The 141,848-nt window shown below is 37.3% G+C and overlaps 15 protein-coding genes, 2 long non-coding RNA genes, 1 other non-coding gene and 2 pseudogenes across 25 annotated transcripts in view; 9 read left to right on the top strand and 11 right to left on the bottom strand.

Moving 5' to 3' along the window:
• The window catches only part of LOC106382262 (transcription factor bHLH78), a 9,297-nt gene extending 5,376 nt beyond the window's left edge, over positions 1 to 3,921 (bottom strand). The window contains exon 1 of one of the 2 annotated variants that reach the window (XM_048747021.1): positions 2,769 to 3,921. In XM_048747021.1, the coding sequence (XP_048602978.1) occupies positions 2,769 to 3,395 (627 nt within the window). In that variant the 5' untranslated portion in view covers positions 3,396 to 3,921. The remainder of the gene's footprint in view (positions 1 to 2,768) is intronic. The other variant, XM_013822262.3, reaches the window with a different exon arrangement.
• Positions 3,922 to 12,669: 8,748 nt separating this feature from the next.
• On the bottom strand, positions 12,670 to 16,827 carry LOC106355576 (protein NYNRIN-like). The gene has a single exon (XM_013795499.2). It carries the CDS (start codon positions 16,825 to 16,827, stop codon positions 12,670 to 12,672), a length of 4,158 nt encoding a protein of 1,385 aa, XP_013650953.2.
• A 7,661-nt stretch (positions 16,828 to 24,488) lies between these two features.
• LOC106378758 lies at positions 24,489 to 25,665 on the top strand. Its single transcript, XM_013818838.2, has 2 exons — positions 24,489 to 25,485; positions 25,574 to 25,665. The coding sequence occupies exons 1-2, from the start codon at positions 24,489 to 24,491 to the stop codon at positions 25,663 to 25,665; spliced, it is 1,089 nt and encodes a 362-aa protein (XP_013674292.2).
• An 18,932-nt stretch (positions 25,666 to 44,597) lies between these two features.
• On the top strand, positions 44,598 to 48,671 carry LOC106417133. The gene is made up of 2 exons (XM_048747019.1): positions 44,598 to 45,322; positions 46,093 to 48,671. The coding sequence occupies exon 2, from the start codon at positions 47,297 to 47,299 to the stop codon at positions 48,116 to 48,118; it is 822 nt and encodes a 273-aa protein (XP_048602976.1). The 5' UTR covers positions 44,598 to 45,322; positions 46,093 to 47,296; the 3' UTR covers positions 48,119 to 48,671.
• A 26,597-nt stretch (positions 48,672 to 75,268) lies between these two features.
• Positions 75,269 to 75,914, top strand: LOC106379889. Its single transcript, XM_013819739.3, has one exon. The coding sequence runs from the start codon at positions 75,487 to 75,489 to the stop codon at positions 75,748 to 75,750; it is 264 nt and encodes an 87-aa protein (XP_013675193.1). The 5' UTR covers positions 75,269 to 75,486; the 3' UTR covers positions 75,751 to 75,914.
• Positions 75,915 to 81,323: 5,409 nt separating this feature from the next.
• LOC106382261 (expansin-A5) lies at positions 81,324 to 83,110 on the top strand. The gene is made up of 3 exons (XM_013822261.2): positions 81,324 to 81,594; positions 81,999 to 82,290; positions 82,567 to 83,110. Exons 1-3 carry the CDS (start codon positions 81,429 to 81,431, stop codon positions 82,874 to 82,876), a joined length of 768 nt encoding a protein of 255 aa, XP_013677715.1. The 5' UTR covers positions 81,324 to 81,428; the 3' UTR covers positions 82,877 to 83,110.
• Positions 83,111 to 83,325: 215 nt separating this feature from the next.
• LOC106378754 (transcription factor MYB105) lies at positions 83,326 to 85,725 on the top strand. Its single transcript, XM_013818834.3, has 3 exons — positions 83,326 to 84,181; positions 84,271 to 84,558; positions 84,628 to 85,725. Exons 1-3 carry the CDS (start codon positions 83,860 to 83,862, stop codon positions 84,960 to 84,962), a joined length of 945 nt encoding a protein of 314 aa, XP_013674288.1. The 5' UTR covers positions 83,326 to 83,859; the 3' UTR covers positions 84,963 to 85,725.
• A 1,245-nt stretch (positions 85,726 to 86,970) lies between these two features.
• On the top strand, positions 86,971 to 88,581 carry LOC106379887. The gene is made up of 4 exons (XR_001276206.3): positions 86,971 to 87,404; positions 87,473 to 87,620; positions 87,725 to 87,863; positions 87,941 to 88,581. It is a non-coding gene; the product is annotated as an uncharacterized LOC106379887 (long non-coding RNA).
• Positions 88,582 to 90,046: 1,465 nt separating this feature from the next.
• LOC106378753 lies at positions 90,047 to 94,501 on the bottom strand (annotated as a pseudogene).
• On the top strand, positions 94,494 to 96,644 carry LOC125581489. Its single transcript, XR_007319117.1, has 2 exons — positions 94,494 to 96,160; positions 96,236 to 96,644. It is a non-coding gene; the product is annotated as an uncharacterized LOC125581489 (long non-coding RNA).
• Positions 96,645 to 103,593: 6,949 nt separating this feature from the next.
• On the bottom strand, positions 103,594 to 104,817 carry BNACNNG59930D. Of its 2 annotated transcripts, XM_013822259.3 has the most exons (4): positions 104,578 to 104,817; positions 104,275 to 104,505; positions 104,009 to 104,200; positions 103,594 to 103,915 (listed from the first exon to the last, which is right to left on the bottom strand). In XM_013822259.3, exons 1-4 carry the CDS (start codon positions 104,584 to 104,586, stop codon positions 103,856 to 103,858), a joined length of 492 nt encoding a protein of 163 aa, XP_013677713.1. In that variant the 5' UTR covers positions 104,587 to 104,817; the 3' UTR covers positions 103,594 to 103,855. The 2 variants fall into 2 exon arrangements, with proteins under 2 accessions (XP_013677713.1, XP_013677714.1); XM_013822260.3 differs by lacking the exon at positions 104,578 to 104,817 and having other exon boundaries at positions 104,275 to 104,514.
• Positions 104,818 to 107,213: 2,396 nt separating this feature from the next.
• On the bottom strand, positions 107,214 to 111,087 carry LOC106382259. Of its 5 annotated transcripts, none has more exons than XR_007319115.1 (5): positions 110,949 to 111,087; positions 109,288 to 110,788; positions 108,835 to 108,953; positions 108,440 to 108,760; positions 107,214 to 107,558 (listed from the first exon to the last, which is right to left on the bottom strand). XR_007319115.1 is itself a non-coding variant. In XM_048747018.1 (4 exons), exons 2-3 carry the CDS (start codon positions 110,780 to 110,782, stop codon positions 108,850 to 108,852), a joined length of 930 nt encoding a protein of 309 aa, XP_048602975.1. In that variant the 5' UTR covers positions 110,783 to 110,788; positions 110,949 to 111,087; the 3' UTR covers positions 108,066 to 108,760; positions 108,835 to 108,849. The 5 variants fall into 5 exon arrangements, 1 of the variants encoding a protein (XP_048602975.1); XR_007319114.1 differs by lacking the exon at positions 107,214 to 107,558 and having other exon boundaries at positions 108,066 to 108,760; positions 109,288 to 109,430; positions 109,525 to 110,788; XR_007319113.1 differs by lacking the exon at positions 107,214 to 107,558 and having other exon boundaries at positions 108,066 to 108,760.
• A 1,393-nt stretch (positions 111,088 to 112,480) lies between these two features.
• Positions 112,481 to 112,935, top strand: LOC106379886 (putative lipid-transfer protein DIR1). The gene has a single exon (XM_013819738.3). It carries the CDS (start codon positions 112,539 to 112,541, stop codon positions 112,848 to 112,850), a length of 312 nt encoding a protein of 103 aa, XP_013675192.1. The 5' UTR covers positions 112,481 to 112,538; the 3' UTR covers positions 112,851 to 112,935.
• Positions 112,936 to 113,333: 398 nt separating this feature from the next.
• Positions 113,334 to 114,458, bottom strand: BNAC02G38630D (uncharacterized protein At5g48480). Its single transcript, XM_013819737.3, has 2 exons — positions 113,979 to 114,458; positions 113,334 to 113,738 (listed from the first exon to the last, which is right to left on the bottom strand). The coding sequence occupies exons 1-2, from the start codon at positions 114,236 to 114,238 to the stop codon at positions 113,525 to 113,527; spliced, it is 474 nt and encodes a 157-aa protein (XP_013675191.1). The 5' UTR covers positions 114,239 to 114,458; the 3' UTR covers positions 113,334 to 113,524.
• Positions 114,459 to 116,698: 2,240 nt separating this feature from the next.
• TRNAK-UUU lies at positions 116,699 to 116,770 on the bottom strand. The gene has a single exon. It is a non-coding gene; the product is annotated as a tRNA-Lys (tRNA).
• A 1,023-nt stretch (positions 116,771 to 117,793) lies between these two features.
• Positions 117,794 to 119,073, bottom strand: BNAC02G38620D. Its single transcript, XM_013822253.3, has 2 exons — positions 118,355 to 119,073; positions 117,794 to 118,252 (listed from the first exon to the last, which is right to left on the bottom strand). Exons 1-2 carry the CDS (start codon positions 118,811 to 118,813, stop codon positions 118,190 to 118,192), a joined length of 522 nt encoding a protein of 173 aa, XP_013677707.1. The 5' UTR covers positions 118,814 to 119,073; the 3' UTR covers positions 117,794 to 118,189.
• Positions 119,074 to 121,281: 2,208 nt separating this feature from the next.
• LOC106382254 (monocopper oxidase-like protein SKU5) lies at positions 121,282 to 124,306 on the top strand. Of its 2 annotated transcripts, none has more exons than XR_007319112.1 (9): positions 121,282 to 121,550; positions 121,624 to 121,733; positions 121,812 to 122,082; positions 122,155 to 122,293; positions 122,561 to 122,924; positions 123,000 to 123,365; positions 123,438 to 123,516; positions 123,585 to 123,789; positions 123,952 to 124,306. XR_007319112.1 is itself a non-coding variant. In XM_013822251.3 (9 exons), the coding sequence occupies exons 1-9, from the start codon at positions 121,401 to 121,403 to the stop codon at positions 124,061 to 124,063; spliced, it is 1,788 nt and encodes a 595-aa protein (XP_013677705.2). In that variant the 5' UTR covers positions 121,283 to 121,400; the 3' UTR covers positions 124,064 to 124,306. The 2 variants fall into 2 exon arrangements, 1 of the variants encoding a protein (XP_013677705.2); XM_013822251.3 differs by having other exon boundaries at positions 121,283 to 121,550; positions 123,593 to 123,789.
• LOC106382257 lies at positions 124,273 to 126,377 on the bottom strand (annotated as a pseudogene).
• Positions 126,378 to 127,839: 1,462 nt separating this feature from the next.
• On the bottom strand, positions 127,840 to 131,532 carry LOC106378751 (glutamate receptor 1.3). Its single transcript, XM_048747017.1, has 4 exons — positions 130,991 to 131,532; positions 129,286 to 130,902; positions 128,418 to 128,791; positions 127,840 to 128,334 (listed from the first exon to the last, which is right to left on the bottom strand). The coding sequence occupies exons 1-4, from the start codon at positions 131,295 to 131,297 to the stop codon at positions 127,945 to 127,947; spliced, it is 2,688 nt and encodes an 895-aa protein (XP_048602974.1). The 5' UTR covers positions 131,298 to 131,532; the 3' UTR covers positions 127,840 to 127,944.
• A 193-nt stretch (positions 131,533 to 131,725) lies between these two features.
• Positions 131,726 to 136,496, bottom strand: LOC106382253 (glutamate receptor 1.3-like). Its single transcript, XM_013822250.3, has 5 exons — positions 135,809 to 136,496; positions 134,408 to 135,654; positions 134,015 to 134,321; positions 133,237 to 133,610; positions 131,726 to 133,164 (listed from the first exon to the last, which is right to left on the bottom strand). The coding sequence occupies exons 1-5, from the start codon at positions 136,116 to 136,118 to the stop codon at positions 132,781 to 132,783; spliced, it is 2,622 nt and encodes an 873-aa protein (XP_013677704.2). The 5' UTR covers positions 136,119 to 136,496; the 3' UTR covers positions 131,726 to 132,780.
• Positions 136,497 to 141,848: the final 5,352 nt, after the last annotated feature.

The raw sequence follows: 141,848 nt of genomic DNA, 5'->3' as shown, positions 1-141,848 counted from the left end.
GGACTCCAGTTCAATCTTCCTCGAAGATACTTCTCCATGCCCCACGGTGGGCACCAACTGTTTGAACCGAGAACTGTCAACAAACTAGTGAATAAACGAGACGAGGACTCGTCAGTGGGGTTAAGGGAAGGTCTCATGCTGAGCTTGAACCGGATGGAGACGACGACTCTTCGGCCGAAGTGACGATAGAACGGTCGAGTGAGGACTCATCGGTCGAGTGAGGACTCATCGGTCGAGTGAGGACTCGTCGGTCGAGTGAGGACCTGTCGGTCGAGTGAGGACTCGTCGGTCGAGTGAGGACTCGTCGGTCGAGTGAGGACTCGTCGATCAAAGTGACGATAGAACGGTCGAGTGAGGATTCGTCGATCGAATGACGACTCGTCGGTCAAGTGACGAGAGAACGGACTCGAGTTCAATCTTCCTTAAAGATACTTCTCCATGCCCCACGGTGGGCGCCAACTGTTTTCGAGACGATTCATCGTGAAGCCATGATGGATACGTCAAATATAGATACGCCTCAGCGAGTCCTTGTTGCTGAATCGACACGTCAACTCCACGAGGGGAGAGAGATCTGAGCGACTGCGAGAGATCGATCTGCGCCGAGTAAAGAGAACGAGCGAGTGACCGCGAGAGATCGAGCCAAGCAACTGCGCAGATCGAGTCGAGCGACTGCGAGAGAACGCTCCGCGCCGAGTGACGACAAAACGGTCGAGTGACGACTCATCGGTCGAGTGACGACTCGTCGGTCGAGTGAGGACTCGTCGGTCGAGTGAGGACTCGTCGGTCGAGTGACGACTCATCGGTCGAGTGACGACTCATCGGTCGAGTGACGACTCGTCGGTCGAGTGACGACAAAACGGTCGAGTGACGACTCGTCGGTCGAGTGAGGACTCGTCGGTCGAGTGACGACTCGTCGATCGAGTGATGACTCGTCGGTCAAGTGACTAGAGAACGGACTCCAGTTCAATCTTCCTCGAAGATACTTCTCCATGCCCCACGGTGGGCGCCAACTGTTTGAACCGAGAACTGTCAACAAACTAGTGAATAAACGAGACGAGGACTCGTCAGTGGGGTTAAGGGAAGGTCTCATGCTGAGCTTAAACCGGATGGAGACGACGACTCTTCGGTCGAAGTGAGGACTCGTCGGTCGAGTGAGGACTCGTCGGTCGAGTGAGGACTCGTCGGTCGAGTGAGGACTCGTCGGTCAAGTGAGGACTCGTCGGTCGAGTGAGGACTCGTCGATCAAAGTGACGACAGAACGATCGAGTGAGGACTCGTTGATCGAATGACGACTCGTCGGTCAAGTGACGAGAGAACGGACTCCAGTTCAATCTTCCTTGAAGATACTTCTCCATGCCCCACGGTGGGCGCCAACTGTTTTCGAGACGATTCATCGTGAAGCCATGATGGATACGTCAAATATGGATACGCCTCAGCGAGTCCTTGTTGCTGAATCGACATGTCAACTCCACGAGGAGAGAGAGATCTGAGCGACTGTGAGAGATCCATCTGCGCCGAGTAAAGAGAACGAGAGAGTGACCGCGAGAGATCGAGCCAAGCAACTGCGCAGATCGAGTCGAGCGACTGCGAGAGAACGCTCTGCGCCGAGTGACGACAAAACGATAGAGTGACGATTCATCGGTCGAGTGACGACTCGTCGGTCGAGTGAGGACTCGTCGGTCAAGTGAGGACTCGTCGATCAAAGTGACGACAGAACGGTCGAGTGACGACTCTTCGGTCGAGTGAGGACTCGTTGGTCAAGTGAGGACTCGTCGGTCGAAGTGAGGACTCGTCGGTCGAGTGAGAACTCATCGGTCGAGTGAGGACTCGTCGATCGAAGTGACGACAGAACGGTCAAGTGAGGACTCGTCGATCGAATGACGATTCGTCGGTCAAGTGACGAGAACTGTCAACAAACTAGTGAATAAACGAGACGATGACTCGTTAGTGGGGTTAGGAGAAGTCTTTATGATGAGGTTTAACCGGATGGAGATGACTCGAAGAGAATAAGAAAAAGAGGCGACTGCGAGAGAACGATCTGCGCCGAGTCACTACAGAACGGTTGAGTGACGACTCTTCGGTTGAGTGAGGACTCGTTGGTCAAGTGAGGACTCCTCAGTCGAAGTGAGGACTCGTCAGTCAAGTGAAGACTCGTAGTTCGAGTGAGGACTCGTCGGTCGAGTGACGACTCGTCGATGGAGTGACGACTCGTCAGTCAAGTGGCGAGAGAAAGATCTGCACTTGAATGAACGAGACGAGGACTCGAAGAGAATAAGAAAAGGGTGTTTAATGATTATAGTTGCACCCGGCGAAGAGTTGCCTACGTACCCCGAAAGGAGATCAAGCCAATCGTAGTTCTACAACAAAGGATCACAAGTGCTTAGGTGAAAGCATGTGGAGAGATGTTTGTCTCTCTACAAGTAGAGAGAGATGAATGAGAGACCAAAAGAGTGTCCAAGAGCCAAGAGTCCCAAGAGTCTCCTCTCAAAGGAGGTTGACTCCTTATTTATAGAAAGAAAAAGTCTAAAATTTCCTATTGATCTCCTTACAAATCGGCTGAGCCCATTATCTTATAGGTGTGGAGAGAAAGTCCTTGTCCAACAACTTTTATTTACTTTAATGTTAAAAAGCTGACTTTTAAGAGAATTGGGTTCTTCGAGAAACGCTAACGAAAACAATGGGCTCTTCGAAAAAAAAAAGAAAATCTAAGGAAAAAGATGAAAACTTTACGGGAAAATCAAGAAAAATTTCCGGGAAAGTTGAAGTACCTTTGTGAAACTGGGTGCTGGGGAAGCAGTGGGAAGTGGGATTTCCTTGGATTTCCCTTTAGACACAGATTTTCTCTTCCGGGAAAATTCTCCGGCGGGAACCATCGGAGAAACAAGCGAGTTAAGAGCTGGTGTGCTGGCGACACGTGTCAGCTTCCCGGAGTTTACGATCTTGCTGTTGTTAACGGGGAGAGTTGAGTTAGTTCTTCCGTTGAAACTCCGGCTACCGAAGCAAGAGAACCTCGCCGCCCTCTCCGCAAACCCCGGATCACCTGAGAATTCCGTCAACGGCGTCGTTCTGTTCGGAGTCGCGGAGCTGTTACTAAGCTTTCCGATGAGTTCCCTGATAATGAAACCGTCACCGCCTCCGCAGCCGGAGAAGTTTGAGTTCGACGGCGTTGGGGAGGAGACTAGAGAGCTCAAAGCAGAGTCGAAGATGCCCTTTTTTTGTTGTTGCTCCGTTGACTTTTCCCACGTGAAGCAATCCTGCGGAGGCGAATATTGAGAGAGGTTCGGATTCATTAATGGCCAGTTAAGCATCGGCGATGAACAAGACGGTTGTTCGAAATGTGCTGCTATCTCCGGCGGTGGCTGAAGCTCTGTGTTCATAAACAGCTCGTTGTCCATACTCACAGTTTCTTGAGAATGAATCAAGAATCAGAGATCTATATTCTACCAAAATGGTAAATCACGCAATGAATAGTAAAACTTCACGTCAGAGATTTCTTCAGACAAAGAGGAAGCTTGGAGTGCGCCGGAGGAGGAGAATAAGATCGTAAGTGGTAAGGAAATGCTGAAATGGTTTCAGCGGGATTTATATAGTTGTGTAATATTTAAATAACCAATAAATTATGTTTTATCAAATATTATATAAAGTGAAATAGTTTATTAAATTATTTATCGTATATTGTACTAAAGGATTTGTTGTATAGCTTTTTAAGGATGATATTCATATATCCGTTCGGATTCGGTTGATCTATTCGGATTTCGGATTTTTAGAGTTAAAAATTTAAATCGTATTCGAATATTTACAACTTTTAGTTTGGATTTGGTTGAATCATTGTGGCCTCGGTTCAAATTCGAGTTCTGTTACCCGTTTTAATTATTTATTTTTTTAACAAAAATCCAAATATAATTAAATTCTAAAAATCCAAATTTAAAATATTAAAAGGGCAAATCTTCAAAATGACACATTTCTAAGTTTATATCACAAAAATAGCACCCAAAAACTAAAATGACCAAAATATCATTTTATCTTTTGAAAATTTTAATTTTTTTATTTTTCAAAATTTGAAATTTTATCCCCAAAACCTCATTTCTCAACTTTAAACCCTAAACCCTAAACCCTAAACCCTAAACTCTAAACCCTAAACCCTAAACACTAAACCCTAAACCCTAAACCCTAAACTCTAATCCCTAAACCCTAAATCCTAAACCCCACCCTTTAACTCTAAACCTTAAGTTTGTGACTTTTGATAAAACATTAAGTGCTATTTTTGCGACTTTTGACCTTGAGTGCTAGTTTGGGAACAAAAACTTGATTTAGTGCTATTTTTGTATTTTTCTCATATTAAAACATAAAAATTTGAATAATGTAAGACTGATTATTTAAATTTACATAAAAATTAGTCCAATTTAAATATTTGGAAAGAAAACAAATAAATATTTTCAGTATTTTGAACATTTTTTGTTATTTTTAGATATTTACTTGTGACTATGTTGATAATTTTTAGATATTTTACCTTTTGAATATCTAATAGATATAATTTTTTAAAAAAAATTAACATATTTAAATATATAATTGTGATTTAGATATTTTTGTTATCCAAAATATTTTAGTTTGGATTAGATTCAGATCTGATTATTTGGATATTAAACTTTTAGATCCATATGAGTACTTAATTAGCTTTAGTTTGTGTTTAATATTACTTTCAAATCTAGTTCGATTTGGTTCTTCGTATCCAAATCCAAGTATTTTACTGAGACTTAATTTCTTCTAATAATATAAAGCAAAATAAAATATATGTAAAAAAAAATTATAGGTTTATTTAACATACATAATTATTGGACCATAGTTTAAGAATATTAATAAAAATGGTTGGGCATCGTGTCAATATTGTTGGGCATGTTGCAAAACTGACGTTGTCTATAACCGATAACGAGTATTTTTTATAAAAAATATTGGTAAATATAATAAAAACACGATACAATCGAGTGAAAAGTGTTAGAGTTAAGTAGAAAATAATGTGATCTCTTCAATCGAAATGTAAATTTTGTTTTTACAATCGATTTCATGAACTTTTTTATTTTAAAGCTTTTATGATTTCTGATTTTTTTCTAGCAATTTTATTAGTTTCCTAATTTTTGGCCTGATATGAAAACTCTGTAAAAAATAATATTTGGCTAAACTAAAGATCTGACTCTGTGTGTGATTTTTTACCTCAATTTTCTTAATTCATAACCAATCACAATTATTTATTGTTTTCGTGTACAGAAATCTCAACCATGGCTAAGTTTGACAAGATACGAAATTGTCAATTTCTATAAACATTATATTCTAGCATTTTTGTTGATGCGAATTTTAATGATTTTGTAATTTTTTTCTTTCAAAATGATATTATTCAGTAGTCGTATAGAGAGAACTTCAATTCACTAATACAAAAGTTAAAAATACAAGAACTAAAAATGAAATAATTATAAATAATTAGTGTGAACACATTAAATTATCTGCGGATGAGTTAGAAAAATTAGTGTGTGAACGTATTAATCGTTAGAATTAATAAATCAATATCAATGTATTAACATTAGTAACATTGAAAAAAAAAAGCAAAATTCATAAAATCATTCAATTGGTAGAAATTTTGTTTTTACATATGAGTGACTGAACCAAACTCCAGCATTCATCAAACTTATTTCTTTATAACGGAAAGAAGTATTTCATCAAGGTGAAAAAGTTTAAAAGCTGTGCAGAAAATGAAGGATCCTCGTCGTCGGATGTACCTGTGTTTTGTTGCTCGATTATCATGGGTTCAGAATGCAAAGATTCTCTGCCAGGACACGGGTCAAAAGGAGATGCTCCAGCCAACCCCAAGGAAAGCTCCAACTTTGGAGCCATCGGTTCGGAATTCACTGCAGTTTGGATGTACAAAGAGTTGGAATGTTCCTGAAATGTTGAAACTCTCATCTGCATCATAACAAATCAAGTGAATCTGACAAAAAGAGATAGCTTTTTAAGTTTTCACTTCAGTTTATGATAAAGCTTCTTCTTGCTTCTGATGATCTCTTCATAAATTTCTGCGTCGTCTGTTTCTGAGATACGCATGACTCGTGCACCACATCCTTTTATCGCTTCAAGTGTAGAATTTTGGTCGTGGCAGCCAAACCTGTTGCAGTAAAACCCTCCACAACATTGACTATTATGGCTACAAAATTCAAGTAGTAGAACGTTATTGTTCAGTTCAGATGGCGAGTTATCCACTCGTTTTATTTGTAAATGCAAGATGAACAAAACCAGATGATCCATCTCGTACGTGCACGCATCCACTTCAACATCACAAGGAATCTCTTTTTGAAGGTCCAACCACGATGCAAGCTTTAATAATTATATATTCTTGAGAAAGAGAGCTCTCAGACAAAAGGATACTTAGGGAACTTCCAGAAGCTCGATGTGTGAAATACATAGGCACTTCTCCACCTGGCATAACAGCCATGATTGGGTTTGATTGTATAATAATTTTCTGTGCATCTCTATCCAAACTGAAGCAATTATAGAACTTGAAAGGAGTCACTTGCGGTTATCTGTAAGAAGAAAATGAAGAAATATCAAAGAAATCATTGTGCACCCTTCCATGTTCAAGCGCTCGAGTTGGTTGAGATTCCTAATTGAGGAAGGAAGCATAACCAAGCTTTTACAATTTTTGAGTTCCAAATACCTAAGGCCGATGGCCATTGAAAGATCTGGAATTTCGACGAGGCTTTCACATCCTGACAAATCCATCTCGCTGAGATTTTCAAGCGACTGAAAAATAAACAAGAAACGTATTATGTCTTCGATTAAATAAATGTACTTTAGGTAGAAACACCAAACTATTAAACTAACAAAATTTTATAAAAATATTTAAAAGTGTGATGAGCACAACGATATTAATACAATAAATAGCGATTAGTTACCTTTACCCCTCCCCATAACTTCTTAAGCCTGCCACCTCTCATTTTAAGGTACTTCATATATTCTGGGTTGAAATTAGGTGGCATACAACTCAATGGAACATCATTCCAATAGAGTCTCTCAAGGTGAGGGATATTCTCAATCCAAGAACTATCTTCTTCTCTTTCTAATGCAGTTTCTTCTAGGTAAAGCCATTCAATGTTCCTTGTATACGAGGAAACGTTCTCAACTGTGAGCATCCGTTAAGTTTGAGAATTAAAAGAGATTCCGAGTTGACATCAGCTGGTACAAACTTAAGTGTTTGTACGGGATTCAGTTGATCGGAATGATGAACTTCAAGATGGGTGACTAAAGACGTTTTTATTAGAATCCGACAAAGGGTTACAAGATTGATGGGAAATAAGAAGACAAGATTTGAGGTCTAAGCAACAAGATCAGAATGATCGTTTAGAAACCCTAGATCTAGCCGCTTAGTGTGTAGGTTGTCCAAAAGTCCTCTGCTCGTTGCCTCCCCCTCCCTTCTTATAGCGCCTCTGTTCGTGATGCCCTAATCGCACTTATCCTATGGGCCCTGTCACCAAAGGCCGAGTATGCGGGCCTTGGTATTATTTCGTCTAAGCCGAGTACGGCTGATCATTTTAGCCGATTGGCTTAAAGTAATCTAGGGCCGAGCCGATGTCTTTAGCCGCTAAGGCCGACTAAACTCAACCGAAATTGTCGGGCTACGGCCTGTTATTTGATGGGCCTTGTGGAGGGATGCAATCCATCTCCTACAATAAGTCCCCCCCAGTTCACTTGTGAGCGGCTTGTCGGTCTCAGTGAATTTGTGGGTCAGGTTCGTTCATATAACAGGACGTAATGCCAGCGACAACTCGCTTTGCCAGTGTATGATTTTAGTCGCCTGTTGCATCTAGTCGCTCCGAGCTACGTCTTTTTGATGATGCGTTGTGTTTTACTCGGAGGGGGGGGTAAACAACTCGCTTTACCTATGTATGATTTTAGTCGCCTGTTGGATCTAGTCGCGCCGAGCTGCGTCTTTTCATGATGCATTGTGTTTTACTCGGGGGGTAAAATTCTCCGGTTTTAGAGCCCGGGCGGTCTTTGGATGGTTGGTTCGGTTGAGTTGGTTTAGACCAGAACCGGAGATTAATTTTAGCTCGAATTCCTGATTGAAAACCGGTTTGAGCGAGAAGCCGAACCGTCGCGAGTAAGTTTTTGGGCATTTAGGCGGCCTTCGAAGCCCATTTAGGCCCTTGTAGACCTAATGATGGTGCTTCGAAGAATGCGCCTCATTTTTTGCTATAAATAGGCCTCCCCTCTTCACTTTCGTCATTCTTCTCTGCAGACTCAGGTATCCTACTTTCTCTCCCTTCTCTCTACTTTTGTTTTCTCTCTCTAGATAAGTCTCCCGTAGAATACGCTTAGAACTTTATCGGTTTAGTCGTTCCCCCCGAGTAGAAAGATGGCTTCGAAGGGTCGATTGTCGCGTGAAGAGAAGGGGAAAAGCACTGCTGCCTCATCAAGCCCCGCTAGGGACGCGGACGGCGGTCCGCCGGATGAGTTTGACGTAATTCATCGCGATGCCCTGAGAGACACGGAGAATATGAGCCTCTCTCAACGCCTTCTAGTCGCTGATGCTCATAGGCAATTTCGTGAAGAGGCCGAGGAGAACGTTGAGGATGAGGGTACAGAAACAAGTGGCTCAGAAGCACCTAGTCAAGTCGCGAGATCTCGGAGGCGGACTCAGCGGAGAGGTCAGTTTGATCAGTCAGCTTCTTGTCTATCGCCGAGGAGTGTTCCGTTTGACGAGTTAGACTGCCGCCCCATAGTATATCATCCTGGTGGAATCTTTGAGGAGCTTCCTCCGCTTCCTCGAGAGGTGTTACGCGACCCACAGGTTCAATCGTGGGGGAACGTATTCAGTTCTTGTTCCTCTAGCGAGACCGTGAAGAGGTTATTAAGGGAGAGCGGCGGCGCCGGTGTCACTTTTCTTATTCCATCTGCCGAGCAGCGCCCGTGGTCGCCTCCGGTCGGATATCAATGTGTATATGAATCCTATTTCCAGGACCAGACCAAGCTCTGGTTCCCAATCCCTCGGCTGATCACGTCGTACGCGTTTCGTCGGGATATTGCTATTTCTCAGTTGCTGAACGGGTCACTGCGTATTGCGGTCATGCTGATGGTCATGGCTGCGGAGATGGATATCTCGATGAGTGTGAGGGTGTTCGAAGAGTTGACTTTCACGAAGGCGGAGCCAAACGGGATCTTTTCGGTAAAGATGCGGGCAAATTACAACGTCTTGACGGGCCATCCTAACAAGACGCAGGATTGGCAACGAGCTTATTTCTATGTTAAGTCTGATGAGCATGCTTTCGAAGAGCCTCCGGGGGACGACTATCGAGTTTTATGGAATCCGTTACTCGGTAGAGTTTTGACTGTTTTACTCGCGTTATGATTAGGAGTTCTAACACCCTTCTTTCTTTCGCAGTTCGTCACCCTAACACGATCGCCTATCCTGAAAAGTTCTTTGAGAACGCTCAACTTATCGCAGCGCACAGTCATCTTCGTTGGCCGGACCTTAGCCGAGAGTGGATTCGTCGCCAGCAAGCTAGGATCGCTAGAGGTAAGGACGCTGTTTTCGTTTAGAGAAGTTATAAACCGTTGGAGTTCTTATATTGGGTTTTCTTTTCCTTCTGCAGTTGATTGGGAGTCGAGGCTTCCTTGTGTACTAGGCACTCGCAAATCACGTCTCTCGTTATTTACTCGGGAGCAGCAAAAACTTCTCGACAAAGCCAGAGAGATGGAGGGAATCCCGGATTTGAGCGCGCTTCTTAGAGGGAAGCTCCAAATGATTTCGTCTTCTGCTGGTACTTCGGAGGTCAGACCTACTCGCGCAGATGGGGACGCGGACTCGGAGCCTCCAGCCCGTAGCCCCCCGAAGGAAAGGGCTACCAAAAGCAAGAAACAGAGCCCAGAGGAACAGCCTTCTACTCTTGAAAGGAATGTTCCTTTAGAGATGGCCCCGTCTTCCGCTGATGCCTCTAAAGTCGCGGCGAAGAAAAAGAAGAAGAAGAAAGACGGCAAGAAGAGGTCTCGCGAGGAGACTTTTATGGAACCAGCGGGGACCTCAGCGGTTATGGGGAGTGATGATATGGGAAGACTTGACCCGATCGATTCTACTCGGGGGTCATCTGAAGGGTGTCCCAAGAAGAAGACTAGGACGACAGCCGCGGGGGATGAAGGTCGACGTGATGGGACCCCCGTTCCCGAGGGCCCTTCTAAAAGCGGAGGCGGCTCTCAGGATGGATCTCCATCGAGTAAAAGAGCCCCTTCTTCTGCCGCGAGGGGGAAAGATGGTGAGAGTGGAGGTTCTCTTCCGCAGATGTCGGGAAGAGGATTCCCGGATCGCGTAGAATTCTTGTACGACGAGAGGACTCCGCTGGTGCTGAACCCGCTTCGATGCGCGGAGTTAACCCGTCAGATCCGTGGCGGGACGAAGGAGTTGCCGCCGCTCGATGACTTGTATTTCAAGAAGGAGTATATTGATGCAGCTGTGGCGAGCAAAAGGGTAACCTCGTTTTCCCTTGCTTTTTCTTTCTTGCAAATTTTTTAAGTGTTTATTGCTTTATGCAGAGTGACGGGAGCATGAATTATCTCGTGGAGAAGTACGATAGCACCTTGAAGCAGACGATGACCCAGCTGGGCGCCTCGGAGAAGCTCGCACGAACCAGGTTGGGCGTGATCGAGAGGTTACGTGCCGAAAACAAAAAGGCCGGCGACCAAGCGGTCAAAGAGAAAGAGGTCCTCCGGGTTAAGTTTGAGGAGTTGAAAGAGAAGCTGAAGTCTGACCGTCTTGCGAAGAAGGAAGCTTTACGCGAGAAAGCTCGCTTAGAGCGGTTGGTCGCTTCCCTTGAGGGAGAGAAGGCCGAGCTCGAGGAAGAGAGGGGGGCTGTCGTTGAAACGCTGATCAAGGAGAGGAAACGTCTGAGGAACTCTAGGGTGCAGGAGGTCACCCGCGAGAGGATCAAGGTTCAAACGGCTATGGCGGACAAGTCTACTCGCTGCGTTGATAAGATGAAGGGTTATCTGGATCGCCTTAACGCGCTAGAGAAGGCCAAGAGTCTGTACGGGCAGGCTTCAGGGACGAAAAAGTGCCTTGAGATGATAAGAGATAGCGGGACTGAGATCCCGCAAAGTATGATCGACATCTTTTCGGAACAGGAGAAGGTGCATGAGGCTGAGGTCGCTAAGCTCCGTCTTGAGCCATTCTCCGAGGATGACTTTGCTCTCTCTCCTCTCAACCTCCCTTCTCGATTTGTAAGTGAAGATCTCATGGGGGTACTCGACCCGTACGGATCGAACGTTGGTTTGATTGGCCACGAATCGGCTTCCCAGCTGATCACTTCCCGCGAGGCGACCGAAGATCCAGTCGATGAGCCGATGATAGACATCACTTCCGCTCCGCCGGAGCGTATGGTCGTTCCCGAAGGAACTCCCACCGAGGAGCGTCCTGACGGGAACGATCTCAAGGCGACCGGGGACGCGATTCAAGCAGACACAGGGAATGTAGCCGCCGAAGATCCGGTCCTGGTTTCTTCGTCCGAGGAGCGAGAAGAGGACGAGGTGGGTGAGGAAGAGAACAGGTCGTCGCCGGCACTTATCAAAGAGACGGTCCGGGATTTGTCAGCTTCAGACCCTCCTGCTCAGGTTGAAGACCTTGACGCTCAAGCCGTTGAAGAAGAAACGGCTGAACCGCTTGCCCCGAGCAGGGACGACCAAGACATTGTCGTTTGATCTCGTTGTATGTAATAATAGGATGTTTTCTTCTGTGGTCTTGACAGACCTTGTTGTTGTGTTTTTAGACTCTCTTTTTTCTTCGTGCTTTCGGCCTATCTGTAGTGTTTGGAAACATCAGATTTTTATCATTAACCTTTTGCAAATGGACAAGTGATGAACCGGTAATTGGTTTTACTCGGCTGTTATCATGTTTCGATTTGGAGTTAAATCCAAGGCATCTACTCGGTCGAGTAGAAGTGACCACGGGGGCGCATCTACTCATAACAAGTTGTCCAATTTTGCTAACAAAGAGTTGAGTATAAGAGTGGAAGGTTCTTCTGTCCGTTTCCTCAGTGACAATTAAGTAACCGGGTAGCTAAGCCGTTACATTTTAGTCGAGAAAAGGCAAGGATTCACTCTGTTTAGTCGGTTCAATGCTTAGGCATAGGTGAATCGCGACTGTTTAAGGTCCTGGAGCCAAGTGTCTGATCAGGACATAGCTTGTAAGCAAAGGAGTGTGAGCGTCCGCGTATCCTCTGCTGGAGGTACGAGAGCCATTCGATATGAAAGCCATTATCTATTCGATTGAGATCTAGGTAAGGTTTTGACTTTGGTTTTGTTACAGCTGAACCTTGTTTAAGGCTGCCTACGTACCTCGGCTGAGGATCAAGCCATTCGTAGTTCGTTTTTCCCGAGTAAAAGTGGCCGTGAGTGGCGCATTTACTCGGTCGAGTAGAAGTGACCATAGGGTGCATCTACTCGGTTTTTTTTTTGTTACAGCTGAACCTGTTTAAGGCTGCCTACGTACCTCGGTTGAGGATCAAGCCATTCGTAGTTTGTTTTTCCCGAGTAAAAGTGGCCGTGAGTGGCGCATTTACTCGGTCGAGTAGAAGTGACCATAGGGTGCATCTACTCGGTTTTTTTTTTTTTTTTTTTTTTTTTTTTTTAGACATACTCCTACGGGTGGAAGCGTCGTAGGTGCATTGAGTTCCATGAACGTGGGACTTCTTCGCCGCGCGACGTTTGGAGTCTGTATACGCTAGGTTTGACGACTTTAATGATTTTGTAAGGTCCTTCCCACCTGGCGCCGAGTTTGCCGGCGTTTAACTCCTTAGTGTTTTCGAACACTTTGCGCATGACGAGGTCGCCGAGTTCCAGAGGTCGGGCTCGAACCTTTTTGTTATAGTAGCTTTCGATCTGGTGTTGGTAATTCTGGATGCGCAGCAGAGCCTGGTCTCGTCGTTCCTCTATCTCATCGAGGGCATCGAGTAGCATCTCCTTGTTGAGCTCGACGTATTGAGGCATCTTGGAACGTCGAAGGCTTGAAACGTTAACTTCAGCAGGAGCCATTGCTTCGACTCCGTAGGCGAGGGAGAAAGGTGTCGCTTTAGTCGATCCTCGCGGGGTTGTGCGGTGGCTCCATAGGACTCCGTCGAGTTCGTCGGCCCAGTGACCCTTTTTCAGGTCCAGACGCTTCTTAATGCCATCGATGATGAGTTTGTTTGAGGATTCTGCCTGTCCGTTACCTTGCGGGTAGCGAGGGGTGGAGGGGCTTAATCGAATGTTCCACTTGCTACAGAACTCCTTGAAATTACCTGACATGAACTGCGATCCGTTGTCGGTGACAATTTCATAAGGTAGACCATGGCGGCAAATAATGTTTTTCCAGACGAAACCGCGGACTTCTTTGTCTGTGACTTGAGCGTATGCTTCAGCTTCGATCCATTTAGTGAAGTAGTCGGTGAGGACCAGGATGAAGCGTCTTTGGCGGGAACAAGGAAGCGGTCCTATGATATCCATCGCCCATCGCATGAACGGGTAAGGGGCGGTGGTTGTGCGCAACATCTCGGTTGGGCAATGGATGCTGGGGGCGTGTCGTTGGCACTTGTCGCAGCTTCTCGCGTATGACTCGCAATCAGCGTTCATTGTCGGCCAAAAGAACCCTAAGCTCCTTACTTTGATTGCTAACGCGCGTCCGCCCGAATGATTTCCGCCAGCGCCTTCATGCGTCTCTGCCATAACCCTTGCTGTCTCATCGCCATGGATGCATTTGAGGAGGACTTTACTCGCCGTCCATCTGTGCAGTTCATCGTCGAGAACGACGTAATGGGCGCTGCGGGTTTTTAGCCGGCGGGCTGCCCATTTTTCTGCTGGGAGTTCCCCCTTCGAGAGGTAGTCGATGAACTCAGTTCTCCAATCTGGGCCAAATCCGTCGTCGTCTGGAGCAATGGGCTCGACAACCTGGGCGATGAGGGTTTTGTCGGTCAGAATATCGATGCTTGGTTTCTCGATACGATGTATCGGGATTGTTCGTTTAACTTGGTCATGAAGCTTGCTACCAAGGGCTGCGAGGGCGTCGGCGCAGATGTTTTCGCCTCTGGGAACTTTGATGAGTTCGAAGGACTCAAACTCTGCTGCTAGGCTTTGCACTATTTTGAGATAGGCGTCCATTCGATCGTTGCGGGCATCGTAGTCGCCACTGAACTGATTGGCGACTAACTGGGAGTCGCAATAGGCGCTTAGTCGTTTAGCTTTTACGGCTTTTGCTAAGCGGAGTCCGGCGATCAAAGATTCGTATTCTGCCTCGTTGTTTGAAGCGGGAAAGCCAAAGCTAAAAGACTGTCTGATTAGCTCTCCGGTCGGAGACTGTAATTGGACTCCGGCGCCTGCTCCTTTGTTGGTCGACGATCCATCGACGTGCAGCGTCCAGTTCAAACTTGGGAGTGCGAGATCTTGTTCCAACTCTGGGGCCAGTTCGACCAAGAAGTCCGCAAGAACCTGTGACTTTGCTGCAGTGCGGTTCTTGTAGATGATATCGAGCTCGCCAAGTTCAATGGCCCACTTTGTGAGTCTTCCAGACCTGTTGGTGTTTTGGAGTATCGTTCGGAGAGGCTGATCAGTCAACACTTCTACCGAATGCGATTGGAAATAGGGTCGAAGCTTTCTCGCTGCTTCGACGACTGCTAAGGCCATCTTCTCCAGAGTCGGGTATCGCGTTTCTGGCCCGGTCATGCGCCGGCTCGTATAGAAGATGGGCTTTTGCTCGCCGCGGTCTTCCTTTATCAGGACGCTGCTGACGGCAGCTTGTGATACTGCGACATAGAGAGACAGGACGTCACCGACGTCCGGCTTAGCGAGTACAGGAGGTGTTGTCAGGTATTGCTTGAGTTGAGTAAATGCCTCCTCGCACTTCTCGTCCCAAATGAACTTCTTGTTTCCTCTCAGGAGATCGTAGAAAGGCAAGCACTTGTCAGTGGATCTGGCAATGAACCGGTTTAGAGCGGCTATTCTCCCCGTGAGTCGTTGTACTTCTCTACTGTTTTTTGGACTCGGGAGGTTCAGGACCGCGGATATCTGTTTCGGGTTCGCCTCAATTCCTCGCTGCGTGACAATGTAGCCGAGGAACTCGCCAGAGGAGACTCCGAACGTGCACTTTGCCGGGTTCAGCTTCATGCCGTACTTGTTGAGAGTTTCGAAGCATTCTTGCAGGTGACTGAGGTGATCAGTGGCGTGGAGAGACTTAACCAGCATGTCGTCGATGTATACTTCCATGGTGATACCCAATTTATCTGCGAACATCTTGTTTACGAGCCGTTGGTAGGTTGCTCCAGCGTTCTTTAAGCCGAACGGCATGACCTTATAGCAGTAGGTTCCCCTATCTGTGATGAAGGCTGTCTTCTCGCGATCGTCCGGGTGCATCATTATTTGGTTGTATCCAGAGAAAGCGTCCATAAAGGTTAGCATCTCGTTTCCAGCCGTAGACTCGACTAAACGGTCGATGTTGGGAAGAGGGTAGCTGTCCTTTGGGCAGGCTTTATTTAAGTCGGTAAAGTCGACGCAGACGCGCCACTTGCCATTTTTCTTTTTGACGACTACTGGGTTCGCCAACCATTCGGGGTAGCGGACTTCGGCAATCGAACCTGCACCGAGTAACCGGTCGACTTCTTCATTTACAGCCTTAGACCTATCGGGACCGAGTTTGCGTCTCTTCTGGCGGATGGGCTTGAAAGTTGGATCGACATTTAGTTCATGAGTCGTTATAGTCGGATCAATGCCTTTCATGTCTGCCATAGACCAAGCGAACGTGGAAATGTTCTTTCTGAGAAAATCCAGAATTGACTGCTGCATTTCCTCAGAAAGGTACGCGCCAACCCTCACAATTCGACTCTGGTCGACGTCGTCAATAGGTAACTCTAGGACTTCGCTTTCTTGAGAGCAGACTTTTGAGGTTGGAGTAGATACTGAGTTTACGGATAATGACGACCGCTGAAGTTTGACTGTGGCGACTAGGAGATCTCTGGCGGCTCTCTGGTCCCCGCGCAACGTTTTAATCTTCCCGTCCGTGCCAGGGAACTTGACGCACTGGTGGTAAGTGGAAGGAATGGCTTGCATTGAGTGTAACCAAGGGGTACCGAGTATAGCGTGATACGGAGCTTTCGTGCTTACGACGGCAAACTTGACTGTTCGAGTAACGCCGCATGCACGCACCGGGAGGCGGATCGTTCCCAAGATAGTTTCTGAAGACCCGTTGAATCCGGTTAACGTTCTGGAGGACGCTTTTATGTCATCGAGGTCGACTCCCATCTTCTGCAGGGTTTCTCGGAAGATGAGATCGACGGAACTTCCGGTGTCGATAAGGATTTTGGTGACATCGTACTCTCCAATTCCAAGGACGACGAGGAGTGGATCATTATGGGGCGTGTGGACACCCACAGCGTCATCTGGTGAGAAGGTTATCGGAGGATGACTTGTCGGTTTAGTCGGCCATTTCTGGGACGTCGCGACTTGTCGACGATAATCTTTCACGGAACGGACTGAGTCCCCGTTAGGGGGGGAGCCTCCCATGATAACGTTCAAAGACTGCCCCGCTTGTACTCGCTTAGAGTCCAGTAGGGCGCGGAGGTCTTTGGATATGCTGGTCTCGGGTGGTGAAGATTGAGACTGACCTTTAACTCGCTCCAACTGTCGTCGTAAGTCTGTTGGTTTTGAACGGTTGAGCTTTACGCGAAGATCGCATGCGCCGGAATTGAGTTTATCTCGGAGATCGCTAACTGGTCTTTCGTTGTCGTTAGCGTCGCTTGCCGAGATGCGTCGAGACTTCCGTGCATCCAGCATTGTTCGGAGATCTCTGTGCTTGGAAGTGCTTTCGTTTTCTGATTCGAACTTCCGTTTAAGGACGTCTCTCAGATCTCCGAATACAAGAGCATCGTCGTTCTCTTCATCGGACGACAAGGATTGCTGAGAGAGTATCACCTCGATGCGTCTGCGGTTAGCCGGGTGCTCTTCGTCGGCTGAGGAGTCTCCCTCGCCGTTATCCTTCGGGGCTTGTTCCTCGTCATCTCGTCGCGAAGCATCGTTTTGCTGTCCTTTTCTGTGGCTTTGCGTTGGGCTCTTCTTTCCTTATTCTTGCTCCAGCTTTTACCGTTCTTTGGTTTAGTTTTCAAGGGCTCGAACTTAAACCCGCCGCTCGCGAGAGAAGAGAGATAATGTGCGTAGAGAGATTTGCATTCCGTTGTATCGTGTCCCTTGACGTCGTGATATTTGCAGTGCTTGGTGAGATCGATGGTCCTGGAAGGCCCCGCTGCTGATCCGGCTCCCGCCGTAGGTTGGGTGGTGCAAACAGTGTCGACTTGTTTGTCGGATGTTTCGAGTTCTCTTGCCCACTTGTTCCACCCCTCTCCGCGAACCACGAGAGTAGAGATCGGTTCGTTATTCTCGTTGACGACATACATGTATCCGTCTTTGCGGCCGTTTTTGTCGTTTGGAGCGTGCTGGCGCGGCTCTTGTCGCGTGTTGGCGTTTTTAGCCGCTGGCGCTTTGGGTGCGTTCATCTTGCTGAGAATGGCGTTGGTATCTTCTTCCATTCGGATGAAGTTGTCGGATCGCGCGATAGCGTCCTGAAGCGACGTAGTTGGATTTTGGTATAAATCCTCCCAGAATTTAGAACGAACCCACAAAGTGTTTCGCAAGGCGTCAATGGTAATACCGTCTGGAATGTCAATCCTGGAGACTACGGCTTTGAACTTCTCCATGTAGTCGCGAAGACTCTGGTCTTTAGTTTGGTTGAGGTTCCACAAGCTAGAGGCTGTGGCGCTGCGCTTGGTGAACATAATGTAGGTCTTGAGAAAAGCGACGTAGTTGGATTTTGGTATAAATCCTCCCAGAATTTAGAACGAACCCACAAAGTGTTTCGCAAGGCGTCAATGGTAATACCGTCTGGAATGTCAATCCTGGAGACTACGGCTTTGAACTTCTCCATGTAGTCGCGAAGACTCTGGTCTTTAGTTTGGTTGAGGTTCCACAAGCTAGAGGCTGTGGCGCTGCGCTTGGTGAACATAATGTAGGTCTTGAGAAAAGCTGCTGATAAGTCGCGGAAACATCCGATCGAGTTCTCCTCCAACTGGGAGAACCAAGTCAGGGCTTGCTCGTGAAGAGTTTCAACGAACATCTGGCAGTAACCTGCGTCCCTTTCGTCGTTAGGGAGTCGAGCTCGCGCCATCGCGATGTTAAAGGCTGTCATATGTTCCACCGGGTCTCCGCCGGGCTTATACTCGGGTAGGCGCAGCTTCTCTATCTTCCCGAGTTGCACGCTAGTCAGCGCGCGAGTAAAGGGAGTACGTGAGGTTGCGGCGAGTACACTCTCTATTTGCGGAGCTGCGCTGGTTACTTGGTGGATCTTTTCGCCCATTTGTTGAAGGCTGAGTTTGAGCTCAGCGAGCTCGCGTATTGTAGTGAGATCTGGACCTGCTGGGAGAGCATCTGTGAGAAGGGCTTCGTTGGGCTCCGAATCGTCGGAGACATGGTCGGCTCCGGTGGCCGTAGGGTTTGTGTTGAAGAGGCGGCGTCGTATCTGCTGGGAACGGCTCGTCTGTCCGTCAGGAGCTGCGAGCGCCGCGACCAACGCAGCGAGTTGGTCGTTGGTTGTCTTTTGGACTTCGTCTTGGCGAGCGAGTCGAGCCATGACGGAGCTCATGAAATCTGAGGTAATGGGTGCGGCTGCAGGAGTAGGCGTCGGTTCCTCGCCCGGAGCGCCGAAGGCGGCGTCGTCTTGAGCCATGTAGATCTAGAACGTTACTTTAGTCGCCCCACGGTGGGCGCCAATTGTTTGTACGGGATTCAGTTGATCGGAATGATGAACTTCAAGATGGGTGACTAAAGACGTTTTTATTAGAATCCGACAAAGGGTTACAAGATTGATGGGAAATAAGGAGACAAGATTTGAGGTCTAAGCAACAAGATCAGAATGATCGTTTAGAAACCCTAGATCTAGCCGCTTAGTGTGTAGGTTGTCCAAAAGTCCTCTGCTCGTTGCCTCCCCCTCCCTTCTTATAGCGCCTCTGCTCGTGATGCCCTAATCGCACTTATCCTATGGGTCCTGTCACCAAAGGCCGAGTATGCGGGCCTTGGTATTATTTCGTCTAAGCCGAGTACGGCTGATCATTTTAGCCGATTGGCTTAAAGTACTCTAGGGCCGAGCCGACGTCTTTAGCCGCTAAGGCCGACTAAACTCAACCAAAATTGTCGGGCTACGGCCTGTTATTTGATGGGCCTTGTGGAGGGATGCAATCCATCTCCTACAATAAGGTTTGAGCATTTCGACATGTCCAGTTTAAATAGTTTACTGAGATTCCCAATTGAGGAAGGAAGTGTCACCAAAGATGTGCATCCCTTAAGCTTCAATAGAAACAGATTACTGAGATTTCCAATCGAGGAAGGAAGTCCCACCAAAGATTTGCACCCCCGAAGATTCAATTTCTTGACATTTATTGCTTTTGAAAGATCTGGAATCTCTTTTAAATCTGCAGAATAACTCATATCCATCTCCTTCAAACTTCCAAGAAACTGACAAATAAAAGGGAATATCAATACAAAATGTATTCAATAATTGTAATAATGCAAAATTACAATTTTGGCTGTGTTAGTTTTTGATGTTGCATGCTGCATGTTCAAATATTGTTTCTTTGTACACTATTGCATTTGCATCTTAATGCAAAATCTAGAACATCTAAAAGAATATAAATATTTGAGATGTAAAAACCTGTACAATTTGAATGCAAAAAAACAATCTCAAACTCCAAAATACTTAATATCTTTCAGTATAAATATAAAACTAATTAATTTTCTATTAATTATTATTAATATTATTATTTTATATAAAATTTTAAACCTAATTACTTCACCAAAAAAAAATGCTTCCGTCAAAACTGTAAATCACATTTTTCCGTCAAAACCATAAAATCAGGTTTTTTCCAAAACCAAAATTATGTTTTTCTATCAAAACCATAACATCAATTTTTTTTGTCAAAGCCACAAAATCATGTTATCCCACCAAAACCCTAAAATTGAGTTATCATTGAAAACCGGAAATTAAATTTTCCATCAAAATCGTAAATTTGAGTTTTCTACAATGTTTTTAAACCTGGAAGGAACATATCTAGGTCGGTGGACAGATGCCAGGTTAGTTTGTAGTTTACTATCAATGATAATTTTAATAATTGTTTTTGTCTTTTAAAATATTCCAACTATTACTAACTTATTTCTATTGAAAAAAATTAATAGTTATGGTTATAAAATCTAGTGAAGATAACTAACAAAGCATCTAGATTTAATTCTATTTCTAATTTTTAATTTAACCTAATTGAATTTGGTTGAACCCGTTCTAACCATATTAACCCATACCCAATAAATTTTATGTTCAGTTACTGGTCCGGTTTTTAAAATATTGGTTTTCAACAATGTTTTTAAAACCGAAGCATAGAATTTTTTGGGTCGTGGTTTAATATGGTCCAACCAGGTTCAATCGGTTTAGTAATTTTAATAAGAATAATGTATATAAATTCAATAGAAAATATCAATCAAAATACTCATAATTTAAAGGTTAAGAAAGTGAAACATTTGAATTATCTTTCACTGTGTAATAGAATTGAAAAATAATTAAAACCCCCGAAAATATATTAAACAATTAGCCAAATTATCTCCACTATAAATCAAATAGAATATAAAATAAAGTTGAAAAATAATCAGTAAGTTGTACTTTAGATTTTGATTCGACTAGCTTACAACTATAACTTGTAAATTTTTTTTGTAGAACGGATAAAACTTGAATAAGTATAATGACAAAGATTAAAAATTTCCAAAAAATTATTTGAAAAACCATATATATAAAATCTGCCACCTATTGTTGGATAAAATAAAATTAGTACATGAAATAAAAGTAACTATCTAATTTAAGTTCAACCTTTTACATAATCGAACCCGGTTCGAAACTGACTTAATGATTTGCCGGTTTATAGTTTTTGTACCGTTTTGATATGGTTTTTAGCTTGTTTAATATCGTTAGGTTGAACCCGGTACGACCACCGGTCCAATCCGATTTTAAAAACACTAGTTTTCTGCTAAATCGCAAAATTTTCTTTGTTACAACACTCGTAAAACGAGTTTTTCTACCAAATCCGAAGATCAATTTTTTCCACCAAAATTAAAAAAAAAATCAAGTCTTCCCACCAAAAACTCACAAGATCATGTTTTTCATCAAAAACAGTAAAGTTGATTTTTTCACCAAAAGCAAAAATTCATGTTTTTTCAACAAAACCGCAAAATCATGTTTCACTAAAACTGCAAATTTGTGTTTCTGTAAACTGTGAGATAGAGTGTTCCACTGAAACCGTCAATCGATTCCACAAAACCACAACAAGTTTTTTCGGCCAAAGCCCTGAAATAAAGTTTTTTGGGCCAAACCCAAAATCAGTTTTTTTTCTTCACTAAAATCGCAAAGGCGAACAATTTAGCACCCCAATATTATATTATGATGCAAATACTAACTACAAAAATGAATATGTTTGGATGCAACATTGGGATGTTATATTAAGATGTTGCATTTAAATGCTACATCCAATCTGATCTCAAAAAAATGCTACATCCATATACCAAAACGAAGAAGGCCTTTATTGTTTTTTTAAAATGGAATACTAATTGATCTTGTTAAAAGTAATACCTGAGTTCCTTCCCACAACTTCTCAAGCTTACTATACTCCATTCCGATTTCAACCAGACTTTCCGCTCTAAAGTTAAAAGGCATGCACTTGGATGGATATTCATCCCAACGTAGCAATCTGAGTTTGCGTGGAAAATGATGCAGGCCTCGATCAGGTAAAGTCAACCTGCCTTTTCCAGTCTCCCATGACCACCACCAGGGTTTGTAAAAGTGCAGAAGTTTCAGATTACGCATTCTTTGAAATGAATTTTCATCCATAGACAATGGCTCGTTGATTTCCGACATGTTCAAATACATGGCTAGAGTATTCTTAGTGCCCTGAAAAAAAAAGAAGCAAAAATCCTCTTTGTATCTTAACAATCCCTATATTGATCAAACACCAAATAACAATCACAATACATAACCAGTCTAGCATGAAAACCATAGGTAAGAATTCACAGTATTATCGGTAAGTACATCACATATATCCTCAGCTTCCGTCAAGAACCTACGGTTGTTGATGGGATCTGCACGATTGATTTCTTTACCCAACTTCTGTAACAAACTGTGCATTCGAACAATTTCTGTTGATTCCCTACGTATTAGGGACTTGTCATTCAGTATTTTGAGGCAATTTCAGCACTATCTCTGTGATACCCATGCTCTCCAAAATAAAATAATAAATAATAAATAATAATCTTGAAATCTCTATTTATTAATCCTCATAAATCGTCTCCAAATACCATAAACCCGAAAAATAGCCATAATTACAAATAATGAAATAAATCTTGAAAACACTATAAAAACATAAAAAACCGTAAATCTGAAATAGAAAGAAATAAACGCCCAAAAGCACCAATCCGATAGCAATAACTCATATTTGTCAGTTTCACCTGAAAGGGGGAGAAAGGAGGGGTGAGTAACATAGGAGTCATTCAGTGAGGTATGAGATGCTAAACCGCAAACTACTGACTCAGTACATAGCACTACGACTATGTAGGCCTAGCTCTAGCATGAAATAAACACGGCACCTAATGCGCCACACATAACAACCAATGCGCTTATAGTACATAGCTATTCGTTGCACCCCGTGAAAGGCACCCTTGACTTTGGTCTTCATTATACATTTGAGACTAACGTGAATCTTGCAGGTTTTTGTGATGCTGATTGGGCAGGTTGCTTAGATGACAGACATAGCACATCGGGTGGTTGTTTTTTCTTAGGAAACAACATGGTCTCGTGGCATAGCAGGAAACAAAACTGTGTCTCTCTTTCCACAGCAGAAGCTGAGTACATTGCATTAGGAAGCTGTTGCACTCAACTCCTTTGGATGCGACAAATGCTTGTTGACTATGGCATCACCTCTGCTCCCATGCTTGTTCATTGTGATAACATGAGTGCTAGAAATATCTCTAAAAATCCAGTTCAGCATTCATGTACTAAACACGTGGATATAAGACATCACTTTGTGAGAGAGTTGGTGGAAATGAGGATTGTGATTTTAGAGCATGTCCCAACAGAGAAACAACTTGCAGATCTTTTTACCAAACCACTGGATTACAACACCTTTCTGGGTCTTAGAAAGGCGTTGGGAATCATGGAACTCTGATTAAGTCCTGAAGAAGGGGAATAGTCACTGTAAAAATGCTGGACTCTATGCTTCGATTCTACCCCTTCACTAACACCTTGAGTCAACAAGTTCTACTGTGTAAGTTCTGTCACCTGACTCTTGTTATCTCGCTTTTCTGATTCACTGGTGAAGGGCACTCATCTTGAACTGAGATGTTATCCCATTTCACGTTTGAGCCATTGATCACTGCCTGGATTGAATGAGGAAACACATAAGGGGATGAGTGTTACATAAGAGGAAATGTGGGTCACACAAAAGTGTCAAAGGTAAGGCTCATATGTAACGTCATGAAAGAGGTATGTGACTCAAAATAAAAAATAAAAAATAAATAAGGAAGGCCCGGAATGATAGATACTCGTTTTGGAGCTGGGTGTTACCCCACTTTGTCTCTGATTTCGATCACTGTCTTGACTGGACAGGTATGTTACCAATATCTTGGGATACATGTTTCAGAGCAGGGTGTTACCCCACTTTGTCTCTCGATTCCATCTCTTTCCTAGAATTAGAATTGTGTATTAATTGTCTGTTGATAAAACGTGAATGTCTGTGAGTTGGAGAGACAGACACACAAGAAGCCTAACGTGTGTTTCCAGACCATACAGCTGAGTGCGAAAACAGAGTTGGGTTGACTGAATGAACACAGCAGAATCTCGTTTGTGACAGCTACTCGGCCGAGAAATAGCTACAGACTTGGGTTGACTCATTGATTTCAATAAAAACGGTTTTGGTAGCTAGATGTGTGGTGAAATCGTTCTTCAGTGACTATACCCCCGAGATGCAGGCATCATACCCATCGATGTCTATGTGTATAAGGCTGGCTATCATCACAATTCTCATGACTTCCGTACTCTCATACGAATGTAAGTGAAGTCTATGCTCCTGGTTACATGCATGAGTTACATATAAGTTCTATTGCATCACACACAGTGTATTATTTGCGATTATTTTATTTGAGCCGAGTTACTTTATTTGGGGCTAATGTTTTAAATTGAGTGAAATTAGGTCATCGGTTGTGTCACTCTCAAAAAACAGTTTCTGACACATCTCACTCCCAAATCGAAACATGCAACCCACCCGAAGAAGCTCCCGATTGTCTGAGAGAGGAACATCTACTCTGGCTCCCTCCGCCGCTGGTCCTTCCGGATCTTCCCGCAAACGAATCCGGAAGCAACGATGAGAGATAACTCCGCCGTCGTTTCTCCGCCTGCTGCATATACGTCTTCCTCATCTACCGACGACGAGGTTGAAGCCTTTCAACCCAAAGAGCCGCGTTATCAAGCAAGTCGTGCTATCTTCCAAGCACAAAATCAAGAGAACCCCGAGATTCTTCGTTCCAACATCACTCCGTTCTCGAGTCGCTTCGTTACGAGCAATTCGGCTGAGAGGTATGAAAAATTGGCTCCACGTGAGTTTGTGATTCAACAGAGGTTAGATGTGAATGATGAGAACTTGTTTGATGTGAAACGGGTGGTAGTTAGGTTGGATTTGATCTACACTCTGATTGATAGTGATTTGTTTCACCCTAATGTGGTGAAAGAGTTTATTGCCAATTTGGGTGCTACGGAGGATAGAGGAAATGGTGTTGCTGTGTTTCTTCGTGGGTCTATGGTTGATTTCTCGCCTAGTCTGATTAATGCTCTGTATCTGGTTCCGAGATTTGAAGAAGATCATGACTACTTGGCCGCAAGCATTGATCGAGTGTGCTCGTTTCTGACAGATAATCGTGTGCAGCGTTGGGAAGCCATGAGCTCCAAGTATCTGACCCCGACGAATCAAGTCCTTTACAAGCTAGTGTGCTCAAATTGGATTCCCACCACCAACTACACGTCAATGAACCAGGAACGACTCAAGTTTCTCTACATGATTCATCATCACAGAAGCTTTGACTTTGGTCAGATGGTCTACGATCAAATCATCAACTTTGCAGCTAACATCAACACTGACAGGTCTCGGAGGATCATTTTCCCCACATTGATTCAGCAAGTTATTGACTATCAACGTACAGTGCTGTCATTTGAAGATGATGAGGAGTATACCGGGTATCCGAAGCTGGTTGTCAAAGACAAAAAGGCAGGCAAAGGGCAAGGGGCTGACTCAAGGTCCGTGGATCTTCTGGCTGACATTGAGCGAACCATAGCTGATCTTAAAAGCATTCGTATTCGCTTGAGGAGTAAGAGTGTAGTACTTGTTTAACCTTTTTTCTTGAATTCTATGAGTTTCTGACCTTATGTTTTTATCTTAAATGTGCATCTACTCAGGGGGAGAACATCCACAGTATCCTCGTCAAACCCCACAGGATGAGGAGGAAGATGAAGCGGAACTGGATAGTGAAGAGAGTGAGAGTTTCTAATGAGTGAATCTATTGTTTCTTACTCTATGCACTATGTACTGAACCTAGATGTTGTAGTCTGCATCATACTATTGTTTTTGCTTCCGTTTGCTTGTGTGATTTGAAACTCTTAATTTCTTAAGTGTGTGGTGTTTCCGCTTTCTCGTATCTTGTGGTATGATGGTAGACTAATCCTTATGCTTGATATGGAAGATTGTCTTGTGTGTTGAGCTTTGTTGCAATAGGTTGAGTAGGTTGTCACATTCAGATAAAAAGGGGGAGAATGTAAGCTCAAGAGTTGTGAGCTTGTTCGTTCTGAGCCAAGTGTGTTACACATGGTGATGAGTGTGTAAAATAGTACGTTAAGTTTGTTACGGCGTGATGACGTGTCACAAACTTATGGAAGTAGAAGATATTGCTTTGGTGCGAAACAAAGAAGATCTTCTGTTGGCGATATTTTAGGAAGTAGAATATTGTCTTTCACGTGTATTTAACGAGGGAACCTAGAAGTGTTTTAGGTTAAGCGTGAAGAGAGCAAAAAGCTAGAGCAAGAGGTTTGTTCTTGTCGGCTACAGAAATCGAGTGAAAGGTTTTCAGCTTGGGTTTCTGTAATTTAGAGATTAGAAATTGGTCCGTCGCTAGTCGTGTGTGACTGAGCATAAACCGGATTAAACATATCTAGGAGGATTGTTTAAGAGATTTCTAATATACAAGAAAGTGTTCTTAAAAGACTTGTGTACGGTTCATATTTGTGTGTCTCTGAACTTTCAATGGTCGTGTTTTGTTCTTGATAATAACCCATGTCCCCCCCCCCCACCTATGTTGCGTATAGAAATTCGGGTTTTTTTGCCACTTAAAACGTCGATGGAAGGCCAAGAAGAGGAATCGAACCCAAGACCGAAGCTCTAGCTAGAACCCTTTTACCACTAGGCTAAGATCACTTCGTTCTTTCGTAAATTCTTTCCAAGCAAAAACCAAAACAATAATTGAAGAACTCTCTTCTGATCCGTCTCTACTGATGTCATAGACTACTATCACTACTTCATTGTATAAATTATAGCGATAAATAATTTAATTATTGGAGGAGATGTTTTATCAAAGAAAATATCGGTTCTTTCATTCTTAAACCCTTTGTTACTCTGAATTGTATCTTTTATATTTTAGCTTTTGAAAAAATAAAAATTTGGTTGTCTTATTTTACAAAAGGATTTGTATAACCCGATGATTAACAATGCTCAAAATAGTTGGAAAATGTTTATTACTTTCTAACCAACAAATTCACCTTCTGCTGGATAGTTATATAATCTTCGAATATTAATCAATAATTTAAAATACTATTAAAGTATCAGAATATTTTTACTGTTGTATACTCATTTTAAGCATCTACAACCCATAGCACTATTTTGATAGTGTAATTTTAGCACCAAAACGTTTTTCTTCTATGGCCATAGCACCAAAAATTACACCAAACTGCATTTTTATTTAATATTATTAAACAAAAAATAATTATTACTTAACATATATATATATATAATAAAAAAATTGTTATGTAAATATATAGAACAAAAATATATCACGCATAATTTTCTTTTAAAATAAGTATTTACAATTTTAACACATAACAATATTATAATAATAAATTAAAATAAATTGTTTCAGTATATGTTATATTGATTTTATATAATTATTTTACTATTTTATATGTATTTATTTTTTCACTAATAATTATTAAACTAATATTTTATTAATAAAAGTAAGTAAATAATATTTAATATTGTGAATAGTAGTGCATGAACAGTGTTTGGCGTTGTGAACAGTAACACCACAAATATGGTGTGGTACTGTAGTTTTCCACTAAAATGCTGTGACTTTTGTAATTGAGTTGAAGAAGTTTTAATGTAAAAACTACACTAAAATAGTGTTATGCAATTGGGTTGGAGATGACCATGTGTTGAAATCGTTTACCAGAAAGTAGATACAAGAGTAACATTTACTTTGGTTCATTTTTAAACATCACATCACAAACAATGTATTTTTGTCTCATTTAGCAATTACAAATATAAAATTCTTCTCTAATTTAATAATTTTATTTACAAATTTACAGATATTTTGTTTGTTTATTTAATAAGAAAATCAAATATTTAAAATTATTGTGAATTTTGGAATTGAAAAGATTAAAAAATAGAAAGAAACAATTATTATTAGAGCTTCCTTTTTGTTTTGTTTTTAATATTTTTTCAGGCTATAATGGTTTATTTAGATAAAAAGTTCTCTTTTAACACTTACACCTTTTCAACTTTATTTATTTTATTACATACATCTTTTCATTTGTAGGTTTTAGTTGCATAATCTCAAATTATAATACGGAAAACTATTTTATAGTATTAAAATATTTAAATTAATAAATAATTGCATACCAATTTATATCCAATGAAAAAAAATAAAAACTCATTCATGTGTTTTGTCAAAGACCTTTTATTGACATTATTTCAGTTTGAATAGTTATTTCTGAGTTTTGGAATATTTTTTTGTTAAAAATATTTAACTTGAAAAAACAAATTCTTATTTGATAGTGTTATATACTTTATATTTGGTTTTTAAATTATGTTGTTTTCATATTTTTCGAGATAACCATCATTTGCTTCCATAAACCAAAATTTTAAAATAAAAAATATCTTATCATTTGTTAAAATTTATCATGTTTAACTAACATATCGATTATTTATTTAAAATATTAATTAAACATTATTTTAGAAGTTGAGTATTCCATAAATGTATGTGTATTTTCCACTTATGATCATAATTGTCTTAGAAACTATGTCTAATATTTTAACTTTTTCATCATCATTTTGTAATATACCTTTGACTTTTATTTTTTTATTATTATAGTAACTTTACAAAATAATTATTTTAATATATTTTATTTTTAAAAATTTATCATAAAATTCTATGAAATTTTGGAAAATTTTGTATTAAATCATTATTTTATTCCTTTTCACTTATATTCTTTTTTCTTTTTTTTTTCAAATTTCATATTTTCAGAAAAAATAATATTTCATTACTGTTTTCAAAAAAGCTAAAAAAATGAAAGATTATATAATGTTCTTCTTAGTCTTTGCTTTTGCAGGATTGCATTAATTTGACATTAATAATAAATTTTTAATAATTTTATTTTTATCCTCAACATTTTTTAACTATATCAGTTATATATTTTGATAAAATAATTTATATATTATCATTTTTGTGTTAAACTTTTAATATATAATCATTTTTAAAATAATATTGATAATTTAGTATTGATAAGTAAACATAATACTTTTGAAGGATTGCATGACTTTGACATTAGTATTTTTATCCTCAATCTTTCTTAACTATATCAGTTATATATTATCATTTTGTTTTAAGCACTTAACAAATAATTATTTCAAAAATAATATTAAATTTTTAATATTATTTGTAAACCTAATACTTTTGAAGTATTGCATCACTTTGGCATTAGTGTTTTAATATATTTTATTTATAATAAAAATATAATAATCTTATTTTTCTACTCAATTCTAATAATCGTATTTTTCATCTTGAATCTATATGCAATGTTTAAAATATATTTTTGAACAAAAATAAAACTATATCAGTTGCATTTTTCAGAAAAACATATATGTATTATCATTTTTAAGAACATATATATCATCATTTTTAAAAACATATATATTACCATTTTCAGAAAACATTTAATATAGAATCATTTTTTAAATAATATTGAAAATTTAATATTTATTATTAAACCTAATATTTTTGAAGGGTTGCATGACTTTGGTATTAGTGTTTTAAATATATTTTATTTATAATAAAGTTCTAATAATCTTCTTTTCTTATCTTTATATTTTTTTAGCAACTGGTTTATATTTTATTTTAAATAATTATATATTTTCATGTTGTTTTAAACATTTAATATGTAACAATTTTAAAATAATATTAAAATTTTAATATTGATTTTCCTCCGTGATTTCGCGGGGGTCCGAATCCTAGTTATATATAATTTGAAATCTACTTTGATTCATTTCTATTTTCTGTAAAATTAAAAGTTTTTTTTCATAGAAGAAAAATATTAAGAAATAAAAGAGTGAGAGTTTAGAAACATATATTGGCATGAATTTCACCTCTTTTTATAGCTCTTTTAGTTTAGATGAAAATAATAATACATTGAAGACATTTCATAATATCAATACATTAAACATAAAATAATACAGTAACAATAATACTTCTTATAATGAATCTTAAACTTACTAGTTAAAATCATTTTGTATCATCAAAACATGACTGTCAAAAAGTCAATCCACCATCACACACATCCTTAGGTTTGAAGGAATCCGTAAAGATAATACCTTTCAATATTATTATTACTATGGAACAATCTCGCATTGTTTGTTCATCATTTTTAGTTATTTGATTTTGAACTATATTTGCATTTTGGTATATGTAAAATATATGTTTATTTTGATAGCATTGCATATTCTCAGTTGTTTCAAGTGAAGAAAATATAGATGTTACTAAATATCTCAGATGTACTTCCTCTCGTTTGAATCTGCTGGGTTCCATCCAGTTTGGATGTTCCAGGAAAACGCATAACATGTACATAAGCAGATGTGAATCAGCCATCCGGTTGTATTCATAGATTTGTACACAAGAGCCTTCTGCGAGATCTGCAAAATGCCGCCAGTTAGGTCAACATATATATGAAATGGAATTTTGTTTTAAGACGCTTTGAATATTTTGCTACCTTGGATTCTTTGCATAGTGTAATCAATTGGAAAGTTGATGCAGGAAAGTAGCCCTTGGCCCATTCTCCTTTAATTTCATCAAGCTTTTCATGAAGCTCTGAACCTTTAGGTACTCCCTTATATAATCAATGCATTCATGTAAGTGTGGTATGCGTACAGCTTGAAATCTCTGTACAGCTTGATGTTGCCATGACGTATGTTGATGACGTGCAGTTTGATCTTCCGAGCCAGATACTGTTGACGATGCTCTAGTTATCTTTAAAACTAAGGTTATAAGAATATCAAGCATGATGCATGTCATATTACCTTTAAGAATATGTATTGCATAAATATCATATTATAATAATTTTAAATGCATTATGTAGATTTCATTTCTCATATATTTTTGTGGCTCGTGCGTTTGTCTTTGTACTTTTGGTGCAAGTAACCCATGTATTAAAATTGAAGTTATCAGAATATCAAGCATGGTGCATATATATATATATACTTGTTTACAGCAAAAAAAGAACTGTTTTAGCAAACAGAATCATCGACTACATCTCTCAGTTATGGAGTAGAATAAAAAGGAAAAACTACTGATACGAGTCAAGGAGACACAAAAGCAGAAGATATCATCATGAAGAACCGCTTTTAGTACCTGAAAACGGTAATCTTCAACAGTGACCAATTCCTTGTTCTCTGTAAATTTCAGATTAATCATGTATGGATACATGGGAACAAACGTGATACATGTTGAAAGTAAATTGACCATTATGGTTGATGCATAGATTCTTTGTCAAGATAAAATTATTCATCGCAAAATATGATGCATGCATAATTGTTAGTCATCATAATAGATATGTGTGTTACAACTCACAAGTATAACAACCAGGACGAGTTAGTTTTGTGGTAAACGGCTTGCGGCTGCAAGTACGGTCTTGGGTTCGACTCGCATTGGCCACCAAGAAATTTACATGCGAACTTGCTCTGACGCCCGAGACCGAAGACCGTTGCCTGGTCATGACCCACCCTCGGGTGAGCGTCCGCGCCGCTAAAGGTTCGGTCTCTAGTCTGGACCACCACGGTGGGGCCAGAACACTCAGTTATCAAAAAAAAACTCACAAGTATAACTTTAAGCTGTGAATTTAACAAAAGAAACAATGAACACTACTGTTTTGGGAATTTCATTTTTGTTTCTCTCAGTTATGTTAGAAATTCTGTAAAATTTAAAACATCTTATACTTAGAAAAGTATATGCTAATTTAAACAAAAGCTAGTGGCATCATGTCTTTAACCGTGCTATAGGCTTCAGAGTGCTACATTTTTAATATTTCATTAATTTTAAAGCGTGGGTCTATTTCTAAGCTTTAACAAACATTTGATTGCCATAATTAAACCACTTTGTCTCTTTCTTTCTAAGCTTTTCCCTTTATTTTTTATTTTTTTCCATCAATAGATATTAGATTCAACGGGCCTAAAAGCCCACAATACAACATACAAAAACCTAAGAAAACGGGCCAAAATACAACAAAATTCTGGACCCAAGGCCCAACTACGAAAACCCTAAGAGACAAACAAGGCTCCGCCGCCGCGCGGACAAACGCTGCGGCTCCGACGTCGCCCTCGCTTCGAAACACCATCGGGTAACCAACCGTCGATTCACCCGGATCCACCGGAGCTCACTAGCTCCACACCATCACCACCGCAAACATCTTCAACTCAAGTAAACCCAATATCGGAGAGCATCAATCGACTGTTCGAGATCTCATCCGTCACCATTCATCACAACCACCGAGAGGAAAGCTTCACGCGAACCATCACCGTTAACCATGGTCGAGCTTCGATCGTCCTCCGACGAGATCTCCACAAACTCTAACCAAACCAAAAGCGTAAAACCAAAAAAAAGGAGAAAACCAAACCCTAAAACGGAACTAGGGAACCAAAAGTCTGCGAGGCAAAGCAAGGAACGCCTTCACCCCCGGGATCTAGACCGACGACAGCAGAGCTGACGAAGCCTCCACCTCTCGGGGACAGGAACCGGCGTCGACGGAGCTGGAGGAGCCTCCGTCTCCCGGAGACAAAACCAAATAGCCGAACGATGAGCTTCACCGCGCCTTCCTCAACACGACCGCGCCTTTACGCCAGAGACAGATCCGCCATGGGTGGCCTTGTTCCAGAGCTCAGGCAAAACAGAGGAGAGAGGGAACGAGAGCGAAGCGAAGATCAACAGCTTTAATGGTGGCTTGAGGGGCTCCGGTGACGGCACGCACGCTCACGTGCCGGCCGGTCACCGGATCCGACCCGGTCAACAGTTTTTCCCTTTATTTGGACGTGTATTTTTCCTTTGTTTTTCTAAAAAGATAATAAAAAGACGAGAAAATTTCATAAGGAAAGAAAATTAATTGTTTTGTTCTTTTGTAAACTGGATTTTAATAGTTGTAACATAAGGACACGGCTGTTATAATTCAGCTCGAGTCACGTCCAACACCTATGTGATACTTTAACTTATATAAAGTCATTTGGTTATTCTGTCCAAAACAAAACCAAACAAAACAAAAACATTCGGTTACATAAAGTCAATTTTTTTGGATAATTCAATTAAAATAATACGGGACTGCTTTTATCATAGAAAGAGTATTAGAATGTTACTAAAATCCAGAGAAAAAATGAAAAGAAAAAAAGAATGACTTTTAGCTAGAAAAAGAAATGAATGAAACTTTCGTATTATTAGGAATATCTTCAACAAGATTCATCCACATCATGAATTCCAAACATGTACCATCAATAATTTACTATATCACAGGTCCACAGTGAAAGGTGAAAAGAAGTGGAGGAGCTGTCGACAACATTGTTATGTAAAAATGTAGCAGTGAAAAAAAGAGAGCTGAGGGTGATCGATCATCAATCACCATGCATGTTACCTTAGGATATACATCAATTTGATATCCAAGTAATAATTCACATATATGGTTTTGAATCTTTTGATGGAAAATATAAGTGTCAACAATCATAGTTTTAGTATTCTTCTTAACTAACCCGCTCATTAATTTTATATAATAAGATAATCAAGATTTATAATTTATTTATTTTGTTTAAAATTATTATTTAAGATTATTATTTTTTATAATTCTCTTTCTTCAAGATTTTTAAAATGAAATTTTTTTTTTTAAAGAAAAAAAAACTACTTTCAAATAGATTTATAAATTATCCTATTTTTATTATTTTAAATAAAAAATTACTATCAAATAGTTTTTACTAAATAAGGATATTCAAAAAAAAATAGATGGAATTTATTTGGTCAACAAGATGGATTTTTTTAAAGGAAAAATTACGTTAAAATTGCTTTTATAATTCTAATCTGTTTAGGATTTTTAAAAAAGAAACTACTATCAAACTTTTAACACATGTAGTCTTTAATATCACGTGTCACAATCATGTTAATTATCAACTTTGAAAAACCAAATTTTATATAATAAAATATTTACTTAGATTTTAGGAAACATATTATTTTCTTTCAAACAAAACTGATATTTCAAAAAATTAATAATTGTAATTTAAATTTATTAACAAAATATATGTTACCATACTAAAGATGCCATATGAGATCCTCACATATATGCAACGATATTAATAACTTACTAGGTGTTTTCCTGCATAATGAGCAGAAATAAAATTTTAAAATTATATTTATAAATAAAGTTTTGTTAATTTTTGGTTTTATTATTTGTGTACAATATTTTAATTCTCTGTAAAAATTAAGATAAAATAAATATTTTTATTTACATTTATTTTTGATAATATATATATATATATCTTGGAAATATTTTTATTTATTTATTTTGGTTAATGTATACTCCCTCTGTTCCTAAATGATAGATTTTTTAGTATTTTCACACATATTAAGAAAACACATTAAACTACCATAATAAATATATTGTTTTCTGCAATTTTCAATTCTCAATAACTTTTAACCAATATTAATTCAATAAAGTCAATTAATTTTCTTGAAGTTTACAATTTTATCATAGAAAACACAAAAAAATACATCTTTTTGAAACAAACTTTTTTTCTAAAAAGTCTATCATTAAGGAACGGATGGAGTATTAAATAAAATTCTTTTAAATTAAGGGAAAGTTTTGTTATGTATAATTAACAAAACATAAAATTAAATAATATATCTAAAATTTGTAAATATTAAAAAGAAATAATTATAATATGATTAGAAACTTTTTTTTTGAAAATGCATATTTTCTTAAGATTTGTTTTAGTAATAAAAATTATAAATTATTTAAATAAAATTAAATAATATTTTCGAAAATTATTGTATATTACTATATTTCCAACATTACTATTTATTGTTACATTAATGATGATTTATAAGTTATTAACTTATTCTAAAAACTTACCAAAATTATAAAACAACATTAAATGTAAATGTCCATGTCACAATTAGTCCATATGCCATGTCATCTTTATTAGTATGTCATATCATTATTTTGTTTTCAAAATCAATATGGTGATGACATGTGTCAAAATCACTTAGTAAATAATGTATATGAGATTATTTTAATGCTTATTTTGGTAATATATCATTCAACATTAATATTTTATTTAATATTTTTTTGACTTGGTGGTCAAGATCTTCGCAAAATTTGTATAAATACACCATCACATCTAATAAAGAAATCACAATCCAAAAATCATACTACATAAAATCAATTAAATATGAGTAATTCAGCCTTCATAGTCTTTATCGTTTTAATGACCATTTTTTCTCAAATTTTTCATGCTAAAACTGTGGGTAGTATCACTTGTGGAACGGCGAAAGACATATTGAAACCTTGTTTACGAGGGGTCTTCGCGCAGATGCCAGATGATGAATGTTGTAATGCTATAGTTAGTGCAAACAGACAAGCAATAGGAACTCCGGCTAGACAAGCTCTCTGCGAGTGTTACAAAGATGCTGTCAAGTCAACTCCATATAGAAAAATTATCAACTTTCCTGAAATCTGTCATATTCCTCAAGCTGTTCCTATTTCACCATTGGTAGATTGTAAAAGGTATATATAATTTCCACCTATACTTCATAGCCATGTTCTCATTTATTTATTTTACATAATTTATACTTTTAATTTTTCTAAATTTTTTATATCAATTTGTTTTTAGAATTAGGTGAAGAAGAAGAAAATGTATGGGAAAAAAGATAATAGATATGACAATCAATGTACTACAATATTTATTTTCATAATAAATAAATAATATTATAAATTTTATCAATCATTCATAATCATATTTTCAATTATAAAGAGACACAGTGTGTATAAATAAATTTAGTGGGTATATCGATCACCTTGTTTTACACATTTCTTAACAAATAGCCCTCTATTTCAGAACAATTGCTAAACTAAGAAAAACAAATTCTCATGGATATATTTCAGAACATGGCAATGATAAGGGCATATTATTAACAAAAGTCATATTTGTAGCATCCTCGATCTTTGCTAAGGATCGTTGGACTGGCCATGGGGCGAGAGAACGTGCAAGCCGGTCGGAAGACTCAAAGGCAAGTGTTCCATGGTCTGAGAAAGGTTTAAGTCCGAGTAATGATCCGGACTTAGCCAACAAAAAGGAAGAAAAATGAAGAAAAGAAGCTGGACCGAGCTAAGAAAAGAGTGAAACGCGCTGGGCGACTGGACGAGCACAATCAAGTAAGATCAGCTCAATCAGCTAGTAGGCCAAGCTCAACCAGCTGGACCGACTGTCAGTCAGCTCAACTCAGCTGGGTGGAGTGTTTGGCGGTTGAGCTGGTTGGACGAGCTTGGGGGTGGTTATGAGTCGATGGTTGGATCAGGTGCGGATCCGGTTTTGTTCGACTAAGCATTGGCACGTGTGGGAAGCCTGTTAAGCAGTTAGGCGGTTTCTGGTCGAAGGGACGCGTATGGATAACTGCCCGGGCGGTTTCTAAAATGTGTCTTTTCGCCCATAACCGTTTCTGGCCGCGTTCCTTATAAATATATATAAGGCATGCGGATCGTTTTTGGTAGGCCTGGGCATTTCGGGTATCGGTTCAGTTCGGTTCGGGTATTTCAGGTTTTGGGTAGTTCGGATAGGGGCTAGAGGATCCATTTAGTACTTGACATATTTTCGGTTCGGTTCGGTTCGAAAAGTTTTGGGTTCGGTTCGAATAGTAAATGTAGGAACCGGAAAATATCAGGAAAAAGTTCGGTTCTCATTTGGATCCGGTTCAGATAGTTTGGGTAGTTCGAATAATTTGGATAAAATATCGGTTATTTAGGCTAAAATATCAAATAATTAGGATGATTTAGATAAAAAAATTTGGATATTTCGGATTACTTTGGATATTTCGGATAAAACTATCCGGATAGTTTTGGATACTTTTGGGTAGTTTGGATACTTTATAATAATTTAGTTATCCTCAACTATTTTCAGATACTTTTAATAGAATTTTAAATTAAAAATATATATTTAGTGATGTTATATGTATATATAATTAATATTTTTATATATTCGGGTACCCGTTCGGTTCTCGGTTCGGTTCCGGTTCGGTTCGATTATTTCGGATATAAAAATATAGGAACCGTTCGGATATTTAAGGGTATTAGTCCGGTTCCGGTTCCGGTTTCGGGTATTTCGGTTCTGTTCTGGTTCGGTTCTTCGGTTCCGGTTATTTTTGTCAGGCCTAGTTTTTGGTACGGATTTTCCCTAAGTAAACACAAAAACTCGATCAGAACGCAAAGGCAAACCGAAAGAGAGAACTTGGGTGATTTCAAAGGAAGACTTGATCGGAACCAGGCTGTGAAGGCAATCCGACCATAGGATCTTGAAGATCGATCCGAACATGGTGGAAATAAGGGAGAAAGAGAAGCGGACTGCGACTGGAACACCGGAGCGCACGTCCAAGGTGAGCGGATGGTCCAGTTAAGCCATCACCATGACCATCGGGTCAATCCGAATGGATCTTTGGACGATCGGATTAAGCGGACACTTCCTTCTCTCTTTACTTGAGCGTCTTCTTCTTTCTTCTGCATAACGATCGAGTAAACTAGTCTTAGGACCAGATAATGGATCGTGGCTTAGAGCCGGTCCGATCATGCGATCCGATGCTTAAGTGTTGGATCCGATAGATCACAGATCATAGCTGTTTGGCTTGATCGGGTTATGGCCGATCCGGATGGTTCAGTGAGTAAGACGGTTTGATCTAGATCTGCAAATTGAACTTGATCGATCTGGTTGAACGACTGGATAAGTTGGATTAAGCATGAGTTGCCCTCGATAAAGAGAAGGGGCTAGGCTTGCAGACCTTCTGCCAGTTATACTAAGAAAATTTTCGGGTTGAACTTAGAAAGAACTGATTATTGTTGCATGCATTAGAAACGGACTGGTTAAGTTATCGGATAGATGCTTATATTTTGTTGGTTTTAGGACATGATGGTGATCGTGGGAAGGACTTGGCTTAGCCGTAAAGACTCGAGGCCATGGAGGGATGGGTGGTTAGATAGGCTGGTTTAGGATCGTTATACATTGTAAAAGCATATATGCAAAATCTCATTGTAAACGAGTCATTTGTCATATAAATAAGGAAATCAGTTTATCCTATTGCATATTGACTCTAATAAACACGCATACAGACTCTATCTTATGAATCTCAGAATTTTCCGAAAATAACTTAAAAATAATCAGACCTTATAAACTGACTGGTCGGCCTGGTCAAACCATGGCCGAACCTAAGGAACCTCACCGGACTTATGATCCGGGTTAGGGTGCTTTATAAATATTCTCTACACAAGTTAACAAAACGAGAATCAAGATGTATACTGTATGATTTAAAACATACATTCTAAATAACTGTTGAGAGACTCAAGGAAAGATTAAAAATAAGCCTTTGGGATTTAACTATCATAAATGAACTGAGAAGAGAAGTAAATTAAAAAAAGAGTTAGATAATGAGAGACTAATGTTTTGACCAAATCTACAAAGATTATAGAAGGAAGAGATCCAAAGAGGAAAGAGGTGTTTGTACTTACAGTGGTGAGAGAGAGAGATTAGTGTTATTTGAATTAAAGAAGGGGTCAGATTATGGGAGATTAATGTTATTTTAATTATACACTAGAGCTTGGTCCGCGCGGATGTTTGTTCAACTGGTATATATATATATATATATAAATATTTCGAAAACAAAAATTTAATAGTTTCACTTATACTACTTAAGTTTATTGGTTAAATATATTGTTTCGTGTAAAATATTGTTTTTAGATGTGTTGGTAACTTATATGTAGTTATAGGATATCAATAATTTATATATTAAAAAATGTGGGATTGCATTTAAAACTTCCAAACCAAAATTAACAATATATAGGTACCTAATTAAATATAAATTTTATTTTATTTAATAAAAAATGTACAATATTATTAAAACAAATGGTATTACAAAATCTATATTTCACAAGTGAATTTTATGTTGTTACTGATTGTATTAAAAATACCTTTAAAACATGTAACTAAAGATTTTTTTTTTAATTGTAAAATCAATAAAATTAATACAAAAAACAAATTAAATGATAATTTTAAGTTGTATATGTAAATGACCTAGTTATATGGTAATCATTAATATATATATAAAATTAATTGACAAACCAAGTATTTATATATATATAAAAATAAAAATAAATATCTACATGGATGCGTTGGTCAAGCTATTATTTCAATTTAATATTTTCTTCAAATATAATCATAGAAGTAAAATTGATTTGACATATAAAAACTTTAAGATATATCAATTTATCTTATTAAAACAGAAATAAATTTTATTTGATATAAAATATGTTATTTTGTAAAGATGGATTTATTAATAACATACATAAACATATTAATTAGTATTTTAATTTATAAATACGTACATAAAAATAGTTAATATAATTAAAATTAATTAATGAATATGTTATATATCATATCACTTTGATTGGTTTAATATCCAACTCTTTGTTTTTCTGCCAATGTACTCAGTTTGTAACCATTTTCGATTTTGTACCACGGCTGTAGAGAAGGCCCAAGTATCGGTCTAATATTGAGAAATCCGGGAGAGTGTGACTTGTGGAAGTAGCACTCTGGATCGTTTTGAGTCATCATTGCTCAAAGTGGATAAAAAACAATATTTTGTAATGTATCAGAGAATTTCCTCTGGAATGTGGTATGGCTTTTCGTTGTCTAGGAAAATCGACGGAAACAAAAGAAAAGTGAAATGCATGCGATATGTTAGATTTTGTGAAGAAGAAAAAATCGTTAGTGTAAGAATAAAAAGAAATTAACAGTAGTTTTGAAGTAAGTGGTCAAAACCAAATAGGTTTATTTATGCAAAGCTTGCATGTGAAAATTTCAACTTCAAAGTTTGTTCACGATGATCTTGATAGCGTGGAAATCATGAATTTTAGCTTTAAAAGTCAGAGGAGGAGGTGCTAGTTTGAGTTGGTTGAATGCGATCACAAAAAAAAAATTAGAATTTTTTATGTTCATTGTTTTTTTTTTAAGTTTAGTTTGTAATAAGGTTGGAATAGAAGCAGATAGTGCGGATGTTGCCTAGCAGTTTGACTTCCCTGGATCTATGTGAAAAAGGATAATTAGGCTTTCTCTTAGTATATAATTGAGAATTTTAAGTTATTCTCAAATGTTGGTTTATCATTAGATCATCCTTCTTATATGGTTTGCAATATTTCACAATCTTTAAGTTTTCTTGTGTTTTATTTGTTCACATAGGAGTTATCCCCAAAAGTTAAGAGCATTTTGCTTCTTGATTCCGAAGGAAAGCGAATAGCGGCTAAGTACTACTCTGACGACTGGTCAACAAATACCGCTAAAAAGGATTTCGAAAAAGCTGTATTCTCAGAGACTCAGAAAACAAATGCTCTCGGGGCTGTTCAATATGGTAAAATCGAACCGTACCGAACCGTATCGAACCGAAATAGACAATATGGTTTGGTTTTGGTATATACCATACAAACCGAATGGATATGATTTTATAAAAACTGTAGGATTTAGATATGGTTTGGTTTATAACCGATTAAACCGAATAAACCGAACAAAAACGATCAAAAGTAGAAACATATAAACATATATATATTTTATATCTATGGGTGCAAAACTATTTGTTATATAAATTATTTTTTTTTGCTAATAACTATTACCATATTTTTTACAGTAATAAAGAAGCCCTAATTTGTAAAACATTTGAACTATAATTAAGTAACAATTCATCGCAACCGAGGTTTCGTATTTTCTTAGTCTTCTTTTTTTTTATTTTTTTGCTTTATTTTAGCATTGGCTAAATTAAAATAAAGATTAAAAATTTGATGGATAATAATTAATGGAATTTCTTCACAACTTTTTTCTTATCTATAAACGAACAGAGTTTCATGTTGAATCGAAGAAACACGACTTTGATGAACACTAAATATGTAAAAATATATTAACTTTTCTTTCATGCTTTGTGCTTCTGTTTTGTTTTTTAATTTCAAAATTTCGAACTTGATTTTAATTCTAGATTTGATTATTTTATTAGATGGGAGAAACATGTTTTATTTTATTTTATTTTATTTAAACATATAATATTTTTTTTTAATAAATGACTACGACTACATGACTCTAAAATTCATATAATATGATCCCAAACTAAATGATTATGCTTTTGATATAAAACCGAATAAACTGAAAACCGACGGTATATAAACCGAACCGAACCAAAGTAAGGTGTTGATTGGTTTCCCCGCTACCACCCGCAAACGCAGCTTTTGCGGTTGGTAGCAGTTGACAGCGTTTCGAAACAATCATACAAACCGCTACAAATCACTTCAAACCGCTCCGAACATTTTAAATCAAAAGTTGTTTCCAGCTAACGTTTGTGATTGCGGGCGGTTGCGGGATGATAAATTTTTTTTCTTTTTTTAAAAAACATATAAATACAAAAATAAAAATATTCAATAAAAAATTAAAATTGGAATTATAAAAATACTAAAATATATCTATTATATTTTAATTACTATTATAAAATTTTAAAATAAAAATATTTTCTATAATTTTAAAAAATTTAAAACTATAACTTTCCAAATATAATTTTCATATTTATTATAATATTATGATTTTTGATATTTTAAAATTAAATAAAATGTAAATATTGTTAATTTATTATTTAACCGTTACTGTATTTGGTAGTTAACCAGTCATAATATCCTGCAAACACACCAATTTTTAACCGCAGAACCAGTCGTACAAATCTCTTAAAACCGCTAGAAACCACAACCACCCGCATCCGCAAACTCCCGCAACCGCAACCGCAACCGCTGCGTTTGAACCAGTCAGACCCTAAATATGGATTTAGAATGGTAGTTGTACTTTACTAACCGAAAAACTGAAAAAACCGAAAAAACCGAACCAAAATTGAACTGATATCCGGATTGAACACCCCTAGCTCGCACCGAAGGTAAGTTTTTTTTCCTAGTGAATAATGTTTAATATACTCATTTGTCTCGATCGTAAAATACTCATTCGTCTTATAATCAATTTTTTTAAGACTCTAACTTACCTTATAACTGCTCCTACTTCTAAATATTTATGCATGTAATCTGTACCAAGTAAGAAGATATGAAGAAAGATTGGCACAACTGCAGAAACTATAAGGTCGCTTGAGAGGATTACAAACGGACAGACTCAAGCAATAGGGTCACAATCAGAAAAGGAGAAAAAGTTCTGGAGATATACATGAGCAATTAAAAGAAACAGTCAAGACAGAGAGGGAGAAGAGTAGAGAGCTGATAAGCCGATGCAGGACAAAACTCTATAGATAAGGAACTCGTATAAGTGGAAAAGAGTAAGCAGGTTAATAAATCAGTAACATTTTCTGATGGGGATATAGTAATTTCCTTTAATGTTTACTGGAACATTGCAAATGTCTATTGAACTAACTAAGGCTTTGAAATGTTTTAACAGTGGCGCAAGAGACACTTAGATGCAATAAAGATGATAACTAAGCTCATACCGACAGTGACCAACAAACTGTTTGTATGTCAGGTTTGCAGAACTCCATTATTTGGTTTTGTAATTATGTGCTGATCACAATATAATCCAAGTTTGTTTTAATACAAAACAGCATACTGCATTACAACACGGAAACGATACACGCATTTTACTTGAACTCGCCATGGGGTTTTAAAAGGCCTGAGCTTTGTGAGAAGAGATAAAGATGAATTCTTCAACACGAGTCGTGTGTTTTGTGAATAATGATGTGATTGCAAGTAAATAGGCATTCGATATATATAGTTTGACCCAGAGTGGCTGTGCCGGTCCTGAGATATTGAAGGTCCAATACAAAATACAAAACCGAGGTCCTTAACTATACATAAAAAGTTTCTCGATAAAAAATCAATTTTATAATAATTTTTTTACAACAACTTCAAAACTATTAAAATTTGATTTTTTTTTTTGTAAAATAACACTTCTTAATTTTTTCTGAAAATTATCTATCAAACTTTTAGAATCAAGGTTTTTTATCATATTTTTCTTAGTTGATAACATAGCCAAACCATTAAATATTTCTTTCTAGTATAGTTAATCGCAAGTAATATTTTTACAATTGCAGTTTTGAAAAGCTTCTTTCGGTTAGAGCATCTAAAACGGGATTGTGAACATTATATCTTAGACAATCTATATATTTTGATAACTCTTTTTATATTTTGGTCTTGTAACTCGTACGAGGAGGTAGCAGGAAAAGAGTGAAACACAATTCCCTGTGAAGAAAAAATAATTTAACCTAAAAGATAATTATTCTTAATCAGTTATGTTTTTTTTTACCCAAAAAATCAGTTTTGCCTTTTTAATCCATATTAAATAACATAAAAAGATATGTAAGATTTAACCGTGTTCGTATGTAAAAGATGTTTCGTCACTTTTTTTTTAAGTTGTCTACAATACACATTGATCTATTTAATTAACAACGATAGAAAACGTAGACCTTTTTTTTCTGATAAATCATGGGCCCATACGATTGATTCCGGGGGGAAGCCCGGGCCTGCAGAGTGGTTAGGTTAAATAAGAAATCTTTACAAAATATGGGTGATTTCAATGCATGGAAAACAGAATATACGTTTCTAAATAATTAAATATACAATCCTTTCATTGTTAAAAGGTTAAAAAACGTATATACGTCTTTAAATGTTTGTCAGTTTTTTTTTTTTTTTGATAATCCAGGGGTTCTCCGCTTCGCGAATCATTCCCTTGGACCCGGTCAGGCAGCGGTCCACTTCACCCGGGAGGGTTTTACCTGGGCTAAATCGAACCCAGTACCACTTTGGTGTCCAGAAGAAGCAGGGTAGTTTCCGCATAGGGAGGGAATCGAACCCGGATGGTGGTTGCCACTACAGGCCCGTCCTGCCACTTGTTCTTCAGAATTAATGTGTGTCAATTAAACGGATTTGAATCTTTAGGTAACAGTATATTCGTTTTCTTTGTTAAATCAAACGTGATTTGCAAGGTTTTAAAAGATAAGATATGCAGATATTTTTGGTTAGTAAGATTTTAGTCATGATGATTGATTTAAAGAAAAATTGTTCAGATATAAAAAAACAATTTTCCCTTGATTTAAAATAGGAAATGTTTCAGGAATGTTATTGATTTTACTTCTCTCACAAAAATAGTAGTTAAGATTTGGTGGACCGAAAATCTAATCTGTTTATATTAAGTATTAACTAACCAAATTCAGTCATTTAAATATCTCCTATATATTAATCCTGCAGCATTATAACATATTTTTGTAGTCACGTGTCATTATGAGAATGATTATTAGAATTGTTAAAAAAATAATACTACAAGAAAACAGGGGGATTCTGATGGCCGAAATCGTCAGAAATTCGTCGGAATAGACCGATTCCGACGAATTTCTGATGAACCTATCCGTCGGTATCGTTTTGTCGAAAAAAAAATTCGTCGGAATTTCGTCAGAACTTCAGACGACTTTCTGACGAATACCGAGAAACGTCATTCTGACGAACTTCCGACGATATTACGATGCGGACACACGAGACCAGAGTTCATCGGAAAAACTATATACCGACGAAGAACGTTTGTAATACTCCGTCTAAAAAAAAAAAAAAGAAAGAAAAGAAGAGAAGGCTCGGAATAGTATCGGCGGGAAGTGGAGTCATCGAAATTTGACTACAATTTAATGATATGGTGCAATGTCATTAAATGTAAGTCAATAGCTTAATTGGATAATTAAGCCACTTTTCAAAGAGTAGTGACCAATGAATGTGAAGTTTTGGTCACCAAATTTGGGTTAGTTAATCATGTTTAAAAGGAAAGAAGAGACAAAGAAATATTTTATATTTCTTATGGCTTGGTTGCATTCAACGTGTTTGATGGAAAGAAAAGGAGAATGAATCGTATAGTCTTGCTTTGTCATCACCAGGTGTCTAAACAAGAAAGGAAGAAAATAAATAATATGCTTACTCATGCTTTTGAGTATCACGTGGCCAACTTGGACTTACCTGAGTCATTGTCTTGGAAACGTGGCCAAAGATGGGAGGGAGAGTGTGTGTGATACTTGTTACCACCTCATAGATCTTGTTTAACTATAAAAGGAAGGTTAACCTCTTCCATTTCCACACTTACGTGACCAAGAGAGAAGAGAGGAGAGCAAGAAGAAAAAAGAAATAAAGAGAAGAAAGAAAAGAAGAAAAGAAATAGAAAAAGAAAATAAATAATTTAAGGAGTTGTTTAGAGAGTTGCTTGGAGAAGCAAGACGTGTTACAAGATTGCGGGATTAACGGTACAGAATCAAGACGAAGATTGGAGGGGATGAAAAGGGTTTGGTCAGCTTCAGGAATCAGAAAGTCAAGCCACATCGCTTAATCACTGTGAGTCACGGTTAATTGTTTGTTAACGTGTTTTTAATGCAGGTTCCTGACATCGGAGACAGTTTCCGAGCTAGGATTGTCGGACCGGTCTTGGTGTCAGTTTGTGGATCCGAGGCTTGAGACGATGTCTGGGCTAAGTGGATAGCAAGACTAGTCTAAGCACCCGGATTATTGTAATTGTGTGATTATTATATGTTGTTATAGTGTGTACCTCGTGTTGGTATTGTTGTATGAGAACCTCGTGGTGGTTCTAGTAGTAGTTTGCAGGTCATTGCTTCCTCAAATGGTACCACTAAGCCGGTCGTGGTCCGGAAAGTGGTGGGCTCGGTTTAACTTGGCTTGATCACCAAGGCCGAGTGTCACACGTGGATGTGACAGCCCCCGGCGAGTCCGATAGAGGACCGGGGCACGGCGATTCCGATTGAGGACCGTGACCGGGCGATTCCCGAGTGCCTACGCCTGTGTGGTGTAATAGTGAAGGGATTGCCGGTGTCCCTTATGTGGAGGAAGAATGATTCTGTTGGGCCCTAGGAGTATATATATATGGTTGATTGATGTGATGACACTCATAAAGAGTGTTTGGATTTATTATGGTTTAATTGTTTACTGCTTAATCATTTAAAATTTAATATTTGAATATTGATTGTTGAACTACCCGTCTTGCTTGTGTTTGGGGTTGGTTTAAAATGACGGGTAGTTGTATATGCTAGATAGGGAACTCTGGCTCACTGAGTGAAACTAGTTCACTCACTCCTCACATCCTTTTGCAGGTGACCAGTAGAGAGGACCGTAGCACTCGCGGAACTGTAGGAGCTGGTGTAGATTGATCATCTTTTGCTAAAGACTCGTTTTCAAGATATATGAATGTATGTTTTACTTTCGACTGCGTCCATGGACCCTATGTATAATATTTTGGTCTTGTGAACTTCATGTATTATATATATGAAATAAAGTATGTTTTATATTCGTGATGTGTTGAATCTGATATTAGGTTAGTCCAACCTAACACAACTCTATTACTCGGTACGGGTTGCAAAGCCTCAGGCCGAAGATTAGAGGAAACGAGTTTTGAATGGATATTCTGGGTTACATAATTATGTTGTGACTTGGAAAGTCTATTCTAAACCCGTTGTGACACTTCTGGACTTGGTAGAGGAAGGTCGTTCGGGCATGTTCTTGTTTGATTGTTGCCCGGCTGACTGACCGATGTCTAAAACGGTTCGGGGGTGTTACAGAGGTGGTATCAGAGCATGGTTTAGATCATGCGGTCAATCACGCGTTTTTCGTGTTTTATCGAGTCAAATGTGTCGCAAAAGATGTATTAGGAAACCAGCAGAGTCCCGCTCTAATTAGTATTCTAAATAGGAATTCCTTGTTCGTGGATTGCAGATGGCAAGGAGGGGAAGGAGTGATGGGGGACAGGATTGGATGCTGGGTATAGACAGAGTCCCAAGAAGAAGGGTACTGGGATATGAATCCGAAGGGAGAGTGCAAACACCGCACACTAACCAAGGATTCAGTGAAGAAAACGTAGGAAGAAACAACAATCTGTTTGGGCATGATCAAGAGATACCACCAGAAGAAAACTTTCCACCAAACCGTACTGTAAGGGGAAGACCAGAAACAGATGATAGCGAGTCAAGTGTCCAAGGACCAAGACCAATTAGGCGGAACAACCCGATTGAACAAGAAGTTCATGATCAACCACAACAAGGAGAAGGAATGGAGCACACTTTGAAGATGCTTCATGACGTGATAGCGAGGTCACTCCAACAACCTCAAGTGCAACCTCAGCCACTCGTGCCACCACAACCTTCAGTTAGTACACCGATGTTACCATTGATAACTGCCATGAAGAATATGAAGACACCACATTTTGAAGGAGGTACAGATCCATTTCTATCCGACCAGTGGCTTCGAATTATGGAGAAAAACTTTGAGACCCTGACGTGTTCCGAAGAGTCTTAGAAGAAGATGGCAGTGTATTACTTAGACAAAGACGCAGCAGAATGGTGGGAGAGTAGGGATCGCCAAGTGGGACATCTGGTCACCACTTGGGCGGCATTCAAAAAAGAATTTGAACGCAAGTACTTTACTCCTGAATCCAAGCGAAGGCTTCAACGCCAGTTTGCAAACTTGGTACAAGGAGATAAGACGGTTAGAGAATATGAATCTGAATTTATGCGACTGCGACGACATGTGCTACGAGGACAAGATGATGAGGAAACCATGATATCTAATTTTATGTTTGGTCTAAAACCAGAGTTAGAAAATAGACTGGCAGTCGGGAACTACGAGAGTCTGACCGAGCTAGTGGAAAAGGCTGTGAATGTGGAGATTGGATTGGAAGCTGAGAAGGCGGCAACTAAGAAATCCAAGCAGCATCAAGAAGGAAAGTATGGTGGAAACCAAAGATCTTTTAAGGGTAAAGATAAGGAAAAGGAGTCGGGAGGGCCAAGTCGACGATCTCTGTTCACAGGGAAATGCTTTAACTGTGGCAAGATAGGCCATAAGTCAAGTGAATGCTACGGGAAGAAACCTGGATCCTTTCAGTTAAACTCCTACAATCCTACATGTTTCACGTGTGGAAAGAAAGGGCACATCTCTACCCAGTGCAGCATCAACCGTCCTATCCCAGCTACGCCAATCACTGTCCATCCTCCTCCAGCTCCACCTGCAATCGCACAAGCGCCAAAAAGGCAAGCTATAGGAGGTAGAGTTTACGCTTTAGAACTAGAGGATACTAAACCTCCAGGCCCATCTAAGGATCCCATCACAGGTATTTGGGTTCTTTAACCTTACTAGATTGATTTTGTGTTGTGTGATTGCTTGTGATGGATTGGTTAATTTATGTTGGATAATTATTATGTTGTTGATATATATTGATGATTGTGGCAGGAACTTTACATGTTGCGGGGCGTCCCACACATGTATTGTTCGACTCCGGGGCAACACATAGTTTTGTGACCCCTGAGGTAGCTGCCGAGTTTGTGGGATCATTTGTGATTGACAGGATGGATGTGGCTGTAATGACTCCCGGAGACCAAACCCTCCAAGCAAAAGAATGCCTCAGAAGAATTCTGTTAGTCATTTGCGAGAAGATGTTCTTGGCAGATTTGTTGGTGGTGCCCTTAAAAGGATATGAAGTTATCTTGGGCATGGATTGGTTATCAGGCTATCGGGCACAATTAGATTGTGGAAAAGGTCGTATTTCGTTCAAGGAGAACGGGCAACGGCAAATAGTATTCTACGGGATCAGTCCAAGTAAGTATATGTCTTTAGTAGCTGCCTTGAGAGTGGAAGATTTGCTCAAGGATGGAGAAGCGTATCTGGTAACAGTAACTGCTAGTGAAGGACCCGCAAGCAATGGAGTTGAAATTACAGATATTGCGGTAGTACAAGAGTTCGAGGATGTGTTTGCAGCGTTGAAAGAGTTACCTCCACCTCGGAGTAACCCTTTCACAATTAACTTGGAACCTGGAGCTAAGCCGATAGCAAAGACTCCCTACCGCATGGCACCTACAGAGTTAGCAGAGTTGAAGAAACAACTTGAAGATTTAATGGAGAAAGGTTTCATAAGACCTAGCTCTTCACCATGGGGAGCTCCGGTCTTATTTGTCAAGAAGAAGGATGGTAGCATGCGGCTTTGCATTGATTATCGAGGAATCAACAATATCACCATCAAAGATAAGTATCCTCTTCCGAGGATAGAGGAGTTGTTGGATCAGCTAAGGGGAGCAAGTTGGTTTTCGAAGATCGACTTGGCGTCGGGCTATCATCAGATTCCGATTTCAGAAGGTGACGTCATGAAAACTGCGTTTAGAACTCGTTATGGACAATATGAGTTCGTCGTAATGCCTTTTGGACTTACTAATGCACCGGGGGCCTTCATGAGATTGATGAATGAAGTCTTCCACGATTATCTCGACAAGTTCGTGATAATCTTCATCGATGACATTTTAATATATTCCAAGACAGAGGTCGAGCACAAAGCACACTTGAAGCTAGTGTTGGAACGGTTAAGAAACCAGAAGCTGTATGCCAAGTTCAGCAAGTGTTCTTTCTGGAAAAGAGAGATCGGGTTCTTGGGGCACCGTGTGTCTAGAGAAGGAGTTTCCGTAGATTCGGAAAAGGTGAAAGCCATCGAGGAATGGCAAAGGCCATCAATGGTAACCGAGGTAAGAAGTTTCCTCGGGTTAGCCGGGTATTATCGAAAGTTCGTCAAGAACTTTTCTTCGATCGCTAAGCCCTTGACGAAGTTGACCGGAAAAGGAGTTCTGTTCATCTGGGGAAAAGAAACAGATGAAGCATTTCAGAGACTGAAGAAAGCTTTGACCACAACACCAGTATTGGCATTACCTGAACAAGGTAAACCTTACACTGTGTACGCAGATGCTTCTAGGGTTGGGTTGGGTTGTGTGTTGATGCAGGAAGGTAAAGTAATTTCTTATGCATCAAGGCAACTCAGGAAACATGAAGAGAACTACCCAACACACGATTTAGAATTGGCGGCAGTGGTGTTTGCGTTAAGGATTTGGAGATCTTACTTATATGGAGAAGTCGTGGAAGCATTCACAGATCATAAAAGTCTCAAGTACTTGTTCACACAGCCTGATTTGAACCTCCGACAAAGGCGATGGATGGAGTTTGTGGCGGATTACGACCTGAAGATTCAATATCATCCAGGCAAAGCTAATGTAGTCGCAAATGCACTAAGTCGTAGAAAGTTGGCGTCCAATGTTGGAAAGGAAGTGGAAGCGTTATCGAATGAACTCAAGTTGATGACATTACGGGCAATTGAAGGAGAACCAAGTGAGCCTTTAGGTATGCGTGCCGTAAACCAAGCAGGTTTACTCGCACGGATCAGAAAAGAGAAAGAATGTGATGAAAAGCTAAAGAGAATTATCGAGGAAGTCAAGAATCATGAAGGTGCAAACCCAAGTGGCTATCATGTGGCATCAGATGGTACACTTTTACTTAATGGAAGGATCTCAGTACCACATGGAGAAAGGCTACGAGATGAGATTTTAAAGTCGGCGCATCATTCGTTACTCAGTATCCACCCCGGGAGTACGAAAATGTATCGAGATATCCGAAGGTATTATCATTGGCCGGGAATGAAGAAATCAGTGGCGCGATGGGTGGCTCAATGTCAAACTTGTCAACAAGTCAAAGTAGAGCATCAGATTCCAGGAGGGTTGTTACAAAGCTTACCAGTACCTCAGTGGAAATGGGATTCCATATCCATGGATTTCATCACTGGATTACCCCCGGCTCGAGGTAGATCAAATAACACAATATGGGTGATTGTTGACAGACTGACGAAGGTGGCGCACTTGTTACCTATGAAGGAAACTGATAAGGTAGAAGTATTGGCAGAGATGTATGTGGACCAAATTGTGAGGTTGCATGGTGTGCCAACAGATATAGTCTCAGATCGAGATCCTAGATTCACCTCAAATTTTTGGAAGCCGTTACAAGAAGCAGTGGGAACTAAGTTATTCATAAGCATTGCGTATCATCCCGAGACGGACGGCCAAACAGAAAGAACCATTCGCACCATAGAGGATATGATGCGGATGTGTATATTGGATTGGGCGGGAAGCTGGGAAAAGCATTTACCATTAATCGAATTCTCCTACAACAACAGCTTTCATTCTAGCATAGGTATGGCACCATATGAGGCACTTTATGGGAGGCCATGCAAAACACCTTTGTGCTGGACCAAAGTTGGAGAAAGAAGAGAGTTCGGACCCGAAATTGTAGAAGAGACGACGAAAAAGTTGGAGATCATTCAAACCAATATGAAGAAAGCGCAGGATAGGCAAAAGAAGTACGCTGATCAATCAAGGCGAGAAGTGGTGTTCAGTATTGGTGATTGGGTTTATCTAAAGGTGTCAGCTCAGAAAGGAAAAGATCGATTTGGGAAAGTCGAGAAACTAGCGGTAAGATTCATCGGACCTTATCAGATTATAGAACGAATCGGAGAGGTAGCTTATCGTCTCAACCTACCTTAAGAAATGAGGATACATCCGGTGTTTCATGTATCAATGCTACGGAAACATGTTCATGATCCCAAAGCTATTGAGATGGAGCAAATCGAAAACCTGCAAACCAACCTCACTTATCCAGAGGGGCCGATCCGAGTAGGTGAACGTCGAATACGGAAACTAAAGAACCGAGAGATTCCTCAAGTCCAAGTCTTCTGGGGTAAGCGAAACCATGTGGTCGTGACCTGGGAGGATGAGTCGAGATTCAAAGCATCGCATCCAGAGTTCTTCCATGAAGATGTAGTGATGGAAGAAGGGGATCCATCGAAACCCTAGAGAATTCGGGGACGAATTCTTATAAGGAGAGGAGGATGTAATACTCCGTCTAAAAAAAAAAAAAAAAAAAAAAAAACAAAGAAAAGAAGAGAAGGCTCGGAATAGTACCGGCGGGAAGTGGAGTCATCGAAATTTGACTACAGTTTAATGATATGGTGCAATGTCATTAAATGTAAGTCAAAAGCTTAATTGGATAATTAAGCCACTTTTCAAAGAGTAGTGACCAATGAATGTGGAGTTTTGGTCACCAAATTTGGGTTAGTTAATCATGTTTAAAAGGAAAGAAGAGACAAAGAAATATTTTATATTTCTTATGGCTTGGTTGCATTCAACGTGTTTGATGGGAAGAAAAGGAGAATGAATCGTATAGTCTTGCTTTGTCATCACCAGGTGTCTAAACAAGAAAGGAAGAAAATAAATAATATGCTTACTCATGCTTATGAGTATCACGTGGCCAACTTGGAAGCAAATGACTTACCTGAGTCATTGTCTTGGAAACGTGGCCAAAGATGGGAGGGAGAGTGTGTGTGATACTTGTCACCACCTCATAGATCTTGTTTAACTATAAAAGGAAGGTCAACCTCTTCCATTTCCACACTTACGTGACCAAGAGAGAAGAGAGGAGAGCAAGAAGAGAAAAGAAATAAAGAGAAGAAAGAAAAGAAGAAAAGAAATAGAAAAAGAAAATAAATAATTTAAGGAGCTGTTTAGAGAGTTGCTTGGAGAAGCAAGACGTGTTACAAGATTGCGGGATTAACGGTACAGAATCAAGACGAAGATTGGAGGGGATGAAAAGGGTTTGGTCAGCTTCCGGAATCAGAAAGTCAAGCCACATCGCTTAATCACTGTGAGTCACGGTTAATTGTTTGTTAACGTGTTTTTAATGCAGGTTCCTGACATCGGAGACAGTTTCCGAGCTAGGATTGTCGGACCGGTCTAGGTGTCAGTTTGTGGATCCGAGGCTTGAGACGATGTCTGGGCTAAGTGGATAGCAAGACTAGTCTAGGCACCCGGATTATTGTAATTGTGTGATTATTATATGTTGTTATAGTGCGTACGTCGTGTTGGTACTGTTGTATGAGAACCTCGTGGTGGTTCTAGTAGTAGTTTGCAGGTCATTACTTCCTCAGCCGGTCGTGGTCCGGAAAGTGGTGGGCTCGGTTTAACTTGGCTTGATCACCAAGGCCGAGTGTCACACGTGGATGTGACAGCCCCGGCGAGTCCGATAGAGGACCGGGGCACGGCGATTCCGATTGAGGACCGTGACCGGGCGATTCCCGAGCGCCTACGCCTGTGTGGTGTAATAGTGAAGGGATTGCCGGTGTCCCTTATGTGGAGGAAGAATGATTCTGTTGGGCCCTAGGAGTATATATATATGGTTGATTGATGTGATGACACTCATAAAGAGTGTTTGGATTTATTATGGTTTCATTGTTTACTGCTTAATCATTTAAAATTTAATATTTGAATATTGATTGTTGAACTACCCGTCTTGCTTGTGTTTGGGGTTGGTTTAGAATGACGGGTAGTTGTATATGCTAGATAGGGAACCCTGGTTCACTGAGTGAAACTAGTTCACTCACTCCTCACATCCTTTTCCAGGTGACCAGTAGAGAGGACCGTAGCACTCGCGGAACTGTAGGAGCTGGTGTAGATTGATCATCTTTTGCTAAAGACTCGTTTTTAAGATATATGAATGTATGTTTTACTTTCGACTGCGTCCATGGACCCTATGTATAATATTTTGGTCTTGTGAACTTCATGTATTATATATATGAAATAAAGTATGTTTTATATTCGTGATGTGTTGAATCTGATATTAGGTTAGTCCAACCTAACACAACTCTATTACTCGGTACGGGTTGCAAAGCCTCAGGCCGAAGATTAGAGGAAACGAGTTTTGAATGGATATTCTGGGTTACATAATTATGTTTTGTTACTTGGAAAGTCTATTCTAAACCCGTTGTGACACTTCTGGACTTGGTAGAGGAAGGTCGTTCGGGCATGTTCTTGTTTGATTGTTGCCCGGCTGACTGACCGATGTCTAAAACGGTTCGGGGGTGTTACAACGTTCCTCGGACAATTCCGACGGAGTGGATTCCTCGGTATATTCCGACGAATTCTGGGCGTCGGAATAAACCGACGGACATTGGTTCGTCGGAATATACCGACGGATATTGGTTCGTCGGTTTATTCTGACGGATATTGGTTTGTCGGTATATTCCTACAGATATTGGTTCATCAGTATATTCTGACGCCCAGAGTTCGTCGGAATATACCAATTTTAAAAACGAATTAATTTTGCATTTTTATATATTTTTTTATATTAAAAATTAATTAATAAATTAAAAAATCAGAAATTTAAAACTAATAATATTAGAGAATTTAAATTCATACAAACCGAAATAGACAAAAAAACATCCAGAAAGTTTTAAAAAGCCGAAAAAACTAAGAAGAACTCGAACACATCAAACGATCTAGCTTCTGCATTATCTCGGTGTTGAACTTCTTCTGGGATGCCAACGCAGCAAGGATAGTGGCATTCTCCGAATGGATAGTGGCATTCTCAGAAAGGATAGTGGTGTTCTGCTCCTCCAATGCCCCAATCCGTTCATCTTTGTCATGTAGCTCCTCGAGAATCATGGGATCGGCATACGGAGCTTGCGAAGAAGATGCAGGATACGAAGAAGCACGGCGGGCCAACCCAACTAAACGGCCTCCTTTCCTTTTAGGAACCACCTACAAAAATATTTAAAGTTACTAAATAGGGACAAGTTAGTAATTGACATTATAAAAAAAATATATTAATAAAAAAAATTACCTTTTCAACCATCTCATTTATTTGCAATAGAGACAAGATGGTTGAAGCTCCCGTAGAATCGCCGTCATCAGAGAGAGGCTGAGATTGAGATACTATTTCAGCTTCCACCAAATCAACGACACCTTTGATCACGGGGTCCTGAATTTGACCCGTCGTCTTGTTAGTGTGAGCCACCTTAATGAGTTGGAGACGATCAACGGGATTACCGTCATTTGCTTCGATCTAAAAAAACCGCCATTACTAGCCAAGGAATATATAAAATATTTATTTAAAAAATATAAAGATAAATAATAATAAAACACTTACAAGTTCATCCTCCGTAGTAGACATAGAGCAAGCGCCGAGGTTGTGCACATACATACCTTTCCCGCCACGATCGCTCTTCCGGTTCTTGGAGTTCCTAGAAGACGTCTCTGCAGTTTCTTCCTTCTCCCAATGAGCTATCAACTGCTCCCACACCGTCCCGTTGATGAATCGTGGCCTCTTGTTCTTCTGCCAAACTGTCTTCCACGCGTTTATCTGCTTCGTATAAGAGTCCATGGCCTTTTCGTTGAATTTCTTACGGACTGTTTCCGTGAGATCGGAGTGCCAGTTGAACTCTTGCTACAAAACAAACATAATTTAATAAGTAAATATATTTAAAAAATGTAAAAACTTTTAAAAATGAAGAGTTACTATACCGCAAACTGACGAAACCACAACTCTCGTTCATCGGAAGGGATCACACTCCACTTTGAATATCCAAAACGGAGCATGGAGTACATCATCTGGTTGATGCTCCTGCTAATGCCATTTTTGACTTGGTGAACCTTTAAAAAAAATACAAGTTAGCAAGTTAATTAATGGAAAAAAACATAATGGTACAAATAAAAAAAATACTAACCAAGTGCTATGTCCTCGTCGTGGGTTGGGTTGGAGAACCGGGAGATGCTCTCGACCTGGTTAGTTGAACTATTAGTTCAACTGGCATGACCCCCGGATCCTGTTGAGCAGCAGCACGAGGGGCAGCAGGAGCTGGAGCGGGAATATATGCGGGAACCGAGTTATGTTCATGAGACGATCCCGATGCATGGGAAGTGCTCACCGAACTACGTCGAAGACGGGCTGCGGGGCGGGGTTCATCCTCGACCCTAAAAAAAAATTAATACATCAAAAATCTTTTCAAATCATTTCTATTTTTAATGTTTTCATTTATATATTTACAAAAGGTTTTATAAACGTTTTAAAAAAAACTATTAAACCTTTTATTATACATAGTTTATTACTAGAAACTTATAAAAAAATAATAAAAATTTTAAAATTTTTTACTATACATGATTAATATATATATATATATATATATATATATGTATGTATACACAATTATAAAAAATTTATAAATGTAGAAAAATGTTGTTAAATATTTTTAAATTTTTTTAAAAAACGTTTTATTATACATAGTTTATTAGTGGAAACTTATAAAAAATTATAAAAAAATTTAAAATTTTTATTATACATGATTTATATATATATATATATATATGTATATATATATATATATATGTATACAAAATTATAAAAAAATTATAAATATAGAAAAATGTTTTAAATATTTTTAAAAAAAATTTGAAAACGTTTTACTATATATATTTCATTACTGGAAACTTGAAAAACGTTTGTAAAAATCAAAAAATGTTTTAAAAATAGTAAAACGTTTTGAATTTTAACAAAAAAAAAAATAATTCCAAAAAAAACTAAAATAACAATCCAAACAACAATCCTAACTTATATATCCTAAACTATCCATTCAATCCTAAAATTTTCAATCAAATAACCTAAAATCCGAGATCTAACTTCCAAAACCCTAAACAATTGATATAAAACAAGGTTTGGGATGACTCTTACATGATTTGGGGTTTGGGGAAGAGATATGAGGATGAGAAGAGGCTTCGCCGGTGAAGGGAGGTGGAGAAGGGCCGGAATCGCCGGAGGGAAAGAGAAATCGCCGGAGAGAGGATGTTTGAGAGAGGCGGAAATAACGAAGAAGGAAGAAGAAGGGTTATTATATCTGAAGATTCCGACGGACACGGGTTCGTCAGTATTCCGTCGGTATAATTAAAATATACCAAATGGCGATCCGCGAAAATTTTCACGCGGTTTGGTTCTCCCGGGCAAATTGGATTTCCGACGGAATGTGTCCGTCAGTATATTCCGACGGAATTTGTCCGTCAGTATATTCCGACCGCATTCTGACGACTTAGTGTTTAGGGTGTTGATTACAAGTTTCTAAATGCAAAATCCATATCTTTGATAAGATATATAGTATTTGCATAAAGATTTAACAATAAAAATGTTTTTATAACACGATTTTACACAACAACATTTTTTGTAATGTAAGATTATATGAATATGATTGTATAAGTATATGAGTGTTAAGATGAGATGTTATGAAAACAATGATATGCATACATAAATATTTTAATGAGTTGTTATATTTGAACGGTTGCGATCTAATACTATACTAAACACTTATTATGTGTTATTTTCATAGTTTTGGCATCTAAATTTATAGATTTTTATGATTGAAATTTTTTAGAAACACATGTCGTCGGTAATTCGTCGGTATATACCGACGACATTCCGACGAACTTGTCTAGTTCGACGAACTTTACAAACTTCAACGAAACCCTTGGTCGTCGCTATGTCGTCGGTATATTGGGAGGGATTTCCGACGGACCAATAAAAAAAAACTAATTAGAATCTTCTGAGTCTTCATCAAACTCCCCAACCTCGGCTTCTGGCTCCGAATGTACAACAACATCATGTCCAAACACAGTCAAATTCTCAACAAGTTGAACATTTTCCAAATCTTCAACTGCCTGGGCGTTGCTGGTAGACTCTGGTTCAATGGTTCATCATCATCAGAAGTTCCATCCACTCGTCCTCTTGGGTTGATTTGCGTTATAGTAACCCATGGATCGTTTCTATACGTCACTCGAGGGTAACTGATGTAGCACACCTATACATATCAATTATACAAGTATTAGTAAAATATATAACATTAATTAATATGAATAGATTGACATACCTGATCAGCTTGCGAACCAAGAGTGAAGGGATCATAATATTGAAGTTTCCGCCGGGAATGAACTGATGTAACACCAAACGCATCAATCTTCACTCCTCTATCTGAGGTGGTGTCATACCAATCACAATAGAATACTACACAACGCAATCCAACCATTCCAGGAAATTGGATTTCTAATATTTCTTTTATGTTGCCGTAGTAGACATCGTCACCGGAAGAAGATGAAACACCAGCATCATATGTTGTCTTAGAATGACCTTTCCTTGTGAATGCATATCCTCACGTACAAAATTTAGGATATGATTTGACTACATAGTTTGGTTCCTGCACAAATTCGCGTATCCAATCATCGAACACAAGACCTCTGGCCAAACCATCATTCACCTATAAATTAAAAACATATATGATTGAAAAGTTAATTAGTTTATATTAAATTTAAACTAATCATTTGCATAGGGTAATATGATATATGACTCACATAACTACAAAGCCACGCAGCAAATCCGTTATCTCTAAGTTGTCGAAGCTCATCTTCTGTTGCATGCCTGGGAGTCATACGCAACTCCGCCATATATACACTATATACAAAAATATTATCATTATGAAATAAATTTATTGAATATTAATCTAACAATAAATGAATAAATATTTTTACCTCTCATATTGTAAAACATCTTCACAGTTGGTGACCAAATATGTTTGCAAATGAGCGTGCTCAGTGTCCGTAAGTCTCCGCTTCGTGAATTTTCCACTAAGTCGTCCTATTTTCTTGAACATGCTTGGGACAGTAACATGATATGTTGCTCTCTCCCCTCTATCATCATGTCGAGCAGGTCTTCGGTGTTTTGTATGCACTTCTGGTGGAAAATAATTTTCAGCAAAGATTGCAGTTTCTTCATTGATCATCTGTGCCACTATAGATCCTTCCACCCTGCTTTGATTTTTAACCATCTTCTTCAGATGATGCATATAACGCTCAAAAATATACATCCATCTGTACTGCACATGACCACCAAGTTCCAATTCTCTTGCGAGATGAATAGCAAGATGTTCCATTACATCAAAGAATGATGGAGGAAATATCTTCTCAAGGTTGCACATGCTGACTGGTGCGTTTGTCTTCAAATTATTAATACCCTCTTCAGTCACTACTCTGCTGCATAAGTCGCGGAAGAAAACACTAATCCCTACATAGATAAAAGACATAATTTTCGTAAGTATTAAGTTTTTATAAGCATAATTGTTAAATATAAAAATAAATTAAATTGTAAAAATATAAGATACCTGCAATTGCTTCATGAACATTACGTGACAATAATGCTGAAAAAGCAAACGGAAGGAGGCCCTGCATAATTACATGACAATCATGAATCTTCAAACCAGTAAACTTTCCTTCGCTTCTATCAACGCAGTTCCCCAAATTTGATGCATATCCGTCAGGAAATTTCATTTTATCTGTAATCCAATCAAATAACTCTTCTTTTCTAGCACCATCCAGCCGATAAATGGGAAAAGGGGCCGTACTATTCTCATCAATGTGAAGTTCAGAACGATCACAGATATCGACTAAATCCAACCTTGACTTCAAATTATCCTTCGTTTTACCTTGGATGTTAAGGACTGTGTTCATCAGATTGTCGAAGAAGTTCATCTCAATATGAATGACATCTAAATTATGCCGCAATAGATGACTCTCCCAATATGGCAGATCCCAGAAAATACTCTTTTTGTGCCAGTTATGTAGCTCTCCAACAGCACTGACTCGAATGTTTTCATGTCCACCTACATCTGGCGTCCTTTCTGCATCAAAATACCTAAACTGCTTCAACAAATCTTTCCCACTAACTTCCTCAGGTGGACCATCAAACACCTGCTTGTTCTTCGTAAACGAAGTCTTACTCCTGCGGTATGGATGATCAGGTGGTAGAAATCGTCTGTGACAGTTAAACCAACACGTTTTCCTTCCGTTCTTTAGTTGGAAAGCATCTGTGTCATCTTGACAATATGTACATGATAGCCTCCCATGTGTTGTCCATCCAGATAACATACCATATGCTGGAAAGTCACATATTGTCCACATAAGTACTGCCCGCATCTGAAAGTTTTCTTTGCACGAAACATCGTATGTCTCAAAACCATGCGCCCATAGTTGTTGCAACTCATATATCAGTGGTTGAAGAAACACATCTAGTGATCTTTTAGGATGATCTGCCCGGGGACGAGAATTGAGAGAAACAAAAACTCTCGTCGCATGCACAAGCTCGGCCGTAAGTTGTACGGTGTCACAATAACTGGCCATAGAGAATACTGTCTTCCATGCTTTCCAAACGAGCTGAAACCATCAGTAGATAATCCAAGATAAACATTTCTTCTCTCTTCCGCAAATTCTGGATATGTTGACTGAAAATGTTTTCAAGCCTTCGCATCTGAAGGATGTCTAATCTCACAATTTGTGGAATGCTCTGCATGCCATCTCATTGCTTTTGCTGTGCGCTCACACTGATACAACCTCCTCAATCTTTCCGTCAAAGGCAAATACCACATTCTTTTGAATGGGATCAGAACTCTTCCCCTCGTCTCCTGATAACGAGGTTTCCCACAAAATTTGCATACATTCCGTGTCTCATCCGCTCTCCAGTAGATCATGCAGTTGTCAATACATACATCTATCACTTCGTACGGTAGTTGAAGACCGGCAACAAGTTTCTGAACCTCGTAGTATGAACCCGGTGCAAGGTTATCCTCAGGTAGAATACCTTTGACAAAATCAGTAATCGCATCCATACATTCTTCAGCCAAATTATAGTTTGTCTTAATACCCATTAATCTAGTTGCAGATGATAAGACTGAATGACCATCTCTACAATTTTGATACAAAGGTTGTTTTCCAGCATCCAACATGTCAAAAAATCTCCTAGATTCGAGATTTGGTTCTTCCCCTCTATAATGATCATGTACCATCTGCTCAGTACCTACACCATAATCTATATCCGTTCTAGATTCTTATAACCTAATATCAGGCTGAAGTTCACTAACAGGCTGAGGTTCGCTAGTACTACCATATTCATAACCAGTTTCCCCATGAAGGTACCAAACTTTATAATTACGTGAAAACCCTTTCATATACAAATGAGTCCAAACATCAAATTCTTTTATAACCTTATTATTATTGCAAGTAAAGCAGGGACATCTTAACATACCACTTTTTGCATCCGGTTGCTGTTGAACAAGCCTCATGAATTCTCCAATCCTTTGAACGTATTCTTCCGTAAGCAAATTGGTGTTCGGATCCAAATGAGGTTTATCCATCCACAAACGATAATAAACTTCTGAAGACATGATTTTCAAGGAATTGTTATGACTAAAGAGAATGAAGAGAGAATGAAGTGTGAATGAGTTGAATGAGGAGGGGCTGTATTTATAGGAAATTGCTTACGGCCCTCCGAAGACTTTCCGACAAAATTCCGACGGATGTAAAGAAGTCCGTCGGAATTCCGTCGGTATTTTTCAATCTCAAACGGCTATACAACGGTCATATATATTTGTCGGCAACGATCTTATGGTTCGTCGGAAATTCGTCGGAAAATTCTGACGGAATACCGACGACTGTACTGTTAATCGGAATGTCGTCGGAAGTTCGTTGGTATATTCCGACGACCCATGTTTCGTCGGAATTCCGTCGGAAATGGCCGACGGAATTCCGACGACTTCAAATTTTTGGTTTTCGTCGGAAATTGGTGGGTAATCCGTCACAAACGTCGGACGGCATTGATGTCCGTCGGAATTCGGCGTGTTTTCTTGTAGTGTAAGTTGGTCCATATAAACATGTACTATGTTTTTATTAAACTAACTATCAAATAAAAGAATTTTTTTTTCTTTCCTTAAATAAAAGCTACGGAATTACCTAATATGATTAACATATATATGACAATTAATGATTATGAATAATACATATTTGATAATAATTTTTCTAACTCATCTCTTTTTTGTTTAATTTTATACTATTAAAAGAAATTAAAAATCACATTAAACATATAATATAAAAAATAGATTTTTTCTTACATGTTATATTTTGAATTTTTAAAAACGATTATAAATTACTAAAAATGGTAAAAGTCTCACACTGAAAATTTTGTGATCAACGGTTTAACTTTTTTTTGTTCAATCAAGATACAAATGATCATATATCGTAGTTCCTAAGTACAGGGCCAGACTTGATACAGCTAGCAATGGGTTCTTCTTGGGGAGAACTGAGGAAGATGCAGAAGGGCTGGTTGACAATATGGTAAAGAGTGATGCTGTCTATAGTGGAGACCACGACAGAGGCAGTCGAACAGATGACAAGCAGACGAGGAGGGAGTTAAAGGCTCTCCAGGATAAGATTGACATCCTCATTGCTGATAAGGCCACCCAAGAGCAGCTGCACTTTGTTGGTAACCCAAACAAAGACGCCACACCTGTTGTCCAGGAAGTTGATGGTTTGGAAGGGCAAGAAGAGTTGTGCTTCATCAACAACAATGGTAGCTGGTACAAGAAAGAGCCAAACTTTCAGTACAACAACTACCAACAGAGATCTTACCCCAACAACCAACAGAGTGGTTATCAGCCTCGGAACAAACAGCAAGGCAGCTATCAGCCTCAACAAAACCCTCCTCCCGGTTTCAACAACAAAGGACAACAACCTGCCCAACAACAACCTACTACTTCTACCTCTACTCCTCCCGTCAGCAGCACTGATGCCCTACTAAAACAAATCTTGGAGTCTCAGACAAGAAGTGAGAAGCATGTTGGCTATGAGTTGAAAAACCTTCACGCAAAGATTGATGGAAGCTACAATGAGCTCAACAACAAATTCAGAACCTTGGAGAACCAGTTTGCTGCCATGAACACTCAACAAAATCGCCAACAAGGTTCTTTACCTGGAAAATCTGAGAAAAACCCCAAGGAGACCATGAAATCTATCACCCTCAGGAGTGGTAAGGAGGTACCTCAGAAAGCTCTCACCAAGGATGCTGAGAAACAAGGTGAGGGGGTTGCCATCAACATAGATGATGAAGTGGTGATTGTTGATGATAAAATCAATGACAAAATCTTGGAGAAGATTGTGGAAGCAAAAGGTAAAGGAAAGGTTGGGGAAGTGAAGAAAACAGTGAAAGATGGTGAAGTTGTTGCTCCAGCAAGTAAAAATTCTTTTGTTCCTCCTCCTTATGAACCCAAACTACCATTCCCTGGTAGATTCAAGAGGCAGCTGCTAGAGAAGTACAAAGCTCTATTTGAGAAGCAAATGAGTGAAGTTCAAGTCACAATGCCCATCATTGATGCTTTCATGCTAATTCCTCAATATTAGTAAGTTCCTGAAAGATGTTGTAGCTGCAAAGAAGAAGGAGATGGAGGGCATGGTGATTCTCACTCATGAGTGCAGTGCCATCATCCAAAGGCTTGTTGTTCCAAAGAAGCTAGAAGATCCAGGATGCTTCACATTGCCTTGTGCTCTTGGACCTATGGCATTTGATAGATGTCTCTGCGATTTGGGAGCTAGTGTCAGCTTGATGCCTTTATCTGTTGCTAAGAAGCTTGGTTTCACTCAGTACAAGAAGTGTAGACTGTCTCTGGTATTGGCTGATCGTTCAGTGAAATACCCGGTGGGTATCTTGGAGGACTTCCCCGTTATGGTTGGAAAATATGAGATCCCTACAGACTTTGTGGTGCTTGAGATGGGTGAGGAAGCTGCAGTTCCTTTAATCCTTGGAAGGCCTTTCTTAGCTACAGCAGGAGCAATTGTTAACGTGAAAGAGGGCAAGATTGATCTCCACTTGAGTAAAGGGCATGTTCTTCACTTTGACATCAAGGAGGTAATGAAGAAACCAACAGTTCAAGGGCAATTTTTCTACATTGAAGAGATGAATGCCCTTGCTGATGAGCTCCTTGAAGAATTGTCAATAAAAGACCCTCTACAGCATGCTTTAACGATAGAGAGGCCAGCTGAAGTGATTCAGAACCTGTAGAGTGCTGCCTATAGGATGATGTTGGATTCACACAGAGGATTTGGTAGTAAGAATCAGTATGAGGAGCTGCCTCAAATTGTCCATCAGGAAGCCTCGGCCATTCAACAAGGAAACACCCAGCAAAACGACTGGAGCGAACTTAAGGCGCCTAAGGTGGAGCTTAACCTCTCCCCAATGGTGTAAGGTATGCATTTATTGGTCCTAATGGAACTTATCCAGTCATTGTGAGTAGTGAACTTACTGAAACTGAGCTATCTGAACTTTTGAAAACACTTAAAATATTTAGAAAAGCAATAGGTTACTCACTTGATGACATCGAGGGAATATCACCCTCTTTGTGTATGCATAGGATACATCTTGAGGATGAATCAATGACTTCTATCGAGCATCAAAGAAGGTTAAATCCTAACCTGAAGGATGTTGTAAAGAAAGAGATTCTTAAACTCTTAGATGCTGGTGTTATCTACCCTATCTCAGATTCTAAATGGGTATCTCCTGTGCATGTTGTGCCAAAAAAGGGTGGTATAACTGTGATTAAAAATGACAAGGATGAATTGATACCAACAAGAACAGTCACTGGGCATAGGATGTGTATTGATTATCGCAAACTGAACTCTGCATCTAGAAAAGATCATTTTCCACTTCCATTTATTGATCAAATGCTTGAGAGACTTGCAAATCATCCATTCTATTGTTTTCTTGATGGATATTCAGGATTCTTCCAGATCCCCATACATCCCAATGATCAGGAGAAAACAACATTCACATGTCCTTATGGTACCTTCGCATATCGAAGAATGCCATTTGGTCTATGTAATGCTTCAGCTACCTTTCAAAGGTGCATGATGTCGATCTTTTCTGATCTGATTGAGGATGTTGTGGAGGTGTTCATGGATGATTTTTCTGTCTATGGATCTTCGTTTTCTGCTTGTTTGTCAAATTTATGCAGGGTCCTACAGAGATGTGAAGACACCAACCTTGTGCTGAACTGGGATAAGTGTCACTTCATGGTCAAAGAAGGGATTGTGCTGGGGCACAAGATTTCAGAGAAAGGGATTGAGGTGGATAAGGCCAAAATCGATGTTATGGTTGGTTTGCCCCCACCAAAGACAGTGAAAGACATCCGAAGCTTTCTTGGTCATGCTGGTTTTTACAGGAGATTCATAAAGGACTTCTCCATGATCACTAGACCATTGACCAGGCTGCTGTGCAAAGAAGCCACCTTCAGCTTTGATGTGGAGTGTCTAGAAGCCTTCAAGAAGCTGAAAGGTGAACTCATCAGTGCTCCAATTGTCCAGCCACCTAATTGGGATCTCCCCTTTGAGATCATGTGTGATGCTAGTGATTATGCTATGGGAGCTGTTTGGGGCAGAAGAAAGATGGCAAGACCCATGTGATCTACTACGCGAGCCAAACCCTGAATGATGCTCAGATGAGATATGCCACAACAGAGAAGGAGATGCTAGCCATTGTCTTTGCCTTTGAGAAGTTCAGAAGCTACTTGGTGGGATCTAAAGTCATTGTCTACACAGATCATGCTGCGTTGAGACACCTTTTGGAGAAGAAGGATGCAAAGCCCAGGCTCTTGAGATGGATTCTTTTGCTGCAAGAGTTTGATTTAGAGATCAAGGACAAGCCAGGAGTTGAGAATGGTGTAGCTGATCACTTATCCAGGCTGAGAGTGGAGTGTGGCATTCCCATTGATGAAGGACTCCCTGAGGAACAGATCATGGCTATTGGAGCAGTGATAGCAGTTTGTGAGACTGGAAGGAAGCTTGAAGAAGTCAAGGCAACAGAAGAGAAAGAAACTTGGTATGCTGATTTGGTGAATTACCTAGCCACAGGAAAAGAGCCTTTGAATCTTGTGGGTTATGCCAAGAAGAAGTTTTACAAGGATGTGAAGAGATACTACTGGGATGAGCCCTACCTCTACATTCTCTGCAAAGATCAACTTTATAGGAGAGTGGTTGCTTATGAGGAAATTGATGGGATCCTTACACAGTGTCATGGATCATCTTATGGAGGCCACTTTGCCACCTTCAAGACTGTTGCTAAGGTGTTACAAGCTGGATTCTGGTGGCCACACATGTTCAAGGACACACAAGACTTTGTTTCAAGGTGTGATTCATGCCAAAGGAGGGGAAACATCACCAAGAGGAATGAGATGCCTCAGAATCCAATCCTTGAAGTTGAAGTGTTTGATGTGTGGGGTATTGACTTCATGGGGCCATTTCCATCATCACATGGCAACAAGTACATCCTGGTAGCTGTTGATTATGTCTCAAAATGGGTGGAAGCTATTGCAAGTCCCACCAATGATGCAAGAGTGGTAATCAAGATGTTCAAGAGCACCATCTTTCCAAGGTTCGGAGTTCCAAGAGTTGTAATCAGTGATGGAGGGTCTCATTTCATCAACAAACTGCTTGAGGGACTTCTCAGGAAGAACGGTGTTAAGCACAAGGTTGCAACTCCTTACCATCCTCAAACAAGCGGTCAAGTTGAAATTTCTAACAGAGAGATCAAGTCCATTCTGGAGAAGATTGTGGGGATTACAAGGAAGGATTGGTCAGTTAAGCTTGATGATGCGCTTTGGGCTTACAGGACAGCTTACAAGACACCTCTGGGGACCACACCTTTCAACCTATTGTACGGGAAAGCTTGCCATCTACCAGTGGAGCTTGAGTACAAGGCGCTTTGGGCAGTAAAGTTGCTGAACTTTGACATCAAGAGTGCCAAGGAGAAAGGGCTTTTTCAGCTACATGAGCTTGATGAGATAAGAATGGATGCCTTCGAAAACTCAAGGATCTACAAGGAGAAGACTAAATCTTTCCATGACAAGAATATCCTAAAGAGAGAGTTTAAAGAAGGAGATCAAGTTCTTCTCCACAACTCAAGACTGAAGTTGTTTCCAGGAAAGCTTAAGTCAAGGTGGTCCGGCCCTTTCAAGGTCAAAGAGGTTAAGCCATATGGAGCAATAGTTTTGTGGAGTACAGATGGAAGAGACTTCACAGTCAATGGGCAAAGGGTTAAGCTCTACATGGCTGATGCACCTGAGGAAGATGGAGTTTCAACTCCACTGTCTGATCCTACCCCAGCCTAGTCCAAAAGGAAGCAAAGTCAAGCTAGAGACTTAAAACAAGCTCACTTGGGAGGAAGTCCTATGCGTATCCTTGTACATATTGCATTGGTATTTTCATTTTCTTCATATTTCATAAAAAAAAAGGGAAAGTGTTGAAGTATTGTTCAGGTGGTTCATCGATCCGGTCAAGGCAAGGACTCGAGCGTGGGAGTGAGGTTCTGCAGCGACGCCACGAAGTCGCTCCAGCTGGGAGCGACGTGATCAGAGCGACTCGGCTAAGTCGCTCGCACATTCGGTGTCCGGAGCTCGAGAGTCGCTCTGGGAGCGACGTCTGGCAGCGACCACCTGAGGTCGCTCGCATTTTCTGTCGCTGGGAGAGACGTGATCAGAGCGACTCGGCTAAGTCGCTCGCGTTTTATGTCTCCGAGGCTCCAGAATCGCCCTCGGAGCGACGTCCCGAAGCGACCACGTGAGGTCGCTCGCGTTTTCTGTCGCTGGGAGCGACGTGACGCAGCGAACACGTGAGGTCGCTCGCGTTTACTGCGATACGGAGCGACCCATCAGAGCGACCACTCCAGGTCGCTCCCGAGCCGGTCCAGGTAAGTCCCTCTTCGATTTTGTCCGATTTAATTCGAGTTAACCAGCCCTAAACCTAACCGGACGACCCTAGAACTACCCATACCCACGACCTTCATCTCTTTCACTCTCCTTTCCTCTCACAAACACTCATACTCTCTCAAACAAACCCACACCAAAAATCTCCTAACTTTCTCAATTCTCACCCAAATCTCTTAGTTCTTGTTTCTAAATCTAAGCTTTCGCCCCAACCGTCTATTCCTCACCACCCATTCCTCATTTCCTTCCATCCAAAGCAAGGTATTGTGTTTTTAAATTCAAATTCGTAGGTCCATGAACCCTAGAATTTGAAAATTGAAATTTGGTCATTTTCTTGCTTGATTGTGGTGAAATAGACTAGGGAAAGCTTATATGTCAAGTTGGGTTGTTGAATTGAAGGTGGAAATGAGGTTAATTTGAACTTTGGCAAAATTAGGGTTCATGGATTTTGGGCTTTTCGAAATTGATCCTATTTGAGTGTGTTAGTGGGTGAGTTAGTATGTTAAGGTGTTGAAAGGTTTGATTAGAGAACCCTCTCATTCTAGAATAACTTTGATTATTAAATTTTACTTATCTTGTAATTTTCACATGATGAAAAGATTGAGAATTGTGGTTTTTTTACGTTCCTTCTTGAAGTTTACATTTGCAAAGTCAATCGACTTATCCCTTTCCAAGTTTTGTATTTCTCAGGTACAATGGTTAAGAAAACAAAGGGAAAGTCGGATGCTGAGAGGCAGGAACCTGAAAGTCAAGAGTCTTAGTTGAGAGGAAAGGCTTTAGCCTCGGAACGAGTTGGTTCTGGGACACAAAAGACTTCTCGACAGAAAACCGTGGCTGCAAAGAAGGCAAAGGAGCAAGAGAAGAGGGCATAGAAGAGTATAGCAGTTGCCACAGATGAAGAGAGTGGCGATGAAGGTGCAGATGAGCAGGCTCCTACAAAGAGGGCCAAGATGTCCAAAGGGAAAGAGGTTGCTGAGGATAGAGACATGGCGAAAACTCCATCTGAGGAAGAGTTGTATCACCATTTGTTGAATGGGGTAACTTGGACTCCGACCAGATTCGCTGACCTTGATTTGCTGAAGGAGGTGGGTCTCTATTCTGATATTGAGGCAATGCTGGGGCACCTGAAGATGCCCAAACTCCTCACCATGGCCTACCCCACCTACCGGGATGTCTCCTGTCAGTTCTTGTCTTCCCTTGAGGTCACTTACCATGACGATCCGCACGTGAGGCAGGGATGGGGCAAAATAAAGTTCAGGGTCAATGGGAGAGAGTACAACATGAACTTCAAAGACATTGGGAGACTCATGGGTTTCCAAGACTTGGCAGACTACTCCCTTCCCAAGTGTGAAAACCTCCCCGCTCAGCTTTGGAAGCTAATCACTAGAAACAAACACTCTACCGGGGCTGACAAGAACTCACATATACGGCACCCGTCTGTACGCTACCTCCATAGGATGCTCGTCCATGCATTTTACCCACGGAAGCAAGCTGGTAGTGTCACCGAGGAAGACATGTGCTTGCTCTGCCCGGCTATCCGCCCCTATGCCCCACCTGGAACGTTGCCCCTTCCAAGCAACGACATTTATGCTTCCTTCGGGATGGTCAGTTTCTTCGTAAATCGTCTCGAGCACTACAGAGACTGGGCATGGTACACAACTGATTCGCAACCAAAGGTTGGGATAGGTGGAATGATCACGCCACTGCTCCAATTTATGAATGTTCCTTTGGGAAAGGACGCAGCAGGGCCTAAGTTCATCGATGGCACTTACTTGAGGATTGCCACCTATTTCAGTGGGATGTATGGGAAGGACTACGTCTACCACTACTACTTGCAGGGCAAGCCGGTCGAAGTGGCTCTTCCAAACCAGAGGCTGACGAGCTTAGAGATACCTGGAGCTATCAGCTTCAACTTATCCCAAGAAGACTTTCTTGGAGAACACGGGTCTCTCGGTCCCATTGCTGCACAAAGGAAAAGGAGTGTTCCGACGAGACACGACTTCACAGAACCTCCTAGGGAAGAATCTGTACCCATCTATGGACCTCCACGCTACTACTTCAAGCCGCATGATGGAGTCCTTCCCCCTGGTGCGCTTCGTGATGCTCATGACCACATTAGCCGACTTTAGCGATGGAACAAGGCACAAGACAGAACGATCGAAAAGCTGAAGGACAAGTGCAAGGCGCTGAGCAAGACGGTGAAGAAACAAGCAAAGACTTCAGCCAAGTTCATGAAGAAAGTGGTCGATGTCTTGACCAGAGGAGGAATAGCTGGATGTAGCTCAGCGGACTTCGCCTTCTCGAACACATCAGTCCCCCAGCCCCCACCTCACCCAAACTGATCTTGGTTTACCACTCACTGATAGACAGCTCCAGCGACAACGGAGGAACCCACCCACTCAGCCTTCCGCCTCTGGAAACAAGTCTCCATCCCTAGCCTCTTCAGAAAGTGAACCTGAGATTGAAGAAGTTCAGAGCCAACAATGGTATGGAGACTACAGCTCAGGACATGGAGGTTACTACGCCACGTTTCCGCCGGACGACGATGATGCTGGGGCATCTGCCCCCACTTACTATCCTTGAAGGTATTTCTCTACTTTCCCCTGTATATACCATTTCGTTTTTGCATATTAGTTTTCTCATTTTGGGTATCTCCCTCTCCTTGACAACACAGAGACTGTGTCATTTAAGTTTGGGGGAGGTACAAAGTATTTGATCATGTTTGCTTTGATGTTGTTTCATTGAGTCATGCATTGCATATCTATTTGCATATAAAAAAAAATCATTTAGTTTGCATCATTTTCATTTCTAGGAGAGTCTAGAGCATATAGGTTGCATTCACTTGCATTGGGAGCAATGATTTTAAATGCCTTGTAAAGAACACTACTTTTCACCTGAGTAGCTTATGCACCTCTCAAAAGGATTTGTATGCTTCGAGCCTTGAAAACTCTTCCTGAAACTTGTTGATTGCTGAAACTCAGTCTTTGAAGCCAACTACAACCTTATTTGAACTGAACGAACTTAATGCATCTTGCTCATGGTCCCTTGTGTACTGAATCATGGATATACACACTTGAGTTGTCACATCCTTTATGCCAATCTTTTTGACAACCTCTAGTGGTAGACCTCTCCCCAAAATCCCTTCCTCTGTTTAAGCCTTCATTGATTGATGAGTGAGGCCTTTTTCGGAAAGTATTACATGCACATAATGTTGAGAGTATCGGGAACGACAATGCTTGATTTTCATTCTTGCTAGATTAGGCACATTATTGTCTAGCCATAGGATGGGGGTGAGTGTTGTGAAGTTCGATTTGGGAGTATGAGAAAGTTGAAGGAAAAGAGTGAACTCTTGTGTTTAATTGACTAGTTTTTATGAGATAAGTAGAGAAACTTCTAGCTCGATTTGTGAAAAGTCTTGGCCCCCAAACAAAAACAAAATTAAAAAAAAAGGGGCTAGCAAAGTTGTTTAGAGCTAAGATTTGTTTAGAAGTTAAGAAAATCCTTTATAGATTTCAAAGAAAAAGAGTTGTATGTGCAAAGTGTTCTTGGGGTCTTTTGGTGAGAGATGGGAGTTGGGTTCGACATTATGAAGTGATTGAGTAACTTGTATAATTGGGAAAAGGGTAGAACAATGGAGATTGAGCATTGTATGCATCAGTTGGTCCCTTTCTTAGATATATTATGTGCAATATCAAGGCTACTCGTTTCGAGAGTAAACCACTTTAAAAGATCATGGATTTCGAACCTCTTGACCCACTTGAATAAAAGCCTTCCCTTACTCAACCAAATGATTTGGACCAATTGACCATTTGCAAGAATTCACTTGATGTTTTATGCTTAATGAATGTGAGAGTTGGTTGATTTGAATGTGTGGATGCTTGATGATGAGTATAAGGGCAAAAAGAGTTGAGATAGGCCTAGAGAAGTTAGAGTGTAATAAGAGAGTGTGCTCATGTTAGATTAGATGTTGAATCGAGTGCTAGTTGTGTTTCTTTTTGGCTATGAGCTCCCACCTTCAAACCTCTCTCCCTATGAGTTCTAGAAAGTTCACTTGTGGACAAGTAAAAGAACAAGTTTGGGGGAGTTGATATCTTGCATATTTTCATTGTCTTATCCATTCACCCATGTGCATTTTGATCATATAGACTAGGATTTAGCCATGTTTAGGTTGCATTTTGCATACATGAGTCCTTATCAGGTATTGGAGTACCACATGGAGTTCTTGGAGACATTTGGGTACATTTGGAGCTCAAAAGAGGTGAAAAAGGTGATCATTGGACGAGCAGTGCATGGGAGCGACCTCACCGGAGCAACACCGTGAAGTCGCTGTGACACCCTTTCAGAGCGACTTGACCGGAGCGACGCAGCGAGGTCGCTCGCGTCTCCATCACCCGGAGCGACTTGACCGGAGCGACGCAGCGAGGTCGCTTGCGTCTCCATCACTCGGAGCGACGTGACCGGAGCGACACAGCGAGGTCGCTCGCGAAGAGCGACCCAGAGCGACATCTCGCAGCGACCCCTCCAGGTCGCCCCCGAAGCCTGGAGCGACCTCTCGGAGCGACTACTGGAGGTCGCTGCGCGACGTCTGATTACTCGAATTCATTTCTACTCAAAGGCCTTTTGGTCATTTTATTATGCACGTTTTTACTTCTGAAAACCTATGTTTTAAGTACTCTTGGCAGCCACCAGACAGATTATCTTTTTTCTAAGAAAAAACCTTTGGAAAGTTCATCTCTTGAAGCATCTTTGTTCATCTAGTTATTGCAATTCTGTGTCTCCAATTCGTTGTTGTATCCCTCTGTATGATTAATCTGAAATCCAAAATGGGTTTAAGAGGAATCATGAAGAGTAGTGAGTAATCACCATTTGAATTCATGGGTTAGGAAGATTAAGGTTGATTAGGTTAGAGCTAGGATATTTTAGAGTAGGCCATTCCAAAACCTTGCTAGTAGAGTAATCATAATGCATCTTCTGAGTTAGCTTCTCAAAAATTGATCTTTAGGCATTTCCCACCCAAAAGGTGTTCGATGAAATGCCTGAAACAACTCTTCTAAGCTTTTAGCATATTTTGCCAAAGACATTTGTTGTTAGAAATGCTAAGATAGCCTTAGACCTGTTAGTAATGATTGCTTCCATATTATTCAACCGAATACATTTGTTGTTTGAAATGTGTTAGTAAATGAACATTCATCTAGACATAGAGTTTGTTTAGAATCGTATCTAAGCTTAAGGTTGATAGTTTGATTGTTCGTTTGTCATCCTTAGTTCGAAACTTGATCACCCAAGGTCTAATTTCTATGCCCATGAGTTCTCATTTCCTTAGTTAAGAAAGTCAACTCATTAACCGTTTTTATTATTCTGAAACTGCATTAGTAATAATCATTAGTTTAGAAAACCTTTAAAATCATCGGTTGCACTTAGATTAAGTAAGTACTTGCATTATCAGTGCTTGAAATCCCTTGGAATTGGTTCGACAATCATTTATACTACAACATTTGTCTTAGGAGCCTTGAAAACTCCTAATATCACATGCATGGTTTTTCTTTACGTTATTTTTACTGTTTGCGAATAGAGCTGGACAAATTATTCATAAATTTTGATTCGATTCGTTATCCGTTTTGATTCGAACCGAAAAATCCGAATATCCATTACTCTAGGAAGCAAATTAAATACTAAAATGCAATGTCCGTAAAAAAAAAGCAAATCACAAATAACAATATTTATAGGAATGGATATCCAATTTGATCCGTTATATGCATATATATATACATATATTTAAAAATTTATATATAAGTTATATATTATAGTTTATATAAATTTTACAATATTTTTGTTTTTAAATAATTTCATTTTAAGAATTTTATTTTTCATTTATTATTTTGGAAAAAAATGTCATTTAATATTAATTAACAGTATCTTTATATATTTTTATTAACCATCTTTGTATACTTTTACATACACATACATGTGTACATTGACGTGAGCACCTTATAACTAAGTATTTACCACAACTGAAATATATAATTTTTTTGGAAGTTAAAATATTTTTTTTTCTTAATCTTCTTTCACTATCGACCAAATTTTAGTAAAATGATTTGTCTTAATAATTTTCTTTTCTTCTTTTAACTATTATCCGATTAGAAACTATAATATGAAACCATTGGTTCGACATCACGACTATCGAAGATTCATAATATGAAAACAAACAAATAATAGTAATTTTTTATTATCACAGACAAAAAAAACAAAAACATCAAACATTTTAACCGAACAAATCAAATAAATATTAATTTAAAATGATAGTTATATTTTAGGAGATTAAAAACCAAAAAACAACCTAAAACCGAACCGATATCCATATTAAACAGATTAATGTCTCCTTATTAAAAAATAATTAAACTAATAATCACATTCCGCGCAAGCCGCAGGTTATTACCTAGTCAAAATATATACTAACTACTGTCTAATATTGTTACTTTGTATGTTGTTAACCACCAACAGTCTAATATTTTGTTATAGACCATCCGGGAACAAAGTATGAGAACATGAAAGTTTAAAAGGTAAGTATATGTAAGACCAGAACCACGGAGTCTTACAAAAATGTGACAAGAGTTTTTCAATAACTTTGTATATCATAGTCTTAGAGAGCATCTTCGGAGTCTTAAAAAATCCTCAAAAGATAGTCTCTCAAGCTTTAGAAAAAATATACATAATAATATCAGAGATTCAGTTTGAGATTCTTATTGATAAACACAGGGACACTATACTAACTTACCCCATAATTGTTTTCTCCATATATGTATATTTTTTTCTTCTTTGAAACACTTCTCCACATATATACATACACATATATCAATATTTTCGATCTGTTTCAGTTTCATTGTTCAGAAATTCCAAATGCAATCGACCTCAACCGTTGTAACCACAGTGACAATCATGTTATTTTTGGCTTAAAACCAGACCGAATGACAATCATATCCCTATATATTAATTGAAGATCATTTAAAAAGTCATAACCTTAAATTTGTACTAATTAAAAATAGATCATGCTTAGGTATCAATTAATTAGGATAACAATTTAGTTTGGGTGGCAACTTAAAAATCAATTGAAAAAAATGTTGATCCAAATCCAATTAGTAAGAAACATTATATTAACCCAAAATATAAGAAGCGTGTATTATTTCCTTAAATAAAAGTTACGAAATTACCTAATATGATTAACATGACAACTAATGACTGAATAATAAAGATTTGATAACAATTTTTGCATATTTCTTTATTTTTGTTTAATTCTATATTATTAAAAAAATAAACAATCACATTAACCATATAATAAATAATTAGATTTTTCCTTATATGTTATATTTTGAATTTTTTAAAATGACGTTAAATTACAAAAATGAGGAAACCTTATATGTTATATTTTCAATTTTGTAAAACGACTTTAAATTACAAAAATGAGGAAACTTCATATGTTATATTTTTCTTATATGTTATATTTTGTATGTATTTTTTAAAACGACTTTAAATTACAAAAATGTAAGTGTTCTTTAAACATACGACTAAAAGCATTAAAATGACATGTATCAATTCGATGGTTGATCTGAAACTTTTCAAAACCATATGGAAAATAAATGCCAAAATAATTCAATTGTGGAAACATGACTGTTCACTTTTTTCAAGAATGTGTTCAGTAAAAAAAAATAAGGTTTTTGTGTCATAATTTGTTTAATGTTCAATTCGATTAGTCCATGATATATTAATTATAGTTTAGTTCCACAATTTTTAATGAAAATTGATCCGGTCTATCGGAAAGAAATTATATAATAACAACAAAAAATATTGTATATGTATAAATAAAATGATCAAATATATAAAAAAATTGTCAATAATATATATAAATAAACTCACCATGCGCAAGGCGTAGTTCTTATCCTAGTTATTTTTTTTTATTTTAGCAGGTGACAATATATAATTGTACACTATAATATATTGTAGCTGAAGTTTCAACTATCACCGGCAACTAGTTGTTTTATAATTAATTAATACAAGAATCTTGGATCTATACACCCACCATTAACTCTTCTATTAACAGTTGACTTTATCTGTCGATGAAAAGGCCTCCAAGCAATCCCCAAAAGACCATGTTTGTCTCCATCATTAACCTATAATTACAAATCACAAAACACAATCAAACCCACATCACAGAATCACAATCAGATTCTTTCCATCTCATCAGAGAAACATAAACATGGTGAGACAAAGAAGGAAGTCAGAGAAAGAAGAAGAGAAGCGAGAACAAGAAGATGGAGAACAAGAAGATCAGAAGGTGCAGCCAAGGCAAAGAAGCGTGAGCAGAAGAAACATGCAATCTCTGGTGATCGGGCTTGTTGGAGGTGCGTTGACTCTCGGGGCTTATTCTCAGACCTATGTTTCTCCGGGCACATCTATCGGCGCTGGTCTTTTTGTCCTCTTCTTTGGCTTGCTTGTCAGCGAAGGTTTTATCTCTCTTTAAGAAAATGTTTCCGTATAAGTAATTTTAAACTATGCTTTTGTTTAATGTATGTTTACATATATACATATCTATATGAGCATCTTGTTTTATTTAAAAATTGTTGGGACTCTTTTGCATTAATGTGATCCAATCCATATTGTTTCTATGGATTTGTTTTTTGTTTATCTTTTAAGAATGTGTTTGATCTATATGTATCTTCCAATACACTAATTTGTTACTAATACATAGTCCCACAAAAATAGTTGAGGCAGATGATGCAATGAATTCGAAACCTTGATGATCCATACACACATGCATTAAGATACAAAGGCCTATGTATATAGGAAGCAGACCCGTGCTTAGGAATTTTAAAGCCGTAAACAAAACAAAAAGAGGTAGATAAATATAGCAAAAGAAAATTAACAAACTCGAGTTGTCCAAAAGTATATATTAATAAACAAGTTTACAAATAAACATTGATTTGTCGTTGAAGTATTAGTAAGGATATAAGTTTAAGAAAACAAAAAAAAAATTAAGAAGAAAACAAATGCACATATCAAATAAATATGCTCTAAGTCATGGTTTCTTTTCCCATTAATAGGCACGGCTCTAAATGATACTCTTCAACACGTTAGGCTAAGTTGAATTTGGCTGAGTACCTGTTCGGACCTGTTAATACAAAGAAAAAACAAATTTAGATGTAAAAATGCCAATAAACTAAAGTATGGTATACTTTTTCATTTTTAAGTATGGTATACTTTTTTGTGTTAAAAAAAAGTATGGTAACTTATAAAGTTATAACTAGATTTTAACATGCACGTCCGTGCTGATATTTTTCTATTTTATAAATCTATTTGATATTATTACAAATACTTTTTTTATATAATTTTCATTTTAGTGTTATATATTATGTAACTCTGTAATATTTTTGTTTATATATCTTTTTAGTATTATTAATATAAAGTGATTTGCTTACTACATTTTACTTTGTTATTAATTTTTATTACTTACTAATATATTTTAGAATTATCTACAATAAAATAACAATATGAAATAATCAAATAGAGAACTTCCTTTAAAATATGTTTTTCTTTAATTTATACATTTTGCATATAATATATATTTTTATTTTATTTATTTATATTATAGAAAAGAAATATGCTTAAGATAATTTATATTTATATATTGTGTTTAAAAAAAATATATTTTAATATATATCATTTGAGTATTTAAAAGTAAAAACACAGTTTTGTTTAAATAATATAGCCTTATTGTTTTAGTAAATTTTATACATAGTAGTATCTATCATATTATTTTAGTAACTTTTATTGATATAGTTTATTTTTGGATTTTATGATATTAAGTTTATTTTTATTTTAAATTAAGACTTCAAAATTAAATATTAAATTGCTTTAATTTTTACAACATAAATAGTTAGTTTTTTGTGGTTCATTTCAAAAGGTTATTCTTTATTATCTATATTTTTTCTTTTGTAAAATTTGAAATATTTTCATTTTGAGTTTGAATATTTAATTTCAAAATTTTATATTTTGTCAAGAAAACTTTGGAAAATTACACAATTATTTTTGAGTTTGGAACATTAAATGAATTTTGAATTTTTTTTGTTACTACATTAATATATTATTTTTAAAAATATTTGACTTTTTGGTAATATTTCTCAAAAATTTCTCAATATATTTTGTTATAATTAAAATAAAACAAATTTATAATTAAAATTTTATTTGTCATTAATATTTTAAACGAATTACTAAAATTTCATAGTTTTCAAATAACATATTTTTAAATAGTATATGAACTAAAGGTTATTATATACTATTATATTTTTGGTAAAAACATTTTTAAACAATATATTATATTGTTGGGAGTTTCAAATAATTAAAAAGATAATATATAGTTGTAGATATACAAGTTTAACCTATATTAATACATTTATTTTTGTATAAAAATATTATATAGTTTATGAATTTTAACCCTTTTTAATGATGAGTTATAATATATTTAAATAAAAAAATTTAAAATATAAAATTTGTTAATTTACCTATTTAATATAATTTTCATTTTTAATTCATATGGAATTGCTTATATAATACATAATATAATTATATAGTTTATGAAAATTAGTATAGAATTTTTATTTTCTTGTTTTATAATAAAATTTTAGTTAACATTGATTTATAATAATATTATATTACTAATTACGAAATTTATTAATGTGTTATTTTATAAAAAAATATTTAAATTTTTCACTTAGATTTTGTTAGATTTTTTTCCACGGAATTTGTTATAAATAAAAAAAGTAAAATTCAAATTTATAGTTGATTTATTATTAATGTAAATAATCAAATATGTCATATTAACTAATTTTTTAAGTGGTTCTAGTATAACTTGTTAATAGTAGATACAAATATGACCCTAAATTAATATATTAGATTAACAAAATGTTTGAAATAGCATAGCCTACACATTAAATCTACACGTGTGGTCACGCAGATATGAGTCCATTCTTACGATCTATTTGAATATCCGAGAGAAGATCTATACGTGGATTACACTATCTATCTGGGGATTATGTCTGTATCTTTAGTAGATCTGGGTTTCTTCTAAAGTAACAACACTAGACGTCAAAAAACACTACACGTCCCAAATTTTAGGAAAAGAAAAACACTACACGTCAAATAAAAACACTACAAGTCAAACAATCCGGCTTACCATTCAATTTGAATGGAATGTAGAAGCCGTATGTCATTTTGCGTATTCGTTATTGCCTTATTGGGCCACTAAGTCGTGAATTTATTGTTTTCATTTGAAACCATGTTGCTTTAGACTTTCACCACACTTGTCTTTCTGAATATACTAATATCCCCATACATAATATTATCATATGTCCATATAGACCATGTTCGTTTACATGTCGCGCGACCTGCGACCTGCGACATACGACCTGCGACATACGACCTGTGACATGCGATCTGCGACTAATCGCAGGTCGCAGGTTGTTGTTCGTTTTGCTGTCGCGTAACATGCGACCTGCGATTGGTCGCAAGTCGCAGGTTGTTGTTCGTTTTGATGTCGCGCGACTGATCGCGCGACCAGTCGCGGATTCTCATTTAAGTCGCCCGAAAAAACAGCGACTAAGATTACGTTCGTTTACGTGTCGCGCGACTTGCGACTTGCGACCTGCGACTAAACCTGCGACCTGCGACTAAAACTATGTTCGTTTACGTGTCGCGCAACCTGCGATCTGCGACCTGCGACCAGTCGCGCGATCAAAATTTTCTTAATTTTTAGTCGCTGTTTTTTCGGGCGACTTAAATGGGAACCCGCAACTGGTCGCGCGATCAGTCGCGCGACATCAAAACGAACAACAACCTGCGACTTGCGACTTGCGACCAATCGCAGGTCGCATGTTACGCGACAGCAAAACGAACAACAACCTGCGACCTGCGATCAGTCGCAGGTCGCATGTCGCAGGTCGCAGGTCGCGCGACATGTAAACGAACACGGCCTAAAAATTAAGAAAATTTTGATCGCGCGACTGGTCGCAAGTCGCAGATCGCAGATCGCGTGACACGTAAACGAACATAGTTTTAGTCGCAGGTCGCAGGTTTAGTCGCAGGTCGCAAGTCGCAAGTCGCGCGACACGTAAACGAACGTAATCTTAGTCGCAGGTCGCAGATCGCAGGTCGCGCGACACGTAAACGAACATGGCCATAGTCTCATTTCTCTCATGGCATAAGGACTTTGGACACATCACTTTCATAAGCTAAGCTGTATTTGAACTACAAACCATGATTGACGCCACTATAGACGTTATAAACTTTTAATTGACAAAAAAAAAAAAACTTTTAATTGACAAAATAGCCGACTATTCACATGCTTCAGGTATTACTCCGATTTTGGTAGATGATCTACTCCGATTAGAAAAAGGGTTTAACTAATTTAATTTTAGGGATACACAACCATCTTAGAAACTGTACACTAAACTGAACCAGTTTTTCACCGACATAATTAGTTGAAATAGCGTCATGTCAAAGTCAATATATTTAAACCTAGTGTCGTCTTAAACAATTTAATAGCCTTGGACGAAACATAAAATATGACCTTTTTACATACATTTTCGTCTAACATTTTCTTATTGCATTTTAAAAAAAAATTGAACCACAAGAACTTTTTGGTATTAATTTCTCTTTTAGAAAAATGGGTCTTTTTACGAAAATCAGGTTTTGTAAACGGGAAAATTGGAAATGGTGAACCATACATACTTTGTTTTGTTGTCTTTGTATTAGGTTTAATTTATTATGAACTCTTTTATTATAGTTTTACCAACTATTTAATAAATTAACATAGTGAAATAAGTTTTTATAACCCATAAAATAACACTAAATTTTTTTGTGAACCCATAGACCCATGGCAAATGCTTATGTTGCCATGGATAAGAGCCGGTCCTTTTTAAACCACCACGCTTCATCCATGTGAGAACGGGTACCAGTGTTCAACCAAATTTGAGTATGGATTAAAACTTCATTCGCATACCGGTAAAACGTGCAAAAATATCTGCATGTCGTATATTACATGCATTATTTACATCAATTCACCTAACAAAAAAAAAGGGAAAACAGAAGCTGTAAAAACAAATTTCACAAGTTTTAGCAACAGATTTATAATGCTATATGCTTTCTATTGCTGATAGCATATGATTCTATAACAAACTTTCAACATTTCATACGAAAACTTACTAAAATATTAATATTCATATATACATATGACATGCGGTTCGTTTTCATTCAGTCCATGTCCATCCGGTTGTTTCTTCCAGCACAACTTTCATTTTTTCACAAAGTTAGAAATAGTTCCAAAAAAAAAAATAACAAAGTTTCTTATGCAAGCGTCAAACTGAAACAATAGTAGATTCCAGTGCAAAGTGGACTGAAAAAAAGTGGACTAAAAATAAATTGCACAGTTAAATTCTCAGGAATTATTTAGTGAACTCTATATTGCATGTCTCGAACAATCAAACCCGCATAAATTTATTAGTTGTAAACTATTGTCAAAATTGTGTCTCCGTATGATGACACTTTCTGACATTTTAAATCATCAATACTTCTATACTTCAAAGGAAGGAAAAAAAAACTAGTAATGTTACAGTATCACAATCATATGTACTAATTTTGAGTGATAGATTCCAACTCATTTTGACATTTTTTTTTTGAATTGATTGTTAAATTAATTCAAGAAAAAAACTTTTTACATCAGTGTGCTTCCTTTCATACTCTCTATACAAAATTTCCTTATAGAATTAGACTACTTTCTTCTATTTCTGACAAATTTGACAAATTTTCTTTGACCTCTTATGTAACATTCACATCTCTTTTATCTCTTACGCGGTTCAATATCCTTTTTATGATTTTTATTTAACTTTTTTTAACTTTATACAAACTAAACACTTAAAATGAAATAAGTTTAATTTACAGATTATAGTGAAGACCAAGAAGCAGTTGGCATGGACCCGGGTTAATTCATTACAGCTAAAACTTTGTCCGAATCCTTCTTCCTATTTATACCAAACTTCCTTCTTCCTCAATTTCATCACACCAAACTTCCACATTAACAGAACATACACATTGCTGATCTTCGTTCCTTTTTTCTCCCTCTGTATGTTGTAATTGATTTGCCTCATCATGGGAGCTTTAGTAATCTCGTCCCTCCTGCTACATGTCCTAGCGTATTCCATCTGCGTTCAAGGCTTCTACCGTCGTGGCGGCCATCATCCGGGCGGCCACGGAGGACCTTGGATCAACGCTCATGCCACTTTCTATGGCGGCGGTGATGCTTCCGGCACTATGGGTACCTTAATGTTCTATATAGTGTCTCATTTTCGCTTGTACCACTCTATTTAACTGACAAAAGGGTAATTTATTCATTTCACTCCTAAGCTTAATCTCATGTTAACAGAGCTAGTTTTAGTCCCCTTGTTACAAATGCAAACGATTTCAACGAGTAAAATATATTATACAGTCAGCGATTGAAGAAATTGACTCTTTGACGTTATAAGCTTATAAAATTATTTTTCTTATGTTTGAATTTGTTTTCTTTAAACTAATTTTGCTTAACACAAAACATTACAGTTTTTCATAAGAACTTTTACAAAACATTCCGGACGCAAAGAAAATAAAAACCTTTAAAAAATTTGTCAGCCTAGTTTTTGGTGGTGGGTTATAACCATTTGTGTAATTAATGAACAAAATTAGGTGGAGCATGTGGGTACGGGAATCTTTATGGCCAAGGTTACGGAATAGAGACGGCAGCGCTGAGCACGGCGTTATTCGACAATGGACTCAGCTGTGGTGCGTGTTTCGAGCTGAAGTGTGTCAACGATCCTAAATGGTGCATACAAGGCCGGTCCATTGTAGTCACTGCCACTAACTTTTGTCCTCCTGGTGGCGCCTGCGATCCTCCCAACCACCATTTCGATCTTTCTCAACCAATCTACGAGCATATCGCTCTTTACAAGTCCGGTATCATTCCGGTTATGTACAGAAGGTACTAATTTATTCATGAAATTGCATAGTAAAAAAGTTGCATAATAGTACGATCAGTGTATGAGTAGTTTTTTTCAAAAATATAAAACGCATTTAAAAGACAAACACAAGAGACACGTATCAGTGTGATTCATTTGTTACCACACAACTTAATGGAATTTAGACCTATAAATACGCATTTACTACTTCTGGACCAGTTGATAAATGTAGGAGAAATTGGGTAATAAGTTATTAATAGACCTAACTTGTGGTGCCTCTATAATAATTATTTTTATAGGGTTCGGTGCAGAAGAAGAGGCGGGATAAGGTTCACGATCAACGGCCACTCATACTTTAACTTGGTGCTGGTCACAAACGTCGGTGGAGCCGGGGACGTACACTCGGTGTCGATGAGAGGGTCACGTTCACGATGGCAATTAATGTCAAGAAACTGGGGGCAAAACTGGCAAAGCAACTCTTATCTCAATGGTCAAAGTCTGTCGTTTGTTGTGACCACAAGTGATCGCCGAAGTGTTGTATCGTACAATGTTGCTCCTCCTAGTTGGTCCTTTGGCCAGACCTACATCGGAGGGCAGTTTCGGTATTAACTAGTATACTAATTAAGTGATTTATATTGTAGACCGGTTTGGTTTGCTTCGGGTGTTTGTTGTAATTTCCGGTTCCAAGTTGGTGACTTTTTTGGGTAACCAATTGAAATTTGGACTGATAGTGATATATATAGGCAACTGTGTGTGAACAAGAGAAAGAAATGTATAATTCTCATTTTATATAAAAAGGAGAGATATAATGTTATCAAAATAAAATAAAAATGAAATTTACTAGGATTGCTATAAAAATGGTTCAACATGTGTTATATGAATCTTGTACAGGTTCAGAATCATTTGGCATTCTGCTTCTATATTAGAGCTCACGGTTCTCTTATTGCTTATTCGAAATAGGTTATAAACTTATAATATTATAGGATTCATGAACATATTTTCTCTGCAATTTTGTGGATTAGTTTACAATTAACCACCAAAACATAAAGCAAAATTAATATGTTTGATGTTTGTTGGGCCTAAGCTTGGCTTAGTGAGACTTATTCAAACCTTGAAGGATAGTGTTATGATTTCTTCTTCTTGTTCTGTTATTCCTTGAATAATGCTTACAAGTTGCATATGCATAATGAATTACATACACATAAACTTTATATATGAGTTGCATCTGAAAATGGTTATGCATATTTTTGGTCTTATACACCTACATTTATACTTTTATAAGGAAATGGTATATTTTAGAAAATGGTAAAGCGTGGGGAGAAGAATAAAAGGTGACAAAATATTCAAGCCAGTTTTTTTTTGAAAAAGATGATGTCAGAGAGAACTGAAACTGTTCTTAACAGAGCAACCATGAAGATGTATGCGTGGGGTTTCTTTCTATTTCCATTTATACTCTCTCTCCCCACACCTATTCTTCTCTCTCCTCAGGTTTCCATTTTTGGCAATAAAAAAAGATTGCATACGATAACATAACCATCACCAGATCCAAACATCACATGCTTTATCTCTATGTATATATGAGACAATGAGACATGGTTATAGAAGAGAGAGACCAAGAGAAGGGCTACATGGATGTTTCTTGTTTCCAGGAATACCCTTTTGATCTTCATTGCAGAGGAGCATTTAATGGCTTTGGAGAAAACAATGCAGTGGAGCTCTCTAATAAAAGAAGCATTCTGAAGGAGAGTGATGAATTTAAGAAGAAGAAGAAGAAGAAGCAGAGAGGTTCTTCTAGGGTTTGTAGCAGAGGACACTGGAGAGTCTCTGAGGATTCTCAGCTAATGGAGCTTGTTTCTGCTTGTGGTCCTCAAAACTGGAACCACATTGCAGAGAAGATGCAAGGAAGAAGAACAGGTAAAAAAAAGAAAATATTTTCCTCTTCTATTTTCAAAAGAAAGTGAACTTAAAATGTGGTTTTTTTCTTCCTTGTGTTGTTTTTAAAGGAAAGAGTTGCAGATTGAGGTGGTTTAACCAGCTAGACCCAAGGATCAACAAAAGAGCATTCAGTGTTGAGGAAGAAGAGAGGCTACTTGCAGCTCACAGAGCATTTGGCAACAAATGGGCTATGATTGCTAAGCTTTTCAACAGAAGAACAGACAATGCATTGAAGAATCACTGGCATGTCCTCATGGCAAGAAAGTTGAGGCAGCAATCGACTTCTTACCTCAGGAGAATCAATGAGTCTTCTTACAATCCTACTTCAGATCACAAAACCTTCACTCTCCCTCATGGTTTGTGTCTTCTTCTTACTCTATCTAGTATACAATGTTTAAGGTTCATGTTTCTGTATGTGTTTACAGGTATTGTAGATGATGAAGATATGAATTTGGAAAAGAAGAGCTGGAAAACGCTAAAAGAAGAGTATACAACTAACCTGAAAGCTCAGTATCTGCAAGAAGAGTATTGTTCTTTGCGCATGCCAATGCAGGGCCCGCATCATCACTCCCCAACCTTCCCTGCAGATTCCTTAGCACTGACACTGCATGTCTCCATCCAGGAACCATCATTATCACCATCACTGTCGTCATCATCATGTGCAGAACATAGAGTGGTGGCCAGATATTTTGAGACCACCAAACCTCCAGCATTTATAGATTTTCTTGGGGTCGGCCACCAAAGCCCTAACAAGACTTGACTACTGATGTCATTATTATCAAAGTCCATGTCTTTTGTAAGCCATTAACATGACAAGCTAAAGAAACCAAATGTCTTCTTTTCTCTTTCACCACCATATATGTCATTTATTGAATTTCAACAACGATGATATATTTAAACGATGATATATTTAATAGACCAACATTTATATTCGTCATTTTATAATCGATAAAAATTGTAATGTTGCAAAATGTTAAAACCACTTAATAAATAAATATTATTATAAAAACTAACTCCGTGCATGCGCGCGAGTTATCATCTAGTAGTTTGTATATTATACAAACCATACGATTATTTATCAAAAAAAATGGTGCGTAAATATTTCGAAGAACAATTGATAACACACAAATGTAACAAAAAAAGTAACAAAAACATGTAAACGATTTAGTGGTATCTATTAAAACATACTTAGATATGATAAACAGTTCCTGTATACATGCTTGAATCGAATGTTTGTATTGGATTTGATTCAGCAGAAAATACTAAACCGAGAAATAATTGGTTTTGAAACACGTACTCAATTGATATGTAAAAGTAGTAAATTGAATTTTGGAAAGATAGGATTTGATTATGCAAAACATACAAAACCGTGAAATAATTGGTTTTGGAACACCTTATTTCTGGTTTAGTATGTAACTATAATTTCGATGGTTTAATAATATTGTAAACCAACGTGATTATAGGGCAGTGACATTCTAATGTAATATTTGTAGAAACTCAGGTATATTTCTGAAATGTACTCATGTTTTAATAGATTAGACTAGATTTCGATCCACGCAACCGCGCAGGTTTTATGTTTTCATTTATTTTTATATAAACATTTTATTTTCAATTCTAAATTGGTATGTATTATAATATATATGTGTCTATCAATTTTTAAAACATAATGAGTTTACGGTATATTTTTATAATTCAATAGATTGTTTCAAACTTTCACATGTATTTGTACATTTTTCTATATATATATTTTCGGATTATTATTTCATTATTAAAATCGTAACAATATATATAAAGATTAGTAAAATATTGTTTTATTGTCATATTCAAAAATATTGTAACATTTCACAAATTTAGAAATTTTTTGTTTAATTTTTAAAATAAACTATATAGTTTAAAATTTGTTTTCATTGGTTTAAGGTCGTAAAGCTTAATAATATGATTTTTGTTATTTAAAAAAAAAATCTTTATAATTTTAAAAGTTAACATCGACAAATATTTAAATAATTAACATATGGAAGTATAACATTACAACATTAAATTATATCTATTTAATTTATACTATCTATAAATCTAATATATCATCTATTTTTTTAAATCCAATTATTGATATCCCAATAAAAATTTATGGTAGACCCAAAATTTAAATGATAAGATTACAGACTAAATGTAACATGACTTTTTAGGAATATGTCTATTAGATCCAAAAATCACACGTGAATCAATATAGTGACTTCTGTTTTAATATATAAGATGTGATTTTTTATATATATTGTCTATTATTTAGATATATTGGACTGCATCTACTTTTTGTTGTGATTACTAAAAATACTAGTATGTTGTTATTATTTTAATTAGTTCTTTCATTTGGATTTAAAATTTTGAAGTGGTCCATTTATTCGTTTTGTTTGTATTTGAGTTTGATATATTCTTGTAATTTGAAATACATCTATTTTTGTTCTAATTAAATTAAATAGTTAGCTATATATTCATTGCACGAGTTTTGTTGTTCATCTGAGATGTGTACATATATATTCATTATTGTTTTTATATTTTATGTTGATTTTCAAAAATTAAAATGATGATTGGTATGAAGTTGTGTAAACGAACATCTATATATATAAAGTACGTATTTCTCTATTCTGGTTAAACAATGTAGGCGGACACGTCATAAAGTCAAGTCGCGCTCTGTGGAGTCGACATGTGTCATGCTCGACCAAAACGCAGCGTTTCATTTATTCTGTAGTCTGATGGGCTTGGATGGGCTTTGATTGTTATCATGCATTCGTTTCTTACATTTGTTACTAAACTTATTGTTGGGCCTTCACACTAAAACAACCATTAATTAGATTTTTAGAAATTGGCAGATGGGCTTTTAATATAAGATTTGGGCTTCAGAGGATCAGTTTAGTGGGCGCTTAACGAATCTCAGAATTACAATCTTCATTTTTCACTTAGGCAAGAATGCTGCTAGGTTTTCGCCGTTATTGGGGTCAACATTCAGGCGAAGCACTGATTTGATGATGTCGGTTTCGATTGGACCTTCTTACCTACTTCAGAAAACTTGCGACGTTTCAGATCCCTTCTGCATTTCAATCATTGTCATTAATGTCTCAATTAACTCCATCAATCCAACTTTTTCACGATATAACATTCACTTCATCTCCCCCTTTCTTTGAGTCGGTTAATCTGGAATTATAAATAGGTTAGTTTGCATCCTTGAATTTCATCATTTCATTCCTCACAATAATATTGACACAAAAAACCTTACAGAGAGTACAATGGCGAACTCCTCTATCCTTCTTGCTGACTTGAAAGCAACACCACCATCGAAGTGTGGCTGCTGAGGTTCTGGAATGCCATAAATGTGAAGAGAGACAGCGAGCTTATGAGGCTCGACATGATGCTCCTCGACGATAAGGTTATTCGGATGAACTAAAAAACTTACACTTTCTTATTTATTACAGGGTATGAGCTTAACAATTTTTTGAAGCGATTAAACATATGATTTTAAACGTTTTTCAGTTGACGGCGATGCAAGCTCTGGCTGGGTTGTTGGGGACAATCATTCTGGCAAAGCTCTGACTTTTCATCAAACCATAAATCATTCACCCTAGCCTTGATATTAGATCAGAACCAACGCCAATCTACTTTTGATGGTCAGGTAAGCATACTCACTTACAATTGACGTGCTCTTCCTCTTAACATGTCAAACTGATCTTCACACAAACTCATTCGCAGGTAAGTAATGATAACTCGGGCAACGATATACCAGTTTCTGGAGCTGTTAAAAAAACTTACACCGCTGATGGTGTAAAGTTTAAACAGTTGTGTCGCTCTGAACATCGTTGGCATCGGTACTAATTTGCTTCTTGAAGGCCACCAATGAGAGGGTACTGAACCACAAGAACTCCCTGGTATACTTGAGATGCCCTCAGAGGAAGCGTCAGAGGTGGAATTAGAACGCTCTTCCAAAAACCATGTAATGGTTAATCTTCAAGAGTATAGGAGTTTTAAACACTGTCATGGACTTTAGCTGATGCTCTACTACCACTTTTTTTTAAAAAAAAATATCCTCTAGACAAATAATAGTATTCTACCTCTTTCGGTCATGCTAATTATTGCTTCTGATTCTTTTTCCTTCTCGATTTGTACACAGGGAGGCAACTACATTTGCTCTTCTTAAAAATGTCAATGGATCTCTGATTTTCTACACATAAATATCGGATCCTTCAATGCTTATGAGTGCTTTTAAAAAAAAACATTTAGTACACAGCAAGGCAACTACGTTTGCTCTTTTTAAAAATGTCCATGGGATTTCTGATTTTCTACACATATAGTATATCGGATCCTTCAATGCTTATAAGTGCTTTTATCCTTCAGTGCATAAATATCGGATGCTTAAACACAAATATTATTTTACACCAAGTGGATGCTTTTTTTTTTTTGATAAAACACCAAGTGGATGTTTATTCAGACAACCTGGATGGTAAGTGGGAGTTCAAAAGATACAGAACAGACAGTAGTGCTTAATTTTGCAAATTATACTTCATCAGAAATACCATTAGTCATCGAGTGGTTATGTAAGAATAGACCCAAGCTTCCTTACCCTGTCACAACTTCCATAACAGTTAAATTAAAAACATTAGGGGTTTAGCCCCCGCACAAGCGCGGGGCTGGGTACGTTGTCGAAGCATTGTGTTGTTTTGTGCATTTAATTGTATTGTTTGTTTTTTGATAAAAGTTAATTTTGTCATGTTGTCTATAATTGTCTACGAATGGAAGATTGAAAGTTATACATGTTGATTATGTAGATCTAACAATGACCATAGCATTCATTTCGTTGTTATTTTTTTAATCTTTTATTGGTATAGATTTGATTGACCTCTAGCGTAAAAATGATCAAAGATAACCGAACTTTTGTAGTTGTTAAGTTACGGTTAAAATAGTGTAAGGAAAATGGTTTAAATTTTGATTTTAAAATTTTTAAATGTATATGTACAGTAAATAAAATAGTTTTCTTAGTTTACACGAATTTTATTGTGAAACTTCTCAAATGTAGTCTTTTTGTAAAATTAAAGTAATAAGTGAAGATATTTATATATTTATATTGTTATATAACTATTTAGTATAGAGGTTTAGCGATTTTTTTTAATAAAAATGGTTTCGTGGTTTAAAAAAAAAAATCAATCGCAGACCAAAAAAAGAAATTGGTATAGTTGTATGTTTCAAGAAAATAAACTGGGTTTAAATTGTTTAGGTTTGAAATTTGATGGGCTTTGGAACATTAGTTTTCTCTGCTTCTAACTCAACCGTTAGGTCGTTTTATTTTTCATCGTCAGGAGAGCTTCTAGGTTTCCAGTTATTAATTCAACCCAATGATCGTCCACCCCGCCAAAGCCATCTAGGAGTGTAGTCCCGCGCTTTCGAAAATACATTTTTTCAATATGGAACATTATTGTATCAAACATGAGTAAATGTATATAAATGACCAAGGCTTTCGACTTGTGGTTCCTTGCTGCAGTTGTTTTAAGTGACTTTGCGCAATGGTTAATATGGTGTCATGAAATTATTGAAATACTTTAGATTTTGTATGAATGGTCATTAAAGCTAATTTTGTTTAATTAAATTAAACCCTACAATTCACACAATTTATGTAAAATCAAATTTTATTAACACAATCATATATAGATCACAAGATTTTCTCATAATATTAACAAAAGTCTTAAGACACCAAAAAGATTGACAAAAGTCTTAAAACTCAATTGACCAAAAGCAAGGCCAAGTCAAATCTCTGAATAAAAAACATTGAAAAAACTCAAGAAACCTCTGCATCTGTAAGTAAACTTACTTCGCCTTTGTCTTAGATTTCTTGAAAAGACTGAAAGTTCTGAACTCAGCATCGTCTCTAATAAAGCTCCACCAGAGAATGGTTAGAGGAACTGTGGCGAGGTGCCAAATAGAGTGAGCATCGAAGTAGCCTCCATACGGAGGGAAGTCATATATCTCTAAAAGGATAGCTAAACCTGAAGCTATCACAACCACCCACAGTTTCCAATTAGAAGGGTGCCACTACAAGAATTCATTGAAATAGCTATGGACTAGCGAAATAATTTCCGTAGCCAAATATATTAGCTACAGAAATGGCGAAAGATGGCGACGAAACACATAATTTTGTTTTTGTATCTAAATTTGTAGCTAAATTGTAGCAATCCGTAGCTATATGGCTAAGGATCGATTTCGTAGATATTCTGTAGCTAATTAGCGACGTATTAGTTAGAAATAAGTTGTTGCGAGAAAAAACTAAAAAATCTAAACTAATACACACAACCTTAAATATATCATTTAAACCTAAATCATAAACACAAAACTCAAACCCCAAACTCAAATACAAAAGTACTATAATATAACTAAAAACTAAGATCTACTCTTTATGAAAACTAATAAATTTATTAATCTATTTTCGAATATTAATCTCAAACCTTAAGCTTCCAAATCTCAAACCTTAATTATAAAGTTTAACCCTTATAAACTTTATATAGAGAATTTAAATCTAGTCATTTTAATTATAAATCCAAATATTTATTTTTGAAAACCTTAACCATAAACTTTAATCTTAAACCCCATTTTAATCATAAATTTATTTTATGATTGGAGGTTATTCCGCTCTTGTGCATCTCTTTGATAGTAATCAATAAACATCATTAGCCAGAAAAATATTAGCAATCCCCCTCCCCTCTCCCCCAAACCCTATGTATACCCTAAACTCAAAACCCAATTATCAAAACCCAAAACCATATTCCCAAAATTCTAAAACTTAATTGTATCATAAATTTAACCCCGACTTAGAATTTTTAGTTATTGTAATTAAATAATAACTATAATACCATGATATAACCTTTGTTCCTTTTTTATCTTTGGATTGGTTTTCATATAAAGTGTTTATGCCTAGTTAAAAGAAGCACCGACACATGCTTTTTACCAACGAGCCACTTCAACACACGAAATAACAATTGTATTTATATACAAATATTTAAATCAACCATATATGTATAATATTAAAATAAGAAAGATAGATTGGTATTGGCTAATGTAAGAAGACGAGGATAACCTAGGGTTAAATCTCAACCATTGATAAAGTTTGATCTAATGGATAAAATGCTTTGCTTTTTAATATATTTTTTCTTCTTTTTTTCCTTTCTCTCCTATTTCTTCAGATCTATCGATCTCTTATTTTTCATCTCTTTTGTTTCTCTATCTCTTATTTCTTCTCCAGATCTGTTAATCTCTTCATCTATTCTATCTCTTCTGCGATCTCCATCACCTCCTTATGCTCCCGTTGTGTAAGGCGTGGTCTTCTGTCCGGTCATCTCCTTGGTGGTCTCCTCCTCTCCAGTGGTAGCCCAGGCTCATCTCCGGTTGTCTCTTTAGCGGTCACAGTCCAGTCTCCTCTCTGCTCATCCACAGTTCAATTTTCTCTCTGATCTTCCATCGTCATGGCTCCTCTCCACTCCTCTTCAGTCCATGCTCCTCTCTGGTTTGAAGTGGAAGCTATGTCAGATCCATCTCAGCATCTCTACACAAACATTTTCAACTTTTGTTGTCTTTAATTTCACCTCTTAGTATTAGATTTTTTTCTCGTGTATAAAAAGTTTGACATCAACATTTTGGTTACGTTGGGAATTTTAGATTTTTTCTTATAATAATACTATAATCTCTTTAAACAATATGGTCTTATTTTTGTATTGTTAACAATATTCAGACATTATCAATTATTTTGCCATGACATTACCAAAATCTTTGTCTGTTTCTCTATGTTGGAATCCAACATTTATAATCAAATCTATAGTTATATATCTGCTACAACTTGCTACGGATAGATTGTAGTTAAATATTGTAGCTATTAGATATGGAAATCCTTTGCCAAAAACGTCGCCAATAAGCAACGGAAAATTCGGTGGCCATGCTGTTGCTATTGGCTACGACCATTTTTGTCGCGAATCCGTTGCAAGCTAGCTACGAATCGGCGAGGACTCGCATTTAGCGTGGACGCTGACGCCACCGCTTTCATCCGTTGCCGTATGTCGCTATTTGTTTTTTCGCTACAGATTATCTCTTCTAGCTACAGAAAATTACATCGCTATTTCATTGATTTCTTGTAGTGTGCCTAGAAACAGCTGCCCATCTTGCCAATAGGAAAAGCTGAGCGACTCCCATGGCCACACACACAATCATGTTCCAACCTATAAACAACATTGAACTCACAGAGAATGTGGAGAAAAAAAAATGGAACTGGTTTCAGATAGGGGAAAGAGTTCTCTGTATACCATAGTCAAGTTTGTAGAAGTTAATGTACAGTACGTGGGTGGTGACTAAAGCTAGTACTGGAGTGGATACCATGACTCTTGCAGCCTCCACCCGAACATCAAAGGTTCTTAGGATGGACACGATGAGTGAGAATCCGAGAATGGCTATTGCAGATGAGTAGTCCAACCTCTTTGTGAAGTCAACATCCCTGAGAAACCATAGAGACATATCACTAGAAGATTGTGGATGGTAAAAGTAATGTGTAGATGATTACCGAGTGTGGAAAACTGCACTCCAGAACTAAGAGTTCATGGACAGAAACCAACATATTCATAGTAACCCGTCCTATCTTGTTTGAGAGGCAACTTATAGTATAGTGTAATGAAGAAGGAGAGCCAGCCATGGAAATGCATCGCTAGGCTTAGCACAGAGAAAGTAACAGAAGCAGGGTCCTGACAATGACCATGGGCTCTTCTCATCATGGCTACCATGTCCATTTCCTTAACAAATTCATTAATTATTCCAGTTCTCTAAACATAACATCTAAATGTTGTAGCTTCTCAATCTTACCATGGTATTCTCCATTGAGCCAGACATGCAATGTGTGGCCAACGTTAGAAACTCTAACAGTAGGCTTGCCTCCTTTATTCTTAAGGTCACTGTCATCTATCTTGAACCTATAATAGAGAAAATTAATCAGATAAAATTCTTATGTTTCTTTTTGATGTTTTCTTCTTGAAATTCTAATTCATAAAAAGAAATCAGACTTGTACGCTTACTTTGTCGTGTACCATCCGTAATCAGACTTGTTTTTGGACCGATCTCGGTGAACACCTTGAAATCAGACTTCTTATTTGCCTTCTTTGACTTCATATAATTCCCTGCAGTGTGATGAGAGACAATCTGAAACATATAGCAAAAAAAAATGAAAGTAAATAATCTCTTAATTTTTTGTCGATACAATACCTGAGTAGAGTGGTTCCCATGAATTCAACATGCTTCTTGATGTTTTTCGAGTTCCAAAAACGGGGGAAGTCGAGCAACAATGAACGCTTGATAAAGAAGATTAACTAACAGAGGTTCTGAAGATTCATCTATAATTTATAGGTTTGACGTGAAGGAAACGGAGAGGTCGACATTGCTTCTGAATTAAATGACAAAAACATTAATTGGTAAATCAAGAGACATACGTTGAAGGTTGAACAATAGGAAAGATTAATGTTTGGTGTTTGCAGAGAAGCTGAACGGAGACAGCAAAGGTAAAGAGACGAAGAACAATTAAAAAACCCTAATCGACAAAAAGATGTGTTTAATAACATAATAAAACATTAAGTGAACGGGAAAACTCAAATCATACCATATAATTTAAAAACCAAACGCGAGAACAGAATTACTAAACCAAACCGAGAATCATGGACCCCACAGTCTTTATAAAATGCATATGTGTACACCTTAAGGAGAGAGTAAACTCTCCTATCATAAATATATATTAGGTTTCGGTCATCAATGTACAAAGTATCCTTTAGTTTAGTGGTATTAATGTTGGTGTTTATATCTCAATAACATGGGATCCACAGACCACTGACGTAGCGGCACAGGAATGAGACAACTGCCTCATTATATTATAGATTTTCCTTGATCAAGATCCATATCTTTCTCTAGCTATGGTGAAAAAAAAAACCTTGCTGAAATAGGTGAACATATGTAAGTGACCTATCAAAAAACATTTACTGTTGGCTGAGGAAGACGTTTTTTGCGTAACAACAAATCTTTTGATACAAAACATAGAAAAAACACATCAAAATAGAAACAAATGTTTTTTTGGACAAACTAAAGAAATAGAAGCAATTGTTAAACATTAAATTTTACCAAGATAAAACTTTTTTGTGCAGGCCAACCCTTAGGATAAACAAAAAAAAAACTGTGAAATATGACAATGATAATAATAGTAGAATTAAACTAAATGATTAAAAAAACATATCAAAATATTTACACCGACAAATATAAACAGCCCATCAAATTTAACATAATATTAAGAAATTTAATTAACCGTAACAAAAAATCAACATCAAACAATTTTAACGTAACATTTGATAAACATAATAAGAATATCAAAGAAACAAAGATTTAAAAGAAAAAATATAGTCAAAATCTAATAATAAACGTAAAATTAAAAAATATTTAATGTTTCACAGTGTTTTGTAATTTAAAATTCTATGGTATCGTTAAACTAAAATAAAAATTAAGAAAAATTAAATATAGCGAAGATATTATACATAGCGTGACTATACCACCAAAAAAATTTTTTTTTAGTTCAAAATAATCAATATGTGGAATCAGAACAAGGGATTGCTGATAGTCGTGAGGGAACATTCGCTTTTCATTTTAAAAATAGGGTTAGAAAATATATTTATTTTGACTCCGAAGGCAAAATTGGCTCAACATTTTATTGATTTATTCTGACTCCTGGGCGACTAATTTTATTGATTTCATTTTGCTCATTAAGTTATTGGGCTCAACATTGTATTCCTTTGTGGGTTATGAAAAACATAATTTTTTCTGACCAAAAAAGCTAATATTCGTCGTCGTTCTAACAATGGAAGCTAGGGTTCTTCGTAGTCTGAAGCTGCTGTTAGGTTGAACTCTATTACATAAAGTCCCACATCGCTTATCAATGTGATTCTTGGGCAATATATAAGTGTATGGGTAAACCTCCATGAGCTAGATTTTTGGTGTGAGTTAGGTCCATCACTAATATGGTATCAGAGCCAGGTTAAAGCCCCAGCATATGATTTCCCACATAAACAGTTTCCTACCTATGTAGCCTGTACAAGTGGCCCATATTGTTGTGGTATGTCCGAGATGTTGGGCTTGGACTGTTTCCAATGGACCGTTTCCCACCCACATCTCGAGAGGGGCTATTAGATAAAGTCCCACATCGCTTATCAATGTGATTCTTGGGCAATATATAAGTGATTCAAAACGTTTTGATGTGTTAAACGAAACGGTTACCCCAGTTCCTAAGAACACTTTAGGTTCCGTAATTACAATGAACTGTTAGCCAACAGCAATACCCGGCTTCCAGGTAATTCACTTACTATCTGCTTCTCCCATGTTCAGCATTGTAACCTTTAAGCTTTTTAATTGTTAATTCTTTCAGGACATTATCGGTCAGCTCACTACTATCAAGAGCAGTATCAGTGACTCTTCACAAGGAAACGACTGGTTTGAAGGAGACCATTCAAATGAATCGATAAGTAATTATCTAATTCATATTTAGCTCAGCACCATTTTCAAAATTGTTAGCAACTTTTTAAAACAATACGTGCTGAGCATTCCTATCACTGTTCTTCCCGTGGCAGTGATGTGTCCGTGTCGTTAAGCATGTTTGACGCACAAGCTGTGTCGTTTCATATCAACCTGGACCGCTTCAAGGGTGATCCAAGAGTTGTTCTAACAACATGTATAGATCCAAAAATCGTAGGAGATAATCTATCATGTTCTACCTATGATGGTTAACTGAGATCAACTCCAACGCTCTTGGAACACACTCACGAATTCATTAATTCGCATGCCGTTTCTTTTTGAATGCCACCTCTGGGACCAAATCTACTTCGACAAGGAGACTAATGCAGGAGAGGATTACTTTTACAAGTATGTATTTGTTAGTTCTTACGTCTTTACGTCCCATGTACGTATAAAATATATTTTATCACTGTTCTTCTGTAGTATGAAAATGCTGAAGTTGTGCTGATTTTAATGGGACGGCAACGATGATAATGACGATGATATGCCTGGGAGTGTATCATTAGCTACTAAGGTGGACATTGATGTTAAAGATCGTGAGGAGGCACCAACGATATGAACTACTTCGACTGGTGTCGAGACCAATAAGTCTCCTGCTACAGAAACTTCCAAGGTTGCCAAGAAGGCATGTGTTGCATAAGCAAAGATATTGAAGTATCTGGACCTACTATTTTCTATTTGAATATGCTATGGCATCGATGTTGGTTTTCCTTTTTAAAAAGAAATTGCGGAAGTTGCTACTCTGTTTTTTTTGTTAAATTTGCTGAACTATTTTTATTTTATGCACTGTTTTTATTTTCTGAATTATCTTATAAAATCTGTTTGGCTTTAATTAAGGTCTGTACAAATGGTTTAAGTTCAAGGAAACATATAAATGTCTTCGCTCAGTTCAAACGTTTAAGCTATGAAAAATTCAAGAGCATATATACTAAACACAGTAATCCACCATATGTATTTAGAAAACTATACATTGAAGATGTTCCTGAGATGGATCTCAATCTTTCTATACAATATTTAGATAAGGTCAGAATATTCAGTTTATAGAATAAGGATAATCAGAGATTTTCTCTTGGGAGATACAAAATCCTTTGGGCTTTAATATAATTTGATACCGAAACCTCCCCTCATTTCCGCACTTAATGCTTCGTAGGTTAAAGGAATTTTGTTCTAAACACATATAATATCAAAACGTCCAAGCCTCACAACATAATGTTGGACTTGGACCTTAACAAACGCAACGATAAACCCATGTCCGAGATTCAGGAGCTATCTCGAACCGATGTACGTAACGCAATGGCATCGACCCCAATTCTTGGATTGGCAGCACAAAACCCACAAATATACAGGAAACTGAAACTCCAGACACTGACAGTCTCAGCAGAAGGTTCGTACGCGGATGGCATCTATCTATACGGCATAATCATGTTATGCAGAGGTGAGGGAGATATCGGCCAAACGTACTTAGACTTGCTTGGCTTGAGAGGAACCACAACAAAAGTGGACGAACGCTGGAGGAGAATCTTCATGGTATTATCGTTACAAGACTTTCTGTTTCTTAACCCGAAGTTGGTGGTCGAGTGGTATGAGGCGGCTCGCAATGGTCCTAAGGGCCGCGAATTCGAACCTCCCCCTCAGATATACCCCTACGCCGGGTCACCCGGGTCCACCCTGCTACTTCTGGGGTGGAAATGACGTGGCTGCTGCGGGCCTCGAGGTATGTCTGGCCCCCGGCCTAGGATCCTCGGTTAACAAAAAAAAAAAAAAAAAAAAAACAAAAGACTTTCTGTTTCTGTTTATATGACTACTTATTGAGAAATAAAAAGTACTATTACATGTCACTGTAAGTCCGTAACAATATTGAACCAAATTGTCAGTCATGCTTCTACTTAAAACAGATTAAGAATTGATTTTATGATATAGCTTGAGTTTTATTGGCAATAAAGTACCCCTATAGGCGCTACATTAGCAATAAAGATAATAGAATTAGTTATCTTTATTTTCATATAGATTAGACTCCGCATTATTTTTCATTCCCTTCCGCATGATAGACTATATTCAATTTTGAGAAATTCTCTTAAATAGTCTATTTTTAGTTTATTTTCACAAAAATAAAACTCAAGGAAGAAAATTATCAAAATAAGTTTTATTAAAGGGTAAATATGAATTTATACCCAAGGGTTAACTAATCTAGACTTACGATTTAGAGTTAAAAGGTAGGGTTTTGGGGATATGATTTCAAATTTTAAAAAATAAAAAATAAATATTAAAATTTTCAAAACAAAAAAAGTGTTATTTTGGTCATTTTATTTTTTGAGTGCTATTTTTGTGATAAAAACTTAAAAAGGTCTATTCGAAAGAATTGTCCTTCAATTTTTGACTTCTACATTAGTTCTTTTTTTAAAACAATGGTATGTATATATATATTTAAATTTCGCCTATTTTTTTATTAAAAAAAATATGGAATTTTAATACTAAAATAATAAATAGTTTAATATTAAATATCTAAGATAAATAAGAGTTATTTAATAACCTATTTAAATATATAAATAAAAATTTCCTTACAATGATTAAAAATAGTAAATATATATATATATATATATATCCAAATCAAAATTGCAGCGTACATGATACTCAGATTATGTAACACAAATATACACCAAAACTTAGGGCTGATCTAGCATTCTTCTAAAAAAATCCTCTATATATTAATCCTAAAGCATTACAACGTGTTTTCGTAGCCACGTGTCATCACGAGAATGATTCTTAGAATTATTAGAAAAATAATTTGGTCCATATAAACATATACTATGCTTTTTATTAAACTAACTATCAAATTAATTAATAGTGTACAAATGAATATTTTTTTTTCCTTAAATAAAAGCTACTTAATTACCTAATATTATTAATATATATATGACAATTAATGATTATGAATAATACATATTTGATAAAAAAAAATTATAACCTCTTTTTTTTGTTTAATTTTATACTATTAAAAGTAATTAAACAATCACATTAAGCATATAATAAAAACAATTAAATTTTTTCTTATATGTTCTATTTTGAATTTTAGAAAACGACTATAAATTACTAAAAAAGCTAAAAGTCCCACATTAAAATTTTTGTGATCAATTGTTTAACTTTTTTTTTGTGTTCAAGCAAGATACAAATGATCATATATCATAGGGGTGGGCGTTCGAATCCACGTTCGGGGTTGTATCGGATATTTCAGTATAAAGGTTTAGAACTCGTTCAGGTTTTTCTACACTTCGAGTTGGGTTCGGTATTTTATGTTCGGGTTCTGATATTTTGGGCCGGGTTCGGATATTTAAATTTTGAAGAAAAAATAAATAAATTATCCATTGTTTAAGTTTTTTGTATTTAAAATATATTTTAACTTAACTTAACTGTTTTCTTAAAAAAGAAATTAAAATATTAAACTATTAATAGGTTTGGAGATAAAACTTTAAATATAGAAAGACACTAATTTAGCCGTTGTTTTGAAATTTTAGATGCAACTTTTGTTAATGCAAGAAACAAGAACTTGATATGTATTTTAAGTGAGTAGCAAATGATTTTGTCCATAATTATATGTATATTATCTAATTTTGAGCAATAAGAATCATTAATATAAATATTTTGAATAAAATGAGAGAAATAAACTAGAAATATAGAGTTAAGTATACATATGTTTGGTTATCTTCGGATATCCATACGGGTTCGGATATTACCCGTTCGGATTCAGATATTACCCGAATTGGTGAAATAATTAATTTGTTTTGTTGTTCTAATTAGATGATTTTTAGACCGAGCTGGTGAATATTACTAGACAAACATTTATATTTCGAGTCTACACTTATATTCTTTAACAGCTTGATATATTAGATTTGAACACTTACCTGTTAATATAGTTTGCCGTGATCTTTTTTTCAAAATTTTGATTCTTAGATATGTATATGGAGTGAAACTAATTTTTACAGATGTCTTTTTTTTTTAATTGACACTTGTGTAATTCACTGAATTCATAAAAGAAGTTAAAAGAGAAACTTAATTCATATCAATGAAACAAAGATAAGAACGAAAACACAATTCTATAGATATAGAAAATAAAATCACTTATGGAAAGTCAATAGTAAAAAAATAGAGAGAAGAAAACCTAATCACCTTTCGTCATTATACAATCGATGTTGCCTATTTGGTTTTGGTGATTTGTATCAGCCCCAAAACGTAATTTTTTTTGTGCATATGAAGTCTTAAAAATAACTAAAATGAAATGTAATACGTTAACTCTTCAACAATGATGATATATTTAAGAAACCAACATTTGTATTCACCATTTTATAATCGATAAAAATTGTAATGTTACAAAATGTTAAAATCATTTAATAAATAAACATTATTATAAGAACTTACATCGCGCATCGACACTACTTATTATCTGGTTCTACGTAAAATGTCAAATCAACTCATCTCTAAACTGCCTGTATGGGGTTGTGTTGAACAAGATAACCATAAAAATATATTTAAAATTTTATTTAAAAAAACTCCAACGAAGTCATTCCCTCCCTAATTCATTTATAAATATTTTCACAAAATTAATTATTTACAATTTTAGAAAAGCGTAAAGATTTGAATCAAAGCTTGATCTCCAAATGCTGTTAACCCAGTTATACAAACCTTTTTGTCTTCTGCAGCCGACGGAAAATAAGTCACCGACTAACTAAATTAGAGCCACCACCAATCAATCTTTGCTAACACGATTTATTTCTAACTTAAAAGACACTTTTAAAGCAAAACTCTGTACATAGTATTAGAAGATAAATCTTTATGACAAATAAAGTTTGAAATTTCATGTTATCTTGACCTACAAGTTAATATTTATAACACAAAACACATTACAAAAAGTCTAAAGTTGTTAACCTATTATCCCACCGCCAAAAGCCTTAATAATTTACTGGTAAAAATATGAAATACTAAAAACTTCATTCCAGTTAGCCCAAACAACGTTAAAAATAAATACAAGTCAATTTAGAGACTTATGTTTTTTTATCTTAAAAAGTCCAGTAATAAAGGACACACTTCTTTATTTTTTTAACAAATTTCTTTTTTTTCCAAAAAATAAAATAAATAAAAATAAGAATACACTTTAAAGCCACTAAATTTTAGAAAAATATAATCTGGCCATTGCTTATCTATGTCGAATTGTCTCATGTCACAACGATAATGACTTTCCTTATTATGCACACAAAAAATTAACCAGTATTATATAAAATAAGCAATTTTGCTATAGTATAAACACGGTAACAACACATCAACTTCCTACTCCAGTAATCGTTTCTCAGTTACCTATTCGTGTACATAATTTAAAAAAGCAACAAAAAACATTTATCCAGTTATTACTTCCAAATGTTAACCAAACGAACCAAACTAAACAAACAATAACATGATACAAGATTTATTTGGAAGATATCAAGATATTAAAAGAAAGTTTCTTCAGCTCAATGATCATTTATGTACCACAGACGCAAAATTTAAAGACGGATAGTCTAACATGCAGTGTCAGGAGTCAACAGTCTTACGTCATTTACATAGATGCGGAGTCATCCGTTTGGTTTATAGAGTCAATATAAATCTGTTTATATTGATGACAAAAAAAAATACAAGAGTTAGTTCATCCCATGCCCAAACATTCTTAAAAAATAATAAACATTATTATACATTTCTCTTGCAAATGCAAACATAAAACACACGTAATAGAAAGAAAAAAAAGGGCAGAGCGAGTGAAAAAAAAAAAGCAGAGTCGTCGTCTTTTCACCTTCTCCGGCCGCGGCATCTCGCCGTTGGTTCCTTGAGAAGGTGGTTGCATGTTCCTTCTAGTTTTATGCTCTTTTAGTTTAGATGGTCTCAAATCTGAATAGAAGCTTCATGTCTTCGGATTGAAGTGAAGAGATTCAGATCTGGACGCAACAGACATCGATCTTGTCAGATCTATGGCCTGTGGTGGTTGGCTAATGGTTACTGGCTGTATGGAGAAGAATCGTGTTAAGTAAGGCTTGGGTGGCCTTGCTGTGGTGTGGAGGCGCGTAGAAGGCGCGTAGTGAGTCCTTTCAAAGTCCAATGGCAAGTTTAAGTTGGAATTGAAGGAGGTTAGTGGAGTACAGGCGCAGAGGAGGAGGAGGCGCAGTCTACAGCAACAGTTATCTATTAGCTAATAGTCCGGTTTGTTTCTTGTATGAATGGGTTTGAGTCTCGTCTAGATGTTTGTAGTCATCTGCCTTTATGGTCTGTGTCTTCTAGTTTATGTGTTGTTTTCTATATTTTCATCTTTGGCTCCAGATAGTATTGTTTACTATGCTGGCTACTGGCTCCGGAAAAATCTTTGTCTTGCCGGCTTGATGTAACTTTTGTTCAAGTTTCAATATTAATCCAACAGATGACAAAAAAAAAACACACGTAATAAAAATGTATAATAATATAATTATATACATCAAAGCATATTCCGCACATAACAAGGACCGACCCTAGTAACGAATACAATTTCGAAGTTTCAATATTTACAAGATAATTAAAATATTTTAAAATTCTAAGTAATTTATTATTTCGATGTATAAAAGATAAATTGGAAATAGTAGTAATAACAGTCTTTAGTCAAAAATAAATAGTAGTAATAATCTTAAACATAAAAAAAATCATATTTGTTTGGATATTCTTATTATGGATATATTGGACGGTACAAATATAAACTAAAATTAAAAATCAAAATAAGATTAAGCAAAAATAAGGTTTGATAATGGTAAGTTATAATATCTATAATTCTCTAAAAGTAAATACTGATTTATAATATTAAAAAAAAAAACTTTTTGTAATTCTTTATCTCTCCATGTTCTCTCTTTCGGATCATTCACATGGAAAAAATGAAGAGATAAGAAAAATCTTTTGTTTTTTTTGTTTCTGATCTTTTGATCAGATATACATATTCGGCTTGTCCGATCTAATACCTTCCGGCTAGCGGAATCCTCTTCGTTTAGACGAGCTTTTTGCAGTGTCTATCAACTTAAAAAGATCGGACTTCATGAATCTTATGTTGTTTTCGGATTTAAGTTGATATAAGAAAGTTTCAGGCTTTATTAAAATTCGTTTTGCTCTGTTTCATATTCCTTTTGGTAAAGACAGAGTAAAGTCAACCAGCGTCGCTGGCCAAATGGTCTTGAGGGGAGATAAAAATCCCCAATACGGAACACGCGGGTTCGATGTGCATTGGCCACCCGGGCTAGGGTTAAATCCCAAGAATACGTGGAGTGCCATGGGCCTCGTGGGAATAGTCGGTTGACCTCGGTCGCCGGAAACCCACGGTTTATCAAAAAAAAAAAGACCGAGTAAAGTCCTAGTCATCTTTGATCGGAGGACTTATGGTTATAAACACCTTTTCCTCTTTTAAAATTTATAAATCCTGATTGATATTGAGAATCTGGACATGCTTGAGAGTTGAGACTAAAATTTCAAAAAGAGTCAATCTTTGCTTCTTTAAAGATAAAGGCAGAGTCTCTAATCGAATTAGGTTTTGAGTTGTTGGTTAAGCTTTGTTAATTTTGGCAGATTTAGTAGAGTTGGAGGAGCTCCTCCAAATCACAAAAAGGAGAAAAAGGTAAGAGCTAGTCTGGCACAAGTCAAACTTTATGTAGATGACGAAGCTAAGCTATTCTATTCAACATTCCCCCTCCTTCCTCAGCCTTTTAACTCCTTTCACATCCCAAATCTCTCACCAAATCCAACAGTTACACTACCAAAACAGTACAAACTTGGACATACTTCGAAAAAAATAATGAAAAAGTTGCAAAACAAGAAGCCTCATTAAAAAAAAAAAACATATTATACGTAACACAATATGGCTCGTTTTCCTCGAAGCATATAAAGCTTATCGTTTAGAATTCATATTCTTTTTTCCCTACGCATAAATATACATACACAACTTCAAAACCATACGGTATTTTTAAAACATACTCCAGAGTGTTGTCTCACTCGCAATCTGTCACGCTTGTGGCTTCAAAGCACCCGTGTCGGCAAAAAACATCTTGAAATGCACCCAAACCCTCCTCCCCTTTTCTGCAGTTTAAATTATCAACATTTAAAATACATTAACCTTAACAAAACTCGATGAATTAAAGCTAATTAAAATGTTAAAAAAAAGCTACGTACCTTTGTGGATTCGAGGGAGAGAAGTCGAGGAGACACCTTGTACAAGTCTTCATCCACGGGTTTAGGCCTCGCCGTCCTCGGCTTCACCACCGGTGTTGGACAGCTCCTCGGCGCGTTAGACACACGCGCATCCTTCTTGAAGTTGTGATGCTCCTTGGAGGTGGTTCTTTTCGGCTCCTGGCCCACCTTAGCCTGAGAATAAACAATATCCCAGGAACATATAAATCAATGCGTCCAGGAGGAGTGTTGAATTTGAAAGTAAGTACCCGGCGTCGAGGGAGGAGGATGACGGCGGGAGCGACAAGGTGGTGGTTGTCGTAAAGATCGCCAGCGAGGTAAAGATCACGGTCTTGAGGGTAAGGAGGGTAGTGGTGGAGATAAGAAGGCTGCTGAGTTGTTGCTGTCTCGAAGCACTGAGTGAATGGTACGGCGTCGTTCCAGTCCCAACCCCCAAACGCCGGCACGTGTCCCCTCCTGCAGTACTCTCCTCCGTATTCCTGAGTCATAAAGAAAGATAAAGTTCAAATATAATGTATCCAGAAGAAGAATAAGAAAGAGAAGGAGCTTACGTAGTCCATGGCTGTAGAGTGGTGAATGAGTTTGAACTTTAGATCTCTACTTTAAATAACCTAAATAGATAGAGAGATATTTAATTTATAAAATGGCCAGATGGTTATTTTACATTACTCAACACTGAGAGTCTTAAAGTCTAGTGGTAGGAGAGGGGAGAGTCTAGGTGAGAGAGAGAGAGAGAGAGAGAGAGAGAGAGAGAGAGAGAGAGGAAGTGTATGTTATAAGAAAAATTCAGTTGGGTAAGTGAAAAATTAAAATAAAGTTGGCTTATCTACTCTTCTGCATCTTTTTTTACTTTTTACAAAATTCTACTGTTTTTTTAGTTGTCTTCTGAAATTATTTTTATATCCAGTCTTCTGTAGTCTGTCTTTACTTTTATTTATTTATTTATTTATAATGTTTTATTTATTTTGTTTTATTGGCTTTAGATTTTGTTTTACATGGGGTTGACAGACAAACAAACAGACAAATGAATTAACGTTACTTTTACTGTGAAACCAATAAACAAGAAAAGTTATTACATTGACCAAGTTTCATGTCATCTCATAGAGCTGATTCAAGCATTCGATATTATTTACTTCTTTGCTAATACCGTTACTGTTCTGTGTTGAAAAAAGGCAAGTAATATACTTCTACATTGCTGATCTTTATGAGAATATCCAATTTGAAAATTAAGAGACAAAAGAGTTAATAAAGGAGCTTTAGGAAGAAGGGGCCACATGCAACATTACCTCTATTATGTAACAATGTGCTATGTGCAGTGTGCAACCAACATTGCCACGATTCCAAGCAATCCCATTTATTATCTTTTGTCAATTTCTCACCCTTTCTACTTATAAAATTCCATTTTTACAATGACTTTTGAATACTTTTTTTATCGGAGGTTTTATTTGACAGAGGACAGGTGGGGTAAGGTCTATTCATACCAGCATAATTCAATTGCAACTGCTCATTGCAGCCTTTGAAATGGAGAAAGCAGTTAAAAAGACATACATCAACAGAATGGCTTTTAATAAATGTTTTGGTTAGGTAAGTTAATCCTTAAAATCTGGTATAATGAGAAGAGGGCTAGAAATATAATTACATGCCTAGAGAGTTCAGCATACCTAATACATGAGCGTGTTGTACTGCGTTTATCATTTCAATTGTCCTCATGGATGATCCATAACACGTATCTACACATTGGGATATAGAGATTTGAAAATAGTATTTTTATTTTATTTTAAGATATCGTGATGTTTTGGCTCGCAGTCTATTGTCTAATTTGCTTTGTCCTACTCTATTCTTAAAGTCTAAAACGTTTAAAATTTATATCATTAGTCCTTTCTATCTCTTCATCTAATGTCTCTATCATTAATCCACTGGGTTTGTGTTTTGTTGCGGTCAATTCCGTGTTTATATCCTCTTTTACCGTTGCTAAAAAAAGTCCTCTTTTACCAAAAAAATAGAACCTTTTAAGTTTTACATCATTCATCAATTGTTTTTAAAATGAGAAAATTGCATGTTAATTTCTCTTTTGTCGAAAATCGTAGGATTGATTCTGAAATGTTTTTTCATATAGTTCTTGTTTATTATAATTAAACATGGTTATTTGTTTAGTCGCTAGAAGTATAGCTAACCACATATTGGATATTCGAAATTGAAGATGTCGTTTGGAATAACTAGCTAAATACACATATGTGGAATCTGATTATCGGCCAGGAGTTTTTATGAAAACAAAGTTATACTGCTAGTTTCCAAATTGACTATAAAATACATTCTATTATACTCTTTATGTTTCATACTATATTATGTTTTAGAAGGTTTTTTATATTAATATATACAATATTTTGATATTTTATATGTTAGTTTTAATTTTACTGAAAACTATGTAACCAAATAGATTTTGCATTTTTCCTATGATTAGTTGAATGATTTTTAAATTATCTTTGAAAAAAATTAGAAATTTAGAAATTAATTCAAAACATTTAATGTAAAACATAGATCATTTTCACTATGCAGTTTAAACTACACAATTTTGAAGCGAAAGTGCAGTTTAAACTACACAATTTTGAAGGAAAAGTAAAATTTTGAACTGAAAATGTGTGGTTGGGTAAAAATATCAACAAAATACAATTTCCGAAACGTTAGTTATTATGAGAAAGGAATCCCCTAGACTATACTTGCGAAGTGATTTTGCCACATGTCCTCTGTACAATTAATTTTACAAAACAAATATGACATGGCTACTGAAATTGATGACATGGCTTCCGAAAAAATATGACATAGATAATTTCATTTAATGATGATTTATATTTTTGGCAAATTTATTAGAATATGGTAATAATTCATATATTACATTTAATATTGATATTTCTTTTTGGTAAACTTTTTTTAAATATGGTAATAGCTCATACATCATCTATAAAATAAATATATTCATATATAACATTTCAAAATTTGAAATATTATTATTTTTGTATAATTATACAATTTGTATTACTAAAGCTTTCAAAAAATTATACAATTTTTAAAAAAATTAAATATCTAATCGTAAGATCATTAATTTTTTATATACAAATTTTATAAATATTGTTTATGCTAAATTTTTGATAATTATACAATGCTATACAATTTTATTAGTTTTATACAAATTGATTTAATATATATCAAATCTATATTAAATATTAGTAAGAAATAGTAAAATCTATAATATTTAATAAAATTTATTTTTAAATATAAGTTAGATTAAAAAAATTTCTTACTGCACATGGTGCAGGAAAACACATAGTATAAAATATGATAGTTGTAACTTATAAGACACATCAGGGCTAATTAAACATACATGACACATAATATATAACATTCATAAGATAATTGATTTGTATATATGGTTCTTTACAATGAGCTAATGCGACATGGAGATAGTATTAGGTTTTACACATGTCACAGCTCATTATTTCATTAGGCTCTCCACAAGTCACAGCTAGTTGTGGACCTGTGGTCAACACACGATAGTATTAGGTTACACATCACAGCTCTTTAGGCTCTACACAAGTCACAGCTAGTTGTGGTCAACACACCATACTATTGTGCTTCTCAATGCAACATAAAATCTATTTATAGTCTACCGGTATAGACTAATAATCTAATTACATCTATCAACCCATCAAATCTGAGCAAGATGAGATGTTGGAAGATATCAACTATTAACGACAAATACATTTATACTAAAACCAGTGAACCACTGAAGATAATCGTCATGGTGGAATATGACTTTTACCTACAGAAAAATGGTAAAAGACTGAAATTCAAAAATAAAGGAATAGTTTTGTTCCATGTTCGAAATTGCGCTAGGCGCGAGTCGGGCGGCGACGTCAGGCCTAGTGAGTTTTCAAAAAAGCGGTGATTAATCGGAGATTAATCGGGGAGTAATTTTTAATAATTAATATATATTAATTCATAAATTTATAACATAAAGCTTATATATTAAAAATTTATAACATAAAGCTTATACTCCAAAATATATTGATTTTTTTTCTAATACACATCGAGTTCTAAAAACAAAAACTAATTTCTATACACGGGATACACCAAAAAGATATTGTCTTGATCTTAAGAATATACAAAAAGTTAGTTCTAATCTTCAAAGATCATGTTATCACCGTGTAGTAGAAAGATGTGTTAGAAAAATAAAACAATGTCATCTTGACTTTGAAAGCAAAAACAAACAAAGACAAAAACATGACTTGAGAACAAAACATCACGCTCCTCACGTATCTATGTACCAAAACTTTGACAAAAATAGAAAATTAGACATCAAGAGAAAGAGTAAACCAAAACAGAGACAATATGCAATGAAAAAGACAATAAACTGACCTTATGAAGCAACTTGTGAGACATCAGGTTCAAACTCCATGTCAACAATATCTTCTTCTTCTTCAGATTCAAAGTCATCATCATATAAATCTCTTACCCTTGGAGAGTGGATTCCAATCAGAAAATTAACATCACTATTGGTTCTTCCACATGTTCCACAAGCCAGTCTTCAACAGTATCTTCATTGCCATCATCAAATATCACATCCGCGTTTTTCTCTCTGATTTTTTTTTGCTTGTTAAGTAGCCTTGCATTGAAATGAACATACACTAGACTGTTCAAGCGATTGACACCTAGTCTATTTCTTCTCTTTGTGTGGATCTACAATAAAAAAAATTAGTAAGTGTAAGCAATATGAGATTCAAAAAACAGAAGCTAGATGACTATAGACTAACCCCTTCAAAGCTACTTCAATTTCTCTCACATCCTGAAGAACTAGATGTCAAAGCAAGTATCCTTGTTGCCAACCTTTGTAGAGTAGGTGCACCACATCCATACGTTGCCCACCAATTCCCTAAGAGAAAGTAAGTGAAAACCATTAAATAAAAGACAAATGATCAAATAAAAACAAGTGAAATGAGAAAACAAACGTGGATCAAATTTGTCATCTTTTGTTTCACATCCCTTTAGTGCCAAAGATTTACCAAAAGAACCACTATTGTTCTTATATAGACTAACTTCTTGATTCACACATAAATCTTGCTTTACAAAGTCTCCATGATAGAAAGTTTCAACACAAGTAAGGAATCCTTCCATGACCTCCACGTCAAGTTGGATATTCGGTTCTTTGTAAAAATAAAATGGATTGAGGAAGTAGGCAGCCATATGCAATGGGGTATCCAATCTACCTTTCATTTTCTCATCAATGATGCGAAAAACAGGGAGGTAATTCTTCTCCAAGTGATCAGAAGCTTCCTTGATAGATTTCTTAGCTTCTAAGATCTCACCAAAAATAAACCCAAGAGATGGAACCTTTTCCCCATCCGCCAACCTTAGAATTTTCACAAGAGGGCTGAAGACCTTCAGAATAACCATCACACTATTCCAGAATGAGTAAGTCATCACAATATCACTCGCATTTTTACCTTTCACACACTTTGAATGCTTGCAATCATGCCACTCATCACTTCCAAACATATTCTTCAACTGTGCCTTCTTCTCGTACAAACTATGCAGTGTCAAGAAGCAAGTCGCAAACCTTGTTGCACCTGGCCGCACAATGTCTCTCTTTGCATATGCTCTCATCATAGATAAGGTCTTATGATGCGCATATATAAAGATGGTGACAGCCTTCGCTTGATCTATTATTCTAGCATAACCAGACAACTTCGAAATCCCTTCAAGCATCAAGTCAACTGTGTGGGCAGCACAACCAGTTCAGAATATTCTCGGTCTCTTCTGCTTAAGCATCTTTGCGGCAGCAACGTTGTTGGTCGCATTATCAGTAACAACTTGCACAATCTTATCAGCTCCTATATCTTTAATGCATTGATCAATATAGTAAAAGATAAACTCACCAGTGTGAGAATCTTTTGATGTATCCTTTGATGATAGAAAGCATGTACCACCTCTTGAGTTAACACACATATTCATTATGCTTCTTCTTTTCATGTCACTCCATGCATCAGTCATCAATGAGCAGCCTTCCCTTTCCCATTCTTCTTCTAAGATCTTCAATTTTTCCTTTGTCTTCTCTTGTTCTTCAATTAGCAATGGCTCTCTAAGCTGACACTGACTTGGAGGCACCCAACCAGGCCCAAACTCTCCTAATGCTTCACAAAATAGTCTGAAACTATCATTGTCAATGGCATTGAAAGGGATACTCGTGTGGTAAAGCCATCTAGAACAGTATTGGCGAACAACATGTGTCTTCTCTTTAGAAATAGCATCGTGGATACTCTGTTGTCGTGTTTGTGCTGCTAAAGAAGCTTCAGGGTTAGTGCTGCTCACATATTGATCAATAGGACCTTGGGAGTGGGGAGTTTTAAGTGCTTCAAGCTCTCTTTCCAGTTCTTCAGTACCACTGTCTTTACTTATGTTCACCTCTGCCCGCAAAGCTTCCTCATGTTTTCGCTTCAGATTCTTCTTGTTTTTTCCTTCAAGAACCGCCTTCTTACACTTCTCTTGATCTTCTTTACTTGATACATGACAAGCTGACACATTTCCTTCCAGATGAGCAATGTGTTCTTTCATTCTAAACACACCACCAGAAAACTCTTTTCCACACAATTTACATTTGACTTTGTCTAGACTTCTAGCATCACACAAGACTCCATACTCCCATCCTACATCATTTGAGTTACGCCTAAGAGGTGGAGGTGTATCTGTCGGTGGATTATCCATTGATTCCTAAGTGACACAATGAAACAAACAATGAGTAAACATGAACGTACGAACGTACGAACACTTAAGCTCGAGTCGTGACGAAACAAGAACCCAGAAAATAATTGAAATCAAGTAAAAATAAAGAAACAGAGAAAGAAATCAAGTGAAAAGAGATATCAAATACCTGATTTGGTCTTAGATTTAAACACTCGATTTGCTCTTAGATTGTATTTGAGAGCTCGTCATATTAGGGTTTTCTTCGACAAATAAAATCCCAAACTCAAACTCAGTATTTTAAAAAAATCAGAACACTGATAAATGGCCCAATTATACAGAAGTAGAAAAAAAACGTTCGGCCTTTGTGTTGTTATTATTACAGAAAATAGATATAAAAAACGTTTGGCCCAATTAGACCTACTCGGATCGAACGTATTACGCGGCGATTTTTCGTATTACGAGGTCAAACGCGGGAATAAATCGTTGACCGCCTAGACCAGCCGAATTGGGTGTTTTCTCTACGGCAAGGTGACGCCTAACGAGTACTCGGCCGAGTAATCGGCAACTCGGCCGCGTTTTCGAACACGGGTTTTGTTTATAAACACATAAGACCATCTCCAATAGGGTATCTAAAAAGGTTTTATCTCATGGTTCTATCTAATTATATGCTCAAAATTAAATCAAAAAGAGGAAAAATAGATAGATATGGTTCTAAAAATGAAACTTTTGAAACCAAATCTAAATTAATAAGTGTCATTTTATGATTGGTTAATATTTTTAAGAAAAAAAAATTACACCCAATTGTTTTCTCTCTCTCATTTTTGATTGGTTAGTATTTTGAAATTTAGAACCTTCAAGTGATTTTCTCGTTGGAGGGGTTAAAACTAAACAAATATCTAAAATTTTTAATTTGATTATTTTCAATTAAAAAAATTGATTTAGAACTCTAAGATCATATCTATCGTTGGAGATGGAAGAACTCTAAGATCTGGATTCTCTCAACACTCCCCAAAGAGAGAGTGGATGGAAAGGCTACGTCCACAGCTCTACATGCCTCTTAAGAAAATTGTCAAAGGCTAGCTTTTGTTTTCTTCTTCTTTTATTTTCAACTTCTTACTTTAAAATTTTTGTTTCCACATTTGTGAGCAAGTCTGAAGTGTGCAGTAAACTTTTTAGCTTCTTTTTATTTTTGAAACGTCTGGAGTCGATGTGGTAATTAGACCAATGAGAAAGCAGCTGACATGATATATTCTCTTCATTCCATCCACATTTTGTCGTATTATATACTAACTGATGTTTTTATTTGCTTTGTAGTTAACAATGAGGAAAAAAGGGTAGCTTACTGACTTTTATTGGTCGGTCTCTTCCGATTATTTACGGAGCTAGTAAATTTTAGAAAGCCCATGGGCTCAAATCAGGCCCATTAGCTGTGTGATGCTAACTAATGTTCCTTTTTCACGAAATATATTTTATTTTAAAGAAATGCACAATGTGTAGTTTTATTGTGGGGAATTTTCTTCATCCATTTGCAGTAAAATATATGGAACTTGGGTAGGGGATAATTCATATACCAATCAATTATTGCAATAAGGGCTCTATAACCAAGACCCCATCCCAATAGTGAAGTAAAAATTCCAAAACCCCGTGACTACCGGAATAATCCAACAATCTGGTTCACGGGTCTCTATTAGACTTATTATATATACACCCTCCTCATGCACATTCACTTTCACATCACAAACACTTAAACACAGCAACAAAATTATAAGAGGATAAAATGGCGAGCAAGAAGGTGGGTGTGATGGTGATGATGATGGTGGTGGTGGTAATGGCTACGTTAGCGGAGAGGTCAGTGGCGATTGATCTTTGTGGCATGACCCAGTCAGAGTTGAATGAGTGCAAACCAGCGGTGAGCAAGGAGAATCCAACGAAGCCATCAACGCTTTGCTGCGACTATCTGAAACACGCTGACTTCAGCTGCCTTTGCGGCTACAGGAACTCTCCATGGCTCGGTTCTTTTGGTATTGATCCGGCACTCGCTCTTGGACTCCCCAGCAAATGTGACATGCCCAACGCACCAGCTTGTTAAGCTTTGTGTATGCTTTTGTCTTTGTCTAAAAATCATGTGTTAATGTTCTCACTTTATTTTAATTATCAACAGTATATTGGGTAAACCCAAAGAAGTGCTCAAAAAAGATAAAACCAAAGTGAAAACTTCACAAATAACGAGGCCCAAAAAAGCCCATAAAAGAATTTGAGTTTCGAGAAGAACACAACTGGCAATTTATAAAACAGAACCAATAAGCGATAGAAGTACATAAAAAAAGCACGGACCCAGAGGCTTATGATTTTACTACACCCGACAACAAACTGACACCAGACTAACATTAATTACTCGCAATTACATTCTTATCTCTAATATAACCATTCTTTTTTTTTTGGACAAATCTAACCACTCATTTAAATTTTAAATAGACGGTTCTATCTCTAAAACGAAACCAGCAAAATGACATGAAACTACAGAGAACATGGAAACTATATAAGAGAAGCATAAATAAACTGAACATTAACATCCGAGATTAATTTTTGTTTTCTTTCAATAAAGTACTGTCAAAATGGGTGAAAATTAAACTTGAAACAAAAGTCATTTAGCTAACCGATCCGGTTTACTGACACACCGGAGATTCCACAAAAAGACAAACTAAAAGCATAAACAGACTAGGATAATAGAAGTTTGTTCAGAAACCGACCAGAAGACGTCAGTTAGACCTCTTTATTTTCGTCGTTCTCATTCTTCTTCGCCGGAGAAACAAAGATCCATGTGAAACCGAAGGGATCCGTCACTTTACCCTTCACTCCACCTTCTTCACCTTCAACCTCCTCCTCCACTTTGACAGCTCCGGCGCCAACGGCTTTCGCAACGGCCGCTTCCACGTCATCAGTTTCGAGAATCGCAGGCATAGACCCCTTGTTCGCACTATGTAACAACGTGACAACAGCAAAAAAAATGTATTTAACAATAAAAACATAATAATTTTTTTTGTCAGCAATAAAACCATAATAATACTTGTAAAACGGTTTATAAAACACAAACTACTCTCAGATGTGTTCCAAAAAAAAAACACAAACTACTCTCAGAATACTCCTAATATCACAAGTATAAACCAGATCTGAAACCCTAAAACAAACGTGGACACGAGAGGGTTAAAGAGCTTACTTAGAGCCAGAGTTAACGGAGACGTCAGAGACAAGTACGGTAGTACCAGCGAGGTTGAGCTCGGCGGAGACAAGGTGAGGGAGCTCTTGGTCAGCCTTACGCTTAGGGTAGAGAGAGTGTCCAGTCTCCTCCGCACCAAACACGGCCTTGTAAAAGGCAACAGCGTCGCCTACCTTCTGAGACTCCACGATCAGCTGGGGCTTGTACGCGGTGAAGGTAACAGACTTCTCAACCACCGTAGCAACATCTTCCTGAGCCATCTTTAAGAGAAAGGATAAACCAACACTTGAAAGAAGAAAGATTCGTTCGTTAGTAACGAGACAGAAAATGCAAATGGCGTGTGTGAAGGGACAATCTGGTTATTTATTTTGGAAGCGGAGAAGCAGAATCGTTTTGTAACTGTACGATGATTCTAAACGGGTATAACAATTGCTCTCGCGTCCGGAGATTCACCCTTTGCTTTTCTTCTTATTCACGAGTATACCTAGGGATGTTAACTACAGGGTTAGGGCCCAGCCCTCTTTTGTTTATTATAAGCCCAGCCCTATTTTAACCCAACCCTATTTTAACCCTATTATAATCAAGGGTTAGGGCTGGTACCAGGGTTAACTCATTTAATTGAAAAAAATATTTCATTTATTTTTGTTCTTAAATTTTAAAGATAAAACTAGAAAAATTAAGATATGATATGATTTTTTCCTCCAATTTGTTGAGCATCAAAATCAAAAGTTTTCTTCCCAAAATCGCAAAATCGAGTTTTTGCTCCACAACTAAGAATAAAGTTTTTCTGTCAAAAAAAAATTGTGTTTTTTTCGCCAAAACCTAATTTGAGTTTTTCCACCAAAACCACAAAATCAAGTTTTCCCGCCAAAACCGCAAAATCGAGTTTTCCCGCAAAAACCGCAAAATCGAGTTTTCCTGTCAAAACCGGCAAATCGAGTTTTCCCGCCAAAACTGTAAAAACGCGTTTTTCCGCCGAAACAACAAAATCAAGTTTTCCGCCGAAACCGGCAAATCGGGTTTTCCCGCCGAAACCGCAAAATCTAGTTCTTCCCCTCAAAACCGAAAAATCGAGTTTTCCCGCCAAAACCGCAAAATCAAGTTTTCCCGCCAAAACCACAAAAACGAGTTTTCCCGCCGAAACCGGCAAATCGAGTTTTTCCGCCGAAACCGGCAAATCGAGTTTTCCCGCCAAAACTACAAAATCGCGTTTTCCCGCCGAAACAGCAAAAATGAGTTTTCTGCCGAAACCGGCAAATCGGGTTTTTCCGCCAAAACTGCAAAATCGAGTTTTTCCGCCGAAACCGCAAAATCGAGTTTTTCCGCCAAAACTAAAACCTCAATATCGAGTTTTCCCTACAAAACCGGCAAATCGAGTTTTCCCGCCAAAACCGTGAAATTGAGTTTTACGGGTTTTCCAGAAAAACTTAATTTTACGTTTTCACGGGAAAATTCGATTTTGAGGTTTTGGCGAAAAACTCGATTTTGATTTTTTGGCGGGAAAACTCGATTTCGAAGTTTTGATGAAAAACTCGATTTTGCGTTTTTGGAGGGAAAACTCGATTTTGTTGTTTTAGTTGAAAACTCGATTTTGCGGTTTCGACGGAAAATTTCGTTGTTCAGTTTTTGGCGAGAAAACTCAGACTTTAAGTTTTTTTTTATGAAAAACATTATTAAATATTGTATAATAGTTGTGTGAATCAAAATAAAAGGGTTAGAATTTAAACCCTGGTCCTATTAGGGCCAACCCTATTTAAACCATGTTTAAAAAATGAGGGTTAGGGTTACAAATGGGTTTGCAGGGTTAGGGCTAACCCTGTTAGGTTGAGCCCATATTAACATCCCTAAGTATACCCCTATTATCCTAATCCTATTGTCTATTGGGCTATGCGTCTTGTCTACTCGGCGTGTCTCGTCTCAACTAATCCGTTTGCAAAAGTAAATTAATCATTTCATTATTAATTAATGCCAAGATTATAGTTGGAATCAAAGCTATCCAGTTTTCCTTATCCAACTAAAAGGTCAGAGAGGACAAATTAACAATATCTTTCAGTGTATAACCAGATGGGCACAACATTTGTCATATTAAACCAACCAAATATTACAATTATTAAATAGTGACACATCAAACCCTTCCTTGCAGCTTGTAACAGTGGTTATATCTTTTTTTTTTTTTGTGAAACAGTGGTTATACTAATACGTGATTTCTTCAAGAACTTGGAAGGGCGTCTTGTGTACCTAACCACAGGTGAAATAACATATATACAATCTTTAAATCTCTAATGAACGCAGACAAAGAGAGACATTTTATGCAAGTATCTGTTTTTCTTTTACTAAGGAACTCACCCATTCTAGATATGATGTGATATCAGATGCATCACACGTGTATATGCTACCCATTACCTACGGAGATTGGATTAAAAAACATCGCACACAATGGTCAATATTCTATTTCTATCATCTTTTTGGCCAGTGTTAATCAATCGTAAATGGCTCAAAGTTTCAGTTTCTGGGTTTAGTTTGGCTTGAATGAACAAGAGGAGAAAGGAAATGAGCAAATCATCAAGGGAATAAGAGATTCTCTTCTCCAATCAGATGGAAAGGAGGAAAAACGAAGATGAATAGACTACACATAATGAGGAACAGTTGAAGGGGAGACACAGAGGATAAATGATAAAATATTCATTAGAATAAAAAATTAGAATAAAAAATGAATATTTCGCCGACTGTGGGGATCGAACCCACGACCACGTGATTAAAAGTCACGCGCTCTACCACTGAGCTAAGTCGGCTTTGATGCTACAGATGATTAGTAAGAACAATTTATCTAATGAAACTGAAACCAAACCACTTCTTGAATAATAAATAAAGATTGGTTATCAATATTGGTTTGGTACACAAATTCAGGTTTTCAATTATGGAAATCTTCAGAGCTAATCAGCAAGGGACCAAATGAAATAATGGTGTTTTATCATCTTGTTAGAGAAGTTCATTGCCCACTTGAAAAGTGTGAGTGATCGATCGATCATACAAATTTCTCAATAATTTCTCAATGTTAATATTTTGATCAACTCATAAGAAGATGAAAAGTCATGTACTAATGATTCAAGGTAGGACATAATCGCTTATCAATGTAATTTCGTTTTCATGAAGTGAGCAAGTCGCAAAGCATGGCAAAGGATTGCTTCATACTGGCTCAATTAGTACAAAACATCTCTTTCTTTCTCATTCAATATGTCTGGCACATGCTTTATTTCCAAATCTTCTTTTATGTGTAGCTTTATAATACACCGTTACAATCAGATGTTTCTTTCATGCATATATATAACACATGTTATCTTATAACAGAGGTTACACAGTTACTACTACTTATTAGTAGTTGACCACCAAAAGTTAAGATAATTTAATCTGATCAAAAACCTTAACTAGCAGAAGTACCATAACAAATGCATTTCTGGCATGGTTCAATTTGCTCAACGAGTTATATATAGGCCGGCGCTGCAACTTGTACAAGCAAGGCTATTATATTACAATATGTGACATATTTGTCATTGTTTTTTTAAACACTGAACATCATTCATATGAGAAACGAAGAAGGATACAAGGTAGGATTCAGATGCGGAATACAATAGCTGGCAGGTTCCATACCTCCAGAGACAAAGCCTTAACATGGAGACATAACCCAAACAGAAAAGACTAAAATGAAAACCAATCGAAACAGAGCTGGGACAAAATCACCAGCCAGAGCACACATGCCATAAACCAGAACAGCACAGACAAAAGATGCTAGAGAATATGATTAAGTGAACGGAAAATACTACAAAATGTAAATAATCTTATTGGGGATAAAGAATATGATTACACAGGTACACATATATTATACATTACATACATATTATGTATTATGCTACAAGGAGAAAGAAAAATACATGACAAAGTGCAAAACATGATAAAACAAAACATTCAATCACCTATGATCGCTCCAACAACCGAATCTCAACATTCCATACAAAACCTTCCCACACTTGTGCTTCCCATCTAAACTTGCGCTCACATCTCATTTCCACTTCAAACAAAGTGAGTATCTGACCTCAAACAGAAGGTTGTATGTATGTGTCTGTGTCTTCAAAAAAATCCATGAGCAGCTAAAAGTTTCTAAACTTGTATACTTTAAACACATCTTCATTACAGCATTCATCAACACTTTTGGCTTAGACAATGTTTCTCCCAACACTTTGATCTACTTCGTAGAATTGTAACATAGATGACTGAATCTGCGCACATAACACATGAATATAAACACATTAGTATAACAATTACATATCAAAATAATGACCCTGTTACATAATGGTGACAAAGAGATTCAAATCAATTACCTTATTATCCCCACGAAACTCAGCCTCGTTCTCAACAGCAACGCAATCCTTAGGCGTCTCGAACACAGACATGGAGTACTGTTTGCGAACAACTCCGACATCAAAGTATATAACACCAGAACTAGGTATGTCCACGCGGATCCCTTTAACCGGAAACCACAGGAACAGATCGTGAGCCTTTATACCGGACAAACCACCGATGCTTCCGTAGCCTATCGTCCCCGTGATGTTGGCCTCGTAATGTATCTCGCTCTCGTATTTCGCTTCACACGACCGGTTTAGGTAAACCGAGAACTGTCCCGTCTCCATATCAACGTTGAACTCTTCGACGCCCTTCGGTAACAGCCCCATCGGTAACGCGTGTGCTTTAAGGACATCGTATATAGAATCATTCTCGGCGAGGATCGAGATCGCAAGAGTGGAGATGATAAGAAGGTGGAGAACGCGATGCATCATCATCTCTTCGACTGTGTTTGCTTTCGCGATTCAGGAGATTAGGGTTTAAACGGTGGAGGAGGAGAAGATGAAGGAGGGAGAAGAAGACATTGATGACAGCTTGAAACAGAGTGGAGGAGCAGAATTATTGAAGGCGAGAAAGAGGTACGAATCCTCTGCTTCTGTGTTCTCCCTGTCGGAAAACAAACCGGCCAGTGAAATGATGCCACGTGGATTAATAAATACTGTGATTGCCTTGGAATGTGAGGGTAACATTTATGATCTGTCTGTCCTGAAGGATGATTGGGCCTAGAGGGTGTAAATTAATGGACCTTGTCACATGGGAAGTGTGTTGCGGGAATACGACACGCTCGTTTACTCAGCGTGGGAAACAGACGCGAAGCCTTTCGGATGGTTAAAAGTATCAAACCTGGAGGCGCGTGATGCAACTGGCAAGAAAGCTTAATCTGACGAAAGAATCTCCAAAACGACGATTTTTTTCAAAATAATCCAAGGCTAATCTTTCACACTTGCATGGCTAGCATGTGCGTCTCTTTGAAAGGATTGTTTTTGTCTCGGAGTTGTAAACTCAGTCAAAACTCTATTTATTACTAATTCTAGACAGTTGTTTGTTTCTTTGTCTTGTTACCATCTTTTCTTTGTAACCACAAATTCTTAGATTTTAAAAATTATATCCGCAATTGACGCACTTACAAAACACAAACTTTAGCATGGGCAAAACCTATAGTAAAAACTCATGCCTAATTTCCTTGTATTAGTTAGAACGTCCATCCTTGAAATGTTTTACGGAAGAAGGCTAACACAAGGTACATCGTTGATAGTTGAGTCTGGTGAAAACATCTTAAGTGGCAATGCAATTGATTAATTTCTAAGTTAATGTTTGCCATGGGACGAGATGAAAAAGCTTCACTAACTATCCCTTTCATAGTCCTTGTCCATATCTCCGCAATTCATTTGTAAGGACTCTGATCCTATTTTTGTGGAGTCTTCACTAGCTCAACATCCACTGCTGCCAGCTCTCTCAATTCCTTGCTAGAAAAGCAAACACACACACACAGTAACCTTAATCATTACTAATTAGCTGTAGATTGTTAGTTTCCGCTGTCCAGCAAGCAATTTGGCGACCAATCTATGTTATACTAATATAAGACAAGAACATGCAGGATCTCCGATCAATAACATACAACAAGTTGATACCTACATGCACTACAGATGAGTAGTAAAAACTAGACAATGAACATATGAATATCCATAAATAAACATAAAGATACGAGTACGTAAGCAAGAGTTTAAAAATAACATAAAACAAGGTTTCTCCACAAAACATCATTTCTAGCTAGAGATGTTTTTTCTGGACAACATCTCTATTCCATTTAACAATGGGTAAAAACTTGCTACATTTAACATCTCTATTCCAAGCTAAATCTATTAGAACATGAAATTTAGTAACTATTCATTTTATAGCTAAATGTATATGATACCCCAAGAACAACACTAAAAGAAGAAGAAAACAAACCAAGAAGTTGTCAGCATTATTTCCACTGCATATGATCAATGACTCTCCGAAGCCTTCTCGGACAGTTCTTTGGTTCTCGTGGCTCTCCAGGCCCAGGGTCTCTCCATTCTTTCTAACCTTTTTCTCAAAGCATGTTGAGGCTCTAGACATTCCTGCATTTTTTCTTTGTCTAGGAAGTGATCCTTCTTTTAGCTTTAAAGTGGATATAAAGGGTAGTGTTTCCATTTCAAATTGCTTACATGCAAGCATATGGTGGAGTGGATCAGATCCATATCCATTTCAAGCAATACTACATAACAGAGTGATCCCACATTTGAAAACAAGAACGTAGACTAGTCGTAAAGCTCCTTCAACATACTTTATACTTTTAAAATCATAGATAACAAACTTTAAACTTTAGCCGAGTAGACCAAACCATTGTCTTTTCTTAATATGAACAACTTGACAAACGAAAGAAGTAAAGTTATAAAGGGCATTTATTAACGTTGTGGTCCGTAAGAAGGTTGACTCTTAACTCTTAAGCCTATAACTTTAAAAACAGTATTCAAAATTTTTTTTTTTAACGCTGAATAATTATGTTATTACAATTATGAGAAATATTACAGACGATTCTATAGCCGACAATTTTACCTGTCGTATGAGAATTTACGTCTGACTGCTTCACCTGAGCCGCCCTATGAAACCCACGCTTGACGGTACTCCTTGCGCCGTGATACAGATCTTTTGTAAGCTTTTTTTTCCCTTAATTTGCATAATTCTGCATTTTCCAAGAATTATGCAAACTATGCGAACAGTATTCAAAATTATGAAAACAAAACAAAGATCTCGGGGAGTCTCGATCTCGGAGTTGATTTGAATATATTTTAAAAGATTGTCGGAATTTTAATAATTTATCTGAAAAAGTGGGACCCATCAAGTATTGTGCTCTTTTGGCGCCTTGGGCTGTAATCACATTCTCTGATTCTTTCTTTCTTTCTCTATCTCCCACACACGGTTAAAAGCTTTCCCACTAGTCTCTGCACATGTCTTCTCCGTTCTTACACGAAGGTTCGTAGAGAAAGAGGGAGAGATCCAATGCGGTGCTCTCTACCGCACTTACCGTGCACTTCACTGGTCGTATTGTTCTTGTCGGTGGCAACTGTCTGCTTAGCCGCCGACCCTTACGTTTTCTTCGACTGGACTGTCTCTTACCTCACTGCTTCTCCTCTAGGCACTCGCCAACAGGTTCCTTCTCTTTCTCTCTCTCAATCTTTCAATCTTGAGAGCAATGTATCAAGTTCTTGAGATCTCGTTGTAGGTTATTGGGATCAATGGGCAGTTCCCTGGTCCCATTCTCAATGTAACTACGAACTGGAATGTGGTTGTCAACGTGAAGAATAATCTTGATGAGCCCTTGCTTCTCACATGGTATCTAGTTGATGATTCTTGTTCAAATCTACTAACTTTTTTTTGTGATTACTAAACATTATTTTCTCGATTTTCTAGGAATGGAATCCAACATAGGAAAAACTCGTGGCAAGACGGTGTTTTGGGCACTAACTGTCCGATACCTTCTGGTTGGAACTGGACATATGAGTTTCAAGTCAAAGACCAGATTGGTAGTTTCTTTTATTTCCCATCTACAAACTTCCAGAGAGCAGCTGGTGGTTACGGTGGCATCATTATCAACAATAGAGACATCATTCCAGTTCCTTTTCTTTTGCCTGATGGAGATGTTACTCTCTTTATCAGTGATTGGTTCACTAAGAGCCATAAGGTCTACACAAAAATCTGAAAGTTGCTTCATTATTAGTTATCTCTTTTGTTTTAACATTCTCTTCTTTATCAGAAGCTGAGGAAAGATGTTGAGAGTAAGATTGACTTTGGAGCTCCTGATGGCATTCTCATCAATGGCTTTGGACCTTTTCCTTACAGTAGTGAGCTCGCTTCGGGTGGGTTTCCTTATGGGACAATAAACGTTGAACCAGGTATCCTTCTTCTTGATAGCATAATGTGAAAATGTCTCTAATCTAGTTTAACAATCTCATAGATGACCAGAGGTCGTTAGCTCAACTAGAAGGATCCTGACCATTGTGTTACTGGTCCCCAGTTCGAATGACCGTTGGGACGAAACTAATATTATAAGCTGTGGTTTCGGGTCCGGAGGGGCCCGAAACTCCTAGTATTAAAAAAACAATCTCATAGATGTGTTATGCTTTATAATATGATTCTTATTGACCACTTTCATTTACCAGGAAGAACATACCGCTTCCGTGTTCACAACAGTGGCATAGCAACCACCTTGAACTTCAGAATACAGAATCATAATCTGCTTCTTGTCGAGACAGAAGGTTCATACACAGTTCAGCAGAACTACACAAACATGGACATTCATGTGGGTCAATCTTTTTCGTTTCTAGTCACTATGGATCAGTCCGGTAGTAACGACTACTACATTGTTGCCAGCACAAGGTTTACCAAATCATCCTCGTCCCCCAAAGCTACCGGAGTCGCTATCTTGCACTACTCTAGCTCCCAAGGACCAGCTTCAGGTCCACTCCCTGATCCTCCTATTGAGTTGGACACATCTTTCTCAATGAACCAAGCACGTTCCATAAGGTTGTTTTAGTGTCTATGTATAGTTTATGTATGAAGAAACAAAAGGGTTGCTGATGGAAGTGATGTTTGATATAGGTTGAATGTCTCAGCTGGAGCTGCTCGCCCAAACCCTCAGGGATCATTCAAGTATGGTCAGATTACAGTAACTGATGTCTACGTGATTGTCAACAGACCACCAGAGAAGATAGATGGGAGGTTGCGTGCCACTCTTAATGGTATATCGTACTTGCCTCCTTCAACACCGTTAAAGCTTGCTCAGCAGTACAACATCTCAGGGGTGTATAAGCTGGATTTTCCGAAAAGACCGATGAATCGGCATCCTAAGGTTGATACCTCTGTCATGAATGGCACTTACAAGGGGTTCATGGAGATTATATTTCAGAATAGTGACACTACTGTTAAGAGCTATCACTTGGATGGTTATGCATTCTTTGTTGTCGGGTAAGGTTGCGTTTAGTTGTAACAGATCCATTTTTTTTTGTTGTACCACTGTTAATGATGTTTGTTTTGAAGGATGGACTTTGGTCTGTGGACAGAGAATAGTAGAAGTTTATACAACAAAGGGGATGGGGTTGCTAGATCTACTACGCAGGTGTTTTGTCTTTTAACAACTAAACTGATATGTTACATTTGTTTCTCACATGGTTATTAAACGGCTAGCTTTCCAGGTGTTTCCTGGTGCATGGACCGCTATCTTAGTTTACTTGGACAATGCTGGCATGTGGAACCTTCGAATAGACAATCTCGCCTCATGGTATCTAGGACAAGAGGTGTACTTGAATGTAGTTAATCCTGAGATTGACACATCTGAGAATTCCATTCCTGAAAACACCATTTACTGTGGTCGGCTCTCACCATTACAAAGGTAAGATTCTTAGAAACACAAGATTATCTTGTAATATTTCTTAAATTTGGAGGAAGGTTCCATAAATAGTAGTTGGACTAATTTTTCTAGTAATCATAGGTCACAAGTAGTAGTTGATGGAGATAAAACTTATGTTGAATCTATGTCTTGGTTTATCTGCAGGGATCAGTCACAGAGGGTAAACTTCTCGGGATCACCGAGATCTGTGTTGGTGACAAGCAGAGGGATCCTCCTTGCTATTTTTGCAATCTTAATTAGTAGTTTAGCCAGATGAGGATTCTGAGGTTTTCAAGCAGGACAGTAAGAAGCTGCCAGCCACTACCATCATTATTAGAAGTTGATAATGTTGGTGTAGTAGCTTGAAGATTAGAGATGCTGTTTTTTTAGTTATGGTGTAGAGATTATTCAACTATCCATCAAGGCATCAAAATATATGTTAATGCTTGAATTGTAATAGAATATTATTTTTCAAGTTACAGATGACTATGGTGGATAGAAGAACTTAGTTATTAAGACAGCAGTAATCATGTTTGAAATAACCAACAAGATTAGTGATTTTACTGCCAAGAATTTTGTTAAGGACATGTCAAGAGATGCATTGATGTCTTTAAGCAATAGACTCATGCACAAGAACATGAGCACTTGTATTAAGGATGCTACGAATGTTACTTTGAACCATTTGAACCGCACTCTCGCTACGTGGTTTCCAGGACTGGAGAAGGCAGCCATTGCGACCGGTGATCCAAAAAGGTGACCAACGTGGTTTTTGTTGAAGTTTAATCGTATCTGTTGCACCGTCATCATTGATGTCAATGTTGCAGTGTAACTCGTAGTCAGTATCAGCACTGCAAATACCCAAACTGTAACTACAAATCTTGATAAGTTGTGTTTTAGCTTCTCCCCTGTCACAAAGGGTAAGCAGCAAATGGTGAAAAACTACATTCAAAACTAAATAAACTAATAGTTGCTCAAGAAAAAAAACTTTATAAACTAATAATGTTGATATTATAGTATTTCATAAATTCATGGAGAATAATTTACAGGAAATTTACTTTTATAGATTTTTATGTTTTCACATATGTTTTTATGAAAAATAAGAATAAAAATGCTTTCATGGGTTATAAATTCAGTTTTCAAATGTGTGAATGCGTTTTCAGGTGTAAACTGATAAAATAATATATAAAATATTTTGAAGTGTTAAAAAATAGAGCTAAATTCCATTGTGAATAAAAACAAACAATACAATTTTATTTTTATTATATAAATTTATATATAATAATTATTAGTGCATGATTTTAATATGATTAATATGTTTATTATTATTTTTTAATTATTAAATTATTCAAATGTATTATATTTTAATTTATCGAATATTAATGTGATTTATAGAATTTCTACATTAGTTTAAAGCACCACTCCAATTTGTTGTGACCAAGATGGGCATATAAGAGCAATACTTACTGTGCGCATAAACAAGGGTAGAGGTGGTTGAGTTTCCACACAATATACATAGATGGGGAAAAAGTTTGTAATTGTAAACTTAAGAGTTATGGTTAGTACCTGGCTACTAAGTGCATATGCAAGATCGTCGTAGTTACTACCATTGCGCCAAGGTATGAATTCCACTTCATAGTTGAAAGGTCTAATGGAAGCTCGGAAGACATCTATACAAAACCCTTCAGCAGTTACTTTTTTTGTTACTGGATCAGTCGCCACCTTCACCAGTCTTGGGAGCCTGTTGCTAGATGTGACCAGAACTCTCAATGTTTTTCTCTTTCTTTCTTCTAGTTTGCTCCCTTGCGGACTTTGAATAGTCCCACCGGGCCAGATTATAGTCTCCAAATCGTTATGAGGAGAAGAAGACAAATGTCTTGTTTTACTGAAACTACCATTAGAGTTCCAAAATCCTATCCTTCCCTCACCTGATCCTATCAAATTCACAATCCCAAACTTGTTGGACAACAACTTCTTATGCTTGATATGGAAGTCACCACTCAAACCCTTGAACCTACACTCTGTGAGTTGCTGATACATTTGACATCACAGGAGCCTTAGCTTTGTCCCCAATCTCAGCCAAAAGCTTTGTTTCTTGCAAAGAATTCCCGCTGATGATTGCCTCCACTCCTACAGTTTGCAGCAGATCAACAGCTGTTTCATTCACAAAGACAGAACATTAGTGAATATTAGACAAAGAGAAGAGAATAATGTAATCACTGTTACCAGAAGCTAGAGCAAGGAGAGGCTCTCCGCGAGAGTTTCTGACTGAAAGAGAGACTCTTGTTTTGTAACCACTATTAACGGCGTAGAAATCGGAAAGCGCCATGGAAACAGAGCTTCCCAGTATCTTGCCCTCCACGGAACCCAAATCCAAAACTAACCCTACCCTGACTTGGACCCGAAACGGAGCCCATTCATGCTTGAATCCGGCGTCGTTTTGACTCGAAGCAAAATAGTTAGAGGAGATGATGAGAAGAAATGAAACCAGAACTGGATTTTGAATCCCAAACCTCTCCATAAAAAAAAAAAGAAGTTTCCAATTTTGAACAAAAAAAAAAGAATAAGTTTCCAATTAAAAGACATGTGTACTTGTTCATTTTTATTTATATAATCGAGTCTAGCTAACCAAACACATGCAGTGTTTTGTTTTTCCACTGTTAATTATTCAACTATGGTAAAAAAGTTTAAAGTTTCATTTTTTCCAAAAGTTACAAACACATGTCTACTTTTAACTTCATTTTTTTTTCAGTCAAAAAGGTTTCAAAATTTTCCATTGGACGGTAGTCAACGAGAAAGAGTTATTTCTTTGGATTACCAATTCAAAAGGAAACTTAAGGTAGGTTTCCGAGATTACTCTTTTGGTTAAATCATTGTTTAAGGGAATTCGATTATATTTTTCTAAAAAATTTTCAAAGAAAAGTAATTAATTAAGGCAAATGAGGATTCTACCGTGTGAAAAGTTTGTTAACGGATCAAACTTTAGCAACAACAAAAAACACCCCACACGCGCAACATTTGTCAACGGCTGTAAAAACAGGTATGTTATCTTTTGGTATTGACTTATTAACCAGACTTGTTGCGTAACACCCCTTTTAGACTGTGAAAGTAACACCTTAGGAAAGAAGTAGAATGTTTTTCAAAATCCCGAGGACGACGAGTTGAGTTGGTGCATACTCACTTTAGCAAACGAAGAAATTGCACCAACAGATGGAATTAATGGTATTTGAATAAGTGCGTTTGCACTTTGCAAACAAAATACAAAAGAGAATAAGGGCCTGGATAATCATGAAATCTATCAGGTCCAGATACTGCCGATTGTTTTTCTATAATTGACTGGATCATGATCATCGTTGAATCCAACCAAAGAAGCTGAACTTGTTTTGTTCCTTTTTACCGACCAAAATAGATGGGACAACTGGACAAGGCATAGACTGTTCTGAAATTCTGGAGAGTATAGACAATTTAGTAATAGTAATAAAAATAAACCTTTTGTTTTAGAAATTTGAAAACTTATGTTCATGTAAATTATATTTGAATTCTGAGGATTTATAGACTAATGTTTTACTTGCATATGCTCAGAACCAGCCCTAGAACAATGAATTATGGAATAGCACAAGACAGAAAACTGCAACAGGTTAATGGAGTAAGTTAAAGGAGGAGATGAGAGGAGTTATTGGAGAAGAGAAAGAGGAGGGAACTGGAGATTAGGGTTTGTTTGTTCTCTATTTTTCTCTCTTCAGAAGATGGTTATGCAGACCATTAATTTTGTTAGCCCAACCCAAAAGAAAACCCAATATTAACAATCTGGAAAAACACTAGCCACAGATTAATCAGAATGGGGAAATATATAGATAACTGAATACTCTCATTAAAATTTATACAAAACAAAAATATCATTTTTAATATAGTGTTTCTTTTTTTTCCTTAAGCTTAGAAAGTGAAGCAATTTGATTACAAACTATACTTTGTATTTTACATCAAGATATGTAAATATATTACAACAATTACATCTATAATTTACAAACACGGATTGCTCTAAACATCCATTATAATTTATACCTACGCTATAAACTCATGCACAAGAACATGAGCATCCACTTTAGTTGTATTAAGGATGCTCTGAATGATATAATGGACCTTTAATATGTGAGCCAGTTGCTATTGTATGTTACGTTGAGCTGTTTGAACCGCATGCTCGCCAATAGGGTCAGCGAGGGGACTGATCAGATGGATAATGTTTGCGAAGAGGTTCCTCAGATGTACAAGTCGTTGCAAGAGTAATATGTTGACCAAATTCACAACATATTCCCATCTATCTCGGAGCCAGTGAATAAGAAGTACTCCAAGAGCAAAAGCTGAAGAAACTCCCGTGATCATAAATACACCGCGGAACCTGTCAAGGGTTATAGGGTTTGATGTATCATCTGTTGTGTATGGAAGTTGAATCTCGAGCCATCCGTTCGCCATCTCGTTTAGCTTCCCATTTGTCCTCAGATTCGAGATTTCTCTGGACACCTTAGGAACCAATTCGTCACCCTTTTGAAACATCTGAAACATGGTTTAACAAACCAACACCTTTTGTCAGCTAGTAAAAAAAAGAATAAGGATTAAGGAAACTGAGGGATACATACAAAGCCGAAACCATTAGTGATACATTGTGTCTTGACCAAGAAAAACTTCTCAGGATTCTCTCCAATGAGGACTTTGAGGTATGGCATCTCATCGACAACAAGTGTGGCAGTTTTGTTCAACAAGAGTTTAGCATATTCTTCAGAACTATTGAGACCCTTCAAACTCATTACTTGGAGGCCGGGACTGGCGAAGGCCGCCATTGCGATGCGTGATCCCAAAAGGCGGCCTACGTGATTTTTGTTGGAGTTGAATCTCATCTGTTGCACCGTCATCATTGATGTCAGTGTTGCAGTATAACTTGTAGTCAGTATCAGCACTGCGAAAACCCAAACTGTAACTACAAATCTTGATAAGTTGTGTTTTAGCTTCTCCCCTGTCACAAATGGTTAAAACTTACAATCAAAACTATGTAAACTGATATTGTTGGTATTATAGTATTTTATTCACGGAGATTAATTTACAGAAAGTTTACTTTTGTATATTTTTTTTATGTTTTTATGTGAAATAAGAATTGCTTCACGGTTTATAAATTCGATTTTCAAATGTGTAAATGTATTTTTAGATGTAAGCTGATAAAATAATATCGAAATATTTTGAAGTGTCAAGAAAATACAGAAAAAGACTCTATTATGATTAAAATTAAATAATACAATATTTTTCTATATTTATATAACTACATATAAATTATTAGTTTATGATTTCATATGATTATATATTTATAGACGATTTTAAGAAATTTATTATCGTATTATCATATTGATATATTCATCCAGAATTTATCAAAAAATAATTTTTAGAATTTCTACGATATTTAAAGATCACTCCAATTTCTTCTGACCAAGATCTACACATAAGAGCGGTACTTACTGTGTGCATAAACAAGGGTAGAAAAGCCAAACCAAAAGATAACTCCAATCTGTTTCGACCAAGATCCCTGGAAATTCTTGTTCTCAGATTTTTCTATCAACCAAACTATAATGCCTGTCAAGACAAAGAAAGCTGCACTTGTTAACCAAAGGTCTGGTGTTAGAGGTTGTAAGAACACCCACGCACTTCTCTCTCTTGATGCTATAATGCCAACACCCAGTTCTGTGAATGGCATCGTAAAATCAACATAATTCGATCTATTATAAGTGATTGTAATATCTCCAACGGCTGCATCATATTTGTCTTTCTGTATATATAAAAGTAGTTCAGTTTCCACACACTCTACGTAGATGAAAAAAATACTTTTTAACTGTAAACGAGTTATGGTTAGTACCTGGCTACTAAGTGCATATGCAAGATCGTCGTAGTTGCTACCATTGCGCCAAAGTGTGAACTCCACTTCATAGTTGAAAGGGCTAATGGAAGCTCGAAAGACATCTACACAAAACCCTTCAGCGATTACTTCTTTTGTTACTGGATCAGTCGCCACCTTCACCAGTCTTGGGAACCTGTTACTGGATGTGACCAGAACCCTCAGTGTTTTTCTCTTGCGCCCTTTCGGACTATGAATAGTCCCACCCGGCCAAAATATGGTCTCTAGCTTGTTATGAGTACAAGATGACAACTCTCTTGTGTTGCTGAAGCTACCATTAGAATTCCAAAATCCTACCCTTCTCTCACCTGATCCTATCAAGTTCACAATCTCAAACTTGTCTGACAAGAAATACTTATCCTTGGTTTGGAAGTCACCACTCAAACCCTTACACCTACATTGTGTGATTGCCTCCAGGAGAGTTGATGTCACATTTGGGATCCTAGCAACTTCTGATGCTCTTGCTAGTGCCCATGCTACATCATGAGCCCATATGCCGGAGATGCTCAACCGAAGTATCTCAGACCCAACAGCTTCTTCAACAGGAAGTGATTTTATCCATCTTGAAGTGAAATTTTGAAGCTCTTTTGACATTGGAATGTATGACCTGAAACCAACCACACCCTCCATTGCTTCTTTTGAAAAACCGTCGCCACTTCTCTCATGGAAGCTGTTCATGCTTTTAACAGTGAGGATCCAAGCATACCCTTCACCCATCATCCCTAACTTCCCAGCACATGGGAAGAGATAAGTTGCTACAAGCTCAGACAAGTGCACCACAAAGATACTCGCTCCCAAATCCTTCAGCTTCCTTAACCGATCCATCATACAATCATCATTTGAAGATACAGCAACCTTGGACGGTATATGAACTCCGTTCTCATGGAAATGATCCACCAGGAGTTGCATACTCTCTCTCCAGTCATCTTCGTCCTCATAAACAAGAGCAACACTCTTCCAGTCAAACCCATGGATGAAAGCTGTAATGCCCTTTGCCTCGGAGTAAGTATCATGCGTTGCTTGGATCAAATGACTGTATTTTCTCAATGACAATGAAACCGGAGAGTTAAGTGATATCACAGGAACCTTAGCTTTCTCCCCAATCTCAGCCAAAAGCTTTGTTTCCTGCAACGAGTCCCCGCCTATAATCGCCTCCACTCCTACAGTTTGCAGCAGATCAACAGCTGTCCATTGGAAAAGACAGAACATATCTAGACTGTGAGTGAATGGCAGAGAAGAATAAAGAAGGTGGAAGAATGCAGAGTATGTTACCAGAAGCTAGAGCAAGGACAGGATCTCCTTGAGAGTTTCTGACTGAAAGAGAGACTCTTGATTTGTAATCACTGTTGACGGCGTAGAAATCGGAAAGTGCCATGGAAACAGAGCTTCCCACTATCTTGCCTTCCACGGAACCCAAATCCAAAACTAAACCAACCCTAACCCTAACACGTTCTTGCTCGGACACGGAGTCTTCGTTAACGACATCGTTTTGACTAAAAACAAAACCGTTGGAGATAAAGAGAAACAAAACAAGAAGAAATGAAACAAGATTTCTCTTTTGAATCAAAAACCTCTCCATTAAAAAGAAGTTTCCAGTTACGAAAACATATGTACTTGATCATTCTTATTATATAACCAAGTCTAGCCAATCCATGCCGTGTTTTGTTTTACCTCTGTAAAGTAAGCCTAAACCCAAAACAAAATTCTAATTGGGGTGAAACTTTGGTTGCTCATTATTTTTGTAAATTTAATTATATATATAAATATATATATTTCTCATATATATATTTTTTATTTTATTTTATGAATAAAATAGTTCAAAACAATTTATAGGTAAATAAATGGTTACACTGTTAAATAGCTTATTAAAAACATATAAAGATGAATATTAATTTCAGTTAATATTATTTTTGATATATATGCTAACAGCCATTTTTATTATGATGAATTTTTTTGATATCAAAATTTATTAATATAGGGGCCCAGATATTTTGGCGGGGGGGCCTAAAATTATTGTCTTATTTTTTACAAAGGAGGCACAGCTTTGTGCAAAGTTATTCCACTATGGTAGAAAATTTTTGACGTTTCAGATTTTCCACTGGACCGGCTTATCTAAGGGGTTACAAATTCAAAAGGAAATTCAGTGTGGGTTTCCGAGGTTACTCTTTTGTCACACAAAACATTATCTTAGGGAATTCGATTCCATTTTCTAATAATTTTGTTTAGGAAAAGTAAGGCAAATTTGGATATTCTTTAGTGTGAAAACATTTGTGTTTTCTTTTGGTATTAACCTGCTGACATGTTACGTAACCTCTCTTAGCTTTTGTTAGCAACCAATAATTCGGCAATAATGTTATACGGTCGAGGTTATATATACATACATCTAGAAGTAGAGGAAATGAAGTAAGTTTCATCTCAAAAGTAAACGCTCTCTTATAATCGAACTTGGTCAATATCCTTTGTCCTTAAAGTAAGTTTAGGCCGCAACTTCAGACCACCAATCTAAATCGTCTTTCTATCCCAAGAACAGCTATGTAGCTTAACCAAATCTGACGGTCAAAATAAAGAACTCCCTTGAGAAATGAAAGATCTAAGATAATATTTATGGTAGATAGATGCTACGAGAAACAACCTAGTACAATATCAAACCAAGAATGATCGGATGCTTATGATCTTATTAATTATACCAACTATAATAAGCTTTTGTAGTGGTGGATTTGGTGTGGACGGGTCTTGAATCAAGCAAGTGTATATTACATCTGCAACTTACAAGCAAATAAAGGTCAAAACATCATTTATATTTACAGGCCTAATCCGGTTTGAATCAAGCAAGAATCATATCACACTGGATCAACTTCTGGAGAAAGAAGGCTAAGGTAGCTTGCTGAAGCTCTAGGTCAGAGTTAAAGACGAACAACATCGCAACAATTGTGTAAGCTAAAAGACTTGGGCACAACAACACACAAGAACAGGAGCCATCCACCTTCACTTGTACTATTACACACAAGAACAAAACCATCCACTTCACTTGTATGGACCTTTTGCTATATTTGAATCTCTTTCTATCTGTTAAGTTGAGCCATCTGCACTGCATTCTCAACAAAGAGGTCATCGAGGGGGCTAGGATGGATAGTTCTTGCAAAGAAGATCCTGAAATGTACAAGTCGTCGCGAGAGAAATATGTTGATGGAACTCATAAGATCTTCCCATTTATCACGTATCCATATAATGAGAAGTACTGCAAGAGCAAAAGCTGAAGAACCTCCCGTGATCATAAACAAACCGCGGAACCTGTAAAGGTCTATAGGTTCTGATGTATCATCTATTATGTATGGCAAACGATTATCAAACCATGTTTTCGACATCTCGTTAAGCTTCCCTTTTGTCCTTACCTCCGAGATTTCTTTGGACACCAAATGCACCAACTCGTCACCCTTTTGAAACATCTGCAACATGTCGAGCACGTTTTGTCAGCAAGTTAAAAAGAAGATGAAGAGTAAGGAACCTGAGGTACATACAAATCCAAAACCGTTGGTGGTAATTTGTGGCTTGACCATGAGAAAATGATCAGGCTTCTCTCCAAGGAGGACATTGAGGTATGGCAACTCGTCGATAATGAATGCGACCGAGTTGTTCAACAAGGCTTTTGCATAATCTGTAGAGTTAATGAGGCCTCTGACATTCGTTGCATTGATGTTGGTACTAGCTAGGCTCGCATTTGCTATGAGTGAGCCCGAAAGGTGACCTATAAAGTCTTTATTGGAGTTGAATCGTATCTGTTGCACTGTCATCATTGATGTCAATGTTGCAGTGTAACTCGTTGTCAGTATGAGCACTGCAAATACCCAAACTGTAACCACAAATCTTGATAAGTTGTGTTTTAGTTTCTCCCCTGTTACAAGTAGAAAGCAGCAAAAGATGAAAAACTATTTTTTTTATCAACTAAAACTAATCGAAACTAAGTGAATTCATAGCTGGTCATGAGCATAGGCTAGTGAAATATTGGTCCATCCCCTCCCCCCCCCCCCCCCCCCCCCCAAAAAATGATTTTTTGTGAAAATATTATATATAAAATCTTCAAATTTTTAATAAAAAATATATATAAACCATTACTAAATTGTCTATATAGCCCCAAAATCTGAAGATCGGTCCGTCCTGACTCATGAGTAAATCCATAACTAATGACTAATTATGACTTATATGGAAAAAATTAGGCACAGACATTTAAAGCATCACTTCAATCTCTTTTGACCATACTATTGGCATATAAGAATTAATGTGAAGAGATGTACTTACTGTGTGCATAAACAAGGGTAGAGAAGCCAAACGAAAGCATAACTCCAATCTGTTGAGACCAAGATCCCTGGAACTCCTTGTTTTCAGGTTTTTCTATCAACCAAACTATAATGCCTGTCAAGACAAAGAAAGCTGCACTTGTCATCCAAAGATCTGGTGTTAGAGGTTGAAAGAACACCCACATTCCACTCTGCTTTGGTGCCACCATTCCAAGACCCAGTTCAGTGAATGGTATAGTAAAATCAACATAACTCGATCTATTGGAAGTGATTGTAATATCTCCCACGGCCATATCATATTTGTCTTTCTGTGGGATCAATGGAGGTGGTTGAATTTCCACACATTCTACATAAAAAAAATATTTGTAATCATAAACCGAGCCAAGGTTAGTACCTGGCTACTAAGTGTATATGCAAGATTGTCGTAGTTAGGACCACCAGTCCAAAGTGTGTACTCCACATCATAGTTGAAACGCCTAATGGAAGCATTGAAGACTTGTATACAGAACCCATCAGCAATTATTTTTTTTGTTACTGGATCAGTCCTCCAACTCACCAGCTTTGGAAATCTGTTGCTAGATGTAACCAAAACCCTCAGTGTTTTTCTCTTGCTTTCTCCTAGTTTGTGTCCTTTGGGACTTTGAGAAGACACACCGGGCCAGATTATGGTCTCTAGCTTGTTATCAGTAAAAGAAGACAGATGTCTTCTACTGCTGAAACTACCATTAGAGCTCCAGAAGCCTACCCTTCTCTCACCTGATCCAATCAAGTTCACAATCTCAAACTTGTCTGACAAGAAATTCTTATCCTTGATTTGGAAGTTACCACTCAAACCCTTGAACCTACACTGAGTGATTGCGTCAAAGAGAGTTGATGATGCATCTGGCATCCTTGTAACCTCGGCTGCTCTCGCCAGTGCCCAGGCTACATCATGAGCCCATATGCCAAAGATGCTCAACCGAGTTATTTCAGACCCAGCATCTTCTTCAACAGGAAGTGATTGTCTCCATCTTGAAGTGAAATTTTGAAGCTCTTTGGACATTGGAATGTAAGTCTTGAAGCCAACCACACCTTCCATTGCTTCTTTTGCATATTCGTCGCCATTGTTCCCATGGAAGCTGTTCATGGTTTTGGCAGTGAGGATCCAAGCAAACCCTTCAGACATCATCCCTAATTTCTCAGCACATGGGAAGAGATGAGTTGCAACACGCTCAGACAAGTGCACCACAAAAACAGTTGTTCCCATGTCCTTCAGCTTCCTTAGCCTATCCATCATAACCTCCTCGGTTGAAGAGACTGTAAAACCAACCTTGGACTGTATATGAACTCCGTTCTCATGGAAATGGTCCACCATGAGCTGCATACTCTCTCTCCAGTCATCTTCATCATCATCATAAACAAGAGCAACACTCTTCCAATCAAACTCATGGATGAAAGCTGTGATACCCTTTGCCTCGGAGGAAGTATCATGTGTCGCTTTGATCAAATGATTGTATTTTCTTAATGACAATGAAACCGGAGAGTTAAGTGATATCACCGGAACCCTAGCTTTCTCCCCAATCTCCGCCAAAAGCTTCGTTTCCTGCAGCGAACTCCCACCAATAATCGCTTCCACTCCTACAGTTTGCAGCAGATCAACAGCTGTTTCATTCACAAAGACAGCAGTTATATATATCTTCATTCAAAAAGGGAAAAAAAAAGACAGAACATATATAGATTGTGAGTGAATGGAGACAGAATAAGAATGAAGAAGGTGAGAGAAAATAAGAAGGTGAAAGAATGTAATCACTGTTACCAGAAGCTAGAGCAAGGAGAGGCTCTCTTTGAGAGTTTCTGACCGAGAGAGAGACTCTTGTTTTGTAATCACTGTTGACTGCGTAGAAATCAGAAAGCGCCAAGGAAACCGAGCTTCCCACTATCTTGCCATCCACGGAACCCAAATCCAAGACCAACCCGACCCGGACACTAACCCGTTCTTGCTCGGATCCAGAGCCTTCATTAACGTTGTCGGTTTGGTTCGAAACAAAACAGTTAGAGGAGATGAAGAGAAACAGAACAAGAAGGAATGAAACTAGAGTTCGGTTTTGAATCCCAAACCTCTCCATTAGAAAGAAGTTTCCAATTGCAAAGGAAAAAACAACATACACGTTCTACATGAACATTTTTATTATACTTTTACTATATATAACCAGTCGATTCTAGCCAACGCATGCCGTGTTTTGTTTTTCCTCTTGTAGAATTATTCCACTAGAATAAGATTATAATACAAAAAATATTCGTATGGTTGAAATGATCCAAAGTTTCAGCTTGTATTTTGAGGTTGGCTACTCTTTTGTCAATCATATCATTATTTTAGGGAGTTCAATTGTATTTTTCTAATGTTTTAGTCAAAGAAAAGTAAAGAAAATAAGGATTTTATAGTGTAGATAATCGTTAAAACGGATCAATGTTAGCAACAAAAATATTTGTCAACGGTTGTAAAAAACAAATGTGTTTTCTTTGGTATTGACTTATTAGCCTTGACCTGTTAATTGTGTTTCTATCGCAAGAGCGGCTACTAGCTTAATTAAATCTGACGGTAAGATGCTAGGAAACAAATCAAACGAAAAGAAGAATGTTTATGATCTTATTAATCGCAGTTAGTCACTTTATACTTTATAGGGAAATATTGTTTAGGCTGGGTCTACACCGATTTTTTAATTTTCTAGATCAATTTTTAATTATTCTACAAAAATCATTTTTTTAATCCGATTTGCCGTCTAGACAGGCATCTAGTTTCCGGCATCAATGTGTTGTCCACTATTCACTAGAACTTCAATCTCACCTGCAATTAACGAAGTGGTGCACATGACAACAAGGGTTAAGACCAATGGTAAAGGCACACAATGTCATATGACATGCAATAGAATCAGCCATATCTTTTAAATTAGAGAACAAACCAGGCATTTTTTTCTGACAATCCAAGAGAATGGCAAAGCTCAGCTGCCTGACGACAACGTGAGACGGGGGATCAGCTCCAAGAGTTCATCTTCTTTTAAAGTCCGAAACAATACCAAAAGTAGCCAGTAGTTGCAAGAAAGCATGAGCCTCCAAAGAGTTACCATTGCCAGCATCCATGTCAAGAGTTGCCAGCAGTGGATTCCATTCTTCTGCAACACCTTTTGCTCTATCCTTAACATTTTGTGAGAGGACAGCAGCAAGGGAGTTGCTGTCTAGACTAGATAACAGAATGCTAAGGCACTCCATCAACATCTACACACACTGTTTGGAGGCATTTTCACTGCCATTGTTGTCAGTGGCGGACCCAAAAAAGTTTCAAGGTGTCAGCGAAGGTATTCGAACCCGCTATTTGTGGGTTCAATCGTGAATTATCTAACCAACTGCACCACAAATGATTAATGAACATTGCCAACAAATTAAATATTTGTTATTTTTGTGGTCTCAACTGACCCCATAACTCACCAAATGGGTCCGCCACTGATTGTTTTATGGATATTTTGTCCTTTTAACGGAAATGCCCGCTTCAAGTTTCTATTCATGAAGACAGTCGTCAGGTTTTTTGTCGGTCAGATTTGTGATCGTGTCCGATGAATTTCCAATAGAAAAAGTTAGTCCCAAAACGACCACGTTTTGTTGGGAAGTCGTCGGCTATAGTTATTTTCCTAACGAACTTTCGAGGAAAATGTTTGTCTTGAATGAATTGTTTTCTTATCGTGTAAGATAACATATTGGTGACTGGAAACACGTTACTTTGCGCATCAGAAATTTCAACACCAAGTTATGGAGCATCTACTTTTCTCAGCACAATGGAAGATTGTTAATGCTGTTGGAATTCAAACCGGTTTATAATTATTTATAAATCAAACTATGAATTTATATGTCTTGAATCTCATGTCAATACTGAAATAAACTTAGATCTTAGAGTTTCGAATATACATGGTTATTATGCAGCAGAAGGATCAATGAACCAAGTCGAGATTTCTAGCACTCCAAACGTCGTGCCTCTACCGGTATCCACACGCACACAAATTGGATCGATACGAGATGCTAATGCCGTCAAGATCAGATCTTAAACCTTGACAAACGTTTTGTCACTCTTATATATCTTTTAGGGTTTTCCGCCGTAAGTGGATGATCATATCATCAAAGTATCATTGTCCTATATAGACAATCTTTTGACCTAATACACGTGACTAATCTTTATGTAATTAGTCCATTAGGCAAAAGCCCACTTAGAAACATTAGTAGTTTATTTATCTTACGTGCTTAACATATAATTATATATAATGTATATATATCATATATAACACACATATATATTTATGTTACTTATAAAACCCAAGATATCATTGATCCAATTTGCTTAGGTGTGTGACCATGTAGGATCATATAAAATTAGTAATGGATTCTCAATCCATAGATTATAAGCGGTTTCTAGCAAAACATTATAACCACCTAAATTTACACGATTGTCGAACCTCGATGTTACGACTTTAACCAGAGCAAGTACAAATGATTTTAGGACATTCCCAACAATCTCCCACTTGTACTAGAATCATCTATTCTCATAATCTCTTTGTCTCTATATCTCGATCTCAGCATAAGGCAAGAACTTGTAGCTAGATCATGTTTATCGAAATCTGATTTATACTGATCAAACAAACGACTGACATTCACCTCGTTTGAGCATGGCCATGCATTTCTCAGTATCAAATCTTTGATAGGCCCAGAGATATTTATCTTCCGTTATATGGGAGGGACAAATCTCATCTTGTTCCATCCCTGCTCTTTACAAACTTCATAGAACACCTAATCAATGCCTTTATAATCACCAGTTACGGCTGATGTTTGACAAGATCAAAGTGAACTAATCCATAAATAAAGAATCATGACGAACTCAGGTCTAAGGACTATACTCTATAGTCGTACTGAGAAACTCTTATGACACTCATAAAACAATCTTGTAGAGTTCTCATAGCGGGTCAGTCCGATCATGTGTTCTCTAACACATATCCATGTGATTGACTTCAATACCACATATTGAATGACTCCATAAAACTTAGTCATCAATCACCTCACATACTAGCCATTCATGGTCATTAATGTCCCACGTTAACAACCTTGACTAGGGACCTCAATAATTTATAGCATCTTTCACTTATAGAGTTTCATGATCAAGTCACATACTTGATGACCTATAAGAATGATATAAATTATTTTGGAACATTTATTTAATTATCCAATAATCAAATAAATCTGAAACAATTTCATTTGTTTGAATACATAATCAAATGTATGTCAGTATGAACATCATATCATAAACATAAAGTCTCCCACTAAAATCAAGATCACATCTTAAGATACTTAATACCCATGGCTGCAGCATGACTCTCATACTTAGGCCATGGAAGAGGCTTGGTCAATGGATCAGCAACATTTTCATCCATTGAGACTATGCTATGGTGCTTTGCTTGGAACTCTTCCAACTCACTGCTCCTCCATTAAGACAAAAAATGAAACAAGATTGTGATCGGAAATCATCTTTGTCCGTCTGAAAGCTGGCATCAGTGTAACCACTCACAACAAGTTCATCACTTCCTCCATAGACCAAGAACTTATCCTTAGTATTTCTCAAATACTTGAGGATAGTCTTGACTGCTGTTCAGTGACTTTCACCTAGACTAGATTGGTATCGACTCGTCATGCTCAAAGCACATGCAACATCTGGACGAGTACAGAACATGGCATACATGATAGATCCTAGACCAGAAGCATATGGGATTCTACTCATGCACTCTCGCTCATCATGTGTCGACGGACACTGAGTCTTGCTGAGAGTTATGCCATGGGACATCGACAAGAAGCCTTTCTTGGAATCATGCATCTTGAATCTATGCAAAACCTTATCGATATAAGTATCTTGACATAATCCAATAGTCTTATTTAATCTATCTCTATAGATTCTTATTCCAAGAATATATGCAGCTTCACCCATGTCTTTCATTGAGAAACAACCTCCAAGCCAAGTCTTTACAGAATTAAGCATAGAAACGTCATTTCCAATGAGAAGTATGTCATCTACATACAACACTAAGAAAACAACTGCGCTCCCACTAGTCTTCTTGTAAACGAAAGGTTCTTCTTCATTTCTAATGAAATCAAACTCTTTGATAACCTCATTAAAACGAAGATTCCAGCTCCGAGATGATTGCTTCAAACCATAAATGGAACGTTGAAGCTTGCATACTTTCCCAGCACTTCCAGGGACTGTGAAACCTTCAGTTTGTGTCATGTACACATCCTCTTCGAGATTTCCATTAAGGAAAGCTGTTTTCACATCCATTTGCCAAATCTCATAGTCATAATGAGCGGCAATTGCTAGGAGAATCCGAATAGACTTAAGCATTGCAACTGGTGAATAGGTTTCATCATAGTCAATACCATGAATTTGTTTGTAACCTTTAGCCACCAATCTAGCTTTGTATATCCGTATATTACCATCCATGTCAGTTTTCTTCTTGAAAATCCATTTACACTCAATGGTTTTAACACCATCAGGTAAATCAACCAAAGTCCACACTTTGTTTACTGACATGGAGTCCATTTTGGATTCTGCGGCTTCTCGCCATTTATCAGAGTCTGGGCCTATCATAGCTTCCTCAAAGGACATAGGTTCATCATTCTCTATTATCAATAAATCATGATGATTTGTCACCCAAACCCCATATCTAACAGGTTCGTGACGTGTCTTTCGGACCTACGTAACTCAGGTTCCACAGGTGTAGATTCTACGACTCTCGTAAATCTAATTGATCATCTTCCTGAGAGGATGAAACATTTTCCTGTGTTTCTCGAACTTCTTCGAGTTGTACTTTACTCCCACTGTTCTTCTTAGAAAGAAACTCTCTCTCAAGAAAAATGCCACTACGAGCAACAAACACTTTGTTCTCAGTGGAGTTGTAAAAGTAATAACCTTTGGTTTCTTTGGGATAACCAACGAAGAAGCATTTATCAGATTTTGGTCAAAGCTTATCTGTAAACATATGTTTGACATAAGCATCAAAACCCCAAATTTTCAGAAAAGACAAATTTGGAACCTTTCCAGTCCATATCTCATATGGAGACTTTTCAACTGATTTTGATGGACATCTATTCAGCGTAAATACAGACGTTTCTAGAGCGTATCCCCAAAAGGATGGTGGAAGATCTGCATGACTCATCATAGACCGAACCATATTTAATAAAGTTCGATTTCTCCTTTGGGACACACCATTCCATTGTGATGTTCCTGGAGGAGTGAGTTGTGAAACAATTCCACATTCTCTTAGATGATCATTAAACGCTTGACTCAAATATTCTCCACCTCGATCAGATCGAAGAGCTTTTATTTTCTTGTCAAGCTGATTTTGTACTTCATTATGAAATTCTTTGAACTTTTCAAAAGATTCAGACTTATGTTTCATTAGATAAACATAACCATATCTACTGAAGTCCTCAGTAAATGTAATGAAGTACTGATAGTTTTCTTTAGCATTTATACTCATTGGTCTGCATACATCGGTATGTATAAGTTCCAACAAGTCTTTGGCTCATTCACCGTGTCCAGTAAAATGAGCCTTAGCCATTTTACTCAATAAATAAGATTCACATATTTCATATGATTCATAATCAAATGAGCTCAAAAGTCCATCACTATGAAGTTTTTGAATGCGTTTCTTATTTATGTGGCCCAAACAACAATGCCAAAGAAAATTCTGATTCGTGTCGTTAGACTTGAATCTTTTGGTACTGATATTATAGACAGGCACGCTTTGGTTTAGAATATAAAGTCCATT

This window comes from Brassica napus, chromosome C2 (genome assembly GCF_020379485.1).
Source record: "Brassica napus cultivar Da-Ae chromosome C2, Da-Ae, whole genome shotgun sequence".
In the NCBI taxonomy this organism is placed as follows: Eukaryota; Viridiplantae; Streptophyta; class Magnoliopsida; order Brassicales; family Brassicaceae; genus Brassica; species Brassica napus.
Note: the sequence above shows the minus strand (reverse complement) of the source record. Positions and strands in the feature narration are given on the sequence as shown.

What these genes read in the sequence shown, in the direction of transcription:
- LOC106379889 (XM_013819739.3), top strand. Translation starts at nt 75,487, where the DNA reads ATGGTGAGACAAAGAAGGAAGTCAGAGAAAGAAGAAGAGAAGCGAGAA.
- LOC106382254 (XM_013822251.3), top strand. Translation starts at nt 121,401, where the DNA reads ATGCGGTGCTCTCTACCGCACTTACCGTGCACTTCACTGGTCGTATTG. An exon ending in GAGCCCTTGCTTCTCACATG is followed by an intron (nt 121,734 to 121,811) that starts GTATCTAGTTGA and finishes TCGATTTTCTAG; the next exon opens with GAATGGAATCCAACATAGGA. An exon ending in GACAATAAACGTTGAACCAG is followed by an intron (nt 122,294 to 122,560) that starts GTATCCTTCTTC and finishes TTCATTTACCAG; the next exon opens with GAAGAACATACCGCTTCCGT.
- LOC106382253 (XM_013822250.3), bottom strand. Translation starts at nt 136,118, where the DNA reads ATGGAGAGGTTTGGGATTCAAAACCGAACTCTAGTTTCATTCCTTCTT. An exon ending in TCTCCTTGCTCTAGCTTCTG is followed by an intron (nt 135,655 to 135,808) that starts GTAACAGTGATT and finishes TGAATGAAACAG; the next exon opens with CTGTTGATCTGCTGCAAACT. An exon ending in CCACCAACGGTTTTGGATTT is followed by an intron (nt 133,165 to 133,236) that starts GTATGTACCTCA and finishes GACATGTTGCAG; the next exon opens with ATGTTTCAAAAGGGTGACGA.
- LOC106417133 (XM_048747019.1), top strand. Translation starts at nt 47,297, where the DNA reads ATGGCAGTGTATTACTTAGACAAAGACGCAGCAGAATGGTGGGAGAGT.
- LOC106378758 (XM_013818838.2), top strand. Translation starts at nt 24,489, where the DNA reads ATGAGAGATAACTCCGCCGTCGTTTCTCCGCCTGCTGCATATACGTCT. An exon ending in CATTCGTATTCGCTTGAGGA is followed by an intron (nt 25,486 to 25,573) that starts GTAAGAGTGTAG and finishes GCATCTACTCAG; the next exon opens with GGGGAGAACATCCACAGTAT.
- LOC106355576 (XM_013795499.2), bottom strand. Translation starts at nt 16,827, where the DNA reads ATGCTGGATGCACGGAAGTCTCGACGCATCTCGGCAAGCGACGCTAAC.
- BNACNNG59930D (XM_013822259.3), bottom strand. An exon ending in TCCTCCTCCCTCGACGCCGG is followed by an intron (nt 104,201 to 104,274) that starts GTACTTACTTTC and finishes GTTTATTCTCAG; the next exon opens with GCTAAGGTGGGCCAGGAGCC. An exon ending in TCTCCCTCGAATCCACAAAG is followed by an intron (nt 103,916 to 104,008) that starts GTACGTAGCTTT and finishes TTTAAACTGCAG; the next exon opens with AAAAGGGGAGGAGGGTTTGG.
- LOC106378751 (XM_048747017.1), bottom strand. Translation starts at nt 131,297, where the DNA reads ATGGAGAGGTTTTTGATTCAAAAGAGAAATCTTGTTTCATTTCTTCTT. An exon ending in TGTCCTTGCTCTAGCTTCTG is followed by an intron (nt 130,903 to 130,990) that starts GTAACATACTCT and finishes TCCAATGGACAG; the next exon opens with CTGTTGATCTGCTGCAAACT. An exon ending in TCACTAATGGTTTCGGCTTT is followed by an intron (nt 128,335 to 128,417) that starts GTATGTATCCCT and finishes ACCATGTTTCAG; the next exon opens with ATGTTTCAAAAGGGTGACGA.
- BNAC02G38630D (XM_013819737.3), bottom strand. Translation starts at nt 114,238, where the DNA reads ATGGCTCAGGAAGATGTTGCTACGGTGGTTGAGAAGTCTGTTACCTTC. An exon ending in TCCGTTAACTCTGGCTCTAA is followed by an intron (nt 113,739 to 113,978) that starts GTAAGCTCTTTA and finishes GTTGTTACATAG; the next exon opens with TGCGAACAAGGGGTCTATGC.
- LOC106379886 (XM_013819738.3), top strand. Translation starts at nt 112,539, where the DNA reads ATGGCGAGCAAGAAGGTGGGTGTGATGGTGATGATGATGGTGGTGGTG.
- LOC106382261 (XM_013822261.2), top strand. Translation starts at nt 81,429, where the DNA reads ATGGGAGCTTTAGTAATCTCGTCCCTCCTGCTACATGTCCTAGCGTAT. An exon ending in TGATGCTTCCGGCACTATGG is followed by an intron (nt 81,595 to 81,998) that starts GTACCTTAATGT and finishes GAACAAAATTAG; the next exon opens with GTGGAGCATGTGGGTACGGG. An exon ending in ATTCCGGTTATGTACAGAAG is followed by an intron (nt 82,291 to 82,566) that starts GTACTAATTTAT and finishes TTATTTTTATAG; the next exon opens with GGTTCGGTGCAGAAGAAGAG.
- LOC106382259 (XM_048747018.1), bottom strand. Translation starts at nt 110,782, where the DNA reads ATGGATAATCCACCGACAGATACACCTCCACCTCTTAGGCGTAACTCA. An exon ending in ATCAAAAGATTCTCACACTG is followed by an intron (nt 108,954 to 109,956) that starts GTGAGTTTATCT and finishes ACTTTCTCTTAG; the next exon opens with GGAATTGGTGGGCAACGTAT.
- LOC106378754 (XM_013818834.3), top strand. Translation starts at nt 83,860, where the DNA reads ATGGTTATAGAAGAGAGAGACCAAGAGAAGGGCTACATGGATGTTTCT. An exon ending in GATGCAAGGAAGAAGAACAG is followed by an intron (nt 84,182 to 84,270) that starts GTAAAAAAAAGA and finishes TTGTTTTTAAAG; the next exon opens with GAAAGAGTTGCAGATTGAGG. An exon ending in AACCTTCACTCTCCCTCATG is followed by an intron (nt 84,559 to 84,627) that starts GTTTGTGTCTTC and finishes ATGTGTTTACAG; the next exon opens with GTATTGTAGATGATGAAGAT.
- BNAC02G38620D (XM_013822253.3), bottom strand. Translation starts at nt 118,813, where the DNA reads ATGATGATGCATCGCGTTCTCCACCTTCTTATCATCTCCACTCTTGCG. An exon ending in AGTTTCGTGGGGATAATAAG is followed by an intron (nt 118,253 to 118,354) that starts GTAATTGATTTG and finishes TTATGTGCGCAG; the next exon opens with ATTCAGTCATCTATGTTACA.